Source organism: Hydra vulgaris, chromosome 07 (assembly GCF_038396675.1).
Source record: "Hydra vulgaris chromosome 07, alternate assembly HydraT2T_AEP".
NCBI classification, from domain to species: Eukaryota; Metazoa; Cnidaria; class Hydrozoa; order Anthoathecata; family Hydridae; genus Hydra; species Hydra vulgaris.
The window spans coordinates 29,334,215-29,450,000 of record NC_088926.1 but is presented as its reverse complement, the minus strand read 5'-3'; the positions used below and the strand labels follow the sequence as shown (position 1 = coordinate 29,450,000).

Below are 115,786 nucleotides of genomic sequence, written 5' to 3'. Positions count from 1 at the left end.
ATTTCTGCCGAATACTTTATAAATTATACAAGAATATTATATTAAGAGCGGTTGCGTATATAAATGCACGAAAAAGAAAGAAGACATATCATATGAGCATGCGTAATTAAGTTTCATTTTGTCCGCAAAAAACAACTTTTTAAAGAAATGAATCTTTTAAATGTATATCAACTAAATGTCTTTAACATTTTATGCTTCATATTTAAGTGTAGAGAAAGTTTGTCGCTAAATGTATTTCAAAATCTTTATTGTGTAAAACCAAAAAACAATTATTATCTTCAAATTAATAACTATCTTTTTGTTCCTTTCTGCCATAAAAGCAAAGACCAGTTTTTTGTATCTTGCCGAGATCCTTATCTCTGAAACAAAATAGTCTGACCTAGTTTTGATATTTTACCCAACAGACTTTTGCATAACAAAGTCTTCATGTTTTTCTTGTCCTGTCGTCACTATTGTAAAAATTTTAAAATATATCTGATTATTGTAATATTTTTAAACGGCAAAATACATGTATAAAAAAAAAAACGAAAAAAAACTAGGCATTTTCACAAGATTATTTTTCCCTTTTTTATCCCGTTCCTGTCGAAAAACGGATGAATGATAACTCACCTTTAGACCGTATTACTGCAAGTACAAAGTGATAAAAAACAAAAAATGTTTGCAATGAAAAAATCTTTTTTTTTATTTAAAAAACGTATTCGATGACTTTTTTAGTTTTGTTAGTTTTTAAAATAAAATAAAATACTATAACTATAGTTTTGATAAATAGTATGAAACAAACTTAATTACTGTGCAAACTATTTTGAAACTTTTTTTTTTAAGAATGTTTTGAATACTTATATATCGATTTTAAATAGAGTCATTATTTTACCCGGCGTACAAATAATGTGTACACATACATATTACATGTATGCGAGCTCATAATATAAAAACATTATTAAATGATTTGTTCCTATTTAGATTTATGTTTATAAACTATTATTGCTCTTTCTATTTGCTTTTAATTTTCAAAGCTTTATAAAATTAGTGCATTAATGCATACATAAAGCAACTGATCAAAACGTATGTGTTAAAAGAATTTTTATTGACTCTTGGAACTATCTTAAATACACTAACTTTTAAAATGAAGTGAAAAAAAAAATATGTGAACCCTATTTTTTACATTATATAACCATCATATAGCATCTGATTAAGTTCTAAGATATGGTCTTTGAATTTCTCAACAAAAAATTTATTCAAAACTTTTAATATTACATGTAAAAATTAATCATTTTTAAATGCAATTTAAAAGTTTGTAATTACTAACAGCAGTTAAGGATTAAAATGGTTAAAAGGTTCATTATAAGCTGTAAGGTATAATTATGTGCTGCCTAATCTAATAAATCGAATTACGGTAGCAGTTCTTTAAAGATGCTCACAGTTCAGATTAGTTATACACCATAACAATCTTTCTTTGTACTCTGGATGATTATTGTTTCGTATGCCTTGATAATTTTGTAAATACCAATGTTTATAAAAGTCTAGGAGATCAGTTTTGACAATTTATTCACCATAGGGCCCAAATAAGAATTTTTTGCAGCTGATGAAATCTTTAATCCCTTAATGCAGTATCAAAAATCCTTACAGAAAACTGAGAAGACCTTTAACACATTCAATTTTGGGCCTAATAAAATTTCTAACAGATGTTTTGTAAGACTAAATAACATGATTCACAAGAATTGATATGTCATCACAATGAGAAACAACCCTAATTGTAGCAGAAACTCCTTTTCTATCTGTAATTTTTAGTTCACTGCAGGTTAAAAAGTTTATTTAAAAGCATAGATTGGGCAAAACTTTTCTCAATTGTGGTTTGCACTTCAAGAGGATTTTTTTTCTTGAAGCTTTAATCGAACAATTTGCAGGTAAGTGAATAACACATTGTGCCTTCTGTTTTAGTTCTCACTTGTATTGAATTGAAATTAAACAAAGGAGGAAGTATAACTTCTTTCCTTACTTGTTTCCTGCGTAAAATGGTTCTAAACAATTTGTCTAGACCAAGTGGTGTCAGAGAATAACTGATACTTATCTTTGTCTTATACATTTGGCATATTCAATACGCTCAGAAAGCAATAAGCTGCCTTAAACATTTTTCCTGACAGAGCAAGCACAAATTTTCAACTTTGATTGAGAACCTTTGCTTGAATTGGCATTTTGGCAATTCACTTAAGTCAACTTTAATAAATCAAACTATCTTTTTTACAAAATTTAACCTGAATTTATAATGGATAATAATCCATTAACACACCTGCAAATATTATTACAAACGATTAATGTCAAGTAATTACAAACGAATAAAATCAAGTAAATAATTACTTAAATTACAAATAAAATACGCTAACCAAAAATCTTTTCCTTAAGCTAAAATTTATTTGTTTATATATGTTTTATACTTACTGCCAAAATTAGATAAGATTTTGTTTGATAAAACCTTTCTACAAAAGATTTTTACTACTCTTCAAAAGACTTTTGTCTTATTTATAAGATCTTCTTCCAATTTTCTTGCAACTGGCCTATTATTTAAATAATCTTGTCAAAATTTTTATCTTTTTGTAGTGTAGATATCGTTATAAAAGCTTAAGAACCATTTTTAACAATTTCATGCATTTTGACAGAAGTTTGTACATTAGAAAATACTTTTAAACAATCCTTAAGCCAAATAAAACCATTCTTTTAAGTAACAAACTATTATTTTGGTCTATAAAGTTAAAATGGTAGTTATAGTATTAAAACAACTATTACAAAAATTGTTGGTATTTCATATTAGAACACATATGTAACCATTATTTTGAAAATAGTGCCAGAATGCTACAGTAATTGGTAATGTTTTCAGGTATAAGTTGCAATACTAACACAGTATAACCTAAAAATGCCATTAATCCTTAAACAAATAACCAACATGACTAAAATTTTATGCAGAGTTTTGGAGGCTTATGTGCAACGTTTGCATTTAATTTTATCAAATTATATAAAGTGGTTCTCATTCTACGGGTGGTTTTATTGTCGCACTATAAATTCAAAACTTAATTTAAATATTCAAATTAAATTAACTTCTGCAGATAAAACTTAAAGATTTCAAAATTTGCATTCTAAAGTACCTTAATGTATACCTTATCAATCCATTTAAGTTGCGTTCTTGGGTCAACTAGGTTGGTATTATTATATCCGTGCTAACGGTGGGTAGCCATTAAAATTTGGATTTCGTTTTGAAGATTTGTATTTATATAATATATGAAATACGTATAATATAGGATTTATATATATATATATATATATATATATATATATATATATATATATATATATATATATATATATATATATATATATATATATATATTTATCTATATATATATATATACATATATAATATATATATACATATATATATATATATATATATATATATATATATATATATATATATATATATATATATTTATATATATATATATATATATATATATATATATATATATATATATATATATATATATATATATATATATATATATACATATATATATATATATATATATATATAACCAATTTTTTGTGAAAGTAACTTACTTAAAATAAAAATAAAAAGCAGGACCGGATTATTTTTTTATTACTTAATACACTGCCTGCCCCAATCTAACCCTCAGTCGATGTAGCAACACTCCGAGCATGATTTATCGTAAAAAAATCAAAAATAGTAACATGTTAATAAAAAAAAACAATAAAAAAAAAACATTGTTTATATTTTTAAAAACATCCAGTACGTTTTAAAAACATTTAAAATGTTTTTTAAAACATTCTGGTCAATTAAATTTGCGTTTTTGCGGTTTTTGCAATAAAATGATTAATTTCCAATTAAATTATTTATTTTAACTTTATGAAAACGCGAAAATGTTGGATAAAAGTCAAAAGTAATAAAAAGTGATGTATTCGCTGTCAAAAGAATCATTTTTATTTTATATATATATATATATATATATATATGTATATTTATTTATATATATAATATTAACTAAATGTAAAGGATAGTAAACCATATAAAATGTAAATAAGTTAGCTAAAATAATTCTGTTCTTTTATATTTAAACTAGTAAAATAAGTTACATCTATAAAAAATAAATTTATATTTAATAGTTAAACGTATAATAAGTTTAGATCAATTTCAAAAAACTCACGAACACATGTTTTTTCAACTGGATCCATGATAAATCCATTTTCACAAATGCATGTATATGAGTTTCCAATTTTACCACATTTTGCTTTCTTTTTAAAACAATCTTTTTTATCACAAGAACCTTAATTAATAAATATACTATAAATAATATATCAATTCACTTTTTATAAAATAAATATGCATTAAAAAGAAGTTACAACAAAAAACATGGACTTTTTATAAGGTTAAAATTTTTAGTCTTTTTATATTTCACTCTTTAAAAAAAAAAACTCAGCTAAACCTCTATACTTCTAAATTTACGGACATTTCCGAGCGGAACGCCCTGGAACATTAGTTGACATTCACGGGCGATGTCAAGGTATTTGATCCCTAAATCTCTTGCATAAAAAAGCTACACGCTATCATCAAATTAAACACTCATAGTACTTCATTGAAATTTAAATTTATATATTTATTCTTAGTAGTATTTTTCAATAATAAATCTTAATTTTTTAGCGCTAAATTTAAAACCGCTACTGATCATCTCAATATAATTGCTAAAGTTAACGTTTAATGTTGCTTTGTTTTTATTTTTAAAGTAGATTTAATTAGTTACAATATTTTTTATGAGTTTGAAAGAGCAGGTTCTCAAAATGCACGCGGCCTTGAGGAAAGATCTCTCAAGGAAGTTAAAAAATTTTACTTTTTGGAATTTAATTATTATTTATTAGTTTAGAAATATTACATAAAAAGTCATATTAGAATAAATAATTATTGTTAAGATTTATTTTAGCAGTTTTGTTTTTGTTGAGCTTATTTTTAATTTTTTAGAAGGTAAATAGGGGTATGGCCTAATTATTATATATATACATGATTAATTAATATGAGGCCTAATTATTTTTTATGCAACAAAATAGTTATACTAATGCTATTTCCATAAAATTGGTTATTACTACTGAAATGGCGATTTTTATAAATTTGGTTATTACTACTTTGAAATTTCTGTTTCTGAAATTGCTATTTCCATAAAATTGGTTATTATCACTTTAAAATTTCTGTGATGCTATTAACTATTTTTGTTCTTTTTTAGAAAATTTAGAAATATAAATTAAAATTTTGTGCAAACACTTAAATGACATGTCACATGTTATTGTATGTAAAGGTCAAACTTTGTCATGAGGATTACAGTTCTTATGAAGAAAAAAAAATGAAGGTAAAGAATAAAAAAAAAAAAAAAAAATATATATATATATATATATATATATATATATATATTTATATATATATATATATATATATATATATATATATATATATATATATATATATATATATATATATATATATATATATATATATTTTGATTACTTTGAATTTTTTTAAATTTTTACGCGTTATTTTTTAAAATTTTTGTTTGCACATGTTTATTGTTTGCTTAAATGCTTTTTTGATATGTATGTGTATGTGGTAATATGTGCTTTATAGTTGTTTTATGAATGCGTTTTTACAATAATGTAAAGTATTTTTTTAATTTTTGTGTATGTTTTAATATGTGTTATATAATTGTTTTATAAATGTGTTTAAATATATTTCTATAAGGTTAAATATATACATATTGTGTTTAAAGTTGGTACAAATATTTATATCATGCCATTTTCATGTTTTCAAAGTTCTGTTACTTGGTAAACGTGTAGTGCAAGATTTGTTAACCTTGCCAATCAAGTGATGTACTTATAGCAGAGGGTATCACGGCAGTGTTTAGTGTCAAACTATTACTGCTTTAGATCTAGGTCTTTTCAAGCCTTTATTATTAATTATTCTGAAAATACATAATAATGCACTTTATTATCATTTTGCATAAAGTTGTTATTTAGGTTCTGTTATATATGAATGTTATATTACTTAAGTTAAGTTTTATGCATATTATATTAACTTATGGTGCGTGCTATTGTTGTGTGTTGTTGTTGTGATGTTATTTTTTTTGTTTTCCTTTGATTTGATAGACATTTAGCTTACTTTGACGTTGGTATCTATTGTTAAAAATGATAAATAGGTAATTTCATTATGAAAAATCACTGCTTTTAATCATTCACTAAAAGCCATGGCAAATTATTTCGCCATATATACAATTTGTTTTATCTCAATTTGATTTTTTGTCAATAGCGCTGTTTACTAGATGTTTTTGCTATAAATATTTTGGAGTCACGATGCATCAGCATAAATTAAATTTTCAAAAAGCTAACATGAAATAATGATATTTAACAACTACTACTCTGGTAATGCACAACAGGTTTTCTCTATAAAGTACATTGATTTTCATTTTATGTATGTAATGTTTCTCTTACTTATTTACTAATTCGTTACATTTTTATATTAGATTTATCATATGATGCATTTATGTGGTATAGAAGAACAAAATATTGTAAAGTTTAGTGAATTTTTTAAAAATGCTTACTAATAATTTAAAAAAAATAATAATTTTGAAGTTTGCAAAAAATGGTATACAACGATTTTTTTTGCGGCTTTTTAATAATTTTTTTTGTTATTATTTGCTAAGTTATTTATTTTTCAATCATCAAATAATTTGAACTTACGCAACAGAGGGGAGCTTAGTTAGGTGAGTTATAAATAATCGTCACAGAAATGAAAGAGAAAGGTTTAGGCGAGATGAAGTTAATAATTTACAAAATGCTAGAAATGCTGCTTGGCAAGCAGCGAATAATTCGAACCAAAATGAGAGGTTGGTTAGGCGAGTTGAATATAATCGTCGCATAAATGAGAGAAATAGGCATAGGCGAGATGAAATTAATAATTGACAAAATGCTAGAAACGCTGCTACATACGAAAGAATGGATTGTATAGCAAGAAATAATGCTATTCCAGATTATAATTATTTAGGAGAAATGAATTTTATTTGTCAGCATTGTAGTGTTAAAGAACTTCCTGATGAAACACATCTTTTATGTTGCCATAATGGAAAGGTAGTTTTCTCGCAACATTCATCATTTTTATAAGATTTTTTAAAGTAAAGTATCCATATGGAAATGCCAATCTGAATTTTTTTAAATATATTAGAAATTATTATGCCTGTCTTTCTTTTATTTCATTTAAAGCTAATGTAGTTAAACCCATGAATCATGGGCCGCAATGTTTTAGAATATTTGGTCAAGTTTTTTATCGTATAGGTAATCTTAGGCCAAATGAAGATGTTTCGCCGACATATTGTCAACAATACATCTATGATCCACTTGCAGCAGTAAATTATAGAATGCAATAACATGGTAATAATCTTTGCTTAAATGATTTAATTGCAAACTATTATTAGTGAACTTATTTGCTCTTGCATTTAAAAACATGGCTGAAGTGGAGGATGAAGAAATCCGTCGAGCAACTTCAGAAGGTCGATCAGTGTCGTTTGTAAAAATGTCTTTACTTGAAGGGCAAGATTGGCGTCGCTGTAATCTCCCTTTTCATAAGGAAGTTGCGGTTGTATTTGTTAGTGGAGATGGAGCTCCACCTGCTTACAGGGAAGTTGTTATTTACCCAAAAGGTCGTCCTCTTAAAACTATATCAAGTACGTCTGCTAACTTAGATCCTATGCTTTATCCTCTGTTTTTTTCAAGGAGTGATGCTTGTTGGCATAATCAATTAGTTCACAACCCTGAACGCGCTACATCGGTTCGAAATCATGTTACATTATTTCAGTATTACAATTTTAAACTTTTGGTTAGACAATTATTTTCTTTGCTCTTCTATGGCGAAAACTGTTTTAGCAAAATGCTATTGATACGTATGTGAAAATTGAAGACCAGCGTCTTGCTTTCATCAGAAATAACCAAATAAAATTAAGAAGTGAGCAGTAAGATATCTTACACGAACATGTAAACAACCTTGGAAATGATCATAAGGTTAGACCAGGGCGTGTTGTAGTATTTCCATCAGCTTATGTAAAAAGTTCTAGAGCTTTGAAAGAAAATTTTAAAGATGCTATGGCTATAATTAAAAAGTATAGTAAACCAGATCTTTTATTACTTTCACTTATAACCCAAAATGGCGCTAGATAACTGAAAATTTATATCCAGGTCAGACAGCAAATAATAGACCTGACTTGGTTTCTCGAGCATTTAAACTCAAATTAAATAACCTTCATAATGACATTTTAAAGCACGGTGTATTAGGGAAAGATGTAACATATGTTCAGTTTATTGAGTTTTAAAAGCGTAGTTTGCCACATGTTCGTATTTTCATCACTTTGCAAATGATGATAAGCTTGAAACAGCACATGATATCAATAATTTAATATCTGCAGAAATTCCAGATTCGATTGTGAATCGCTATCTTTATGACGTTGTTAAAACTTGCATGATCCACAGTCCATGTGCATTTTTTTTTTCTTCTAGGAGAGTTGGAACAAAAACTAAGTATAAATTATATGATTACTATAGTTAAATAAATGATACATTTATTTGACTATACTAATCATATAATTATCTTTTACTAATCATATATCTGTACCTCAGAAGTCCAAAGTAGGTTGTCATATTTTAGAAATTGTTCAAGAAAGAGGAAATAGTAAAAGTTTGTCTTTATTGGCTTAATCTTGATGGTTAAATTTATCTAAATTTTTTCGTGTTTTATTTAATTTGTATTAAGCACATGAAATATGATTTCGACAAAAAATAAATAAAAAGTGAAATGAAAAAAGTGAAAAGTTATTTCTGGACAACAGACGTTTTTTCTTTGAACATCGTGGGGACACCAGACCTTTTACATTGACCTATCTTTGTTTCAAATTGTCGTAGGACAACAGTCTTTATTACTCTGTAGATACTGAAAAAACTAAAACGATCTCATACATAACTCATTTTCACAAAAACCTGGGCAACCGACCTTTGTCCACTGAGGTACAGATATTAAAATTTAAAGTTTATTTTAGTTTATAGCTTCGGTTTAGTTTATAGTCATTTTTAGTTTATAGTTATTTTTAGTTTATAGTTATTTTAGTTTATTTTTAGTAAATTTTAGCTTCAGTTATCTTTTTTCTTACTTTAGACAACTTTATGGAGAAAATGAGGCTATTAGTTGAAAAAACTGTAGTCATATATTTATATATATATGTAAATATTATTGTATTGATTATTATAGTTATATTTTTTTGCCTAGAGTGTGGTAGAAGAATAACTGGAAAGGCTGTGTTTATATTTTATATAATTTGTATGGAGAAATATGTGCAATTGGTGGAAGAACTATGTAATAAATATGAAATTTTTTAACTGTTCGCGATTGGCTTCTACTTTTATAAAAATAATATTTTTCTTATGTTAAACTCATTTTAAACTCAATTTACTCTCTTTTTTTGTAAAAAATATTTTTAGCATCGTCTCTGTTACCTGTGAAAATGGTGAGGTTATGCTTTATTTTTTGATTAAATAAAATTGCAAATATTTATAATTTTTATTATATACTTCTAATTGTAGTTTTAGAGTCGTTAACATTTGAGAACTTTTGTGATTTTAGAATCGCTAGCATTTGAGAAGTACAGGAATCATTGCTCCCAACACACCAGAGCCTTTATCGGAGAAGTCCTTTAACAAGTGGGTTAGTAATGGCGGTATGGACGAGCCCTCTTTCAAATGGAGGGTTCATCAAAACAGGGGTGTTGGGAGACACCGAAGAAAAAACAGCAACCAAAAAGTTGTAAATGTCTTCCATCAGTGAAGATATTTATAACTTTTTTGTTGCTGGTTTTTCTTCGGTATTTTTTTTTTTATTTTTTTTAATTTTGTAATTTTTTTTTAATTTAAAATTTTTTTTTAATAATATGTTATGTTGTATATTTGATTTTTTTAGGTCTTTTTTAATTAAAATTTTATTTTATTTTTTACCAATTAAACTTAAATATAGTTAAAATGATTCTATATCCAGTTATCATATTATAATGAGGCTACATCCTATTATAAAATATAATTAATTGGTAGTTTAATTTAATGAACTTACTACTTTTAAAAATTAGTTGAAGCCAAGACAATATATTTAGTTATATAAATGCAATTTATTTATATCTAATTTTAATTATTTATCTTAAATATTTATAGTTTGGCTCATTGAAGCATTTGTTATTTTGCTTTTTAATTAAAATGTTTTAAATCTATTGTGATGTCTTTAAAGTTAAACTAAAGTTTACTAAAATTCAACATGAAATAACGTCTTAAAACAACACCGACAAACTGCATCATGACAGCAACTGAAGTATGTCAACAGGTTACCGAATGCAGGTCAATTGTTTTCTAATTAGTTTGTTTTTTCGTTTTCTTTTACGTCTACTTATCTGTTACAATTTTAATTTTAGGTTTATCATATAAGACATTTATGCAATATAAAAGTTCAAAGTTAACATATTTTTTTAAATTTGTTTTATACATGTTTGATTGTAACTTAATTTTTTTTTTTGTTTGAAAGGTATTTGTACTCAATTGCTTAGATATTTATAATAAACTTAAATATTTTTAATAAATTTATATAGTTGTGTGGATTTAAGGTTTTAAAGATAACAACTTTCTTTTTTATAGAAAAATTATTGGGATACCAAAAAAAAAAACTCCTGTATAATATACGTTAACTTCATATTAATCTTAATAATTATTTATGTTATAAAAAATGTTATAAGAAATTAGTTTTAGTTTTTCGCCAATTTAAAGCATGATGTTTTTATTTTGTGCCAGTCACTAAAAACGTATTGTGTTGAACGTAGGAATGTTAAGGAAAATGGTTCTGCCTTACACTGACATGAAATATGTCAGTTGTAAATTACTCAAATAATGTAAAATAATTAGTAAATTTTTTTACCTTATACCTTTTATGTTAATTTAACATATGGATTACCTTTTTCAATTTATAGGCGTTTTTCTAAAAGGGTATTAGTTAAGGTTTCGCAACTTTAAATTGTTTAAATTAAATTTTAGATCAATTATATAACAGACCAATCATAGCCCGTATCACTGCACAGTGGGCCAGTAGGTGGACAAAATGGGAAAAATTTTAGTTGTCTAATCTTGAAAACCTATTTAATTTTAGTATCTACATATATTAGGAGAAATCTATTGATAATTTATTTATATTAAATCCCTTAGTTACCAGGACTCTAAGCATTTGAATATTGAGATAAAATATAAAAAAATAAAAATTAAAAATAAGTAATTAACGGTGACATCAACGTTGTGTTATATTTCAATTACATCTACGTTTTTGAAACAAAAAATTAGTACATGTTATTCTAGAGTATTTAGAGATAAGAAAAACCAATGTGTGAAATAAATTTGTCATAGCATGTTATCTCAGTTATACTTTGAAAATCACAGATTAAAAAAAAAAATTTCTTAAGAAACTTATTTTTTGCCGCACAATAACTAATAATTACCACAATTTGCCATGTGTTGTCTTATATTTATTTGAGCTATATGATGCTTCAATCGAGTTTTAATTGATTGCTCGTCCCCTTAAATCCCCGTTCAGATTTTATGTATGTTTTAACTTGGTTGCTATGGTACTAAATTTTGCATAGCAACAACTCATTTTTACATTAACGTTGTTTTAACAGTATTTTACTTGCGCTAAATACACAATAATGGGGGTATGTATTAAAATGAGATTCAGAATTCTTATGAGGTTAACTTTTTTTGGTTACTATGGATACCTTACTTTGCATAACATAGCAACAACATATTTTCGGTAGTTGTTAGTAATTTAATTACTAACACTGACAGTAATTTAATTACTTTTAATTTTAATTACTAACACTTGTAGTAACTTAATTACTAACAAGTATTAGTAGTCCAGGCGGCATATATATTATAACATTTTACTTTTAAATACAAAATACTTGTTACAATAATTATTTAGATATGGTTTTGTTAAACTTAGACATTCATAATTTTCTCCAAAAAAACAATCTTAGTATTTCAAAACAAAATATTACTGAAGATATATTAAAATTTATTCAGCCAAAATTTGCTGATTTTAAAGACGTTGATTTTAGACATGCTGTTCAACGATTTGTTTACTTGTATAAAAAAAAGTGGAAATCTGCAAACTATACTGTGAAAAATTTTGAAAAGAAGTTTGTGAACTGGCTTAATGAATATTTAATTGTCAGAAAAAAAGACAATAAACCAACTGCAAGTAGACGTGGTCGAAAACCAGTTGCATTTGATAATAGTTCTAATAAAACTAAAAAACGGCGTGTATCTTGTTTAATTGAATCTCATTCATCCAATGAATTATTTTTTGCTGCTAATAAAAAATTTAGAGATGAATCTGTTGTTATTGCTGCCAAGAATGTTTTAAATATATCAAATACAGATAAAGCAACTAAATATTCAGCAGACGAAGCACTGGCTTTAATAATTGATGCAAGTCTGACAAAAGCTTCCTATCAATTGATTAGAAGCGGAGCCTTGGAGAAAGAATATAACATCTACCCCGCTTACAATGATGTCAGAGATGCAAAATTGAAATGTTATCCTGCAAACATAACAGTGGAGGACTATTCAGCTTCAGTTCCTTTAAAAGATTTAATGACTCATACTTTGCAAAGAATCTGTGCAGTTCAGGAACCTGTGCTAAGGCACTTGATATTGAACGACAAAGCAATAAAAACAATGACACTAACGTGTAAGGCTGGTTTTGATGGTGCTACTGGCCAAAGCATTTATAAACAAGTTTTATCAGAACCCGACATTAACAGAGATTTAAAACGTGAAGAATCATTATTTATTACTTGTCTTGTCCTATTGGATTTGACTGGATTTAACAACAGCAACGAAAAGGTGCCTATTTGGAGAAATCAAAAGTTGTCCTCCACAGCCTATTGTAGACCCATAAGATTTGCATACAAAATGGAATCCAAGGAATCTGTGATTGAAGAAGATCAGTACATTAAAAGTGAGATAGAAAGCTTGGGTATGATTTTATTAGAGGTTTGCGGATCTTCTATTGAAGTGAATTGTATTATTGAACTTACAATGATTGATGGGAAGGTTCAAACAATATTATCTGAAAAAAATAACTCATACCAATGCTGTTCAGTGTGTGGTGTCTCTCCAAAAAATATGAATAGTCTTGATATCCTTAATATAGATTATACTAACAGAGAGTTCAAATATGTTTTTTCCAGTCTTCATGCATGGATTCGATTTTTTGAGATGTTATTGCACATTGCATATAAAAAAGAAACAAGAAAGTGGCAAGCAAGATCTAAAGAACACAAAGAAAAGGCATCTGTAGCTAAACAAAAGATTCAGACTGATTTTATGAACAAAATGGGACTTGTTGTTGATTTCCCTAAAATTGGTGGTTCTGGAACAAGTAATGATGGCAATACCTCAAGGCGTGCTTTTGCAGCATATGAACAAACAGCTGAAATTCTGGGTATTGACCAAAACCTTATATTCAGATTTTACATTATCTTGGTAACGCTCTCTTCAGGATATGAAATAGACTGCTTAAAGTTCAAGGATTATTGTTTTGACACTTTTAGACTATATGTGTCTCTTTATCCATGGTATTACATGGCTCAATCAGTTCACAAAGTATTGATACATGGACATGACATAATTAAAAGCCTTACATTACCCATCGGACTTATGTCAGAGGAAGCTCAAGAGGCTAGAAATAAAGACTTAAAGACTTAAAGACTTAAAATCTTATCGCGAAAATTTCAGCCGAAAAACATCCAGAAAAGCAACAAATACTGATCTTATCAATAGACTCCTAGTTTCCAGTGATCCTGTTATTTCATCATTGCGTAAATCAACATCACACCAAACAAATCATAAAGCATTTCCTTCAGATGTTTTATAATTACTTAAACAATCTTCAAACGATATTATTGTTTTATAATTTTTTGATGTAATTTAAAATTGATCACGTTTTCTTGCACTATTTTTTGCTTTTATTATTCCTAAAACATTATTTACCTAAATACTCAATTTTTATTCAATATAGGTGGGTCAAAATCCGATAAGATATTCAAATATCAATTTACCACTTTGTAACTAAGGAAAGTATCCGGTAACTAAGCAATATAAGTATCCATAACAACTAAATTTAAAAAATTATCACTTTTGTAAGAAGTGTGATCTCATATTGGTACTCATGCCAAATTTAGTGAATATAGCACTTATAAAATATCTGCAGATAACAAAAGTAGGTTGTTGCTAAGCAAAATAAAGGTATTTAAATAAATATATATTTAATAAAATATATATTTAAAAAAATATATATTAAAGTATATATAAATAAATATATATTTAATAAAATATATATTTAAAAAAATATATATTAAAGGTATTTAAATAAATATTTAAATAAATATAAATAAAGCAAATTAAAGGTAAAGCGCAGACATCATATTAGTACTCATACTAATTTTAGTGAATATAGCTCTAATATTAAATTAGTTATGAATTTTGTCCAGTAAAAGTGCATTCTGGCCCACTGTGCACTGGTTGCTTTCTGCTAGTATTATGATGATAACTATTGTCATTTATTATTTAAATTTAAACCGTTAGATTTTACTAATGCATTTAATAAACTTAATGTCAGAGTAAATTACAAAACTCTAAAAACCTATAATAGTGATCTTTTGCAACACTTAATTTGCTTTAGTATCTAATTAATTCATTTAATATCTAATTGGTAACATGTAACCCAGTACAATCTGCTTTATGTCCTGCTGCCTTGTTGGATACGCCTTTTTAGGCAAAGGCTAGGAGATGCCAATTAAAACATAAAACACACCCTGCCTAGGGGCTTTTGGTTGAGTAAAGGCAAGAGATATTGTTTCAATAAAAATACTCATTTGAGCAAATGCTAAATGCATATGGCTATTGTCTTGAAGAAGGCCTCCAAGGCAAAGACTTAAGGTGTAAACCGGTTCTATCTGTTGATCAGCATCGCACCTCTTGTTCATCTATTAGGCTGGCGCAGATGTATTTTTAATACATTGTTTCCAGTTTAGGGTGTTGAATGCTGGATCATCTTGACTCAATGCATGGGTTTTGTTTGTGTATCTGTTTTTACGACTAGGCAACTCATTCTATTATCTCCTAATGAGGGTACCGTCCTAAAAATCAGTTTTATGGTTCTGAGACCGGCTGGTAGTCAGGTTTCCCGAACTTTGTGGTTGCTCTTAGAGAGGCTGATTCCATCATCAGCTGAAAAATATCACAGTATTAACGACGCCATGTTGCGCATGGATAGGGTCCCTGTTTGTACTTTTACTGTGCATTTGTAGCCCTTTGTTACGGCTGAAGGTTTATTAGTAGTAAAGAGACAATTGCTTTAGTTATTAGGCAGAGTACTAAATACTACTTATGCTCTAAGCCACGTTCTTTAACAAATTTTAAAATGAATAAAGTACCAAAAACTATAAAACACAAAAAACCATTATTATCATCAAGTTCTCTAAACCTATCATTCACTAATATTCGCTGTCTTCGAAGTAACTTTTCTTCTGTTGAATCTTATCGCTTGCAAAGTTCACTAAACCTACTTGCTCTTTTGTGAGCCTAATTTGAGTTCAGCTGTCTCATCTTGTAATATTAATGTTGATGGTTATCTTCCTTAAATTCGTAAAGACTCCAATAGCCAAATGCTTGGTCCTGGCATTTACATTCGTAACAATTCACCCGTTTGTCAGGAAACTAGGTTTGAACCCACGGACTATTCCTTTATGTGCTTTCGTTTAGCACCACTTCACTCTATTGCCATTTTCTTTGTTTTCATCGCTCTCCTTCATCTCAAAACAATTCACCCATTTGTCAGGAAACTAGGTTTGAACCCACGGACTATTCCTTTATGTGCTTTCGTTTAGCACCACTTCACTCTATTGGCATTCTCTTTGTTTTTTATCGCTCTCCTTCATCTCAAAACTCTATTCTTTTTCATGATATTTCTGATCATATTGACCAAGCCCTCTCTCTTTATCTATCAGCTAATATTGTTGTTGTCAGTTACTTTAATGGTCATCACACTAAATGAATTGGTTATAGTGTCAGTAACTCTGAAAGCATTAAAGCCCACTACTTTTCCCTTTCTCAATCTGTAACTCAAGTAGTCAACTTTCCAACTCGCTTTCCAGACAACCCAAATCATTTACTTTCTCTATTCAACTTTTTTGTTTCTGATTCATGTTCTGTTTCTGACCCTAGTCAGTGTTCAGTTTCTCCACATTTACCCTTAGGTGCTTCTGATCACAGTTTGATCTCTCTGAAACTATTATCTCATTCTTCTTCATCATCTGAATTCCTCTATCATTGTACCTTTTGCAACTACCTTAAAACTGACTGGGGCTCTTTCCGTGATTTTCTTTATGATGGCCCTTGAGTAGATATATTTCATCTTTCAGTTTACAAATGTGCTTCTAACATAACTTCATGGATTCAGGCTGGCATGAAATCTTTTATTCCCTTTCGACAATTCCAATTCAAGCCTCATTCTTCTCTATAGTTTTTCTCACATTGTGCTGCAGCAATTGCCAATTGAAACCATTACTTCCATATCTATCAGCAAAATATTTCTCCAGAAAATAGACGTCTGTTTATAAATGCCTGAAACTATTTTGAAAAGGTTTTGTCTAACGCCCTCTATTCTCAGGTCATAAAATCTTGGATTTCATCAGAACAATTAGGCTTTCGTGACTTTTGAAGAAACTTTAATAGTATCAATAAAAAGGGCAAATCTGTAATTTCACCTCTCTTGTATGGTTCAGACTTTGTTACCTCACCTAAAGACAAAGCTGAATTACATGCTTAGAACTTTTCATCAATATCATCTTTTGATTCCACATGCTGCGTTCTACCCTTGATAGTTGCCAAATAGGTTAATCCATTACTTGACATTCATATCACTCCAGCTTCTGAATCTAAAGTGATTTCCTGCTTAGACTATTCTACAGCTTGTGGGCAGGACAACATACATGTTATAGTCTTTCAGAAGTGTTCTCCGGAGCTATCGTCTATACTTTCAATACTATCCAACAAGTGCTTATCAGAGTCTTGTTTTCCAGCCTGCTGGAAAGCGGCATCTATTACCCCTATTTTTAAAAATTCTGGTGAGCAATCCGATTTGTGTGGCTACCGTCCCATTAGTCATCTACCAATCATAAGCAAGGTTTTTTAATCTTTAATTAGCAAACACTTAATCTCTTATTTTGCGTCTCATAACTTATTTTCTGATCATCAAAATGGATTTTGATCCTCTCGTTCTACAGCTGATTTGCTAACAGTAATAACCGATAGGTTTTATCGTGCATTAGATAAAGTTGGAGAGGTTAAGGATATTGCTCTTGACATTTCTAAAGCTGTTGATAGAATTCAGCATGATGGTCTTTTCCATATACTTTCATCTTAAGTTGTATCTGGTAACTTTTTTAAAAATATTGAATCCTTTCTTTCCAATTGTAGTTTAATAGTTGTCCTCGATGGATAGCACTCTTCTACTTATTCTACTTGAGGGGTTCCTCAAGTAATTTGAATCCGTAGTCTTATTTTATTTACATTAACAATCTTAAAGATATTCTGACATCTTAGGTGGCATTGCTCGCTGATGATAATATCATTTATACTTGTAACCTCACTTCTACTGCAGAATGGGGCTCACAATTGCTGGTGAACTTTAATTTAGAAAAACCAACTTTTTTCAACCAATCATTATTGTAATAATTTAGATCTTTCTACATTTATAAACGGTAATGTAATCAATGAGTCATCGACCCTACATCTATTGGAATTTACTCTTATTTCCAATCTTTTTGGAAACCATATATAAATTCCGTTGCAAAATTAGCATCTGCTAAGGTTGCATCTTTTTATTGAGCTCAACACTTTTTTACTCCGGATTCTATTCTCTATCTCTATAAATCTCAAATCTGGCCTTGTATGGAATACTGTTGCCATATCTGGGGCGAATGTTCAAAATATGCGTTTTCTCTTTCATGTATGGTACAAAAACGCATTGTAAACATAGTTGGACCTGCTCTTGCAGCCAACCTCTAACTATTATCACGTCGTCGTAATGTTGCTTCTCTTTCTCTTTTCTTCAAATACTATAATGGGCACTGCTCTGAAGAGCTAGCGTCTCTTGTGCCATCTACAAAAATTCATTCTCGCATTACTCGTCATTTAATTATGTGTCATCCTTTTCCTGTGACTGTTACTAAGTGCTCCAAAATCTCTTATTCGTTTAGTTTTTTTCCTCGAACATCATTCTTTTGGAATTCGCTTCCTTCATCTTGCTTTCCTAATGATTCATATAATTTCCAATCCTTAAAGTCGTCTGTCAATTATTATTATGCTCTACAATCTTTATCGTTTCTCTTCCAGTAACTTCCAACTCTAACTAGTGGTTGCTTCAAGCTTTATTGAAAGCAAAGTTGTTTAAAAAAAATACTTCTTTCTTTTTTTTTTGTGTGCTTCTTTCTTTTATTTATGGCATAGTTTCTATGAGGATTTCCATACCATACGTTTCCTAATTTTTTTTTTTAATTTCTTAAATATATAATGTTGTTTGAGGAATAAATATCTATTGGGTAATCATTATTTCATTCATTAGGTGTTTTATTGACAAATATATATATATAAACATTATATATATATATATACATATATATATATATATACATATATATATATATATATATACATATATATATATATATATATATATATATATATATATATATATATATATATATATATATATATATATATATATATATATATATATATATATATATATATATATATATATATATATATATATATATATATATATATATATATGCGAGTCACTAATATAAATATATATATATTTATATTAGTGACTCGCATAGTCCGCTATAATGGATCCTGAAGTACCGTCGACATCTGCGTCCATTTTCTGTTCCGTTTTTACAAAATGCTTTTTTGGCACGTCAGTGCTTCAAGCATTGTTTGATAGATCAGCCATTTTCAGTCACATTGTTTGTTTCATTTTACCAACAAGAAGGATCTCTAAGCATCAGTAAATTTTTATTTTTGTGAATCCGTAGCCATTTTGGTGTTTTTTCCCTTTGAAATAAGGTAAGTTTTGTTTTTTTAATTAAAATTTATCTATTGACCGTACTTATCTAATTTTTAACCGTACACCTAGCAAATTCGTTTTTCTATGTTAATTTAAAATTGTATTACAATCAGTTTAGTCAACAATATAAAATTTTTAAGCACAAATCTACATGTTGCCATTGTCGGCCGACTACCAATTATCAATAATGAGATCGTTTTTTTTTAAAAAGTAAAACTAAGGAGCCATGATACTAGTCTAGACTCAAGATTATTCTAGAACTAGATCTATTTCTATCTGTTAAAATGTGATTTTATTATAATTGTAAGTTATTAGATCTAGAATGTAGATTATTCTAGATCTAGATTGGAAAATAAAACTTAGTGACTTAGACTTTATTACTTTATAAGTTTATTCAGTGAACTTAAGTGATTAGTTTAGTCAGTAGTGACATAGTCTTAGAACTTTTAATTGTTGATTGATCTATTCTAGACTCAAGAATCTGTGACTATATATATATATATATATATATATATATATATATATATATATATATATATATATATATATATATTATTATATTATGGATCTAATTCTTTCTTTTTTTTCCGTTTTTAGGTCCACAAATTCAAAATGAGAAAAACGACCCAGGATTTATGGAGTTTCATTGGAGAAAATTTTTCCCTAATCAACATACCTATTAAGAATGGGTGTATTTTATATCTAAAATATCAAAGTAAAAAAACTCTTGCAGAGTCTACTAAGATTTTAACTGAATATTTGCCAAAGGCTGATGTTGTTAAGCTAAAGACTGCCATTAAAAGAACAGAAGATGGTTTTGTAAAATTCAAAAAGGTTCCTGATCTATACTGGTTTGAAATAGTTAATTATTGTGATATGCCTTTCAGGTATCAACCAAAGGAGGATGAGTCTACTAAAGCAATGACCAGTATAGATTTTAATACAGCCTATATGGCAGATACTACTAATACAGGAATAGTTGACACAACCTTATTTCTGAGAGATGACCTAAAAGTATATAAAAATCTAAAACTTACAAATCGTAATTTGACTCAGAAGGAAAACAGAAAATCTGCTTCATTGACAATGTGGAAACAAAAGTATCTTTACGCTAAAGAAAACCATATAGTTTTGAAATCTCTGGATCATAAAGAGTACATTAATTCAATAAGGAAGCTGAAGATATCAATTAGTATGCTAAGAACTCAGTTAAATAACTTATTAGAAAAAAACAAATCTGAAGCAAAAGAAAGAGATAAACACATTAAAAGCATTGAACTTGAGTTCAAAATGGAGTTGGTGAAAGTAAAAAAGGAATGTTGTCAACTCACAGAACAAAACCATTATCTCTTAAATTTGATCTTAGAGCCACAAGACAAAAGTGTGGTTGAAATCATGGAAGGACGAGCATATGGTCCAGCATTGAGGAAATGTGTCTACATGTCCTTAGTTAGCCAAGTACCTATCACAAGTATAAGTGATGTTCTAACCCATGTATGTCGGATTTTGACTGGGACAGAACTGTCTTCAGTTCCGCACAAATCAAATGTTGCCAAAATGGCTTTTGTGCTAGGAGTGATATCTCTTATTCAGACAGGAGAGGCTCTACATACTTGTGACGTTACGACTTTGGCATTTGATGCCACTACAGTGGTGGACAAACATCTCAACAAATTCCATGTAAGTGTTTACCCACAAAAGCAGTCACTTACTATTTCTACCATGAGACTACCAGGGGGTAGAGCATTTGATTATGCCACACACATATTAACAGCATTGAAAGAAGTAGCTGATACTTATGCTGAATTTACACAGATGTCTAGAGTAACAGCTAAAGAAATCATTTTGTCCAAAATTAAAAGTTGTTTTTCAGATAGGGCACCTGTGAATCATTGTGTTATTGAATTGCTAAAACAGGATATTAATGTTGAACTTCTAGAACTTCATTGCAATGTGCATCCATTGGACGGAATAGCTACAGCGTCTAAAAAAGCTCTCATTGATGTAGACAAAGAGCTGAAAATTAAAACTGCCACTGGAAAAAAAGGATCTGTAGTGTCTATTCTGTACAACCTTTCAAAACTTAGGTAACTATATCTAATTTATATATTCTTTGTTTTGCTAACCTTTTTAAATAACAAATATGATGTATGGTACTATAAAAAAATATAACACATAATATATATATTTTATATATATATATATATATATATATATATATATATATATATATATATATATATATATATTTATTTATTTGTTTATTTATTTATTCCTAAAAGTAAAACAAATTGAAAACTATTTTTAGATATAGCTTCAAAGGTGAACCAGCAACATTCAAGTCTTTCTTGAGAGAACATGGAGTTGCTCCAGGAACCTTTCTGCGCTATGTTGGAAACAGGGTACGTGTAATTTTTCACATGGCTGGAGTTGCTATATTCCATTTACAGCTGCTAAAGTCATTTCTTCAGAAGTAAGAGTTTTATTTTTACAAATTATTGATAGAGCTTCAAAAATATAATTGAAAGTCAAGTTAACATTTTGAAATATTTACTTTCAGACACAACAAAAATGTTGTAAGTAAAGCACTTTTTGGGGACATCGGTAAAGATGGCATCATCTTTCAGCTGCAAGCTCTAGGATTGATTGAAAAAGTATTTACAGGCCCGTGGATGAAACTAGTTTATGGCAATGTATTGCATAAATCTAATCTTGAACTTGTATTTTTTTTTTAATTTTAAAATAATAGTAGTTAAAACTTATTTTTAGTAAAATTGATCACATTTAATTGTTGTCTTTCTATCTTTTTTGCTTAATATTATTTTAGCTTAAGAATATTGTGTACCCTTTTTCATTTATTTTTACATTTCATTAAATTTAGGTACCCATGTTCCAGATTTGTCATTAAAGAATCACCCAGATGAAACAAAGTTCCAATGATTTGTTGTCAACAGATCTAGATATTTTTGGGCAAAAATTAGTGTTTGACGAGGTGCACAAGTCATTGCTGAAAACAACTGATATAACGCTCCTCAACAAAATAACATCAACTCTTTTGAGTTCTATTGAGTGTGTTATTTATAGACAATTGCACAATTATATATCTGGGCCTCTATCTAACCCTACTGAGAAAATATTGAAGGACACACTATCAGCACCTGCCAACAATATGCATGCAGAACGTGCTCTTGGCATGACAGACTGTCTACTTAGAAAAGCCCCCAATGCCACTATTGGATATCTAGATTCAATAGTTAAAGCAAAACTGAATCACACTCTTCAGTCGATTGAATCCAAACCAGAAGATATTTAAAGAAACCTAATACAATTTTCTATCACTAGAGGATCACAGATCCAAAAAGGAGGAGTGCTTGAAAGTAAAGGGATAGACGATAACATTAAAACAAGACGGATTGAAGCATCTCAAAAGGCTAACAAGGCATCCAGGCAGAAACTGGAACGAGACGTTAAAAAAGCCTTGCTAATTAATGCCTCTGTTGGTAATGAAATGTTTATAAAAGTTGCCCCAAACCAGAAACCGTTTCTTGAAAAAATGTTAAGCAATCAAAGTATGACAAATCATTTGTTTAATCATAAATGGGAACTAGACAATGGATAGGACAAAATTTTTTATGGAAGAATACTAACAGAAAGGCAAAAAGACAAGAGAACTGTGTATGTTACATCTTAATGGGGTTTCAACGAAGACTCATCAGAGGATTTTGACATGTTTATTGAGTCAATTATTGCTAACATGATACTTGGCAAACTATTTTTTGAAGTTTAGTTAACTGTTATTGTTTATGTAAGAAAAAAATTTTCATGTTCTTTTGCTACTTATAAGTTCAAATTCATCTATTAAAACTGTTAATTTTGATGTGTTTTTTTTACCTAAATGTAATCTTAAAAACTTATGAAATATTCATACTTATTTAAAAAAAAATTATCAAACGTTTTTTTGTAATTTGCATAACTTATGGATAATAATTTCTTTATTTCATTTCATTTTTCATTGCAACTAGTACAAATAAATTCCTCTTTTGAAACTGCTCATTTTGGTATATACTTTTGTTAATGTATTCATAATACTTTCTGAAATATTTACATTTGAAAGAAAATTGCTTCACTTTTTTTTTATTTCTCTATATAAAGTCCAAAGGATGTCAAGGCACTTCGGACAAACTAAAAATCTCAATAACTTTTGAACCAATAATGCCAGCATCATAAATTTGGTGTTGTTGGAAAGCATTTTTCATTCTCTTTCATTTTATGACACATTTATTGGTATTGAATTATATTAACTTTTTTGGTGCAACTACCTAATTTATATATATATATATATACATATATATATATATATATATATATATATATATATATATATATATATATATATATATATATATATATATATATATGTGTGTGTGTGTTTGTATATATATACTTATATATATATATATATATATATATATATATATATATATATATATATATATATATATATATATATATATATATATATATATATATATATATATATATATATATATATATATATATATATATATATATATTTAATAATGAGCAAAAGTTCCAAGTAACAAAAGAAAAACTATTCAAACTAAGATGAGTAAAGTAAACTTATTAGATAAGTTTAAACAAATATTTTAATTTTTTCTCTAACATAAAAGGCCTTTCATATAAAATCTTCTGCTGTATATGAGATTTACAAAACTATAAAAACCTCTTTATTTTGAACCTCCTATAAAAAAATTTTATAAGGGAAGTAGTTAAGGTTTATGCAAAAAAAAACTATAATTAACAATAATAAAGCATAACTTGACTCTTATTGGTAAGTAAATTTTAAAAGTAATGTGAAAATTACTTTTCTGTTCATTTGTTCATTGTGTCATGTCCTTGTTTATGTAGGTGAGCTTCATAAATTAGAAAAAAATTCTTATTTGAGAGTTTTAACATCGGAAGTAATATAAAAAAGGTTCATTTTTATGGCAATTGAAAACATCTACAACAAATTTATCTGAAACAATACCAGTTCTGCATGTGTAGATATTTAAATTAGTTCTTAATCTTAGGTTATTAGATTTGTTTATGTATGTTGTTTTTCCATCACATCCATTGCATGATAAAAAATGAATAATATTTTTTGACTTACTTGAAATTGAAGTTTTAATGTGCCATACATTGCCATATGATGTGGTAAAACGGTTAACATACTGAAGATATATTGCACAATACTTATAAAGAAACGAACTTACTTTTCAAAGGAACGAACTCACTATATTAACACAATGCAAGAAAATGTTATAAATTACCTTGATGTTACATTAAATCTTAATGACCATGCTTTTCAACAATATTCTAAGCACGGAAATTCTTTAAATTATATTCATTTTGATATAAACCACCCGTCTAATATTTTAAAACAGCTTTGCATTTAACTGAGTTAAGATTGTCTGAAAATGAGTGAAGGGAAGAAATTTGCAGACAATCTAAAGAGCATGAAACTTTAAGTTCCATCAAAAAGTTGTTTACATATGGAGATGTTAAAAAATCTTTTCAACTTTGCTTAAGCACCATTGCTTTGATGTCAATAAGTCGAAGTTGCTCTAATGTCGCTAGACATCAGAAGGCATAAAAGGACTTCAATAAAGAAACACTTTTTTAACATCATTTATTCTGTTGACATCGGGTGCCCTCTGGGCTTACTTTAAAGGTCTACCAAAGAAAGCATTATTTAGTATAGTTAGTTGTAACAACGTTAGTTACATATTTCATCAGAATTACAACATTGAAATAGCATTGGTTACATTAACGTTATTTTTCATTAGATTTACAAAGTTGTTTTAACGTAGGTTACACTGAGATTATTTTTCATTAGAATTACAAGTTTATATTATCCTTATATGACATTACTTTACACCAGAATTACTACTTTGTAATAACGTTGGTTTCTCTAACGTTATTATTCATCAGAATTACAACATCACACCCTGTAAATATCCATGGCTAACATCACCCGAAAAGACCGAACAAATCCTTTTAGATGGGCATTATATAGACCTAGTGTGAACATTTAGAGCTGTTTTTGAAATCTTTTAACTACGTCCGAGCCATTTTTTTCATTTTTAAGTTATATAGTGAAAATAACCAAAATCCAAGATTTTCCAAAAAAATAAACAGCTCAAAATCATAAATTACAGTGATTTTTTTAAGTTGTAGGTATATAGAGATCATAATAAAATAATTTTAAGTCATTTCAAACATCCCAGAAGGTAAAATAATTATTGGAAAATAAAAGAAATGAATTTCATTTGAATTTAGTTTCTTTGTAATGACTAAGCATCAGCAATGATATTATGTACATGTACGCATGCACACACGCACGCACGCACGCACGCACGCATGCATGCACTAACTTTTCAAATTAAAAAGGGTTAAATCCTTCCCTGTCATCCCCCTTCCTTTGGCATGAAGTACACAATAAGATTATGTACACAAAAAAATTGTGTACACATAAAGATTATCATGAAATTTATGAAATAAAAAACATTCATAATTATTTTTCCTTGTTGAATGAAGATCATTTTTTAAAATGAAGACATAAAGCATCAAAAATGCCAAATAAAGCAAAAACACATGAAGAATGCAGAAAGTCTGTTTGTTTTCTTTGCATGAGGAAAGGAGACCGAGAGTTAAATGACTTTATCATTGGAAGAATTCACAAATTGTTGAAAACAGACATTGACTTTGCAGATGAAAGAGTCCCACAGGCTATTTGCAATGCTTACCGAACTCTCTTGCAAAAAAGAGATGCTGGGGACATGAGTGTTTCACTTCCTGCAATCTACAACTTCTCTGCAATCATTGTCAAGCCTTTGACACGAACATCTGGTCCATGTGACTGCCTCATTTGCCAAATTGCAAAACTCAAGCTCAACCAGAAACATCCCTTGGCACCAAAAGAACAGAACAGAAACCTTGACCAAGGTGAATCTTCTAAGCCTGGCCCTTCACCAAAGTCCCGCTTACAGTCATCAGAGAATAGATGCGCACAATGTTTGTCCATTCTTGCAAGAGGTTTCAGACATTCATGCACAATCGGAACAAGACACCAAAACTTGCAAGCATTGGTCCAGTCAGATCCTGTTGGTGCTGAGCAAATTGCATCTGCCATCATCAGCTCAAAGGATGCATCTCCTGGAGGGACTGTCCGGCTGAGTCAAGCAAGAGGAGGGCAGTTATTTCCATTAACACCAGGTAATAATAAACTTCTGTGGGAATCACTTTTACTCATAACTATTGTTGTTGTAATCATTCACAAGTAACAAAAAGTTGTTAAATTTATTTCATTTGCTTTTTAGGCCCAGCATCTGCACGCAAATCAACCAGTTCAACACTTACAATGCAAAGCTTGTTAAATGTTCAGTTGAACACAGGACTATCCAACACGGGAATGCGACAACTTGCCTCAACACTTAACAAAGCAACAGAAACTCGACTAGTTGAGCCATTTTTCCAGCAAAAGTTTGCTGCTGTAGGAAAATCGTTGAATGATTTCTTTCAACTATCAGTTGTCTACATTTCAGCAGAAAAAGAAAAAGCTGAAGAGAAGAGAACAATCATTCACTGCAAAAATCTTGAGGACTTAACCAACAAGGTGTTGTTGTCAAGGGAATACGGCTCCAATCATTTTGTCAACCTTGGCATTGATGGAGGTGGATCATTCTTGAAAATGAGCTTAGCAGTTATCAAGGTAACTGATGAAGATGATGAAACAAGAAGTCCTCAATAAAAAAGTCTTCGCTTGCTGACAAGCTCATCTACCCGAGACACAGGTGTCAAACGGCAGCTCATAGTTGCCATCGCTGAAAATGTTTCTGAAACATATGAGAACGTCAAATTGATGATGAACATCATTCAATTAAATGATGTTTCTTTCTGCATTTCATGCGATCTCAAGATGGCCAACATCATTTGCGAAATTCAATCCCATTCAAGCAAACACAACACCCTTGTCGCTGGTGCAACTTTGATTCTGACAATCTCTCAGAATGTGGAACATCCAGAAGTTTCGGATCAATCAAGGAGAGATTTGAAGCCTATGTTGCAGCTGGATCGGATACAAAATCAGCAAAAGATTTTGACAATGTAATCCATCCACCACTGATTAAAATGGATGACTCAACACTCATTTTGGATGTGATTCCACCAATGGAACTCCATCTTCTTCTTGGAATTGTCAATCATCTTTTCAAGAATCTTTCTGAGTTATGGCCTGGTGCCAAAGAATGGCCAACTTTGCTGCACATTCAGCTCCAGCAATACCATGGCGGACACTTTGCTGGCAATGAATGTCATAAGCTTTTGCAAAACCTTGACATTCTCCAAAGAATGGCAGAAAAAGCTTGTGCCTATCAAGCATTTGGTTTCATTGAAACTCTAAGACATTTCAAAGAAGTTGTCACTTCATGCTTTGGAACAACTCTGCAGGAAAATTATAAAGAAACGATTCAGAAGTTTAAAACTTCTTTCCTATTCTTGCCAATATCGGTGACACCTAAGTTCCATGCTGTTTTCTACCATGTTTCTGAATTTGTAGAAAACATCAAACCTCCCTCGGAATCTTCAGCAAACAAGCAACCAAAGCAATGCATTCAAGGTTCAAGGTTCACTGGGAGCGGTACAAGCGCATCCCAACTCATCCAGAATATGGAAAACAACTCTTCAATTGTGTTGTTGACTATAACAGCAAGCATCTGTAACAAACAACACCTGCAAACTCAACTTTTTCAGAAATATATGTTTTGGACTAAAAAAAATTAGAAATTGTAAATTTTAGAATATTTTGAGAAATTTAAAAACTGTTTTTGGATTATGCATTTTGTGAAGAAAGCTTTTAATTCTAGTCTCAAATTTGCAAAATGTAAGAATCTGTTTATTTTTTATCATAAATATTGTCCAGACCAAGCAAATTGTGAAAATATACTTTATGGAATTTTACACTTTGTGGTTATTTTACCATAGAACGATAAAATGAGAAAAATGGCTCTGACAAACTTTTTGATGTTTAAAATGACTTAAAATTATTTTATTATAATCTTTATATACCTACAACTTAAAAAAATCACTGTAATTGATGATTTTGAGCTGTTTATTTTTTTGGAAAATCTTGGATTTTGGTTATTTTCACTATATAACTTAAAAATGAAAAAAATGGCTCGGACGTAGTTAAAAGATTTCAAATACAGCTCTAAATGTTCACACTAGGTCTATATAATGCCCATCTAAAAGGATTTGTTCGGTCTTTTCGGGTGATGTTAGCCATGGATATTTACAGGGTGTGACATTGTTATAACATTGGTTACACTAGCTTTTTCTTTTTATCAGAATTACAGCATTTTAATAACTTAGTAACATTAACATAATCTTTGAGTAATTGAGGTTCTTGTCACGAGAATGCTAGTTTTCACATAAAAAACACATTGCTTTTACATCAAAATTACAAAGTTGATTAAATTCGATTGTTTTTAGAAAATTTAACGTTACAGCATTTAAAACGTTGCGAAACCGAATGTTTATTATATTTCCGTTTCAAACGATAATTAAAAGTTATTACAACCTCAATAAAATCGTTTTTAAACGCTGTTCTAATTTAATTATTAAAAAGCTAATGAAATAATAACGTTGTTAAACGCTGTTTCAACGTTGTTGTGCCCTCAGGGTAAGTAGAAAGGAAAATAAAAATAGAAAATAAAAAGTTTGGTTGGTTAGGTATATGTACTAAAATAATGCTTTATCATGTGTTTCAACTTTCAATGAAGAGGTTTCTTCTTTGTTAGACAGTTAAAATATTATGATACAAGTGAATAACGTGCACTTGACTTTGATAAAATAAACGCTATGATAAATATGAAAATATTTTGTAAGTACTAATGGTTTTAATTCTAGTAATAAATTTGTTTTATTTGGTGTTCATTATTATTCTATTTTTGGTCCTCATTGTTTTTAATCTACCCCAGTGGGCTAGTGACGTTTTCTTTAAACGTTCTTTGTTCTTTGACGTTTTTATTTGGTTTAAACCTAACAATAACGTATAAAGAACGTTTAAAAAACGTACCCTACCTACGGGGATGTTGACAACCTAACTAACACTGTTTACTTCTCGTCAGTTTATCTGTTTGTTGATGATGCAAATCTCTTAAATATCAAGAAGTTGTGTTATTTTTTTATGAAGAAATGAAAAATCGGATTTAGAAGGTATAGTTCACGGGTTTAATCCTAACATAATGTGTCTTAAAACTAAAAAAAACATAAAAAATGTTTTTTTAACTCAGACAGTTTTTACATGTAATGGCGTATTAATTGACTGCAATCTTTCATGGAACTTTCAAGTTTATAAGCTAGACAAGAAACTCGAGCTAACGGTATGCTTTCAATTATTCGACATTAATTTGATAAAGTTACACTAAATAATATTTACAATGCATTATTCCAATCTTATCTTAGCTTTTATTGTCAAATTTGGGGTCAAGTTGAAAACTATTGCTTTAACATGTTGCTACCATCTCAGCGTCAATCCATTAAAGTAATAAACTTCCAACCATTTAAATCAGGTACATCTAAGTTCTTTAAAAATTTTAATATTTCAACATTTTCAGTAGTTAAGTATGCTAATCTTGTATAAATTCCTAAATCGTTTTTGGTTTTTACAGTAATACCCAATCTTGGACAAATTTCTTATCAAACAGAAAGCGAATGATTCGGAAGAACAAAGTACTAAAAATGGACCGAGAACAAGTGGAAGCGGTAGTAATGCTCTTGCTGCACATATTGGGTCCGAAACAAACGATAGGATTAAAAGAAAAAAATTAATCGACAGTATTTTGAAGAATACTTAAGTTTTGGATTTACGTACATTTGTGAGAAAGAATATCACATTCCACATTGTATTGTATGTGGAGAAAAATTATCCAACAGCGCGATGATTCCTAACAAGTTGAATTGTCACTTTTCTACAAATTGCGCCAACCTTGCTCCAAAAACTTAAGATTATTTTAAACGATTGTTAGATACGCAAACTAAGCAAGTAAAATATTTTGAAAAAGCTGTGATAATTTCCGATAAGGCACAGTTGGCGTCATATAAGGTTGCTGAAATGATTGCTGTTTAGTTAAAAACACATACTATAGTAGAGTCTTTAATTATACCTGCATGTTGTGAAATGGTTAAAATTATGTTTGGCAATGAAGCAACAAAGGAAATAATAAAAATTCCTCATTTAAATGATACAATAAAAAATAAAATCAAAAATATGTCGGATGATATCGAGAAACAGTTGCCGAAAAGCTTTCTATACTGCATTTTACTCTGCAAATTGACGAGTCCACTGACATAAGTAAAAAAGCTCATATACTAGGGTTCGTTCGTTTCCTTCATGAAAACGAAATAGTGAATTAATTTCTATGCTGTCTTGAGCTTACCGAACGTTCGACAGGACAAGATGTCTTTGATTCTATTTTTTTCTATTTTGAACAATTCAAAATATCATGGGAGTTGTGTGTGTGGGAATTTGTACAGACGGTGCTCCATCAATGGTAGGCTCATTAAAAGGGTTTGTGACTCGCCCTAAGAAAAGAAACGCCAATATTATACCTACTCACTGTTTTTGTGCATAGAGAATCTCTGGTGTCCAAATCATTACCAGTAGCATTAAAATCTGTGGTAGACAAAGTTGTAAATATGGTAAACTTCATAAAATCGAGACTTTTGAAAATACGCGACTTTAAAAATCTTCGCATCTCTATGGAAGCCAAGCACAAATCTTTGCTTTTGCATACTGAAGTGAGATGGTTATCCAGAGGAAAAGTGTTACGTCGTTTCTTAGAACTGAGGGATGAATTGATGACCTTTTTCAAAAAGGAAAATATGAATGATTTTGTGGAATATCTTCAAAATGACATTTGGTGTGCTAAATTGGCATATTTAGCTGATATTTTTGATTATATAAATTGTGTTAATTCCAGCCTTCAAGGAAGAAAAGAAAATTTTTTAATATCGACCGACAAATTAAAAGACTTTCTGAAAAAAGTTATTTTTTGGAAAAACCGTGCGTTGGAGAAGAAGAAAGTAGATATCTTTCCTTCTCTTAATGATAACACTACCGACGAAAATATTTCAGAAGCAACGGAGCATTTATCTTTATTAGCAGAAAAGATTGAATTTTAATTTCCATCAATAAACGTAGAAACATAAGACTGGATACGTAATCCCTTTGCCAAGGTGATACATCAAATAGTAAGTTGTCATACCAAGAAGAATAAGAATTAATCAACCTATCATTGGTTCGCACACTTAAAATGAAATTTTTCGAAATGGTTCTCATTGAAGGCTGAAAGTTAAGAAGTAAAGGTTAAAATTTAAGAAGTGAAGGTTAAAAGTTAAGAAGTAAAGGTTAAAAGTTAAGAAGTAAAGGTTAAAAGTTAAGAAGTGAAGGTTAAAAGTTTAGACGTAAAGATTAAAAGTTGAGAAGTAAAGGTTAAAATTTAAGGTGTGAAGTTTAAAACTTAGGAAGTGAAGGTTTAAAGTTCAGAAGTGAAGCTTAAAAGTTAAGAAGTGAAGATTAAAAGTTAAGAAGACTTAAAGAGTTCAAGAAAAGAAACAAGAATTCTGAAAAGAACTCTTAACAAACTTATTCAAATGGTTTTAGATACTGATTTTGTCAATTAAACTATTATTATAAATGTTGTTTGTGCCAAAATTAGATACTTAATGCAAATGGAAACCATCTAAATTGTAATCTATTAAAATGATAAAGGTATAAGCAGTTTTTATTTACTTATAAAAATATAACGGAAACATACAAAAACAAACCAAAAGTGGTCAATATATCTCTCCAATTAATAATTCCAAAGAGAAAAAATATAAAAATTTAGGTGGAAACAAAAAACATATTTTTCTTGAAACAAAATAAAAACTTTTTTGTTAAAAAAAATTGCAAAAAAATGTAATTAATGGCTAGTTAATATCAATTAATATAAATTATAATTAATATCAATTAAGAACATCGCGAAGCTTAACTATCATTCTATAGGCTAACAATTTTTTTTAAATCAAACTTAAATAAATCAAGTTTTGTAATACTTAGTTAACTGAGACTATATTAAAAAATTTGTAAAAAAATTATAAGTTTAAAGTTTTTTTGATCTTTAGTGAGCTTTGCAATAATTTAAAAACTTTGATAAAATTGTCCATATTTTTACATAACACACAAAACAATATCTCGTCATAAAATAATCAATACGAAGTCTTTAGCAGCTACGTTATGTAAAACATGTAATTATTGCTGTCACTTTACAAGAATAGCCTGCGTCAACTAGAACTTAGTTTAAATTACCTAAAATTTAGTTTTTATTCTTAAATGGTTATTCATTTCTGTTTTTAATATATCTATTGTTAAAATATCGTAAGAACTTTTCTTTTTAAAGTACTTTTTAAAACAGAATCAAACCTATTAATTTTTATTCATCAACTTACAGAAAAATTGTTTACAAAACAACAACAATTTTATCAGTTTATCGTTTTCGTTAAACATATTTTTTTTTATTAAAGATTAGAGTATAAAATATTGTGTATTGTATTATTACAGTAATATAATAAAAAATAACTTTTTTAAAAATTGTTTTTTATAATTTATTGTATTAAAATAATACATAAAAATTATCATTTCAAAAAAATGTTACTTTTTATATATTACAGTAGTATTGTATTAAGTTTTTAATTGAATAAATAATAACTTACGAACACAGTTTGCGTTATTATCACCCATCGTGTAACCTTCATCACAATAGCATTTATAACTTCCTGGAGTATTTTCGCAATTTGAAAACTCCCAACATGGATTTCTTTCCTTTATCTCGCATTCATTTATATCTAAAATAATTTAAAAAAGATCCAAATTATGAGATTTAAGGCCTTAAGGCTTAGAGCCCGAACGCCAATTTGTAATTGATTAAAAGAAATATTACTTAAAAATTTCAATGTTGAAATATTTGCGTAATATTTTTTTCTTGCTACTTCTTTATTAAAGTTCTCTCCTATACTTTCTTAGTTCTAACTTTAGATAATCGCTATCAGCTCATATCTATTTTAAAAATTTGAAACTTTCACAACAAAGCATAACTTGTGTTAATAATTAATTTGAGCCTAAAAAATTAACTTCTTGGTCTTATTTAACAAAGCTCTTGTAAAAGATTTCGTTTTCAGTGATAAAGAAAATAACTTACCCAATCACACAAATGTTTATTTAAAAGGTATCCTAGAAAACATTCTATAGCGGAATTTTAGTGATCAAATATAGGCATTTTGAGCGGATTGCTGCAGTTTTGCTCATCGTTTACTTAGTGGACAATTAGTGAGCAGTGGCCAGATTTCACATTTGCTGGTCAAAATTCATATCTAATTAAATTTTAGGGCTGCATTGACTAGAATTAGGATGAGAAACAATATGTCTGCACATCTTATGAAAGTGTTATTTATTTAACTCGTTGCTATGGATTCTAAATTTCGGATACCAAAAATCTAGTTTTGGTATTTGCAGATATTTTTACGAGTTTACCAAACTTTACAAGTACCAATATGAGGTCGCGCTTTTTAGAACGGTGAATGTATTTTTTTTTTAGTTGCTATGGTAACCTAATTTTCGACTAACTTTATTAGTTGCATAAGTTTTATAAATTATTTTAAATTGTTGCATATGTTTTGAAATTGACTCTCAAACTTTTCGCTTTGGAACACCAAATCTTGTTTTTTAATAAAGCCGTATACAAGTATACTCTAATCTTTTTTATTTATTGGCAGACTGTTGAGTAAAATAAATAAGTGAGTTTTTTTTCTTGTGACCTTCATTAGGCCTAAATAAAAACAGCATTTCAACATCTAAAATGAGTAGCCACAACCAAACCAACCAAAGTGCATTATTAAATCCATTTGGTTTGACAAATGCTAAATTAACAATAACAAAATTTAAATTAGGGTATATATATATATATATATTTATATATATATATATATATATATATATATATATATATATATATATATATATATATATATATATATATATATATAAATATATATATATATATATATATATGTTTAGAAAAACGTTTGGTATGTTTTCAACGTTTTTTAAAATTTTGTCCAATTAAAAGAAAACCAAAGTGGCGCCTAGTGGCATCCATATTTATGAAATTATTAAAGCAAACATATATAAGCTTTAAAATATCTGAGTTTAAAAGCAAGATGCAGCAATAAAAAAAATATTTTGTCAATTAAAAGCTAAAGTTAGACATTAAATTATAACATATTAAGCATAATTAAAATTGCTATAAATATGTTACTTACTAATTTTAGTCTAACAACTTTTAAAATCTAGATAATATATAGAGTTATAATATAATATTTTAAAAAGCGAAATATTTTATGTAAATATTATTTCCATCGAATTTTTAAACAACATTTTTCTCTTTACAATTTTTTTTTTCTAATTTACATTTGCGTCTACTTCAACCACAGTATTAGTATATTCATTAAAACTTTAAGTGTATAGAAACGTTTTGAAATTGTTTTATAATATCTTTATAATGGGTTGCAATCATTTAGACATCAAAATTCTGATTTTGGTATTTAAGGCGAGTTTCCACTCATCCGTTTTTTCTCGGGAACGGGAAAGGAAAGAAAAAAATAATCACGTGAGCATGCGTATTAAAAGTTTTTATATGTCCGAAGAAAAACTTCGCATGCTCACGTGATTATTTTTCCGTTCCCTTTCCCGTTCCCGTATAAAAACGGACGAGTGGAAACTAACTTTTATACTTTAGTACAGTCACTGGCCCACTGTGTAGTGGCAGCCGCCAAAAGTGGCTAACCGATGATTAGCTACTATTAAATAGTAGGAAAAAATAATTTAGCTCTCAGCTGAACTAACGTAAGAATCATAATGTGATTACAATACGATATTGGCAAACCATGTAGTAACAATAAATAACTAAAAAAGTTTAGTCATACTTTTCAATACAAACTCAAAATGAAAATTTATTTTGTCGGACAAAAAGAGGTATTTTCCCACAACTAATATCTTTCGAATGTTTTTTTTTTAATTTTTATTTGTATATCTGATTTTTCTTATAAAGAACAGTTGAGTAAAGTTTTGAGATTCATTAAGTTTAGTAGATTATATAGAGACCCATCAAAAAACTCAAAATAGAATTGTTTTAAAAATTTTGACAAACAAAACTCAATTTCATTATAAGCGTTCTTTTGACTAAACGATAAATTAAGATTGTTTGCAAAAAAAGTACGTTTCCTTAACTATTAAATTGTAAAAATGTATTTTGTTTTATGAGACATAAGTATTAAAATAAATATTAACTGATTATGGCACAGATCTATTTAAACTATTCAACCTTGAATTTATTTGTTTCTTAAAACTTTGGACTAAAATTCTTATATTAGTTGACAGAAAATATTATTCAAAACCAGAACATTATTGAACTTGCTTAAAAAACTTGGCTTAAATAAAACGAATGAGTTTATCTATCAGCACCCAGTAACTTAGAAAAAAATAATTGTAAAACATTTAGCATTCAAACAAACAGAAAAAAATTATAAGCAAATGATGCTTTATAAGATTGATGAAAATTTTTATCGCACCAAAACAAGACATTTTTATGTAATGCAACTATTTAACCACACTATCGCAAAAATGCAACGGCAACTTTTGTTGTTTAAAGCTGTAAACCGATAAAAATAACCAAGACATTGAGTTAAAAACGCTTTACCAAAGAATATAAAATATGAAGTTTCATAAAAAAAGGTTTAACATAGAATATAAAATAAAAGTGTCATCACCATTAAGGACTTGCAATCATACACCCTTAAAGTTTAACAAATGCATATTCAACGTTTGCATCAGAATTAAATAACTGTTTCAAGTGTTATAGAAATTTGAGACAACGTCCCAATTAGCGACATTGGTAAAACCAGTGCCGGTCTGAGGGTGGTGCAAGCAGTGCACTCACACAAGACCCCGCATTTCCAAAGGCCCCACGCTTCGAAAGGTCCATTACATTGGCTGTATAACATTTTTGCATATTCTGTGCAACGCTGGGATATATTGAGAATTTATGTCAAGCAACTTACTCCAAAACCATTGTCAGAAACAAGATGGGAATGCAGTCTGGAAAACGTGAAACCTATAAGATTTAAATACCACAATTTTCTCTAGCTTTAAAACATCTACTTGAACACACAAGAGACGTAAAAATAAGATTGGAAATATAAGCATTTGGAAATAAACGTTGTTCTTTTGATTTTATATTGAGTGTGGTAATTTAATATGCAATATTGAATGATGTAAATATCATAAGCTAGATTTTTCAATATTCCAATATGGATATCACCATAGCAAATACACATTTAAAAGAACTTTTAGAACTTTTTGAAAAACACCGTGAAACGGGATTCAATTGTTTTGCTCTTTTGACATTTGCTGAAGAAGTACAAGTGTTGCCTAAATTTAAGATTCAAAGAACTGTAAGAATTTCTTATCGAGTGAAGAATATTTTAGAATTGAAGACTTTCTTGTCGTTGTTGATAATGCGATTAATTCATTCACGAGTAGATTTAAACCTTATAAAGAACATGAAATATTGTATGGTTTTTTATATAGTTTGTATAACATTAAAAACATGAGTGAAGATGAACTTCTAAAATATTTTTTAAATAAAATAATTGTAAAGGTTTATATATGGCAATGCAAGATGATATCGATTTGATTGATTTATGTAATGAAATCAAAACCTATCGTCGTGTTTTGCCTTTCAACTTTAGAATATTACAAATACTGCAATATTTATTAAAAAGTAATCCGTTTGAGCTATATCATATTTTGTTACTGCGCCAAAAGTTATAGTAACTTTACCAATTACATTCACTTCAGCAGAGAGATCTTTTTTAAAAAGAAAGTTAATAAAAACTTATTTGAGTTCTACCATAAGCCGTAAGATTTACTTCATTAGCAATTTTGTCTATAGAATCAGAAAAAGCCAAAAAACTAAGTTACGATGATATCATCTCCAAGTTTGCCATAATGCACGCAAGGAGATAAACTTGGAATTTTTTGTGTTAAATATATCCATATTTTTTCAATATAATTCTATTTTTGTTATTTGATTTATTAAAGAAAACTTTAATAACTGAAATGTTAGTTTATTTATTTATAATATTTTTAGTGACTTATAATTATACTATTTTTAGTGCAATTGTTCAACGTGTACTAAAATATAGTCCACATACAACTAATATGTGTAAAAATTCATATATGTGTTCATATATGTACTATAATAATATTAAGGCCTCGCAAGGTTATCCTGGACCGGGCCCCGCATTTGTTCGGGCCGGCACTGGGTAAAACAGTGGCCGTGAACTTTCTGGTTATTACTTGACAGTGCTCTATTAGGTCTTCTTGAAGCATTTTAATTACTATAAAAAAGTTTGATAAAAATATTCGTTAAATTTAACACTAATAAATAATTACTTGTAACTTAACCATGGGATAGGAATTAAATAAACGTGCTTTGTATAGAGGTAATAGTGCAACTTTAGGGAAATAGTTCCAAAAATGTTCAATATTCAAAGCCATTTTAACCTGCTACTACACAAATTGTTGCCATATAGTATATAATTTTAATATAATATGAACTTGAAAGTAGAAAAAATAAAGAAAATTCGGCTATGTGTGAAATTATAAATACTGTTTATAAGAAAATGCAAAAAAAAAATCCATTACTTTACTCCAGACATAGTTCCATTACGTCTGAAGCTAGCGCGTCAGACTTGAATATTTGAGCAAATATACGCTTTTTATCATTTTTCTTATATAATCAAGTCTATTTATATAAAATAGTTTCTACGTTAAGTAGCTAGAATCTGTTTGAGTAGAATAATCAATAGGAATGGTAAATAAATAAAATAAATAATCATTTTTATTTTAAAACTGTTTATCAGATTGATTTAAATTACTATTTTTAAAGATAATCTTCACATTTTGATTGAATGCTATTTCAATGCTATCTCGAGAATTATAGAAAACTGTCTTATTACAGAGGGTAGCTGTTTCAAGTTTTACTTATTGCTCTACTGTTTGGTAAAATTTTAACAATACATCCTGCAGGAATTTTACCACTTCAAGTACATGTTCAAGTACTTGCAACTGTTTGTAAAGTATTTACTTTTAATTATCTAGAATCATACAAGGACACAAAATACGAGGACTAGCATAGCCAGATAATAAACCAAATTATTTTATGAAGACTGGACTTTAAAATTTTAATTTTCAATGAAGATTTTATTTCAGTCAGACAATACATTATTAGGTCAGTTTCTTTTAATTTAACTAACAATTAAAAAGATAATGGTTTGTAAAAACAAAACAAATAATTAGCTTAGGTATTTTTTACAAAAAAATGAATTATTTGGTTGAGCAATTTTACTCCTCACCACTGCTCATATAAAAATAGTGTAAAGAATAGAACATACTTACGATATTGGTTTCTCTTTTGAAAACCTCTGTTGGGTTTTAAATGCTCAAATACAGTCGTAGGTATATATTTTTACTTATTAAACACTTTGAGTGAAGAAGTGTGCCAGCTTCAACTGATACATTTGAACTGATACATTTAATTGATACAGATGAACAGATACATTTTCCAAAGTGCTGCCTAATTTAACAGCATTAAATTTATAGTTGTTTAAAACCTTGTTGAACTAAGTTTTATAACAGAAACAAAGTTTTATACTTCCACCCATCAAAATATAGTCATTAAAGTCGGTTGTTCCTGCTCTTGCTCTGCATTTGAAGGTGTGAATAGTTACTTACATTTTTTTCTTTTTCTTGTTGTTGTTCTCTATTTGAAGGGGAAATGCGTTTTTTCATATTTTTTAACTTCTATCTTTATTTTTGTAATTATATTTGGTAACAATACCAAAGTCTTGCAAAACCCCTAGCACAATGGCTCTTGTTGCTCTGCCTCATAATCAACAGCGAGCACTAGTTACAGCTCTCATTCATTTCAGTTTAAGTTTTAATTCTAGTTTTCTTTTTTTTTGTTGTTTAAATACTGATGATTTTAGATATAAAAAAAGAAAGAAAACTATTATACTTTTAATAACTTTCAAACATTTAACTGTGATGTGCCAGACGTAAAAAAAAGTAGTTTTACTATAAGCAATTTCTGCAATTTTAATATTTTATTTATTTATCATTTCAACACTTTTTTAATCTTAAATTGTCCAAGCTACTTTTTATATAACTAATTTATTTTATTCCATTTTTGGAAAAAGGATTATAAAGCCTATATTTATTCAGGTATTCAATAGGTATGCGCTAGCTCAAGATGTAAAACATTGAAGTTTTTTTTTTTTTTTGCTTTTTCCTTAGATACCCTAAAAGCAAAATTGCCATGGTATTGCGAACCTAAAATCCAAAAAAAAATTTCGGCAACTTATATACAGTGCTTTAAAAGATGCTTTAAGAAGCAAAGCATATTAAGTTTGAAAACATTAAGTGCATTATGTTCTATTGAAAGAGATTCACCAAAAACAATTCTGATGACACAATACATAATCCTACATGCGTGATTTTGTTTGTTATATCATTTTTTTAGCTTCCCATATATGGTCCTTCCCAATGCAATACTGCATTAGGAAAGGTAACAATGAACGATTGAAAAGAATATAATTTTTAAAAACTAAAATATTAGGAAATGGTTTAACTTTATACAACAGTGAGATATTTTTGGAGATTTTGTTTTCTATGGAGATATAATATGATATTTTCATGATATATTTTCATCTATAATCACCCCTAGAAAATTAACAGTTTACCCTCTTTTAACAACTGTTTTATTCATAAAAAGATTGCGTATTTTTAAAGAAAGGTTATCTCTCCTACTAGGTTTGTGGAACAAGATATATTTAGTTTCCTCAACATTTAATAAAACTTTATTATTTGTAATTCAGTTAATTATTTTTAATAATTTTTCGTTAGATATTTTAAACAGATCTTTTATATTACTGCTTAAGTAAAAAAATTCAAGTCATCAGCAAACAAAACAACATTTAAAATTATGGATGCTAAATATAAATCATTTATATAGAATAGGAATATTAGCGAGTCTAAGATTGATTTTTCTATTTCATTTGCTACATGCATTATGTGTTGTTTTCTGTTTGACTGGTATTGTTTATAACATAAAAAGTTATTTTTAGTATTTCATACAGTTCCAGTTTTTTATAAGAGTATTATGGTTAACAGTGTCAAAGGCTTCAAATCTGGTAAACAAGTTGACCAGAGCAAAAAAATCATTTTTGCATTCTTACATCCATGCTCTGATGGTACGAGCTGTGTGAGCAAGCACAATATCTCATTAACCATGCAACCATCTAGCATATTTATGTAGTTGTGTTGGTTTGTTTGGCCAAATCGTTAAAAATGTTTTATATTATTTTTGGCAAATTATACCCAATGAAATTTTTGCTGCTAATTTTTTAGTTTAACAAGTCTTTCAGGCCAACGTGGGCAAATTTCAAGGGAAGATTTCAAAAGTTGGTTTATAATTCTAAGACACAGGTTGAGTTCCATTGGTAAAGCACATTAAGAACAATAGATATATTAGAAACATTGACTACAGTTGCATGAACTGAACTTCTAAATATTGTTTCCATCAGCTTCACTTAACAATTAAAAATCTGTTTCGATTGAGCAAAAACTCTTTAAAGTTACACATTAAGCAACATCTTTTGATGCATGTCACACCATGTGTAAAATACATGTTTGTAAATTGAATATGATATTATCCAGCTTTATATCATAGAATAAAACAAAGAGATATTCATGGAAGTTAAAAAAGATAATAAAAGATATACTTTATTTCACTTTTTTGCTGTGACAGAAAAGTCTGTTGAAAACCTATTTTGAATAAATGTAAATAATATAAATATATTATAATTACATAAATTTATTACGTAATATGTTACAAAAAATGTGTTATTTTTAATTTGTTGTTGGTTGAATATTAATTAATGAACCTCGGTTTATATTTTCCCAAAATTTAGACAAAATTTATCGAAAAAAATTTAATTAACTAGTGATTGATAACAATTTAATATGTCTATCTCAAACAATCTTGGCTTGAAGTTAAACATTTTAATAACATAAATGTTGAGTAGTGTTATTAAAGTTATAAAACTTTCATTCACGAATTTCGTTTCCACATAATTTATATCACAAAATCAACCTTTACAAAATCGCATTTTTTGAAAAGGCACAATTGTGCACATTTTTTAAAAAACAAAGCTTTATTTTGCATGAGGACCCAGCAAACACTGCATGTACAAAAGACGTACAATGCACGTTCAGTTTACGTTCTGAACGTCCTAGACCTTTTTGGAACCAAATTATAATTTTTTGTTGGTCAGCGTGGAACGTTCAAAAGACGTCTGAATTACATTCGGAAATGCGCCTTTATATAATAAAACACAGATCCAAATGAACATTTTACTAGTATTGATTAAAAATATTTAGTTTTTTGGTTAACATTTTGATTACATTTTTTTTGGTAGTTGTTAAATGCGTGCGCCATTTTTTATTTTATCTTGAAAGAACATTAAAATCTAAATAATAGTAACTAACGGTTTCATAAAGAGTTATTATATTGAAAATCATTAATTAATTATTATTACAATGATAGATTACTTCTTAGATTTTTTATTACAATTTTATTTATATTTAGTTTTAGTTTATATGAAATTATAAATTTAAAAAAACTTAGACTATTTATTTTTTTATAAAGACAGTTATATCAAAAACTATATTTTTAGTTTATGATAAAACTATAAAAACAGTCTAACTGAACTAAAAATTAAAATTGTATGCATAAAATTTGTAATAGTGTTGAATAAACAATACTAAATAGTAATAATTACTTTTAATCAACAATATTGTTGAACAAAAATACTTTAAGTATTCAATACTTTTTACAAATTTAACTGTTATTTCCAAAGTTATTACAAAAATTATTTTTTTTTTTTACATTTCATTTCTTTCAAAGGGGTTTTAATAGTTATACCTAAAATCTTACTGATATATATATATATATATATATATATATATATATATATATATATATATATAAAATATATATATATATATATATATATATATATATATATATATATATATATATATATATATATATATATATGCAGAGAGGTATTTATATTTTTATCATTAAAAACACAATAACATTTTCATTACAAACATAAATATTAAATTAAACTTGCTTAACATTAAAAAGTATATATAATTCTCTACTTGAGTATTGTTTTCCAAAATTATTTATATTGTCATTAAAGTTTATATCGATGGTAAGTGCAGATTCAACAGATAGAATTGCTAACCTATTAAGATATCCACACCTCTCATTCCCTACCTCAAACAAGAATTTAGCATTTTTAATATTAAAAAAGTTCTCTCGGCTGAACAATTGGACGTTGAGCAGCATATATATCCTTAATGATATATCTACTTATAGTAGATATAGCATTAAGAATAGTTATATTGTTTTTGAAGTTTATTTGTTCCGATCATTTTACAAATATCTACTTCAGTTTCAGGCCTTATGTTTTGTATACACTGTTTTGTATACAATTGTATACACTCGTTAGCAAATAAAGTCGAAAGATTTTTTTTTATTATTTGAAACGAAAAGTATAATAGCACAATTTTTTTTCTTTCTAGTTTAGAATGTATTTTATCAATAATTGCATAACATGTCTTTTTCCTTAAAGAGTTTTGAATTTCAAAATTTATTTCTCCTTCTCCTTTTTCATCTGCAGTTAATTTTCTTTTTCTTTTGCGTCTTTTTCGATTTGTTTTGTGTCCCAATTTATTAATTGCTCTCTCTCTCTTTATAGATATCAAACAATCAAATCAGATCTAATATATATCTAATTAATGATTTGTATAAACTCACAACTGTTTCTTAATCAATCTTAACTGACTGCAATTGTTTGCTATTTTTGTTGAATTTTTCTAGTATCACCTCTTAATATATCACCTCTTAATATATCATCTCTTAATATATCACCTCTATTTTACCTCTTAATACGGCCATTATAATCGTTTCAAGATTAGTCCATTAGCTTCTGATCTTCTAATTTATTATCTTTGATAAAAGACATAATTTTTTCATTTCAGTTTTTTCTTTAACTAATTTTTGCATCAGATCTAGCTTACCACCTGGTATCCTATATCTTTTAAGTGATACTATTTCTGTTTTTGTTAAACTGTTCTGAAGTGTTTTTTATGAAAAATAAAAGCACTGAAAAAGTTATAGATTTTTTGAAGCAAAATATAAATTTCTGAAACATTTCTATAACAGTCCATAGCGTATCCACCAATAAGATTTAAAGTGTGCCAAGCAAATGTAGCTAAAGGATTAACTTCTTTGATGCGAGCTTGAAGTCTTTTGTACCTACCAGACATGTTAGACGCATTGTAATCATAACCACGACTATTGGTATACCAAACCCATGCAATTCTAAAACTGAAAATATGGCATCTGCTAATTCTTCAGATTTATGACCAGAGTTGGGTATAAACCTTTAAAATTCTTCTACCGGGCAGCCATTGTTTTGAACATAGCGAACAATGAACACAGTAAATCTGCACGGCTATACCCAGTGAAAAAGCGCACATGGGATACGCGTGGATTTTTTCCATATGTAACCCATGTGGGGATTATTATTTTGTCCCATGTGGGTTTCATATGGTAAATCCCACATGGATTCCATATGGTAAATCCCATATGGGATACGCGTGGGTTTTTACCATATGTAACCCATATGGGGATTATTATTTTGTCCCATGTGGGTTTCATATGGTAAATCCCACATGGGTTTTATGCGGTAAATCCTACATGGGATATAGGCGGAAAATACTACATGTTATAGATCTTAAATGACACATATTTTAATCCAAATGGTATAAAAGTAGTCAATACTAGACAAATGAAAGTCCGAATGCTTCTATGATAATTTTTAAAATTCTTTTAATTTAAAAATTACTTGAATAGTTATTTAAAATTAATCATCAAAGCTTTCAGAGAGGCTTAACTTAATCTGGTATTTGCTACTTTATCCCATTTGGTATTCAAAATGTGTAGCATTTTTGATCTTTTACATGTGATGTTTTCCACTTATAACCTGTGGGATTTACCTTAAACTATTATAACGAAATTTTATAAAATTAAAAAACGTGTTGCAAAATGAATTTATTTTAAAATAAATGCTATTAATCAATACATCCAAAATGAATATTAAAAATACTTTTTTTTCTTTTGAGATTTACACGACGTTTTTTGTCGATTGAGTTATTTAATTCGCTTCTGCTTGCATTATACAAAGGTTTTTAGTATCTTCTAACTTTATTCAAAAATATTCTAAAAATAAAAATATTTATATATAAATATAAATATATATATATATATATATATATATATATATATATATATATATATATATATATATATAGAGAGAGAGAGAGAGAGAGACAGAGAGAGACAAAGAGAGAGAGAGAGAGAGAGAGAGAGAGAGAGAGAGAGAGAGAGAGAGAGAGAGAGAGAGAGAGAGAGAGAAAGAGAAAGAGAGCAATTTTAACTATTAGCCAGGTTGAAGTCATTAGTGACTACAATATTTCACAAATAATTATTTTCTAATTTATTACTTACAATGACTAACGTATTATGGGTAATTGAACACATATTATGCGTAATGAGCTTGAACCCATGAGGAGAATCCTGAAAAAAAGTGATCAATTAGGATAAGTAGTTAAACAAAAAAACAAAAACAAAAATGTAAAAACCTACTTTTTCAATGATATAAACCTTAGGTGCAATAGCCACTGAATGCAAAAGTATCTTTACTTTTTCGTCACACACACGGCCTTCTATAATAACAGGCCTTGACATCGCGCAAAATGCCGTAAAAACTGAAGGCCGATTAAACTTTCACTTTTACTTATATTGATATATTTTTATATTAAGTAGGGTGTAATGGCAGTCTATGTTTTCTAATAATAATCTCTAGTAAAGACGGAAATATAAAAAGAAAACCAAAAAATTGTTAAAAGATAATCATATTTTTCGTATTTCAAATTTCATTAAGAATATTTATGTAATATTAAATAGTATCAATAACAAGCAGAACTATAACAAAGTATATATCTATATATTAGAAAGATAACTGTATTTTTAATTTTTTCTTGCTAAAAATGGTAACAATAAAAATCACCAACAATAAAAAACACCAACCAAAAATCAAAAAGTTGAATTCAAGCAAAAAAAAAGTTTTATCAATATATCTCAACAGGGTAAATATTTACAAATCCAAACATATTGAGACATATAGGCTAATGAGAAAATAAAAAACATAACAAGTAAATAGCATAACAAATTACAAAACTAATTTTCACATAAATTATGATAGCTTTAGTATTTTGGGAGTGGTAATTAGAGAGTAATTCTTTAGCAGAATATTAGAATATACTCTGCATTGTTTTTTTGTGATTTTAAATTTATATTTAGCAGCAATGAACTGAAACTGAGTAACACAAAATGTTCTGCATAAAGGGTCAGTAGCACCTTGAAAAAAAAAAGCAAAATAATAACCATTAGACTAGAGTATCAGAAAGAATTTCAAGTCCGCCTCTGTTTAAGCTATACAGATAACTTCCATATTTATAATAATAATTGGTAGAATCATCATAAATTTTTATTTCGCTTTTTTGCACATAGCCAGCTATGTAAACTATAGCCACTAATGTAGATTTATTAACTGAGCTTTCAAGATCATGTATATTATCCAGAAGTTCTTTTTCATCAGTAGAAATATCTCTAAAACATATGTCACAAGTATGACCATCGATACCATCAACAGGAATGTCAAGTTGTAATATCAATTTAGTATGTTGAATATTAATTTTTTCAATTACAGATTTAGCATTTATAAAGTAAGTACCTCCAGATCCCTGTCAAAGCTTAGAAAAAGCTTTTTCAAGTGGATCTGTTGAAAACCAACCTAATAAGACATACTTTGCTCCATTACTCAACAAAGTTTCTACGAGATCAATAAAGCCATAACATGAATGCGCTATTGCATTGCTAGTATCTAGCGTAAGCTGTTTTACACGCTTACCTGTAGGTTTCATAAAATTTGACAGTTCAGCAATATCTCTTAACAGTTGTAACTGTTGATCACCAACTGAGTGGATTTCTCCGCATAATTCATTTCTAAACCAAATGCCAGCACCAGGTGCTTTGACATTAACAACATTCGAAAAAAAAATATTTTTTCAATAAATACAGCAGTACCTTCAAATGCTTTATTTTCAATCTCTGGATGCGTTCTTAATGTAGCTACTGTTTCTTCGCAAAAAACAGACAAGCAAAAATTTACAGATTGTCTCTCTATTGGTTTTGGATAAACTGATTTAGCTGTGAGTTTAGAGAGTTTAAAAAGACTATTGCACTCAGTTTTATATAAAGTTTCTAAATCACTCCACTTAGCCAAAGCCAGTTCTTTATTGTTCAAAAATTGAAGTTCGCCAGTCTTTTCTGTCAACCAATTGTTTCATATAGATTTTAAGAGATGCACATAATCATACAATAAATATATACCTGATGTTGTTAACCATGGTTTACTATCAACTGTTTTAAACATTCCAAAAAATCTTTGATTTACACGGTTACCATCAGTAATTATTACCAGTGTCTTACTATTTTCAATATTATTTATCGTATCAACAATTTGTTGACATTGAGCAAACTGAAATTCAGAAGAACAATTTGCAACAGGTTGAGCTCTACATATAAATTCTGGACCTCCAAAAAGACATTTAATCATAAATGATAAAATTGTTTTAGCTAACTTTTCAGGGTAGTTTACTGCTTGACCAAACAAAGCACCTCTTTGGTAAAGTAATGAAGCTTTGACATAGACCTCATCAATTAGTAGTATGGAAGTTCTTTTCAATGTATTTAAATTCATAAAAACACTATTTATGAAACTTAGGTCCTCCATTGAGCTTATTTTTGAAGTCAATCATGTCCTTATACTTGGCAACTTGTAGTCAATACACAAACAGTCATATAAACTTCGTCACATAGCAAAATACTCATATGCTCTACATATAATATCTGAAGTATATAAAACTTCACCAACATTAACTTTTCTCATAGCATTAAGATGTTCGAATAGAATATTTAACTGAAGCGAACTTTCTTTATTTTTTAAAAATCTAACTGCTTCAAATAAAGCTGATTTTGTTTTTATTAACTTTAATTTGTTTACAGCTAAAGATGAAATATTACAAATTGTGCCATTATGGTTAGCTAAAAGTGAATAATCATTGAAAATTACTAAAATAAATAATGGAACACCAAGTTTGTACATTTTCGATTGTATGTGTAAACTTTTGTTATTAAGCTGGAAAACAATAACATCGGTATTATCACTTAACAAAGATTGAATATCATCAAATATAAGTTCATCCTCTTTCAGAAAATCATTTAACTCATCTGGTAAAATGCTTCGAAAACCGCTTGAAGTTACAGTTTTTCTAACTTTACTTGCTGGTGTGGCTAAACAACTAGGCGGAATATTTTTAAAATGGTGGGTTTAAAGGTCGTTGCTTCCCATATTTGCTTTCAAAAGGTGCTTCATTTGGCCAATGAAGTTGAAATACTGCTGTATAGTCTGTGACAATAAAACCAGTTCTTGGGATAGCTTCACTACATCTTTTTCTCTCCTCTAGATTCTTGGGGAATTTATAAATTGATATTTTTGTTGTAGTTGAGTATTGATATTTTTGTTGTAGTTGTAATTGATATTGTAGTTGTAGTTGTATAAATTGATATTTTTGTTGAAGTTGAGATAGTTCGACTTGCAAAGAGATACACAGCATTTTAAAGGCATTTTAATTATTAAAAAAGCCAACCGTTAGTTTGACAATATTATTACCTTACAATGTAACGCCTTGAACCTTACAAGGTTATCGTCTTGAAGTTGCGCTATCTAATTTATAAACCAATCAAATTTTAAAGATTTATTAAAAAAGTGTGAACACAAACTTTCGTCTAATGTTAAAAGATGAAAATGTAAACACAGTATTAAGAATTGGCCTTCAGTTTATCAACTTTGTTGCGCGATGTCAAGGCCTGTTATTATAGAAGGCCGGGGTTACACATAATATAATATTCTGAAACTAATAAACAAACATCTAAATTTCTATAAGTAAATTTATTCTTTGATCATTGCCTTCATATCCTATCTTATTTTCAAATCATAATCTATTATGGTATTATTTATATAACATATCACAACAATATTATTAAATTTGTGATGTTCAAATATCATATGAACATTCTCTAACATGTTCATATGATATTTGAATATAGTTCTTGAGTATATTATCTGCAAACAATTGACTGATGCAAGTTCAAATGTTGTCAAAAACCAAGCATGCATGCACGGGACACTACAGTGTTCCACAAAGAAATGCTGGTTTGAAAGTCAAATTTTCTTTATTAAAAAAAATTATTAAAATAGGGGGAAGATAGGGAGGTTTCTGTAACTTTTTTTAGGCTCCAAAACTTTTAACTTTATATATAATAAGGTTCATAAAACTTAAGGGACCTACGAAGTACATTGAGGAACAAAAACAGGATAATTACAGAAACTTTTCAATTTTTAATCTGGAGTACCACAGTGTTATTGGGAATAAAGTCTCTGGGTCCAGTATTCAAAGTAATATGATCTAAAGTAATATATAAATTAAATAAAATGCTTTAAAATGCATGCAGTTATACATATAACTCCTGATAGTTAACTATATGTATAACTAGTTATACATAAAATTTTATACATAAAATTAGAGGTATTTACACCAACAATGTGGTCTAAAAACTTCTTACTTTTGTTGTTTAAAACTGTAGAGGATCATAGGAAAAACAATCTAAATTCAGAAATTAGCTTGCTTATCTAAAGAACAATTTATGTTTTTTTTTTTTACTTTTAGTACTGTTGAGAATAAATGTATAATTGAACCAGAAAAAAATTGATGGTATATGCATTTTTTTTATATTATATTAACAATTCAGATATACCATCATAATATGATAACAAAAACTGACAACATTTTCAATGGGATATGGCAAAAAATTGACTGAGTTTGATAAAGGGTGAAGGTGTTCAATAAACGGGTCATCATCTAACATCATTATGCACAGATGACCCTATGATTTAGGTAAAATAAGTAATCAATTTGCATTATTTCTCATTTAAAAATATATATATATATATATATATAAATGTATATACATATATATACATATATATATATATATATATATATATATATATATATATATATATATATATATATATATATATATGTATATATATATATATATATATGTATATATATATATATATATATATATATATACATATATATATATATATATATATATATATATATATATATATATATATATATATATATATATATATATATATATATATATATATACATACATATATAACTTTTACTTTATTTACAACACCATTTGATATACAACAAACCCCTACAAAGCTTACAATAATTCAGTTAAGATTCAATCTGAGTTATTGAAACGTAATAAATTTAACATCAATAGAAAAGTAAAGCTGTCATCATTTAAAAGATAAAGGGTGTCAAAATATGTTGAAAATAAAATTGAGTTACTAATAAAATCACATTCAACAATGATAAACATTCTTACTGTTGTAAAAAATAGTACTAACTGATAAATTTGAACAAATAAATATAAAATTAATAAAAAAAAATGAATAAATAAGAACTTTAACTTGAACTTTAACTAAATCTTGAATTTGAATTAATTGGTACTAATTTGTTCAAGCATAACCTTAAAAAATAAGTTTTTATAACAAATTATATGTATAACTAGTTATACATATAGTTAACTATCAGGAGTTATATGTATAACTATATGCATTTTAAAGCATATTATTTTATTTAAACATTACTTTAGATCATATTACTCTGAAAACTGGACCCAGAGGCTTTATTCCCAATAACACTGTGGTACTCCAAATTAAAAATTGAAGTTTCTGTAAATATCCTGTTTTTGTTCCTCAATGTAGTTCGTAAGTGCCTTAAGTCTTAAGGACCTTATTATATCTAAAGTTAAAAGTTTTGGAGCATAAAAAAAGTTACAGAAACCCATCTCCATCCTATTTTTTTCTTTTTTTAATAAAGAAAATTGGGAATTCTTTGACTTTCAAACCTGCATTTCTTTGTGGGACACTGCAGTGTCCCATGCATGCAAGATTGGTTTTTGACAACATTTCAACTTGCATCAGTTAATTGTTTGCAAATAATTTACTCAAAATCTAAATTCAAATAACTATTATATTATCCTAATAATACGTCTATTTGCACAAATCTTAATCTTATTTCTATAAAGAAAGATAAACATTATTCGTGGTACTTACATACTTGCTTGCCATTCTCTATATAAATATAAATTATTTTCACACAATATAAACGTAACGCGATGCAATGTCGATTTAAAAATTCTTTTTTTAGTTTTTTTTAAGTTTTTTTTTTAGTTTCCAACTTTCAAATTAATTCCCATGCAAATCCCACAGGAAACCCACGTGGGATTTCCCATGTGTGTAAATACCATATGGTTCCCACATGTAACCCATGTGGGATTACCCACATGGGTTTAAGGTGACAAATTTCCATACGGATACCACATGGGAAAATCCGTCCCACGTAAATCCCATCAATCCCACACGAAACCCACGCGGAACCCATGTGGGACGCGGTTTTATTTTTCACTGGGTAACCTGAAGTTGATTCAATACTAATGGAAAAATATTTAGCTTTTTTAATTTTTTTTACTACTTGTTGTATAAAAAATCTGCCATTATACTTATGACCTGCTTATATATAACAAAAGAGAGGACCCTCAAAAAAGGGTCAAACTGAGCAACGTGACTTTTTTTACCAATACGAAGTTTTTACAAGAATAGTTCGCGCATAGTTATTTATAATTTCCAAGTGAGCTTAGATTGCCTTTTGAATGATACTTTCTTTTGCTAACCATACATATTTTTAATTTTTATAAAGATGAATTTCCAATGGAAATATTCTTATTTAAAAAAAATATGGGCTCGTATACTTGTAGGAAGAAAAGCAACTCTTTCAGTCAATCTATGATTTGGACATAATAATAATACAAAATTTTCGTAAAAATAATATAAAATTACTATTTAACGACTAAGATTTTACAATTCTGATGGCTAGAGCCCTGTCAAAACTTGACGCCTGGGGCTATATCCCCCTCCGGCCTCGCGTAAAAACGTCTTTGTATATGTATATTTATATATATATATATATATATATATATATATATATATATATATATATATATATATATATATATATATATATATATATATATATATATATATATATATATATATATATATAAATATATGTATATATATACATATATATATATATTGTTTTTTTTTTTCTTTATTAGCATTAGCAATAAATTTGTAAAAACATTAATTAAAATCACAATATTTTTTATTCTTGACATTTTTCGTAGTCTTACTACATTTTCAAAAGATTTAATTTACAATTAAAACTCTTGTAAATAAATTTAAAAATAGAAGACAATACAGAGAAAAATTAACGAACAAATAAACTTGTTACAAACCAATTAAAAATTATATTACAAATTATGACAAAATAAACTTCCTAATATTAAAATATTATTAATACTAATAATATAGTAAGTTAGATATATAAATTTTTAATATAATGAGATGTTTGTTCATCTTTTATTTTTAATTTGTTAATGGTAGAGGCAGTGTCTAAAATCTGAAAGCAATCATAATTAGTTAGTGTTTTGTTTTAGTTACAATTAATGGATGAATTTAAATGTTTAAAAATATGCGATTGCTTGTCACTCGTAAGGTGCTCCTTTATCCGTGTTTTCAAATGTCTTGAGGTTTCTCCAATATAACTGGCGTTACAGCCGGCACAAGAAAATTTGTAGACAACGTTAGATATAAGCATCTTAGGAAGTGGATCTTTTATGCAAAAATTGTTTTTTAATTTATCGGTTGTGAATATAAATTTGATTATTACATTTTTACAATACTTTTTAATAATTTTATCAATTTTACTTTTAGTAAAATTTGAGTAAAATCCAATAAATGGAAGCTTAAAATATCTTATATTAGTATTATCAAGAGTATTTATAACAGGTGGAATAATTTTCTTTTTAACATATAATTTAATTTCAGTGTCGATAACTTTTTGCGGAAATTGATTATTTTTTGAAACTAAAGAAAGATTTTTTATATCCTTATCAAATCCAAACCACGTGTTGTTAATTTTATATGTTCGATCAATCAAGCAACGTATATAACCAGTTTTGTAACATGAAGGGACAAAACTAAAGAAATTTTGTAAAAGACCCGTGTATGTTTTTTTGTGATAAACTGATGTAGAGAGTGAATTAGACTTATTAATAAGAACATCCAAAAATGGAACTTGGTTATCTTTTTCTTTTTCCATAGTAAATCTTAAGTTTATGTGTAGTCTATTGAGATGTTTAAACAACTCTTGCGCTTCAAACTCTGAATTAAAAATTGCTATAATGTCATCCACATAATGTTTATAAAAAATCGGTTTGGAGGATGAGCAATTATTAACCCACGTTTGTTCATGAAAACCGATAAACATATTAGCTAAAATTGGTGCTAAAAGAGAACCCATTGCAACGCCATCTAATTAATTATATAATTTTCCGTTTAATAAGAAATGAGAACCTGACGTTGAAATTTGAAGTAATTTTTTGAAATGAGTTTTAGAAAATTATTTTGAGCAATTTTCATCTTTAAAAAACAATTCCGTTGCTACATTTATTGTTTCATTAAGTGGAATGTTAGTAAATAAGTTTTCAACATCATAAGAAACTATAAATTTTTTAGTTACGTCAACTTGTTTTAAATCTTCAACGAATGAAAATGACTCAAAAGTGGTATAATGTTTTGGTAAATATGGAGATAATAAATCTAAAAGATGTTTAGCAAGTTTATAATTATATGTGCCAATTGTTGAAATAATTGGTTGTTGTCTACAAATTTTCTTGTGCTGGCTGTAACGTCAGTTATATTGGAGAAACCTCCAGACATTTGGCAACACGGATAAATGAGCACCTTACGAGTGACAAGCAATCGCATATTTTTAAACATTTAAATTCATCCATTAATTGTAAAACACTAACTAATTATGATTGCTTTCAGATTTTAGATACTGCCTCTGCCATTAATAAATTAAAAATAAAAGAAGCACTTCATATTAAATGGGAAAATCCTTATTTAAATAAACAAACATCTCATTATGTTAAAAATTTATATATCTAACTTACTATATTATTAGTATTATTAATATTTTAATATTAGGAAGTTTATTTTGTCATAATTTGTAATATAATTTTTAATTGGTTTGTAACAAGTTTATTTGTCCGTTAATTTTTCTCTGTATTGTCTTCAGTTTTTAAATTTATTTACCAGAGTTTTAATTGTTTAAATCTTTTTGAAAGAGTTTTAATTGTTTAAATCTTTTTGAAGAGTTTAAATCTTTTGAAAATGTAGTAAGACTACGAAACATGTCAAGAATAAAAAATATTGTGTTTTTTATTAAAATTTATATATATATATATATATATATATATATATATATATATATATATATATATATATATATATATATATATATATATATATATATATATATATTAGTACTTATAATAACTTGTAAAAAAAAGGTCAATTATTTGCTCACAATATATTGCGACTCTATGTTATTTAAATTTGGTTCAATATTTAATCATGCTTTAAATTTATTTTTATAATTTTTAAAACTATTTAAATAGGTCTTTCCGAAAGTAAAAACAAGTATTTTAAGTTAAATTTTTATTGTGGATGTCCTTTAGTTTGTTGACTTTTTGGCAATTAAGTTAAAAAGCAAAGTTTCTTTACATTGCTTTTGAATTTAATTATTTATTTTTGATTTTCTACAACATGCACTATGATTGACAGACAATTTTGTGAAAAATATTATTTCTTTAGATACTATTGCTAATGACAAAATTGGTTATGATGCAAGCAACATTTAGGGTGCCATTAGCGACATATTAAAACGAGCCAAAAAATAATGTCTTTGCTAGATTGTATTTATATATTAATTTTGTTAAAAATACTACTCTTTTTTTTTTTGTAATGATTTGTCTCAATACTGGGATTTAATTTTTTATACAATAGCCTTATTATTATTTTAATGAGGATTGCCACACGTGTAGAATCCCTAATCACGTGTATTATAAATTTAGGCCTTGTGGGAAAAAAAAAGATTTCATTTCTTAAATCAAGACTCCGTTTTTTATTGTTGTTAGAAATGGAGTCAGCAAGAGAATAAGTTGAATAAAATTTGGACGTCCAATTGCGTCTATTGTGGACCTCCAAACGGACAGTTTTGGAAGTCCTTGGACGTACTTTAGAGGTCCGAAATGGACGGACGAAAGTTGTTTTATTTGGTAAGTCTAATGAACATCCATTTTGGACGTTTGAACAAATCATTTTGGACGTCCTTTGACGTACTATGGACGTCGGTGTGCCCGGTTGGCAGTTCTATACAACTTTAACTCTCTTTGCAAAGAGTTTTCAATAAATTCATTTTCGTTAACATCTAGGCAAAGTATTCATAGCTAATGATAATACATTTAATACATAACACTTTGTAATTATTTTTTAAGTAGGAGGTATTCTATTTCAAAAAAAAATTTATTAACTATTTTTATTAACTATCATAATTTATTATCAAAGGGTTCTGCTTGGAAATTCACTATCCAATCCAACCAGCACCCTTTAGTCCATAAGGTAGCGTTTTGGGTCCTGCGTTATTCTTGTTATATATTGATGATCTACGATAGTAAAAGGTCTTAATTGCTTTCTAATGTTATCTGCTGACGATATCAAGCTATATAGTTCGTTTAAAGATCCCAATTAGAGTCATGATCTTGCTGTTACCATTTATAAAGTTTATCTCTTGTCAAAAAAGTATCAGTTAAAAGTAGCCAATAATAAGTGTTTTACTCATAGAATAGCTCCTACTTCATTTTGTAAAGATATAAATTACAACTATCAATTAGGATATCATAATTCAACTTGGTCTACAAACCCAAAAGATTTTGAATTGACCATGAATTATTTCTTAAATTACAATAGTCATATTTCAAACATCGTCAGCGCATCACACATTCGAGGGTATTTAATCCTTAAATGTTTTAAAAGTCCCAACCCATGTGTTATTGTAGAATCCTACATCATCTACAAAAGACTAATCTTAGAATATTACTTTGCGGATTGGTCGCCAAACCGCACTAACATGAACAAAGCAGTGAAAGACGTTTTATTAAGAGAATCACTAACCTAAAAAATTTTTCATATTTTAATAGACTTAGAGTTCGTGGTTTGGAACTACAAGAAATTCGTCGCCTTAAGCAAAACATGATTACCTGTTACAAAATTCTAAACAATTTGTTTTGCCTTGATAAACCAAGTTTCTTTTTAATTAATAACTATATTTACACTCGAGGTCACGAATTTAAATTACGCAAACTAATGTGTAAACTCAATGTCCGTAAAAACTCTTTCTCACTCAGGGTTGTTAATAATTGGAATAACCCACCGTATGACGTCGTTAATGGCAAAAATATCAAGAGCTTCAAAATTAAAATTAATTCTATCGACTTTGAAAATACTGCTCCAGCTAACTAGTTTTATAACTGTGGTCTTATAAATAGTTGTAGAATATATATATATATATATATATATATATATATATATATATATATATATATATATATATATATATATATATATATATATATATATGTATATATATATATATATGTATATATATATATATATATATATATATATATATATATATATATATATATATATATATATATATATATATATATATATATATATATATATAAACTAGTAAAAACACTTATCTAATTTTTACTTTAGCATAATTTTCTAATTATCGACCATTTTGGAAAGTCTGTTCCAAACGTTGCAAAAATCTTCTTACTTCAATTTTCTGAAATGTTTAAAATCCAAACTCAGTTTTTGAAATTTGACCCGTAAAAATGGGAAAGTCAATCTGACTAACTGCCAGCCACTAAATTTATTTGAAGCGTCAACCTTTTCATGTTTGAAGTATATTTATTTGTATTTTATTCATTTCTACCTATATTATGCACAAGTTGCCTGGTGTAGCACTACACAGTGGGCCAGAATTTTTTTTCCTAGGCTAAGAGTCACAAAAAAGTCAAAGCTTCTAAACTTTCTTTTTAGCTTATTATTGAAACATAGGTGCTTTACTCTACTCAAAAATGTATCCGTTTAATTACTAGAGATGAAGGCAAGGTTGCTAGAACCATTCATAATGACTTTAAAATTGTCAAATTTTTGCAAATTTTTTTTTCAAAAATACTTTAAAAATCCTCAAAATCTACATAACTTTTTCAACTACAAAAGATTTGGACTATTTTTATTTTAAATAAACATATTAACTTAGTGCTTATAAAAAGTATATGTTTTAGTTATATATTTGTATTTAAATTATCCATAATATGTCTTAGAATTGTTGGTATTTTAAAGGTGTTTTTCTAAACTTCCTTATCTTCCTTTTTCTAAATGCCACTCGAAGGATGTTTAGTTTTCTGATTTTTGCATTTACAAAACGGCAGTTATTGTTCAAAAAAAAACCCAGCTGCGACCATGTATTCTTTATGATATATTTTAAAATAAAAAAACTGCTTAGCAAACAAAAGCATGCTAATATATGCAAGAACAATTGGAAATGTAGATTGCTTCTCGCACACTAAATTTCTATTTAATAAGTTTAATATTTTCAACGTACTTCAAATTAACCTTTATCATATTGTTGTTCATATATATTCAAAGTTGATAAAAAAGCGGCACCCATCATACTTTATTTCGATTTTCGGAAAAAGAAATTATCTAAACCCAACATGTTTTTCAGTAAACAACTACATTTAACCTAAAATCTGCTATTCTGCTACCAAGTTTTCAATTGCAAATAGAGTTCCTAAACTAAGAAGCACGCTTTTGAATATTGAGTTAAAAACCATTTCTTCATTTAATCAATTTAAAAATAGACTTCAGCAATAACTTTTAATTAATGACAAATAATTATATTTCTTCTAAAGCTTTTAATTAGGAGTAATCACGTTTTTGTGTTCAATTTATTTGTATAATTATCGAATTATATTCAATTTTTTTAAAAAGTTAAAACAAATTTAAACAAATTAAAACAAATCTTTCGTTTAATTTTTTTAAATACTATTTCGTTTTTTAAAAATTAAAAAACGAAATAGTATAAAAATAAAAAAAATAATTAAAATGTTATATTTGTATTTGTATATACTTTTGGATATTTTACACTGTTATATACCGTATTATGTGCCATGTAATTTAACGAAGTTACGTTGTTTCTGTTATTTTATTATTAAAATTTTTTTTTTAAGGGGCTTGGCGATATGACCAAATTTGTCTTTTTCTTGCTCCAGCTATGTGTTTATATATTTGTATCTTTGTAACTTTTGTTTTTCCTTTATTGACAAAATACATAATAATAATAATTACAATAATAATAATATTAATAATAGTAATAACCGGCATTCTAACAATAAACGGATAACAGAAACAGTATACATTGCAGATGGTCAAGCAACACCAACTCAAACATCCAATTGGTTTGAAAAAGAGTTTAATAAAATAGTGCGAAAAAAACAACAATAAGAACATCTTTTTTTAAATAAAAGTTTGTTATTCTATTATAGTTATAATAGTTTACTATTTCTGAACTGTTTTTCATAATGCATGAAAAACACTGTTTTTTATTACTTTATCTATATTGTTTCATTCATATAGTAAATAAATTTCACCGTTTCATTTTCTATATTTTTTATAAAACAGTTTCATTTATAGAATATGAAAATTAACTTGTAAAATTATTGAAAAAATTTCAATTTCCATATAGCATGCGCCACGGCTAAAAAATATTTAGTCAGTCTAAAAAGACTTCCCTAAAGGTTTCTTATCGTAGTCAACGGATAACAAGCGATAAGATTTTAAGTATTTTAAATTTATTTCAGAGGACCATTTTAATATATATATAATTTATTAATTTTTATTGCAAAATAGACTGCTTTTGTTTTAAAAAGCTCTTTCATTAATTTGTTTTGTTGGAGTATTTTATAATAAATAATACATTAGTAATATTTTCAAAAATACCCCACCTTTCCACAAAAACTAAAATCTTATTTTGCCAATATAAGTGTCTTAAAATACGTCAAATACCCGCAAAATTAATTCTTCACAAATCGATTTCCAAAATTCCCAGATAATCCTCAATCGTATGGAAGAAAAAAGACCAAAAAAAAAGCTTTCTGCACGGAAAGGACATAAATAGTTCATCCTGAAAGCAATTCAATGAAGAGTATAAGACTCTCCAAAGCAGCGTTGAACCTTAAAGTTTTGGCAGTGACATTAATTAATACTCTGAATATACATTAATTTGTTCTGGTATGACCTGCAGACGAGCCCCTTTTTCCACTTAAAACTTTGGTGAATGCAGCATAATAGTTTGAGAAGCCTAATAATTTGCCGGCTATATATTTGTAAAATCGTCTCTGTGTAAATACATTTATATATATATATATATATATATATATATATATATATATATATATATATATATATATATATATATGTAAATAAAAATAAAAATACATATATATATATATATATATATGTATATATATATATATATATATATATATATATATATATATATATATATATATATATATATATATATATATATATATATATATATGAATATATATATATATATATATATATATATATATGTAAATAAAAATAAAAATACATATATATATATATATATGTATATATATATATATATATATATATATATATATATATATGATATATATATATATATATATATATATATATATATATATATATATATATATATATATATATATATATATATATAAGTGTATTCATACAGAGGCAATTAATTAGAAAATAATAGGGGCGGGGGGGGGGTGAATCCATAAATTAGTATCAACTGGTTCTCGAAGAAAAAAAAGTTCTTAAAACTAAAATTCACCCGGCTAAACTGTATCAAATACCCGACTGGCTGACAATATTTCTTAAAAAACTGACTATAACTTGATAACCACCTACTTAGCGGAAAGTGTGGGGTTGGGGTCTCACATAACCGTAAAATATCCTTTGTATTTATATACATTCGTATAAAACAACTTACCAACACAAAAATGAATATCAGGATCCATCTTCCATCCACTTTTACACTGACACGAATAAGTGTCATTTTCATTTTGACATAGTTCATTAATCCGACATGGAATGCCCAATTTACTACAGTCGTCAATATCTAAGCAAATAAGTCTATTTTTAATAATATTAATAATTTAATTATTATAATATTTACTTTTTATTTTAAATAATCTTAATACTTCAAAAGCTTTCACGTACATTGTATGTGAGTATATACAACATGTAATAATCTAAATATTAATACGCTAATGAATATTATTAGTGCGCATAGTTACGCATAGTTTCGCATATTGTTTGTATTGTTACTTACGGTTCTGTATTCTGTAAAATACACTATTTCTTAGTTTTTAAGTCGTTTCATGACTTTTTTTATGCGCGGTTACATTTTCCATGCGGTCTTTCGAGTAAAGTCAGCTAGCGAATTAGAGCTCATGTACTTTTATTCTCAAGAAGAATAGATGTTGTTCATTGTTTAAAATAAAAATTTAAATAACCGTTTGTTTGTTGTTGGTTGTTTTTATTTTTCTTATTTTTATAGCCGGTTTTCATTTTTAAGAAGAATTTTTAGAAATAAAATGTCTGATAAAATAGTTTTTTTAATACTATCTAAACATGAATACTGTAATTTATCAAATCTTCTAAATATGAATACTGTAATTCAATACGGTTAGTGTCGTTTCACTTTCTATTTTAATAAAGAACTCTCTAGGTTTTTCTAAAAGCGTTTCTTTACTCCACGCGGTTTTTCAAGCAAGGTCTTCCAGCCGATTATAGCTGATAAAATTTTAGATTCAAGTGGAATTGATGATGTTCATTGTTTAAAAACTAAAATTTGTTTGTTGTTCGTTGTTTTTATTATTCTGTTTTTTTTTAAAAAGAAGTTAAAACTAAAATGACTGGTAAAATAGTTTTTTTTAGTACAATGTTTCTTTTTTAGTAAAGTGTTTCGGTTTTGTCTTCAGTCATTTTAGATCATTTTAAGCAAGTATTTTTTCATTTTTTACTGCAGTTAAAAGGAGCTGAAGGCCTTTTTAGTAAGTATATAGTGTATAGTAGTTTATTTATAGTTTATATTAGTAACATAGTTATATTAGTTTATTTATAGTTTATATAGTATATAGTAGTTTATTTATAGTTTATATTAGTAAGTTTATTTATAGTTTATATTAGTTCAAGTTTATTTATGGTTTACATTAGTAAGTTTATTTATAGATTATAGATTAGGATTAATGAGAATACGAATTTTTTTTAGACAGGCAAGCTGACAGCGACTTTAGTAAGTTTTATCATTTAGATTTTATTTGAGTACAAATGTAGCATTAGCAGTTTTATTGTATATAATTTTATCTCAATTTTTATTTTTAGACAGACAGATAGAACTCAGTAAGGACTTAGATTTTGTAGATTTCAAAGCTTCTTTTGAATATTCTTTTAACGCAATGAATATGTTTTATATATTTTAATAAATTTTGTCATTTAGGTGTGATAGCATCATCAGGTGGTACAAATAATAATGTCTTTTATTTTATTTTAAAAAGAATCAATAAATATTGTTTATTTAAACAAAATCATCAGGATAAAATAGATAAGATAGATAAAATAGCTTTTTTATTTAATATTTTTTTATTTAGTTATAACTTTAGTTGCATCAGCCACAACAGGTAACTTCGTACATTTATTTTAATATACTTGAATTACATTTGTTACTTAAATTTTCAAGCAATAAATATTGTTTGTTTCAACATTACCGTCAAGATTATATAAATAAAGTTTTTATTTGATAATTTATTTTAGTTGCTTCTGGATCAACTTTAAATAATGGTAACTCATTAATTCATATTTTATTATAGATAAATGTAGATAAAAAAATATAAGTTAGAAATTTTTGTAGATTTAAAAGCAGTGAGCTTTTTTTTAAAGGTTCTTTCTATTTTTGGATTAAATCCACTATCACTAAATTTGTTCTATGTTTATATAATGTACCTTAATAATTTTTGTCATTTTGGGGTTTGTAAATTTTTCTGTTTTTTATTTAATAAAAAAACAAGCAATAAATATCATTTTCATTTAGCTTCATCGACCTCATTATCCGGTAACTGAATAATTTTCTTTTGGTAGTTTTTCACATAGGTAAAACACTTTCAAAACATTATAATAGCGTTCTAATTTTTTTAGATAGCAATGAAGTAATAAGTAAGTTTGATTTTGTTATCTAGATTTTTTTTTTCACTTTTTTTTTTAAATTAAATTAAAAATGTTTTTTCTAATTTAGATCTGAAGCAACAGCTTGGTAAGCAAGAATATATTGTATACATAAATTATGTTAGTGTGTCAATGTTCCTAAAGAACAGAGCAACAAATTGGTAAAAACACTTATCTAACTTTTTTCTTTCTTCTACACAGTGTTTCACCATCAGTAGGTTCATCAGGAAAAGTTCTTCCTAATGAACCTACTGATGGTGAAACACTGTATAGAAGTAAGAAAAAATTAGATAAGAGTTTATACTTATATTTATATATATATATATATTTATATTTATATATATATATATATATATATATATATATATATATATATATATATATATATATAAATATATATATATATATATATAAATATATATATATATATATATATAAATTAAAAAAGAAAAAAAAACAACAGTTAAGTTTCTTTTTAAATTTTTATTTTGTTAATTTTTTTTTTTTTTTAGTTCTCCTTCAAAGGCGAGTTGATAAGTTAGGCATACTGTTCTAAATTTAGTTTGTAATTTAGTATAAACTAATAATATTTTGATAAAGTCTTTTTTTACTATTTTTTTAAATTTTTCTTATGTAAATATACTTATGTTATGTACTTATGTACATGTACTTATGTAAAAAAAAAATTCAAATGTTCATATATTTACAATTTTTTTTTCCATTTCGATGAATTGTCAAATGGCAAAGGTAAAATTTCGTTTAAAATGTCTTATGTACGTGTTTTTATTCATCATTTAGCAAGCAAGAAGAACATTCAAGTCTATGTTTTTTTTTAGATAAAACACCAAACGGTAATTATATGTTCTCAATTGCTATAATATTTGCTTGATTATAAGTAATATATTTTTCAATTATAATTTTGCTCCATCATTTAAAATTAAAATTTTATAATTCAGTTTAAAAAAATATATCAATTTTTATGTTTAGAACTTACGTATGAAGATTATAAAGTCTTTCGGAAAAAGAAGCCCGGACCTCTGACCCATTGGTCATTTCAAAGGTGAATTTAGTATGGGGGGACTGACCACCCATCATTTAGAGGGGAGGTCAACACCCCTCATACAGGGGTCGAAGGTCTGGCGGGATAATTGAAAACTTTCATGCCTACAATTAAAAAAAAATTATTTGTAGACATGAATGTTTTGTGTATATATGTATATATTTGTTTTTTGAAAATTTTTTTTTTTTGTGTACAGTGTGTATGTGTGTGTATATATATATATATATATATATATATATATATATATATATATATATATATATTTATATACACATACATACATATATATATACATAACTACATATACATATATATATATATATATATATATATATATATATATATATATATATATATATATATATATATATATATATATATATATATATATATATATATACATACATATAAAAATTTTATTTTTTGTAAATAACTTTTGCTCTCCTACAGTGAGTGTAGGGTAGATTAAGATGAGCATCTAAGGCGGAAATTTGAATATTTTCATATATAATTATACTGGATCCAAAGTTTTTGCGAATAATCAAACTTTAGGGATCTCTATTCATGATTCACTTAGATATTTGTACACCAGAAATTTTTTATTAAAAACACAGAGGTTTTAAAAAAGTAGCAAAAGTGCTCCTATTACCCACACCACTTGGTAATAAGGGCACTTTAAATTAGATCAAAAAAATAACATTAATTAAATTAAAAAAATACTAATCTGACAATTAGAACGAAATTTTTTTATCGAAAAAATTGTCTAATTTTTGGCATAAACTTAAATTTAAGAAAAAAGTGCCTAATATCTCTTGCTTCTGTTTTTTAAATATATTTTGCTTTGAATAGTTTATGGACAATCCCTTATTATTATATATTTAATGTCTGTTTTCCGGCAATTTTTAGTTATATGTATAAAGAAAATATGTCTGGTAATATTTAACAAACATCTTAAGCTATTTGCTAATGCTTTGCGTAATTGTTGTGATGTTATTGTTGTAATGTTTTGTGTTTGTAGACAGCTTGGCTTACCTTCCTTTTGGTGTCTATCGTTAAAAATGATTACAGGTAGTTTCACTAACTGCTTTTAATCATTCACTAAAAGCCAAAATAACATTTGATATTTTCTACAATACAATTTTTATACCTCATATTAATTTTTTTTTATCTTTAGTGTTATTAATTATTTTCCTCTTTGAATGAGGTTAGTTAAATGAGTTGGCTTTTGATTAAAAGATTTTGGTTTCAAAACTGAACACCATTGTCAAAATGCTCTGGGTTAAGTAGTTTTTAAAAATCCGGTTTCTATTTTGTTCTTTTTTAATTTTTACTAACTTACTTTTCTATAATTTCCTGCTAATATGGAATCACGTAAATTTTTAAATATGTTTAATCATAGTCCCTATCGGTAATAACTATTTTTAATTATTTGAATATAGTTTTCTTTACAATAGGCTATCTTACAATAGACTTCTTCACATAGCCTCGTTCCTGTAGATGGCGGCTGATACGACTGATTTTGAAAAGTGCCTTCAATGTTAATCAGTTGTTTTCAATTGTCTTCGATTGTTTTTAAAGAAAAATTTGTTTTATGAAGGGTTATTATTATATGTATATATATATTTTTGTTACTCATTTAATTACATATCATTCAAATAAATTTGTTTAAAAAAAAAGGAAACACAAGTTTAAATATACTTTTTACAACTGTTTTATATGATTTTAACGTCTGTTTATAATCTTTTCAGCTCGTGCTAGGTGAATAAAAAAATCAACTCTTTTTAATCAGCGCTTTAAGACTAATTGCTCACCTTTATGTGAATACATTTATCGATTTTGCTCAAATTTGTATTCACGTAAAGCGTAACAATTACTTCAAAAATGTTGAGTAATAGCAAAAGCGTTCTTGAATTAAAGAATTTCTTTTCATACAAGTTGACAAGTTTTATTAATAAGTTATATTAACATACAAGTTAAGGCATACTTTTTGTGAATATTTATTTTTTAAGCTTCACTCATCACTCTTAGAAAAATAAAGAACAGTTTGAAAAGAATTAGAAACTACTCAGTTAAAAGTAAAATTAAGAGAAAGAAAAGGGAAAATTTTTTCCGTATATTTTGCCTAAACAATTTTCCGCAACTTTAAAATAAGACTTGGATAATCTATGCACATAATTCAAGTCATATTTTAACGTAACGATTTTGTTGTTATTTGCGCATATAATGTTCGAACGTTCGAATTTAACTTAACCGTAATCTGTATCTTTAATAAAGCTTACAATGTAGTTGAACTAGGAAGCCAAGAAAAAAAATGTAAGCAGAGCTCAAAAAACATTAGTAAATTTATAATTCGTTAGAGAAAACAAATAAAAATTAAATTGTTATTAATTATTTATTTACTAAAAACCCGTATTACGGGTTGCCTACTGATTGTACCTATTAATACAATAACACGAAATTCACTGTCTTTAGCTGTTTGTTTTGAAAACTGATCCATATTTGATACAAATAAAATATAAACATTTGATACAGTTATATTTTACTAAATATATATAAAATATATAAAAAATGTAGTCATAATATTATTGCTTCAATTTACTGATGTAAATTAAAATAAAATAAGCACAACGTGCATTAATATATAGACAATCTGGTATCTGGATAGTGAGAACTAGCAACTTTATGAGAAAAAAATAAAGATCGATGTAGGACATTAGGAGAGAGTGGGTTAAAGACAACATTACTTACATCAAGATGACAGACTTATACTGCTCAAGTTAAAGTTTAAAATTTTATATAATGGAGAAATGGCAACAAAAAAATGTACATTAACTAAAACAAAAATTAAGTTCAAATGCACAAATAAAATACTATATATTTTATAATTAATATAATTAAAATATATAATTATTATAATTAAAACAAAAAAAAAATTGATTATACCTTCAGCTGACATACACCAAATTTGAATTATCCAAAGAATTATTTTGAAATGTACCTTAAAACAGAATATAGAACTTTTCTTAAGTTGGGTCACTGTTTTTATTGTATTTTTAAAGTTTATAAATCATAACAATGCAACAAGTTTGTTGTAGTGTGTAGTCTTGCTTTTTATTTTTTATTTTTTTGCAAGACTTTCTTATTGAATTTGGTTGATAATTTTATTGTTAAATATTTTCATATTCTAATTTCCGAAGCTTAAGAGTTATAATTTTTGGGGCTTACTGTTATGGAAATTTCCCCTCCAAAAAATTTTTTTAAGTCTCTTTAAATTGATTTTCTCAGACTCCCCTTGCCCTTTCAAAATGCATAGTACCCACAAATTGGTTATTTTAACTTTTTAATAAATGTTTACTGTGTACAGCTTTCTATTATCCAACTTTATTGTTTACAACTACAAATATTCCGCGCAAAAATGTTCTTCTCCATCTCTTTTAAACATATGGATTGAAATAAGTTTATACTTCTTGCTTTTAAGGTAGCAAAACTCTTAAAAGCATTGGCATAGTTCGCATTTCTAGCTATTTTGTTTTCAATTTCAATTGTAGCCAAACAATTTAAGCGTTCTCTTACACAGAAGGTTGTAAACATAATTTATTAACTTAAGTATTTTAACATTTTTTAATAATTTAGGTTTACTGAAATTTCTTTCACCTAGTGATGGATCTTTTACTTACTTATTTTTTACTCACACGAGTAAGTTAATATTTATCAAAAAGTAAACTAAATAAGTGATTTTAAACGTTTTATGTAAATTTATATTTCCGTATAAGTAATTAATTTTTTTGAAACGACTTTAACTTTATAATGTAAGTTTTTTTACTTTGAAAAGTAAGTTATGTAAAAAAAGATTACATTAAAAAGTAATTTACTTTCACATGTAAAAGTGAGTCACATGAAAGAGCAAATTAGTTTTACATTTAAAAGTTTTACATTTAATTACTTTTAAAAATTACATTACATAATATAAAGTTCCTCAAACTGTAATTTATATTTCCCTATAAAAGCAACTAGTTAATATATATATATATATATATATATATATATATATATATATATATATATATATATATATATATATATATATATATATATATATATATATATATATATATATATATATATATATATGATATATATATATATATATATATATATATATATATATATATATATATATATATAACTCCCAGAGTTTAAAAATTATATTAAAAAGTAACATGAGGAGGCTTTTTTTTTGTAAAGATTTTTTGCCACTTTGATGCGATAAAAGTCCACCTGTTCAAAAATATCCTTTAACTCTAAAAGTCTTGGTTTTAAAAACTAGGGTACTTTCATATGGGTATGAAAAATTTAGAACTTTTTACGTAAATATCTTTATCTACGTCTAATATCAGTGGCCTAACTGCCGCAAGGCCAGTATAAGCAAAACTTACGGTCCCATAAGCAACTGAACCTAGAGCCGCAAGTTTAGGAGCCCTAAGATATATTTATAAAGTTTTTTTTTAAGGAAGTTATTATTCCAGAGAAACAGAAATTAGGCACCATGGCTACGTATTTCCACTAAATAAAAATACTTTTCTACTCCACTGTGTAATATACCTATAAACCGAGCTGTATTGTAAAAACGATTTATAAGTAGATTAAAAGTAGAAAAACGATTTATAAGAAGAAAAAAAAATTGTGGTGATTGGAAGCTGGATACAAAAATATTCTAAAACATTTAACTCTCCTCCAAATGTGAGGGTAGAGATTAGAAATTTTTTTTTTTTTTCTAACACTAAATTTACATTGACAGGTTTAAAATTCAAAATTCAAAGATTATGATTATATAAAGTCTACACCCAACCAAATAAGGTAGTTGTTCTAACATTTTCCTAAACACTCTAATGTGATATAAACAAGAACATACTTAATTTCGGTACTTTAGTATGTTTTATTTACTAAAAGTATATTTATTAACCAAAATCATTGATTTTCATAATTATAGTAATAATAGGCCGGGTAAATAAAAATAAGAAATTGGTTTTACTCATTAATTGGTTAGTTTTACGTGAATAAATTATTATTGGTTATCATAAAGTCTTTCAATGAGTTTAATATGGTCTTTAACATTACGATAAAAGACCTCATTTATACGTAACTATTAATAATATTATTAGTTAAAGATGCTGTTGATTAAATAATTCTAATCGGTTGGTGATAAAAGGAATCGCCGTATTTTCAAATTATGAAACCTTTTTATGTTGCTTTTGATGTGGTATAATACCACGCAATACTTGTTAAATCAACTTATAATTAACTCTTGTATTTTGTTTAATTTATATTTTCATGGATAAAATTTTTAATCCATTTTATTTATATGTTGAAAAAATAAAACTATTCAATTTTTCTGTTATTTATGTAATATTTTTTCCGTTTTAGTATGTTATTTTTAGAAAAAAGCTTCTCTTTTTCTAAAATAACATACTAAAACATGAGAATTTGTTACTTCAGTTACATATATATTTTTTAGATATATTCCAAAAAAATATAAAACTATAATTGTCAATTTAAATAAACTTATTAAACTCAAACTTGAGAAAAACACATGAACATCAATTTTTACAAACAAGTTTTCAATGACTTTATCATGTATGGATATTTAGGGGCTTGGCAACAAAATTATTTTTGTCTTCCTCTTCTTGCGGAAGTGCATTTAACTTGGAAGTTCTCGCCTCCTTCTTTACCGTGACGCGAATATATGCTCAGAGTTTGTTTTGAACATTGATCTCCTGCTTCTAAAGCAAGCGCTCTAACCACTGCGCCACAGCCACACCAATCAGGGCCACTAACCTATTTCCATCCGACAAATTAACACTAAAATAAACAAATCATCTTTTCAAAACCATTATGCAAAAAATCTTTCTAAAAAGTTACCTAAACTTTAAAGAAAAATAAAATTTTAGAAAAAAAAATAAGGTAAAAATAAAAATAATAAATTTAAAACAATGGAGTTTTCTAGTTGACTCTGAAAACAATTTCGAGATGTACTTTTATTAAAATTACAAAAATGCTGAAAGTTTCTAGATAGTCTGGAAGGTAGTGAAAAATTGCAAGATTCCGAGACAACTGCTAACCGACAAATATCTTGTGAAGTCAAACTAAAGTTTGAAAAAAAATTAAAAGTTAATTCTAAATCTCTACTTTAATTAAATAAGATTTTATTTTTGAATTATCCTTGTGCGGGTTTGAAACCAACGCAACAAAAAGCAGGTTATTAGGAAGCCCACAACCTTTTAATAAAAGATTGAACAGCTTTTCTTACCATCTTTTTTTAAATAGATTTTACGTAATAAAACGCAATGATAAGATTATATATAATAAACACTCCTTTAATCATATAAATTATACCAGATAGTTTAAATGACGTATAATTTTTTGAAAACTGTTTTAGTAGTCGAAGTCCTTGCGGATACCAAAAATGTTATTTTGCGTCATATTACCATAACAAAATACTTGATTGAAAAGGCAAATATAAAGAATAAAAACTGGGGGAAAAGCGTGCTCTAACGAACAGTGACTTGGTTTGCACATGTATGAATTACCCATAGCTTAGAAATTATCCCCCCCCCCCCTTCCTTCAATCCGCAAAAGTTTCATTATGGCCACTAACCTATTTCTGCTCAACAAAAAAAAGAAATTAAAATTCAAAGATTATTTAACAGCCCCTATTAACACTCATGCGGCAGGGAGCCCGTCTCTTCACTACTGGTATACCCGCATGTTGACTATATTCGCACCTAATTATAATAGAACTACCCTAAATAATATACGTGAAAAAAAAATCTTTTCCCGATGCCCCACCACAAACACTGCCCACATACATCAGAGTATTACCTGAAGTATTACCCAGATGTGCCCTCAAACAGGCAATGTATTTAAATATGCAACCTATCTCAAAATTTATGTTAATTCAACGTGAAATGACTGTTTTTTGAGAAAGTAAATAATATAATTTACATTTTGCTTACTTACTTAGAAAAGCTTAACATTTCAAAGAAAAAATTTATTTTATTTGTAAAAGTAAATAACAATTTTTTTCAAATTACTTTTATGTAAGCTGTTATTGCTAACTATTTACTTTTTCACGTTAAAGTAATTTGTTGGTATGATGTAGTTTTATTTTACTTTGTAAAGTAAGTGCTATGTCTTATAAATATTATATTTACGTAAGTTTACTTCCTAAATAACTTTATTTACTTGTAAAAAGTAAATTACATTTCGATGCAAATTTTTTGCATAATTATAATCAAAATTTCATTTTAAAGTAATTTACTTTAGTCGACTTACCATTTAAAGTAGGTTACAGTTTCAAGTAAAAGTAAAAATGCAAATAACTTTTACTTGTAAAAGTAAATTACTTTTACAAGTAACAGATACTCATTTAAAAAACTTAACTTAAATAATAAAGTTAACACGTTATATAATTTATGTAAAAAAAAACGAATTACTTTTTAATTTAAGTAAATTATATATTTTTATATGAGTTATGTAAAGCAAAACACGCTTAAAAGTAATTTGCGATTTTTTATATCAAAATAAGTAAAAGTGCCATCCCTACCTTCACTTGCGGAGACTGCCAATGGATTTTTATAAGAAGATTCTGAAATTCATAAATTAATAATATTATGATGAACATCAGCGAATGAGTGTATTAGAAAACTTCAAAAGGGTTTTCTCTTTTCGAATTTAAAATTTTGCCTGAAACTTACAACTTTTATTCTTCACATTGGTTCAAAAGAGTCGAATTTATTTATGTGCTTTTAGATCAAAATTATTGCTTTCTTTAATTTATACACTAAACTAAGAGTGATTTGTCTTTCAATGAGAAAATAAAAATCTAATGACAATATAAAAATGGTTTATACAGAGGCGATTATACAAATAAAATGAGGGGGAGCGGGGTGAATCGTTAAAAAGAACCAACTGGCATCGTAAAAAAAAAAAAGTTCTCAAAATTAAAATTTACCCGACTAGCCGACTAAATTCGTAAAAAAACCGACTATAACTTGAAAATCACCTTCTTAGGAGGAGGGTAGGGGGAAACACCCCCCTCCCTTTTTCCCCCGTAAAATCGCCTCTGGGTTTGAATCTCTTTTGCATTTCAATTTAAATATTATAAGGCTCGTGCATTATAAGTCTTGTTCTGGCGTAATGAAAACTCTATTGCTATCTATTTCATCAAACTCTTTCTATAAACTTTTATTTTCGTTCGGTTGGAAAGTCTTTGTTTATTTTATTTATTTTTTATATATATTTGATTTAGTTATGGTTATCATTCATCTATCCCTAAGATACTGAATAGATAAGATAAACGCCCACTTTTTTGATGCTGTATCAATTGATATACTTTTAGCATGCACCGGACAATTTTCTCTGTTAATCAATGTAATAAATTTATTCCAATAAAATTCAATAAACAAAGAAGTTAAAAATAGAATAAGTTGAATAACTCTTTTGCGTCAACACCAGTTTCGTGGTTAAAGGATACATTTGTTATTGTGTAATTAATAACGTGGTATACCAAAAGAGCTTAATTATGAAATAAAAGAACTGCATCCTTTTTTAATGAGTTTTGTAATAACCCTGTTATTACATTTAAAGTTTTTTCATTAGATTTTCTCATGCAAACTGATGTATATTAGAGGAAAAGGTGAAGATTTTTTAATGCAGTTATAGAGATTTATTTTAAAAATTGAATCTTTAGCAGCATGCGCACTAATAATTTTAAGAGTATGAACTGGACATGTAAAAATGATACTAATTCATTGATGTTATTAATTTAAGCTTTAAACACCATAGTATTTTCTTACCATATTTGATCGATTGTTATATTCTAGGCTTTATTTAATAGGTTATCACTCGTTCTTAGATTTAATCAACGTTGGCATTCCTAGTTTTCTTTATAATTCTCTAAAAATTTATTTTCAACAAAGTGCATAGAATCATTGTTAAGAACATCTCTTGAAACTTTATTTAGTTATTCCAATCAGATATGTGTATTCAAAGCAATTTTGGTTTGCAAAAGAGTTTTTGCTTTAACTTTTTCTCCTACAAACGTAACAATTTTATTTTGAAGTTTCGATGGAAAGTATAAAACTTGGGATTTTTCGACTTTATTGCTACTCTGATTAAAAAATGTCATAATTGAAGACATAAGTGGATGAAGGCGTTATGTCGCAAAAATACAAAATTCCACTTTTTTACACAAATAAAGGTGTTAAGAAACGCTCTTTCACATGAACATAATGACACCGCACAAAAATGTGCGGTGTCATTATATAAACATATCTTTGCTATATAAAAATATCTAGAACAATATGTGTTCAAAACTTTAACTCCTGATATCTCAGTTCCATATTGGTGTAACATAACACCTTCATCCACTTATGTCTTCAATTAGTTGTCAACGTTGTATAAAAAAATTCCATGTTTATGTACTTTTCCAAATATAGCAATTATAGTGCTATAGTGTCAACAACATTTTGAAGAATGTTCCTCAACTTTTTCAGCTTCTTGACTGATTGACATCTGATAAACGCAAACTAAATTTTGATCTACTTTTGACTTTTTTCTCTTTTGTTATTTTTATTTTTTTATTACTTGCTTTGCTCTTGACTGTTTTTAGGTTTAGCAATATTGGGAACAAGTTTTTTTTAAGTGACGAAAACCTTTTGAAAGATGAGAAAATTTATTACTTTCATTTATTTATTGGTTCAAAGTGTAGCTTAAAACCAAAACTAATATTTACTTTATTATTTATTTTCTATAATAACAAAGGATTAAGACCGTTTGTCAATATATTTATTAGTCTGAATATATCTGCTTAATCAGATTTAAAATTTAAAAGAATTTATTGTATTTCCTGATACTTTGACCGAATCAATTAAACAGTCAGTGTAATATATTAATAAAAAAAAATATAAAAGCCAATTAAAAGCATATTATTAATTTTATCCTTTTTTTTAAAAAAACTAAAATAAAAAAAGAAGGTATCAGGAAATAAATTATTTCTTATCTTAGCTTGTTGTTACAAAAACTCTCATTTTTGTAGATGATGTATCAACTCATGGTGGAAATGGTCATCGCAAGTTGTACTTGCGCAAATTCACCTTCTGTAAGGCATTATCAAAAAATAAAAAATTTTATTTATTCCGTAATAACCCTTTACGAAAAGAAACTTGCGAAACAAATCATTTCGAAAGAATACTTGCAAAACAGTTCCTTACGGAAGGAGCGTTTCGGAATGTGCGCTTACAGAATAGACTCGAAAGCATTCATTAAAAAGTTATACAAAAAAATGTTATTATCTATTACTTAAATAAAATAATGTTGTTAAATAATTTTTCAATAGTTTTTACTAATATTTTAATTATTTGCGATATTCTTTAGCCGTCGCTAAGCATAAGCAACGGTGTTTATATGCTTAGCGACGGCTAAAGAATATCGCAAATAATTAGTACTCTAATCAAAATTAGGATAAAATATATTTTGATTAAAAAACTTTACAAGAGTGCTTGAAAAAATTTATTTTCTAAACTGTAACAATAGGTTCAAATAATGCGACGACTAAAGTGTCAAATCAAAAGTAATTGCTTTTGAGCAACTTAATGAGAAAACTGAATTTTGGCTGAAAGGTTTTTGTCAGAAAATTTTTAAATCTAAACTCCGTGAAAGTTAAAAGGAGTATTTTGGAAAAGAAAAGTTTCAACATGTCGATGTCTTTTTCCTTTATGAAAATGGTTAAATGAGAAAAAAAGTCTTTATTTTAATGCTGACAATAGGTCTGAGCAAGCCCTTTTTAATATACTCTGCCTTGTTGATGTTGTTTCGGTTAAAGTTAAAAATGATTTTCCTTGTTTAAAAAATCTTTATGCTGAGTCAAATAATGCATTGTCTTAAGTTTCCTATTTCACATTATGATGAAATTTCCTTCTTCAGAGTGGAAATTTTTTATAATGGTAAGTGAATTTAAAATACTGGAGTTGCTGTAGTCAAAATAGACTCCAAAACCTCTGTTTTACATGACCTAATTTGAGTCCCAACAAAAGCAGCTATCATTTTTTCCCTGATCAAATGTCAACATGCAGATACTTCCAAATTAATAAAGATAAAAACTTAAATATTTAAATACGTAAAAAATAATTTTTTTATATTTAAAAGAAAAAAAATTAAGAGCATTTAGACTTAGATTTAAATTCATTTTTTTTATTTTTTAAAAACAGAATTAAAACAAACAAGCAAAAACAACAATAAAAGCATATCATAAATATCAAAACATTATTTGAAGAGCCATAATCTATTTTGCCTATTTTTCTCAGATGTTGGCTCTTGATGGAAGTGTTAACATTCTCAAGTTATTTTTTCCACTTTTGTTGTACTGAATCATTTTTTTATAACGAATCATTAGGAGAAAATGTGCTATCAGAAAACTACAATTTTTAATCTGATATCAACAAGATGAAAATGTCGAACTAATATTGTTTTAATTATCTGCTTTGATATCATTCTGTCATTAAAAAAGGGATTAAAAACTTCAAAAACATCACTTGATGGTCATTACGAAGAGGAAATGTGTTTAGATACTCATTAAAGCAAAAAAATTAACTTTTTTATTTACTAATGACAAAGTATGCATGCATATAAAATATATAAAAGGTGACTTTATTCTTTTCTTGGCACTAAAAATAAGTATTTTAAAATTTCCTTCATGCTTTGAGTATAATTTTTTAGATGGAGAAAATAAAAAAGAGCAGAATATCTGGTAACCATTTTTTGTGAAGAGGGTAATCAAACTGATGATGGGATTAATGCAATTGATGATGTAAGATATGCAACTCAAAATAACGATGATGATTTAAACTACAATACTCAGCTGATAGCAAAGAAGTTAGCTGTTGATTTTCAAGTTGGTTATTATTACAGATAATACGCAATTATATCCTGACATTTTAAAAGGAAGGACGTTGTAACACTATAATTCTTTAATTTTATCTTTTACTAAGATTGATAATTATTAACTTATTAATTACATTAGTTAGATGTAAGAAATATTCAGGAGGCAACAGTGATTAAAAATTGTTTCATTTTTTACGCAACCTTTAAGTCTAATACAATGATATTTATGTTTCTCATATAGTCTATTGTACTGCCCCTGGAAAGAACTGTTTCAAGTAGCCAACTAAGAAAAATTCCTCTGATATTCAGCATTTTAATTTGTTTGTAGGATTGATGCACCAATACTAACTAATCAAAGAGGGGACAATTCTTTCTCTAAAGGCAACATTGAAACGTGGAAATTCAGTTTGGCAATTAACAAACTTAATTTTTTTTAAATCTTAAAAGAGCGTAATTCTTATCAGTTTTCTATTGAAAAAAAACGTTTGTTTAAAATTTAAATGATTATTTTAACAATGAAATAAACACTTTTAGATGCTAGATGTTTGTTTTTTTATCTTATTGAAAAAACTTTAAAAACTAATTTTATTAACCACTTTTGTAAAGCTCGTTATAAAAATGTCTTTATTTTATTTTTAATTAGAGTTCTAATTATTTGCAATGTTATCTAGTCGTTTCTAAGCATATCTAAACCGTTGCTAGGGTATTTTGCATGTTCAAAATGTGGCAAAATTAGACTACTTCCAGGACTTCTTTAGGTCTTTTATCGCATGAGTACATGGATTTTTTTTAGATATTGAAAGGTTTATGCATAAGAAAACGACATAACTTATACATTTCATTGGAGACTTAAAGCAACGGTTCTTATGGGCAATCCAACATGCGTATAAACCTTTGTTTTAAAATCCATTTTCAGCAGTTTTCTTCTTCCCAGGCTTGCATCCACATGATTTTTTAGGATAAAATCAATGTATCTTACAATGGCTTTCGATAACAATTAAGGAATTTATGAGCAAGTTATGGAAAAAGGAGAGCTCTGAGTGCGTGTAAAATATCAAACATAGCGGTTTTAAACCATTTCTTAACAATAAAAGTGCAAACAAATTGAATTTTTATTTTTAATGTAGAAATCTACTCGTAGTAGCAAAAATATAAAAAAGAAAACATCTGAACATGGGTTTACACATCTCTAATAACTGCTGTGATGCATTTTCCACTGATTAAAAAACACTTTTAATTGAAAGTAAGAGTCTGGGTTAAGGTTTAGGGTTAATTATTAACTTAAAACTTGTTACCTCGGTCCGGTTTTGTTTCTTATTTACATTAATGATCTTCCTGACATCTTTACATCAAAAGTAACTCTGTTTGCTGATGACTCAACTTTATACTCCTGTCTTGACAAAATATCTTCTCTTTTCAATAGCTTAGAACAGACAGCCAATCTTGAATTTGATCTCACTTCTGTAACATACCCACCAAGCAAGCTTGTATTGATCCAATTTACAAAGTAACATTAGAGAATTATTCGGATTGGGTCAATTCTTATCCAATGCAGGAGCATTAAGTTTTATTATTAAATAATGTATGCCAACGCATGCACGAAACATTTTTTTACACTACGCAATTTGCTTAACGCACGTTTATGTAAATAGTTTTTAAGAGTTATTTGTAGTTTTTGGTATGATAAGACTATGAAGGCCTTTGCTGCTGACATTATAAATAAAAGGGTCTCTGAGAATAATAAAGTTTCCAGATCAACTTTTAAAAATTATCTAGGTGGTAAGACCAAAAATATGCAGACGCGTTGTTGAACTGCTATTTCTGCTAAATAAGAGCTTTTCATCATTCAAAATTGAGCGATGAGAAAACATTTCACCAGGTTGAAGAGCTTTACGATCTGGCTGCGTTAAAACACTTCATCACAAACAAAAGTGTATGTGTATCCATCACAAATAAAACCAAACTTCTCTGGGCAAAAATAGGCTTACAGATTTTTGAAAAAGCACCACAACCTAGTTTTACAAAGAATTGGTGAAATACATTTTAAAGAGCCGTGCAGCTGTAAGTGAATAACAGCTTTGTTGTTTATTTCCAACAATCTGCACAGCCTGATCAAGGATATTGTCCTTCTAATGTAATAAACTATGATAAGACTAATTTCAGTAAAAACTCTGGCTCCAAGAAAATGATTTACAGAAAGGCCACAAGGCATCCCGACACCATTATAAAAATTAAAATGCCTTTGCAACTTGTTTGGAATTTTTGAATTTTATTGTATTTTTATTTGTATTTTGAACTTTGTTTTAAAGATCTAGCTTAAGGATTAGAAACATACTTCTTTCAATTTTATAAACATGCATTAGGTTACATAAATTACGTTTTAACATGTAGCGTGCATCTTGTATGAGTAATTCTTGAATAAAGTTGACAAATTTATAGCTCTTGTTAATTTTTTTGTACTTTATTTGATAATCTAGTTTTGTGATTTGCAACACTCATTCATTTCTTAAACATGTATGACAATGTTATGTTTTTTAAATAGGTTTTTTTGTTAAGCGGCAATGTTATGTTTTTTAAATAGGTTTTTTTGTTAATCACCCCATTTTTGGGTTTTTCAAATATAATTTTTATTAGTAAATTGTAGTTAAAGTTTTAAAGCTACATTGCTGATTTTCACCTAGAGTATGCATCTTGTAGGAGTAATTCTTACATAAAATCTACAAGTTTATAACTCTAGTATTTAGCAAATCATTGAAAGAGAACAGTCAAAATCTGTCCATAACTGACGGTATAACTTTATTCTTGATTTTATTTTTAAAGTTTTTTACAAAATTTTTAATTTAATTAACTTTTAGGAATAGTGCTACAAGATTTCAAAGTATTTCTAAACAGACTTGCAATACCTAATGCAGTAGCTCAACATAACAATTATAATACTTGGTTTGAAGACAAAAACCTTTCTCTTGATTGCATACAAGAACAAACCAAATTTGATGAGAGGTTGAAAGAAAATAACACTTTTAATTTATTAATATGTCATTTGCATAATTTTTATACTAGACTTATTTTAATGTTGTTTGTATTGAATGGTGATATATTCTTAAAGATTAACTTAAAATAAATAAAGTTTGAAAAATATAAAATTTAATTAGCAATGAAACAGAGTTTCGAAATATTTTATGTTTTTGGTTTTTAGAGTCCCGTTATGATCTAAATAAATATAAGTAATATATATATATAAATATATATATATATATATTTATATTTATATATATATTTATATATATATATATATATATATATATATTTATATATATATATATATTTATATATATATATATTTATATATATATATATATATATATATATATATATATATATATATATATATATATATATATATTTATATATATATAATATTAATAATATATATAATATTAATAATATATATAATATTAATAATATATAATCAAGTAATTAAAATATTGTTTAAAAGTAAATAGATTGAGTATAATTTATTGAATAACTAGAAAATATTTTAATTAAATAAGTAATGTATTAAATTAATTTAGTAAACAGATAACTTTTAGTGGTATATAAAAAAGTACAAATAAGGATTGATTTTTACTTTTTTCTTTGATGCTATTATAAAGAACAATCTGTTAAGCGACGTAACCACTTCATGCGCTAAACGAGTTTTAGAGATTTGGCTAAGACAGTCTTGTGATTGCAAAGATTACTTTAATTTGATGTTGATAAAGTTTTTCGGATATTCGAATAACATATTTCAAGCATTGGATAAACGTACCATTATAACATTGGCTAAACGTTGTTTTTAGTATTGGCCAATGAGCATTGGTCGGACTTTGCGCCAATGATCACTTCGGTGTTGGCCCAATGCATTATGCTAACATTGTGCCAATGTGAGTCAATGCATTGGGCCAACATTAACTCTATTATTTCTTGCCAGCTGGGTATTGGAGCTTGCAGTGGCTTGCGAATTTTATCTCCGACGAAACTCAGTTATTTACTGTAAACAACTATCGCAAAACTAAGCCCAAAAAAACTACTTTTGCAGTTTGTTAATCTTCTAATTTTAAATGTAGTTTGGTGTTTTTTGTATAAATATTGTCAAATATATATATGTATATATATATATATATATATATATATATATATATATATATATATATATATATATATATAAATATATATAAAAATATATTTATTTGTTTTTGTATATATTTTGTAACTGTAAATAACAAAAATTTGTTTTGTTAAATGACGTTTTGTTTTGAAAATATATTTTTTGTTCTTTTTTATAAAAAGAATTGTTTTGTTTTTTTTTTGTTTTGTTTTGTTTTGTTTTGTTTTGTTTTGTTTTGTTTTGTTTGAAAGGTCATGTCTTGCCCTCCCGTAAAGAAGCCCCCACCGTGGTTTTTGAAAAAATAAGTAAATATTTTAAGTTTCTTTTTATATATTTTTTTTAGTATTATTTTTTATACAAAACTAACTTATTTCAGTAATAATATATTTTAAAAAAAATTTATTTGTATAGTTTTAATGTTTGTATCCGCGAATGAATTTTTATTGCTTTCCTAAGAAAATTTTTTACAGTCAAAAAAAGTTTATCTGTTTTTTTTATGGTTAAAAGTTAGAATTTTTTTTTTGCTAAACGCGTGAAACAGTTGGTAAAAAAATAATATTTTAAATTTTATCAAAAAATAGTAGTGTTTTTCGTATAACATTGTTTAATCCTTGACACACTCGGTGATTACAAAAATTATACTAGTTAGCACTTTACCATTTATTACTTTACCGGTTGTTTTTTTTTATTTTATCTAAAAACCATTTAGGTTAATTACCAAGTAAAGGTAACCCTAGGCATTTTTCATTTGATATGCTTTTTATAATTTATCTATGATATGGCATGGATTATAATAATAAGATTCAAGATTTGAAAAAGAAAGAAATATTCGGAAAAAGCGATAAAAATTAAGTTACATAAATTCCGACGAACAATTGAAGGAGCACTTGGAATTAAAAATTACAGCGAAAAATTAAACGACAGAAAAAAAAACGCGTTAAAAAAAAGATACTTAAGAAGAAACAAAGTTCTAATTCAGAGAAAACTTTATTGGATAGGTTTAATAAAACTAAAAAACGAATATTTCTTTTATTTATCATATTAAATTTATTTAATATGATATATTATCATATTAAGTTTATCATATTATCATTATCAAAATTAACATTATCAATTTAATGCATATTTTTGTTAAGGTAAATAAATTAAATTTAAATCAAAACACAAGTAGGTTCGCCTTAAAAACACAAACACCTTAAAAACTACTGAGTCATAATTGATGTTCCCCTCTAGCACGTTTTGAGCTTAAGCGCATAATATTCTTTGTTTTATGACTTGAAATAAGAGAGTATCTCCTTAAAAAAATACAAGTTAGACTTTCATTTTTAATAAATGTGATATAAACAATTTAAAATTAAAAAAACATTAAATTTAAACTAAAAAATTACACTTTTTGGCATGGGTAAGCATCGATTTGAAAATAAGTTTTCAATTCGTTGGCTTTTAGATATCTACATTTTTGGTACAAATAAAAACAAAAAAAGCTTTTTAAAGTATTCGTTTTAGGTTTACAGAATGAGCTTTTTACTAACAGTAGAGATGTTTGTAGTTTTTAAGGGGTTCCATTGTTAACAAAATCATTGAAACACAAAGTCTAAATTTCTTTTTAGAATCAGTAAGTTACATTTCAAAACAACACAAAACATTACCCTAATCGATGTTATTGCTCTCGATTTTTAGCCTACAGTTTGCAGCATGTTCAAATTTATCTTTTAAGTTTTGATTAAACCGTTTCTGAAATATCCTTGCCACAGTCAAGCAAAGTTACTTAAATATTGATATCTCATCAAATGTTTTAAAAGTAAATAATGGAAATTCTATTTATAACAACAATTATATTTGTCTTGAGCCTTTTTATCTATTAAATATTGCATTATAGAAAATGATTAAACATTAGATGCAACTTTATTCATAAAAACCAGTTTCATAAATTGATAACCCATCCCTGTTCTATGCATTCTCCATACCCTGTCATACGCAAAACATTCAACTACTTATGTCACACCTATTTGTTTCTAATTTTTTTTTAAAAGTTCAAAGCCATTTAAACCACAAATTGTACATTACAATTTAAGTTTAAAAGCAGTTCCTAACTTCTAATTTTGATTTAGCTTAATTGAATACGCACATGTGCACATTCTGGACATAAAAGAATGTTAATTGGTACATTTTGTTGTCTTTTTTAAAATAAGTTGTTGTGCTTTTTTTCCCATCTCTGCCAAAACGACTTACCAAGCCTATAATAAATTTTAAAAGGTGTGTTTAGAATACGCGTATTCTAAACACAACTTTTAAAATTTTAAAACCGCGGTTATGTAGAAATTATATGGAATAGTGTTAAAAAACAAATAACTAGTGTACAACATTTTATAAACAAACTTTTTTCATTATAATTTACTTTGTAACTAAGCAATAACAGTCTACTTTCCTGTCTTCACAACATGTTTTGCATTATCTGATAGTTTGAAAAATTTGCGATCGCTTTGATTCTTGGTGTTGCAACAGTCTGTAATTTTTAAAACATCAATAATTAGACTAGTGACTTGCTTTCCTAATATTCCTTGATAACACTTGCTTTTATTTTTAATGAGTTCTACAATAGAGTGTTCTTCCTCTGGCGTCAAAACTCATAGATGCTGCTTTTTGATGATAACAGCTTTTCCATGATAACAGTTTTTTCTTACCAAACGGTGCTTCGATCTTTATTAAAACATAACAGTTTTAACAAAGCAGCATAGCCTCTTTTGTTGTGCTCTTTGCACCAAGATACGGCTTGTTGAATCTGAACTTCTTTTTTATTTGTTTTTTTCTTCTGGACTTTTGACTTTGCCTTTAAATTTGGTTTTCCAAAAGGTACTTTTCCCACTTTTACCGTAAATTTTTGTTTCAGCATTGCAAAATTATTTATAATACTTTTATCTACAAAATATATATCGTAAAAGCAATTGTGTGCATAAAAGCACATTCATAATACCTCTGCTAAATAAAAGTATAATATCTGATTGCTTTTTATGTTAAATTAACAAGAAATTTTATTTAATAAAGGTCTCCCTAAATACAAAATGTTACAATTCACCATAGAAGTTGTCGTTTGAAAGGTGGTTTTTTTTTGTAGTTTTTAAGGGTTTTTTGAGGTTGTTCATACCTTTTCGTTTATAATAAGTTTACGATAATAATATGGCCCAAAAACAAAATGTTTACAAAATTTTGAGTGAATCTGAAAAACGACTTACGGTATTTAAGGAGTAACAATCAAAAAAAGCAACTTTTCTTTAGATCACAAAACTTTATGAAAAACCATAGATTGAAAAATGTGGCCAGGAAAGAAAATCATATTAATATGTTTTTAAATATGAAAGTACAGCACTTTAGAAGTTTCCTACATTCAGTTTAAGGGTACCATTTTTTTTTTGAAATTTTTAATGCATACCTACCTGTATACGGTTTTTTCATTCATGGAAGGTGAAGAATCAATTACGGTAGGTAGTGCTACATCACGGTAAGTAAAGAAACGTATTAGATCTTACAAAAAATTAAATATTAGATTAAAAAAATAATATTAATCAAATCTGAATAATATAAATTAGTTATTTATTCAGTATGATTTATGAATTTGAAAACCCTAAATTTAAATCTGTTACGGTTTTGGGGTTATGAAGTTTTAAAGTTAAAATTTTTCTTAATGTCATGGTAGAAAAAGACATAATCCTAATAAAAAATTTTTTACAAGATATATTTTTCTTTTTTTTCTTAACAAATCATGCTTTTTTCAACTCATGTCTTTTTTAATAAAATCATAAATTTTAATACTTTTTTAAAGAAAATTCATGCTTTGCTAATCAAAAATAAATATATATATACTTATATAAGTATTTATATACTTTTATTTTGAATTTTAATATTTTTATAAAAGCTCCTTTTGATTTAAAATCTTAATTAAAATAACTTTTCTCACATGCCGAAAAAAATAACTTTTCTTACATGTCTATTAAATTAAAGGAGAGGGGTTTTTGATGGGAGAGTCTAAATTTTATTCTGGCTATAAATTTCAAAAAACATCTTAAGAAATTCCGCATAATTGTCATAAGAGATGTAATCAACGCGTTTATGTAATCAATTAGGTAAATCTGCGAATCTAACGTATTTAAGAGACAATTTTCTTTCCTAAAGAAGGTAGATGTTGGCATTAAACCTTTTTTTTCTAAATAAATAAAGGGGGTGAGGTTTCTAATAAACTGAAAAGTGAAAACTAAAAATACTATGCGTACTTTTTCCCCGCATTATGATGAAAAGTTTTTTAGTATGTCTCCCGCGAATTATTATAAGAGGTTTTGTATGAAACCTTTGTTTCATACAAAAATTTTTAATGAATAATGTTTTTACCGTTTACTAAAAAACATTGAGGTTATAACATTGAGGACCATATTTACCGTTTACTAAAAAACATTGAGGTTATAACATTGAGGACCATATTTACCGTTTACTAAAAAACATTGAGGTTATGAGACCATATAAAGAATAAGTATAGAAGTGTTCTGTGTTGAGCAAACTTGCCTTGACCTGTATTTTACGGGTCCGGAAGAATACCGGAAAGATAGTAAGAGATAACTATGATATCCAATCGCAGATTGAACCTTGACTTTAAGAAACCTATAATGCTGTGACATTGAGATATTTGAAATCAATAATGAAAATAAATCTAGAAATTATTGATAAAAAAGGGAGAGAAATAATTATTACCTAGACTTAAAATAAAATAGAAAATGATTTTGGTAAAACTGATGACATCACTCTTAAAGAATTGTTTGAAAGATAAGAAGAATATTATGTTCTAAAATAAAAAACTGTATTATCTGTATGGTACTAAAAAAACTTATCTTACCAATTCAAGATGCTAATAAATCTTTTAAATACTTTTTTGCTGATTTGAAAACATTTGTAAATTACATTTTCAGCTAAAGAAAGTCTCAAACTATACAAAATGATTAATAGAAAAAAATTCATAATTCTTTATTCTACAAATACTATTTTATCATTTTCTATTTTGTTCCAAATCCAGATGATAAATATTTCTCTCCCTTTATCATTGATAGTTTATAGATGTAGCTTGATAGTTATTTGGCGAAATTGAGAAAATGAAGTCCACTTCATTTTTATCAGCTTTTGCAAAAGTATTTTGTTTTTTTTCCCAAAAATCATTAAGCGTGACTCTTATAGTAGTATCTAAAATAGATACTACTATAAGTGTTTAGTAGTGTCTAAAATAGATACTACTATAAAATGACTTTTTTGAAAAATAAATTTTTCAACCAATAGCTGTTTGGTTATCAGAAAAACTTTTCTACGGAACAGGAAACTATTTAATAAGTCAACCAAAAAACTGGTTGTTGAGATAAAATTAATTTACTCTTCAAATGTTTATTATTTTATCTCAGACATTTGACACCGTTGATCACTCTTAAAAAAGAAAAAACGTTCTGTGGTGAAAAATTAAGTATATAGTTGGATAAAAAGCTACCTAAATAATAGAAAGTAAGATGTGCAATATAAGAAACCTAAAATGATGAATACTCTGTGTGGAGCGCCTCAAGGATCAATCCTAGGTCAGCTCTTATCTTTAATTTATGTAAATGGTTTCGATAATGCATCTGTTAACCTAAATTCTATCATGTCTGTAGACAATATAAGTCTATTATTACAATAAAATAAATTATATACAAACAGGCATAAATATTGAAAAACACATAATATGTGTTTTTGATATATGATATTTATTATCTAAAAATAAAAACAAATGCGCATAGTATTTTATAAAAACATACTCTTATCAGAAAAATAATTTATATATGTAAAAAAATAATTATAGCAGTTTCAGTTTTAAATCAAAGAATACATTAAAATTTTGCCAACTGATTATCATAATGTTTTTCAATTTGAAATTATATCTACTTTATATATTATATCTTGATTGAAATCTACTTTATTTATTTGTGAATATTTGAATTTAATTAAAGTTTACAACTCTAATACATGATTACTTGATAATATTTGAACTTTTTTTTATGATGATCTGTAGGGACTCTATGAAAAGATTAGTTTGATGTTATGCCTCATGTATCTTCTCCTTTATGTTTATTATTAATATATTTGGAATTAAATTATATGTATGTGTTATATGTTTTTTAAACTAAATTTATTTTTGAAAAAATTAAAAACGCAAGAGACTAAAGAAAAAGAAAAAGAACGGATTTAACTCAAACAAAAGCAATTAAGATATGCAGAACTGAAGATGTTCCGCAGAAATGAAATCAGTACAACCTGAAAAATATATTGGTCAAGTAAAGTTATGTAGAATGCTAAGACAAAGTAAAAAAGAAGATGATAGAACTAACCTATTTTAGAAGAAATTTTGAAATGATGAAAATGTGTTTAAAAACCAAAGAAGATTGATTTAATACAAATCAACAAAACTGAAGAAAAAAAGTTGAATAGTGGAAATGTATTATCGTCCAAACTACCGAAAATTAAATATACATAGAAAAAGGGCTGATAAATACTCTGTTGAACATATATTTTTTGGTGAAACAAGTTGAAAATATTTTTAAAAAGATGCTTCAATAAATTTAAAAATCATCAACAAAATGACTTGTGGACAAATTGATTCTGAAACAGATGTTGAAGATATCACATAAAAAGTATACTTCCCACTTAGATGGAACAATATTCTCACTAATACAAACATTACGAACAATATACCCAATTGATAATTGATAATTAATGACATTCTAGCGTCTGACTCTAAAAACATCACAAACTATTTCGGTGTATCAAATAGGAATTACTCCAAAATAAATAAAAAGGTTTTAACCAATCAAGATGTTTTATTACATGAATTCTTTTAGAAAATTAAAGTCAGAAGATTATACAACTTATCAGGTTATGATGATCTATGTTGTTTTTATCTTTTAAAAAGGCTTTTATTTATGGATTTATGAGACTATATGTTCTACAAACTGTTATGTGACACTGTGTCTATCGCCCTTGCAACATAGAAAAAGTAACATCAACAGGTTTACTTACTTACTCTTTACCCTAATTAAAATAAAATCTGTTTCAAGTATATTTTGTGTGCCTTATTTATTTTTAAAAAGACGTGCTGTTACTTGACTATTAGTTTGAATTTGTGCAGAAAACTTTCAAGTTTACATCTAAATGTTTATTTTACATGCTATTGAAGTGAGTGATACCTGTCGGTGGTTTCTTAATGAGATTTTTTTCTTTTTGAAAAAATATTCACGTTCAATACTTTTTAAGTGGGTTTTCTTTCTATAGGGAAACCTGTTGAACCTTGGCGTTATGTGCATCTAGGTCACTGGGCTCGTTTCAAATATTCGCGCAGTATTAAATTTTACTGTCTATGGTATTCGGTACATCACTACCGACTATTCAATGTGAAGCTAGTCAAATACCCCCATTAACCATTTGTTTGCTATTATCTACCTAAAAACTTTTTTTGGCGAAAAAGTAAGTATAATAATATATATAAAAGTCTGATAGTTTTAAATTTTTTGTAGTAGTAGATTACTTTTAAATACTGCGGGTTCTTTTCTTTAACAAGAGTCTAAACAATAAAAAACTTACGAGATAAGTAACCTAAAAACTATTTAAAATCCACCGTTTTCTTGAAGTTGGAGTAGTGCTATATTTCGGTCACTGCCGATCAGTTTTTGCTTGGTCAGTGGCCAAGGTACAACCTGGATGTTGTACTTTAACCTATAAGAATATTTTTTTAAATTATTTCACACTCCTTTATATATTATTATGCTGAACGATTTTTTATTAGTTTTATTTGTGTCCCTCCGTCCGTTTTTTGTGTCCTTGCGTTTTTTGACACGTACATTTCTAGAAAAGTCCTAAGTGAGAAAATATCACTGAAGAGAAATTAGATCATTGAAATAGATTTTTTTAAATTATTTTCTTAGATAAAAAACTTTTGTTTTAATATTTACTAACCTATGTGTATTTTAATCTATATAATTAGATATTTTTTAAAGAGAATGTTTTGTTTTTTACTTTGCATTTTGTAGCTTTGTTGTGATGTTTGTTTAAATGTTATTTTTGTTACATCTGTTATCTTGCTGAGATACAGGACTTATAAATAGACAATTGTTAAATGTGCGATAATTTATTCTTACACTTATTCTTTGTGACATGTTTTTATTTTTCCTCCACGTTTTTTCATTTAACGTATTTATTGTATGTTTTTTTGCATCAAACATGTTTATAATAAATTTTGGTGGTGAGTGCCCAAAAATTGACCTTTCAAAATATGCAATTATGATTTGTGAGCTGTACGTCAAATCGCAATAAAAAATATATAAATAAAAAACTGTTATAGGTTCAACAGGTTCCACTAATTAAAATACGTAATCTACTCTCTTTTTCTCTGTGAATTGATTTAACTTAACACAAAAAGAATTAAATCAATTTAGTTTAATCTCTAATGAGATAAGATTAAATTATTTTTTTCAAAACCATTAAGATAAACTTTTTCAACGTATGACAAACGCTTAAGCGAAGGATAAACCTAAAAATAACTCTGGGAAGGAAATACCTCTAATAACTCCTTTTCATTCTGAAATGTTTCTTTTCACGACTAGTCTTCAAAGTCTGTAACTTAAAAACGCTTTAATCTAATTAACAATTAATCAGCAAAACTACAAGAAATTAAAAACTTTTTTAAAAACCATTTTTATATTTGCGCATAAAGATATTTTCAAAAACAATAATATACTTTTATGTATTTTTTTTTAGAGGACACCGAGGCTAGTTGCCTTATTACTCTTTGAGCTCTGTAGTCATATCTTGTAGCCAATAGCAATTTTAAAATTTGTAAATTTTAAATCACAAAGTCTTAAAAAATATTAATTTACTTAACATTTTTAAGTTTCATTCATTTAATTTTGTAAAAAAATATTAATATTGTTACAAGTTAAAAAAAAAAATAGCAATAGTTTTTTAACAAATTGTCTTTTTTTTTAAATATAAAATGTTATAAGCGAACTAGCTCTATGAAAATTTTGCTAACTTACCCCTAAAAGAATTTTATTTAATAAACGATCTCTATATCCTGAAAAAAGGCAATCATTGAAAAAAACAAACTGTCTGGAGTTAATCAATTGCATCTAGAATCTTCACAATAATTTTTTTTTTAATTACTAATTTCTTTTTAACATAAAACGGAAGCGATGTTCCTAAAGGTACATTTTTGTCCGAAAAACACATAAATTCAAATACTTCCTATGCACTTGCGCAAATCCTAACAATACTAAAGTGAAGGATGAAACGCTCAATTAGGAAGATTTAACGTAGTTTTTGGCACTATCTGATGAAAGACTGTGAAGATAAACACTTTTTGTCAACTTACCCCTGTCGCCAACTAACCCCCATCTTCCTGACGTTTTAATTTTTTTTCCAATGACGTTTATTTACACAACCATTGATCTAAAATATTTTTTAGATGAGGGTCTAAAAAATATTTTAGATCAATGGTTGTGTAACGGGTGATGCGGAAGTTATCAGACAAAATAAAAACGTCAATAACTTATTTATAAATAAAAAAACAAACTACTATTATATTTTTTTTAAATAAAGCATTTATCTTTTAATAAAAATATATTATTTTTTATATGAAAAAACACCACCATCTGCAATTGATCTCAATTTTGCTCTGACGCCTTTCATATGCGACTGTAAAAAGTTTAAATTAATTTCTTGTAGTTTTATTTTAATGCGATCAATTAAAACTTGCTCTGTTGAAACTTGCCAATCTCCCTCGTAAACCTTCTGTGCCAAATGTCCCCAAAAATTTTCAATTGGTCGTGCTTGAGGCACATTTGGGGGATAAGATTCTTTATCAACGTAATAGACATATTGGTCCATCCAATTTAGAGAATCTTTAGAATAATGAGAACTTGCTAAATCCGGCCAAAATAAATAGTTAAAGTCTCCATGATACTTGTGAACAAATGGAAGAAGTCGTTTTTCTAAACATTCATTAATATAGATCGATGAATTGATCGCTACAGCTTTGGAAGCGCGAAACAATGGCTCGGACATACCACGGTCAGATATGGCTATCCACATTAATAATTTTTTTGGAAATTTCTCTTTTCCTCTAAAATGAACACATTCTGGGCATGTCTTTTTGTTGTTTTTGTAGTATCCAGACTTTCCAGGCATGCTGTCCCTTGCAAAACAAAAGTATTTTTCGTCATCGATGACTAGAAGCGATTTTGTGTTATAGAGTGGGTTAACTAGTTTCCTGCTTCTTTTCTTTGCCTTTATTTGTTGTTCTATAGTGTATTTTGGAGTCTTTTCACGTTTTCTATATTTAATATTCATTTTTTTTAACTGACGACCGATTGTCGATTGATTTACACCGAATTTAATACCTATTTTTCTCTGACTGACCCCTTTTCGATTGTTGACAAGTCTCGTTAATTCGGCTTTCTTTTCTCTAGTCCAGGATGTTGGACGACCAGGGTGCTTTCTATCAGAAAACGATTGAACAGTTTCAAGCCTTTTTAGGTTATCATATATTGTACTTCGAGCAAATCCTTCCTTTTCAAAATGATTTACGTTTTTTTTTTTTATATATTAGGTTTATTTACAAAAAACATTTTTAGTCGCTTTCGAAAAGATTCTCGTTCAGCTGCACTTAACCTCATTTTAAATAATTGTGTTTCAAATAATAAAGTTTATATTTTATAGAACGTTTATGCCTACGCATAAAACCACAAAAACTAATTATTATGCTCAAATAATGAAATTAGGATTTGTCCGATAACTTCCGCATCACCCGTTAATAGTTCGCTCACTGCATTTTCTTATTTCGCAGTTCAATTGATTTAAAACACGAACATAGCAACAAATATAAACAAGCTGAAAACTTTTTTGTTTTCAGCTTGTTTATATTTTTTTCTAAAAATTATTATAAAAAAATTGTTATAAAAAACCTAAAATTTTAAAAAATCAGCAATTTTTTACAAAAATTCTAAATAGCTCCAGGTAAAATAATTTATTTTTTTACATTTTTTGAAAGAGAAAATTTGCTATGATTATTAAAAAACACAGCTATGAAGACATGTTACAAGGTCTTATTTCATGTTCTTATGCACCGTGCTTATTTAGTGTCCTATCAATTTGTGATTTTCATTAAAAAAAAGCTTATCTTAACGCTAATAATGACTGTTTCTGTTAATTTTTAATATAGTCAATAACTTATTACTGACCTGGGTCAATAACTTATTACTGAACAAGGCCTTGGATTATCAGAGTATTAATAAAAATGTAAATTGCAAACTGAAAACTTTATCATCTCTGATAATCCTCCCAATGATAAACCAGCTACTTCAAGGCATATATACTCTAGTCAAATTAGAACTTTAGAAAATTTATGTCATACAATAACAGGTTGAATAACAAAAACTTAAGAATGTATAAAATAAAGAAATTTAAAGTTAAACGAATTACTTACTCGAATATTGAATAACATCTTCTTGTATTCTTGAAAAAGAATACAAGAAAGCAATTCCTGCCAAAATTTAAACAATCTAAAATCAAATTTAAAAACTTTATTTTAACACCAAAAAAAAAATTGTTGTAATATTCTAAACTATTTTAAATATTGTTTTTCTTTCAATTCAAATTTCAATTCAAAATTCAAAAATCAACAGCGACATGGTTGTTTTGACTAAATACTGAGCATTTTTATAAGTTTTTTCCAATATTGCTTATAGTCTTATTTGCAAATATTTTTTAACAAAATCATACAATTTATTTTAAAATCATTTTCTTGTTCTGTTAGAACCAATTAAAAAATAGAATTATTCGTAATCTTCGTTGAAATTTTCTTTCTCCTTTTGTTGGCATAAAATTTTTTAAATTAATTGACTTTTTAAAGCGTTTGGCTCTTATGGTTGCTAAAAACTTGTGTGTTTTCTTTAAGATAAATAGACACAGGCTGTTATGGGCTGCTTTTATGAAAAAAAATAGTAAAAACTATTGAGAATCAATGCAGAATAAGTTTGTAACCTTTATTCATAAATATATATGCTAAATAAAGTAAAGAGCATACCTACCAAATAAGTTGATAGCTAATCAACGTATGTTTTATATTTTGAGATTTTTAATTCACATAACTTTAATACTATTTACACAAATAGTGATAAACAGACTTTTGAATTAGAAATTGTTTTAGTTAATCTGCTGGTTTTTATAATAAATTTGATTAAAAACCTTTATTAAAACTAATGTTTATTCAATAATCGTTTAAGATTAAACCTTTATTTAAACTAATGTTTACATAATAATCGTTTAAGATTAAACCTTTATATCATATTAGTTAAACTTATAACTAAACTTTTTGTCAGCTAAACTTATTTTTGTCAGCTAAACTTATTATGACACACCTTTAAACAACTATAGGCTAATTTGAGCAGCTATAGCGCAGTGGTCAGCGTGCTCGCTTCAGAAGCTAAAGATTTGTTTTATAATATAGGTAAGGAAATGTGAACTTCCTTTCAAATGAATTTCCGCAGTGCTCTGTGATAAGATTGTTAAGACTACTTGGGGCACCTAAAATAAAAACTACAAAAATTAAATATTTCAAATATTTCTTTAATAAATAAATAACACTTTAAACAGTTTAATCCCTTAGTTTTGAGCTTTTTGTTCTAGCCGTCTCAAGCAATAAATACAGTTTTCGTAATGCAACAGCGGTGTGTCCACAATTGTTTTTAATATATCACCAACTTTAAAGACCTGCGACAATTATATTAATAAAAGTCATTATATTGAAATGACAAATGGCTGTAAAACAAATCATAAATTTATTGTAAAAACTGCGTTTTACTTTGTAAATCAGACTAGTTTAAGTTCCTTCCTAATAAGCAAGAATTTTCAAACAACTATTAACTATAATTATCTCATTTTTGATAGAAATATTTTTTTAAGGATTTTAATAGCTGATAAAGAGCTGCAACAAGTTTTAAGCATCTTACAGTTAACTTTTTTTACAAGTTTCTTAATTTAATATTTTTAATATCTCAAAATTCAATGTATACAAGTATAATTCAAATATTACTTGGTTTTTGTTGACTTATGGACTTTATTAAAGTTTAAATCTATTTTTACTTATAACTTTAAGAAGTATTTTTTTCAAGCAGGATAATTTGTTAAAAATATGCTTATGTTGGGCAATGAATATTCTAATGACTAAAAAAAAAAAAAAAAAAAAAATATATATATATATATATATATATATATATATATATATTAATGAATAATCTAATAACTAAAAACTATATTCCATGGCTAAAATAAAACAGCAAAAGTCAAACTGAATAGCATAGTAGAAAAATACTCATTCCTTACTTAACAAAAAATTTACTTAAAAAAAATGACATATTTTCGAATTTTCACCAAATAATGTCAATGGTTTCGAGAATGTAGGAATTAGTAAAACTAAGTAAATTTTGTGTTTTTTAATTTTTAAAAAAGAAACTTTTTTTGTGAAAAAAACTCAGTTGTTTTTGCTTATTATGTACATATATATATATATATATATATATATATATATATATATATATATATATATATATATATATTTTAGTATCAAATATGGTATATCCAATAATCGTTTTTAAGAGTTTCTTCTAACTTATCCTGAATTTTATGTATATCATTTATTGAATATTTATTTGGAGTAAATATATCAATAATGCGGTCTAATAGTATCAAAACAAAAATAACATCAACGTTAACCTTATTTACATACTAAATACAAATTTAATAAAACAAAGACTTTTAAAAAGCGAATTGCTCAGAATTTGGCTTTATTATTTAACGTCAATTATATTTTAAATAAAGTTTAATATTTTATTTAAATCCTTTTTATTATACTTTCGAAATTTAATTAGAAAACTATTTTTGCTCATTGTTAGAATACATATTCTAATTAAAACGATATAATCAATGCAGTATAAACAATACGATTTAAGTCAGTAATATCATTTAATCTAAGTATAAATCCTGAATCTTAATTCATATATATAATAAATAAGTCTTAAATGCAAAATTACGATATTATATTGTAAACATATTTGCGTCATCATGAAATGTTAAGTCGCATCAATAATGTAAAGATTATTTATTTATAAGCACAAAAAGATTTTCCTCAAAAGATTTATAGTATAGTTGTACTCCTAACCAGATTAGGCCTGTAGAAAACACCAATCCTAATATTTTCATCAAGCTTATCCGCAAAATCAGATTCTAACCCAGCCGGCATCTCTACGTTGTTTCAACGTTGAAATTGTTGTTGAAGTGTTGTTTCAACGTTGTTCAACTATGTCTCAACGTTAAAACAACGTTACGGCTTAAACGTTGTTTATTTAACGTTGATTTAACGTTAAATCAACGTTGACAAAGAAACTTATAAAAAAACCGTACGTTGATTTAGTAAAATTAGATAAAGCGAAAAAGTAATTAAATCAATATTTTAGTATAAAATGCAACACGCAGGTGTTTGTGTATGAAATTTTGAATTTTTGATTTTCAAAAACGTTTTATTTAGTATTCAAATTTCTACTTGTTTTTACAATAAAAGAAGATAATGACTTATTTACGAAACTGGCGAAAATGTCACTCTAATGTTATGGCAGAATTATCTTCTAGTAGTGAAGAAGAGAAACTCGAGAAAAATAATGACAATTCAAAATTTACACAAAACATCAGTCAAGTAGAAGAAGACAAAAATTCGGAAAGCGATTATGAAAGTGAAGAGTTTCTTTATGATTATTTGTCTCAAAGTGACAATGGCACTGTGTTTTTCTCAGAAGAAATTAAAAAAAACGATGTTTCTCTTAATCATTAACTGGCGAAATGGCAGTAGAGCACTGCTGTTCACGTGAATGTGTAAACTAGCTGTTAACTATACTGATAGAAGAACGCTTCTGCTATCTTCAGAAATAGCTTTTTGTATAACAGTTTCAAGACCAAAGTAACAGTCTTCAAAATTGGTTGTCAGTAACTGATTTTGGAGACTGAAGCAAAGCTCTCCCAGCAAGCAAGCAACGTTGAAACAACGTTGAAATAACGTTGATCAACGTTGATCAACGTTATTTCAACGTTGTTTCAACGTTGTGTGCTTGTTGGGCTTTTATCTTTCAATGAGGATAAGAAAAAAGGAAACAAAGTACCACAATTAGGTAACGTTGATAAGTTCTCAATGGCAGTATGTTAATTAAATCAAGGCAGTATGTTAATTTTTAGTGAACTTTTATTTAAATTTATTAGGTTTGTAAAAATATTCAACAAAAATTGTTTTATGAAGCTATTTTAATTTATAGAGTTTCAAAAGAGAGTGTTATATTTATTTACTGATATAAGAAATGAGCTACAAAGCCAAAACACAGTGACCAAGCCTGATTATAATAGTGAATTTATAAGCTAAATAAGGCTTATTTCGTCAGTAGCTGAATTTGATGAAGTGGACAAGATATTAGATGATGAAAAAAACACAATTATCAAGGGTGAATTTTAATAAGTATTTTATCAAATAGTTATATCCTTTAGTTTCAGAACTTTTTTTAATTTTATGTCTACAGCTTTATGTCAAAACTTATAAAAACTTATAACTGTATATATTAGAACAATGGCTTCTGATGTGGTAGTATAATTTCAATGGTTTAAGGGCAGTTGATGTTTAATGTCCACAGTTTCATTTTTATTAAGATGATTATAATACATTATGAGCGAGTTTAGGCAATTTTTACAACCAGATGCCATTCCTGGTGTTAACTTGTTATTCAGATCAGGACTGATTATTTTTTTCTTGTTATACTACCAGAAGATTCCCAGACAGGTTTACAAGCTCCTTTTACGATGAAATTGAGAGTTTTATATCCAAGCTTTCCTTCTCGTAGATGAGTCTTAAGCTTTGCTAAAAAATATGCCTATTCTAATATAAGATCACTTTAATGTCATGACCAGGATAATATAAGAACAAATAACATTTTTGTATTGTTTTAGAGCATGACTAAAGTTATTAATAAATTTTAGCAGAACAAATAAAGTGATTTTAATTAAATGCCATTTTTATCAGTCACTTAAAAGTATATGATTATTTGTATAAATATAATTAAAATTTCAAACAGTATTAGCTTTACATGTTTTTTTGTTATTTTTTTTTAGTTGACTCAATTACAATTAATTGGTGTAATTTTCGTTTAAAGACATAATTAGCAAAATAATGCTAATGTAATCAAAATAATTTTTAATTATTGATGAATTTTAATGATTAATTTATTTAGAAAAAATTTGTTTGATAATGAGTTCAATTTAAATATTTGAAAAATAAGTTAAAATGATAATTTATTATTTATTGAGATGCTTTCTTTTTTTAATTTTTGTTGCTTTTATATTATCAATCAAACTTAGATATTGTTGTACAATATTTTATAATATACCTTATGCTATACTATTATATTTTATATTATTAATATTATCTATTTTTGTTCAATATTCAGTATTACCCTTATTTAGATATTTACGTTTTATTATTCTTTTATTATTCTCCTCTGATACCTTGAGTTATTTCAACATTATATATTCAGAACTCTGCAGAATAATAGAATAATAAATGTATTAATATAAATGAATTTAAAATATAATATATATATAAAATAAAGAAATCTTATCTTTGATAATAATGTCTACTAATATTATTGTTTAGCAAGTATCATGGTTATAAAATGTCAAGATTTAGCTAGTTTAACTAGGCCTGTTAGTACACTTATATTATGGTTTCTTCATTTTTTTTAATAGTTCATTTAATGTTTTCAAAATCAAGTATGTGGAAAGGAGCTGTTTGGATTGAAGATTTACAAAGAGAAGAAGATGTAATTCCATCTAATTGGATTAGTTTTAAAACTATTTATTGAACTCCAGGTGCCAAAGTATTGACTGCACTAAAATGCCAAGAAGAATTGACTTAAGTTTCCACAAATCAATACTAAATTCTCTTCAGGTATTTCATCTATATATTACAATTATTATTTTTTAAATAATGTGGTAAGAAGAGTTATTTTGTTGATACAAAACATATAACTATTCATATAAGTATTTAATTCCAAAGAAAGCAAACAGTATTGTGAAAATTTTGATTTCACAACTACAAAAGAAAAATGTGATAATGAGAATGTCTATTTACGAAAAAGAAAACAGAGAGAAATTCATGATTATTTCCCAAGTATTACTTTTACTATTACATATTACATAGGTATTACTTTTATGTGCTTGGATTACATAAATTTCAATTTTTATACCTAAAAATAAAAATGTTTTTAAAATTTATACCATAAATTAGTAATTATATTTTACAGTTATCAAAGATTTAGATGAAGTGTCAATGAACCTGACCTCCAGTTTTTCATTGATCAAATCTATTGGTATATATATATATATATATATATATATATATAAATTTAATTCACCTCCCCAACGTCCAAAAGGCCACTACAGACGAGTAGGCTACTTAATTGTGGTTATAACCCTCTCTTAACTCTATAACTCCAAAATACGAAAATACGCACTTCAGTCACATGACAAATTCCGAAGACAAAATTTGAAAAGTTTTTTATATATAAAGAAGACTTTTTCAGATTAAATTTAGACCAATTTTTTTAATCTATTATGTCATAGTAAAACGTTTTACGAAAAGTAAAATGATTAATCTTTCATAAAATATCTGCTAGAATTTTTATCATCAGTTTATCTGGCTGTAGGAGAGGTTTTAATTAAGTTTTTGTAATTATTTTAGCTTAAAGTTTTTTTATTTGCGTTCTTGCCAGGGCCGGCCTTATGAATTGCGGGGCCCAATTTAACGAATGCTTGCGGGGCCCACCTGATTTTTTTTTTTACAATAACTACTATTGATAAAATTATTGAAACACATTTATTATACAAAAAAACATAACTCCACAAACGAATCAATAAACAATAATAAAAATATTACAATGAATTTAAACAAAACAGTTCTTGTTATTGTCATAATAAACAAATAATCTATAAGTCAAAGTGGATCTTTCTTGCTTTTTTGCTTGCGGAATCTTTTAGAATTTTTTCATAATTAATTTCTCTACTTATAGGAGATTCAATTGATATTAATGCCAAATTGTTTAGTCGTTCTTGGTTAATTACTGACCTAAGGTAGGTTTTAATTAATTTTAGTTTTGAAAAACTTCTTTCACCGGAAGCGACTGTAACTGGAATTGTCATCAGTATTTTTAGGGCTATGAACAAATTTGGAAATGCAGTCGACCTATCATTACAAGCCAAATATTTAAAGAGTTCTTTGGGTTTTTGTTGTTGAACGGGCAGTATTGGCTTAATTGCCTCCATTTCTTCGGAAAGCATGAACCCTTCTATATCTTTTGTAATGTCTGTCAAAGCAATTTCTAGGTCGGCTGAATGTTTTCTGAGATCTTCTTTAGACATATTTTGAAAATTATATAGAAATCCAAAAAGTTTATGGTGTTCTTTCAGCTGCATAAACCGTGGTTGAAGAGATTGCAATGCTTTGTCTACAACTTGATTGAAAAAATTTACCCGGAATTCTGTCTTGGGGTCTAAAATTGGTTCGTCAGAAGATTCATAAAGAAACATTTTCTTTTTCTTGTAACAGCGCTTCTGTTGAAATATGGGTTCAACTTCTAACTCATTTGCAAGCCCTTTGGCATCAATCAATGCTGTTACAAAGCCTGTCTCTCGGTATGTCTTCAACCAATCAAACAATTTTTCAAAAGATGTCAGCCCCGCGGCAATGTCTATGGTATTGCTTTGAAGTTCCTTGCTAGTAAAATTTACTTGAAACAATAAAGAGTGCCAAAAACATAGTGCAACCAGAAACCTATAATTTGTCATTTGGCTTACTAATGATTCAGCCTCACTTTTCCCTTGAGCATCATTTGTGCTTTTTGCTAGTTCTTCTAAAGCATCACACACTTCTGCGGCTTGAAATCGTACAGCTTTAACACTTACCATTCTATATTCCCATCTTGTTTCTGATAATAGTTTAACAGACAGGCATTTCACATGCTTTTTAAAAACAGTCCATCTTTTTGTAGATAAAGCAAAATACGCTGTAAATACGCTGCAGGGTTCCAAAAAATGTCATGGCATCTGAACACGTTTTAGCCATATCTCCTAGAACAAGATTATAATTATGGCACACACAAGGAGTATAGAAAGCTCGTGAATTTATTTCCAAAAGTCGTGCTTGCACTCCAGAATTGTGCCCTTTCATATTAGCTCCATTGTCATACCCTTGTCCTCTGATGTTTTCAACATCTAGTCCTAGCATTTCAATTTCTTTCACAAGAGTGTTAAATAAATTTTCACCAGTGCTGCTCTCAACTATAATAAACTTTATAAAATGTTCATAAATTCCTGCTGGGACATCTGAGTGTGTGCCATCAGCGACATATCTTAGCACCATTGACATCTGTTCCTGATGGCTGATATCAGGAGTGCAGTCAAGAATCACTGCAAAATACTTTGCCGACTTAATTCTAGCAATAATTTCCTGTAGAACAGCTTGGCCTATAGTATCAATAATTTCATCTTGTATGGTCTTGCCTAAATAATGATCATGAATGTCTTTGTTAATAATTTTCTGTATATGATCTTGCATGACTGGATCAAATTTTCCTAGCAATTCAAAGACGCCTAGAAAATTGCCATTATGTGGATTTCCAATTTGTTCTTCAGACCCACGAAATGCCAAGTTCCTTTCTGCCAAAAACTGTACAGAAGCAACAAGTCGCTCAAAGACTCGATTCCAGCGTTTTGTTTCCTGTCTTATTAATTTTTCATTTAATGTATCAACAGTTAATCCAGTAGATAACCTTTGCTGCAGTTCATAGCAATTAAGTGTACATTGCAAATGTTTTTTTGATTTTTCATGATCCTCTAATCTTGTATGAATATTTGACCAGCTGTCAAATCCAGAAGTAGCAAGTGCAGAATCAGAATTTGTGTCAAAAAGTTTGCAATAGTAACAGTAAACTTTATCAAATGATTCAGAATATATTAGCCATGGTCGTTCTATAACTTCCCCATTTTTTAATTTTCTTTTACAATGAAATTTCGAAAAATATAACCCTTTTTCATTTTGCGGAAAATTTTCTACAGAGATCTTAGGGGGTCCTTTGTTCACTAAATAATCTCTGACATTTTGATTTATTTTATTTGGCCATGTAGCAGGGTCATCTTTTATCTTTAAAATATCACATAGTGCTGGGTTTGAATTTTCTTCTCTTGATTCTGAAATATCCTCATTATCCTTGTGTGTGTTAACAGATATATTTATACATAATTCAGATGTATTTTGTTGAGCATTACATCCAGAAAGAAAACTACTACTAGCTTCTGATGTAATTTTTTTAGAAATATTTGTTTCAATGTCGTCTGACTCGACTTGTTTGTCTGATTTTTCAGTTTCAAACAGATCTACTGATTTACTCAAATATTTATCTAACGCACCTTTTTCTTTTTCTGCTTCAGTTTTCTTTACCTTAGCTAAGGTTCTCTTCATGTTACCACTTAGATATTTTCTACCGACGTCCCTTTGTCTTTTACTCATATTTTGGCTTGTGTTCTTCAAAACTAAAAACTTATCTCTTTTTTTACTACTAAATTGCACAATAAAATAAAATAGTTTAATTAAACTAAATTAAATAAAAAATCCCCCTTACAAAATTAAAAGTAAAATTAACAAAACTAATATAAACATTTTCCCTTCAATTAGCTAAAACAATATAGAGATAAAATATAATAAAACATATTGATAAAGAGATAATAAATAAATAAATCCATTAGAATTATAGTAAGATTAAAACATAAAAATAGCTTTTTTTATTTGAAGCATGAAAACAAACTTAAAAGTTCTTTTGTTTTTAGTTAATATAATGTTTACTGAAGTATTGAACTATATAGACTGTGATTCTAGATACTATAATATAGTATCTAGTCTAGATAAATAAATCTTAAGTATCTAAACAACTCAACAAATTAAAACATAAATAAAAATAAATCTTAAGTATCTAAACAACTCAACAAACTAAAACATAAATAAAAATGTAAGCAATTGATTACTGCAAATATCTTAATATAAATAAACAAACATTTAATATTAAGATTATTTATTAGACTTGAAAAAAAGTACTCTTAAAATTATCCAATAAAATTTATATTGTCTTAAATATAAAATATTTACTGAAAAGCGAGAAAAGTTTGCGTTAAACAAAAGTAAATAAAACTAATAGTAAACAAAATGAAAAATAATTATAGCATAAACAAACAAAAAATATATTACAAACATTTCAAAAGTAAATACAGCTTAATCTTTAACAATATAAAAGCTGCCGCCATGTTCATTGCTTGCCTCGTGAATTTTCGGAAATAAGTACTTTGGAACTTTCGAAAGTAGATTGGAAACTAATATATTTTATACCATATACCGCAATAACTAAGATAAACTAAAAATAACAATAGACGTTACCATGCGCATTAAACGTTCAACGTTAATTGTACGAATTATATGAAGATTGATAGAAATTTATAAAAAAAAATTACTGCCATTTATAATGATATGCTATAAATTGCGGGGCCCCTACCAAGCGCGGGGCCCTATTTGGAGCAATCGGTCAAATCGGCCTAAGACCGGCCCTGGTTCTTGCATTCTTTAAAATAATATATAACTATTTTTCTTTGTTTCCATTTTTTTTTTTTTTTTTTTTTTTTGGTTTTATGATAAATAAGGTGGTCTAAAATAACTTTAAAAAAACTAAGTTTTTGCTAATATTCGGGGGTATTCAGCTTAATTTTTAAATTTAAGTTAAAACCTGCTAAACCCCGTCCTCTTCTTCCTTTCAGTCCGATTCTCAAATTTGTTTTCAGTAACTAAAATAATTTGATCTTGTACAACAAAATTAAAATTGTTGTACATAAATTTAAATCGTTAAAAAAAAAAAACAATAAAGGAAGAGATATATATAAGTTAACCGCCTGTTTTGGAATCTAGTTGTCAATTATGCATATCAAGTGAAAAAAATAAAACGAAGGGTAAAAAAAGAAAATTGAACCAACAAACCTCGAAAAACTGTTTTAAAAAATTGAAACTTGCTTCATCAGGTTGTATAAATAAGTTCAAATCTATTCGTATAAATAAGTTCAAATCTGTTCGTATTAGTAATATGAAAAAAAAATTTACATCTAACGACCCTAGAAGGACATATAAACTATTACATGCAAGTAATAAAGCAAAGATTCATCAATTAAAAAAGAAACAAAGTAAGGAAATAAAAGAATTAAAAGATTTTTATAATAAAGTCTTTAAAAGTCTTAATAAAAGAGTTAAACTTTTATTAGTTAAGCTTGAAAAAAGTGACAATAAAGTTGCCCTCCTTCATGAGAAAAAAATAATTACATGCAAAAAATTTTATTATGTAAACAAGAAGTTTAGCATGGTAGTAAATAAACATAAAAATTTGTCTTCTAACAGTTTAAATAATCCTGAAAAGGATACCGACTCTCCTAACACTAGAGTATTAAGCAAAGAAAATAAAGATTTTAATTTAAGTTGTCTTCTCGATGATCGCAGAATAATAACATTTCAAAACGGAAGGTATTCTAATGATATAAAAGAAGTTATTATGGAGTTAGTTTCTTTGAATGTCAGTATGAACAAACTTAATGAAGTTATCACAATTGATTTTAAAAAACTAGCAAAGATAGAGAAGCTTCCCTCAATTGGTACAAAATCTCGATTTTTGACTGAGGCTTTAGCACTTGCTCAACTTGCAGAAGAAATAATAAACACTGTAGAAATTAATTCGGGCAATTGTCTTCACAGTGACAGTACCACTAAACATCATAGACATTTTCAAAATTTCCAAGTTACTACCACAAATGGAAGTACTTTATCTTTTGGATTATGTGAAATGGCTGGCAGTGATGCAGATTGTACTATTAATGCGTTAACCAAAACATTAGATGATATATGTGACATTTTAGAAAGTAGCAGCAAGGAAAACGATTTTTCTTACCTTGTATGTTCTTTTAAAACTACCATGTCTGATCTTGGGCCAGTTAATCCACTGTTTAATTTAAAGCTTAAAGATATGAGGAAAAAGTTACTGCCTAAAGTTATAAAGAACTGGGAAGGTTTAAAAAAAGGCGAGCAAGCAGATTTCATTGAAATGTCTAATTTTTTTTGTAGATTGCATTTATTATCTAACTTTGCAACAGAAACTGATAAAACAATTAACTCATTCGAAAAGTTAGTTTCAAGTAGTAGTTATGAAAATATTTTTGCATTCAATACTGCTAAATCAGGTGCCACGAGATTAATAAGAACTGCATGTAAAGCTTTTCATGTGAGGGGAAGTGATGAAGCTGGAGTTGCTGGATATTTTAAAGCATTTCTTGCTGGTAAAGGACAAAGTAAGTGTATGCTTGCACCCTTTGTTGGTAACAGATTTAATATATTATATCATAATGCTGCAACATTGTATTTTCATTCAAAAGATATTTTAGAGTTTCTTCAAAATTGGCCAAATCAAAATAATCTTTTACTTGCAGTTAAAGAAGATATTAGCAACAAATTATATTTAGCGGAAGTGCAGGCTCTTGGAATAAGTGATGAAATAATTACAGGTCCACTTTGGCGGATAATTGAATCACAAAAGAGTATTCTTGATATGAATCCATTTTTGTTAACCCTAAAAATGAAATTTTCAGATTTGTGTAAAAATGCATCATCGATTATGATCCGAAAACACCTATATTCAGTCCAAGTGATGTTAATATTCATAAAGATATTTTGTATGATAAATTATTTGAAGAGACTAATGAAATTGATTTAAATATTTTAACACAGCAGACATTAAAAGTAATATGTCATTCTTTGTTAGTTGTTCTGGAAAGACAATCTGCTGATCAACTTCCTGGAGGTAAATATTGGTATCCTTCTGATAATATAAGTAAGGCTGCAGAGAATGTTCCAACAACAAACAAAGCATCAGAAAGTGACTTTGCAGTATTGGATCTTTTAATTCATACAAAGCCAAATGCCAAAATACAAACTATACAAGCTTATACTATGTGGTATAAAAACAAAACACTAGACTGGTTGGATAAAAAGACTTTAGATGAGCGTGACTCATTGCTAAAAAAAGCTTCAACAAACTTTAATAAAATGAAAGATAAATACAAACAACGTCATTTAGAATTAAGGTTTGAAATGAGTGAAAGGTTGTCTGAAAAGCATAAAGCTAAAAAAACAGCTGATGATAAAGTTTTCTTAAAAAAAGCTAAATCGGTTATTGAGTTGTTAAAATTGAGGACGAAGGTGTGATTGACCTCAAAAGAAGCAGATGATGAATATGTTTTGTTAGTTGACACATTTAAAAGTAAAAAAATATTAAGAGCACAGTTGGATTTTTATAGGTATGTTATGGAAGTTAAATGTGAACTTAAATATTTTTACAAAACTAAAATGCATGGTAGTAAGCAAATAGACTTAACAAACAATGAGTTGTTCAGTAATTTACAATCAGTTATTAGAACAAGGACTTTTTCAGAGCCCATTGTGAGGAGAGCTATTCTTATTGAAAGAAAAGAACGAGGTATTTTGATTGCAAAACAGAAAGAAGAGTTAAGTGAAAAATTAAAGAATGCAAGACTGTCTCAATTAGCAAATCAACAAAAAGCAAACATCTTAGCTGTCATTCTAAATGATGTTAATTATCTTGTTGGGAAATTTATTCAACATAAAATAATGAAAATCAACACTAAAAAATACTTTTTGAAGTTCTTTGAGTAAACAAGTCAACTCCTAACTTAAAAAAAACTTTGTTTGATGTGGTCTATGAGACTGAGGAAAATCAAGTATGGACTTTTCCATTGATTGTTGACCTTGAAAAAGGAAAGGTTATAGTTTTCTAAAAAGTCTATTTTACAATTTATTTGAAATAATTACTAGTTATATATATTATTTGTAATATTTTATTAGAAATATATTACATATATTATAAATTATATAATATTTTATAAATTATATATTAATCTATAATATTTATATCTATAACGTTTATAGTTGTTATAACGTATCGTATATAGTTATTATATATATTAGTAATATTATATTATAAATATATAATAAATTATATAATATTATTATAAATTAGTCGTATATATTATTCTATAATATTTATATCTATATTGTTTATAGTTATTATAATGTAACATATATACTTATATATATTATTAATATTATTATATTATAAATATATTATAAATTATAACATATTATTATAAATTAGTCATATATAGTCTATAATATTTATATCTATATCGTTTATAGCTATTATAACGTATCGCATATAGTTATTATATATCATTATAAATATATTATAAATATATTATAAATTATATGTTATTATAAATTAGTTGTATATAGTAATCTATATCATTTATATTGTTTAAATATAAATATGTATATATATTTTTATATATACATATATATATATATATATATATATATATTTAGATATGTATATATATATATATATATATATATATATTTAGAGATATATATATGTGTGTATATATATATATATATATATATATATATATATATATCATATATATATCATATATATCATGGCTATAACCTGACAAAAAATCAGCTCTTTAACACTTGTGGTTTTTGTACAGGGACCTAAATTATAGGGTATGGCACTAAAAGCCTCTTTAAAAGGAGACAACGGATGCTTTACGTTTTTATTCTAACCTTATTTTCGACTATGGAAGTTTCAAAATTTAATAGAATGAAGGCTTGGCATGTATCTTTCAGGCAAAAAAAAAATAGAAGCAAGATATCTTTTATCTGTGCAAATATATAGCTCTTAAAGTAGGAATCTCGCCTTAGAAAAAACGGCCAAAATATAGCAGCTTTTTGTGGTTTTTATGCTTTTTAAAGATTCAAAGTTACATTAAATAACTAATTTAGTAACAATATCATGTGACTAGTTGATATGGGATTCTATGGTTGTTAGACTTCACATTTGTGTGTACTTTGTCTGCAAAAAGAGTGCTTTTTTTGTCCAAGTTTGTATAAAATATGGGGCAGAAAACACATAGTTAGAGGCATTTTTTCTAATTGTTCTGAACTTAAAACACATAAAAACCTCTTTATATTTTAGTTGTTAAACCCACCGGTTTGCTTTGTTGTAATAAAAACTTTTTTTCTTACAGTAAAAATTACTTTAGAATTGTAAATTCAAAATGAATTGGTAATTTATATAATAATTTCAAAATTAATGTTAGAATCAAGTTTTTTTTATATAAATAAAATGTATATAACCTTGTTGAGCTTTTTTTTTTGTATTGAAGTATCTCCTTTCTTCAACAAATCCTTTGTTGCTTTGACCAAGTTTTTTCAACTATTTAAAAATGTGAAAACAAATGTTTTTTGTTTTCCGGGAAAAGCCACAACATCAAAGTAATTACATTTAAGCAGTCAACAGCCTAAACAAGATTTTTTACCAACACAAGCTTGTACTGAAGTTATTTTTCAAAGATCAATTTTTTAACCACTGAAATGCTTTATAAAAGAAAAACTCATCAAGATTGTCGGCAATCTGTATGCTTCTTTTGTTTTTCAAAATGTGACAAGCATATTTCTGATTTCATCAAGGAAAGAATACTAGGTATTTTTTTCTGGAAGTTCCAATGATTTTAAGGATGATAAAGTTCTATTGGGCATATGCAATTCCTGCAGAGCAATGGTACAAAAACATGGCAAAGGAGATAGAAACTTGCCTCTTTCTAAGCAGACTATATGCTTGGTTTTGTGAAAACATTTCAACATTTTAAGAGTATTGTTGGCTCCTGTTTTGGAAGGACATTAAATACTGCATATGTTCAACATATTAAAGACTTTAAGAACTCATATCTTCAACTCCCAGTTTAAATCACTCCAAGCACCCATTCACAGCTCTACGATGTTCCTGAATTTATTGCTCTAAAGGGTACAGCATTGGGCATTTTTAGTGGGCAATCAACAGAAGCCTTGCATTCAATCTTCAGTGCTCAATAGGCTAGGTACAAAAGAAACCCTGATCATTCTGGTTATGGAGGCCAATAACTGAAATGTGTTATTGACTATAACTGCAAACATCTTTAAATTCGTTTTTTTAAATAGTTCATTTTTCTTTCTAGAAATACTTGATATAACATTTGTTGAGAAGAAATATTCTTGTCTAAAATTTTTGTTTATATCATAAACTATATTAATTTATTTATAGTTTCCTAAAATATCATAAATTTACATAAAATTAATCAGAAGTATATATCTTATTTTGCAATGACTAAATAAAAAAATCTCAACAACAATCTGAAGAAAAAGTAATAAACATCATAACACCACCATAAAGTAATTTTTTTTTTTAAAGGAAATCATTTCATGTCTGTATATATATGTTTTTTCAATGGGAGATTAAGGTTAAATGGGATTTTCTTTTGTTTGATATCTTGTTAAACCCATTTCAGTAAAGATATATTTCATATTTAAATTAACATAAGTTGTTACTATTGTGTGTATAACAACTAAAATATAAAGAGGTTTTTATGTGTTTTCTGCCAGAAAAAATGCCTCTAACTATGTGTTTTCTGCCCCATATTTTATACAAACTTGGACAAAAAAAGCACTCTTTTTGCAGACAAAGTACACACAAATGTGAAGTCTAACAACCATAGAATCCCATATCAACTAGTCACATGATATTGTTACTAAATTAGTTATTTGATGTAACTTTGAATCTTTAAAAAGCATAAAAACCACAAAAAGCTGCTATATTTTGGCCGTTTTTTCTAAGGCGAGATTCCTACTTTAAGAGCTATATATTTGCACAGGTAAAAGATATCTTGCTTCTATTTTTTTTTTGCCTGAAAGATACATGCCAAGCCTTCATTCTATTAAATTTTGAAACTTCCATAGTCGAAAATAAGGTTAGAATAAAAACGTAAAGCATCCGTTGTCTCCTTTTAAAGAGGCTTTTAGTGCCATACCCTATAATTTAGGTCCCTGTACACAAACCACAAGTGTTAAAGAGCTGATTTTTTGTCAGGTTATAGCCAACACATATATTTAAAGAGTTTTTGATATTTTTAAAAACTCCATAACCCAAAAGTGAAAAAAAACAAAATAGATTTACAAGGGGGCTCCAAGTGCGATCAGTAGCGCAAAATGCTATAAAACTTTAAACGCGTTTTTCGCCTTTGGCTATAGAGATTAGATTTTAATTTTTACATCAGGTGATTCCTAAGACCTTACAAATTAATGCCCCATTGGTCGTTTTTTTGGTCTTCAAAATTGAGGTTGGGACCGTTTTTGGATAGGTGTGGTTTGATGATAACAGATAGATTATTGCCTAAAGTCGTTGCGTAAAATTTTTACGCAGTTATGATGGTAAAAAAAATGTTAAAAAAACTAAAATAAAAAAACGCATTTTTTTGTCTAAAAAAATGTCTAATTAAGTAGTATAAAAATGCAAGTTTCTTGACAACCAGAAGTGGTACAAAATTGGTTAAACCCATTTTAAAACAAGATTAACATTTTGAATGCAATAAAATTAAAATTAACATTTTAACTTAATTATATTACGAGATCATAAAATGGACTGAAGTGCCTATTATCACTAATTTAATATTAAGGCTATATTGACTAAAATAAGGGTGAGCAATTATATTATGTATGCGCTTCTTTTGAAGGTGTTATTTTTTTAGCAGATATTTTTACGAGTGCTATGTTCACTAAATTTTACATTAGTAACAATATGAGGTCGCCCTTGTAAAAAAGTGAATATATTTTTTATTTAGTTGCTATGGATAATTGCTATGCATATGTTTTATTTGTGCTATGCACACTATTTTGCACGTGCAAAATAGTGTACATAACACAAATAAAACATATTCAAAAGTAAGCAAAACTTATTTAAGCTTAATATGATTAACTAATGTTATTACACGTGCTGTTAAACGTTGCTAGATAAACTTGTTTGAATTAGTTTTTCTAATTAGCAGACTTTACGAGCCGTCTAGAGAATTTTATAAATTTGCATGGTATATATAAATGGGTATATTGTTTCCCATTTCCATAGGTATATTGTTCCCATACATCCACAATCACCAAAATTTTTGACAATGTATGGTACAGGTAGTACAAGCTTAGCAAACAATAACTCATAAGAATTTGAAGCTGATAAAGTTGCAACTTCTCTTTGTTTTTAATGATGATTCTTTAAAAGATAATGTAGGTCTGCCGAGTTGTTTATTTTTGCTATCCTTCATTAATGTGTTATTAAAATCATTTTCAACCCAAGCTGAATTCTTCCTAATAAACTTTGCACCAGTTAATTTACTTTGAACTCATCTCTGACCATAATCAAAATAAATAAACGAAATTTACTCTCAAACTTTTTGCCTTGAAACTCAGAATCTTGTTCATTAATAAAGTTGTATACAAGTATACTGTCTTCTTTTTTACGTATTGAAAGACTGTTGAGTTGACTAAATTAGTATATCTTGTTTCTTGAGACACTCATTAAACCTTAATAAAAACAGCATTTCAACATCTAAAATAAGTAACCACAACCAAACCAACCAAAATAGATTATTAAATCCATTTAATTTGACAAGCGCTAAATAAATAAAAACAAAATATAAATTAGGATATATGTGTATATATATATATATATATATATATATATATATATATATATATATATATATATATATATATATATATATATATATATATATATATATATATATTATTGTTCAGTAATACGTTTAGTATGAGTAGGACCGTATTATATGTTTTCCGCGTTTTTTTAAATTTTGTGCAAATAAAAATTTTTGAGCGCAATAACAGATTTTTTGTTAGTTGAGAGTTCAAACGTAAAAGAAAACCAAAGTGGCGCATAGTGGCAGCCAGATTTATGAAATTATTAAAGCAAACATATATAAGCTTTAAAATATTTGAGTATAAAAGCAAGATGTAGCAATAAAAAAAATATTTTGTCAATTAAAAGCAAAAGTTAGATAATAAAACATAACCTATTAAGCATATTTATAATTGCTATAAATATATTATATACCAATTTTAGTCTAACAACTATTAAAATCCAGATAATTTATAGAATTATAATTTAATATTTTGAAAAGCTAAATACTATATGTAAATGTTATTTATTTCCATCGCTTTTTTAAGCAACATTTTTCTCTTTACAATATTTTTTTTCTAATTTACATTAGCGTCTACTTTAACCACATCATTAGTACATTCATTAAAACTTTAAATGTGTATAAACGGTTTTAATATGTTTTATAATATCTATGTGATGGTTTGCAACCATTTAGTCAACAAAATTCTGACTTTGGTTTTTATACTTTTGTCCAGTCACTGACCCACTGCGCAAAGGCTTCGGAAACGTACTTTTGACTTCTATTATATATTGTATACCAAAAATTTCCTATGAAAAGCTGAAATGAAAAATTGTTGTGAAATGAAAAAAATGTAATTATATCAAGAAGTTTATTCGGTTTTTTATTGCTTCCGCATAAAAATGTATTCAAGGTAATTTTTAGGTCCAAAAATATAGAAATAAGTCAATTTTTGCAAATGAAGACTTATTAATAACAGCTTTATTTTAACAGATCTTATTTCCAAAATGAATTACATAAAATATGATTCTGAAACATATGCCGTAACGACTGCGACATTAGGTTACTTAGTTAAACATAATAAGAACTTTCATAAGAGTCATTTTTTGTAAGAATCAGGCAGTCAATGGAAGTGACCTCCTCCAAATTGCTTGAATTTTTTATATATTGATCAGAATATAGAAAAAACCTGTTGGGGAAAAAAAAAATTTTCAAAAATGTTTCGTTCACTCGGAATCTGGGCTTAAATTTTTGAGATTTTTTTTAAAATTTTTAGAAATTTAGTTTTTGCCACCTTTGAACCCATTTTTTTGGCAAGGCAAAAAGTTGCACATAGCTTTTGTAGTTAATATCAGACGTAACCCTAAAGCTCTCTCCAAAAAATATAAAAAAGTTGCGTGACACTGTGCGGTTGGCTAATTATCATAGTTCAAAAGTACAAAATCAATCAGTTTTGTCAATTTTTAATCGGAGTTAATTCTAGCGGCGAAGTGTTGCACACAATTTTTCTTTTAGGATTTGAAATTATCAAAGGTATTGAGTCTAAAAATGCAAAGAAAGTTATGTGATACCTAAGGCCTATTAATATATTAAGGCTTGAAATTGGAAAAAAATGTTTTAGTATACTTACAAAATGAACCATTACGGCAGAGGCGCTTAGTTTAGTAAAAATGTAAACATATCCAACTGTCAATACAAAAAGGTCCTAACATAATAATAAAAAAAATTCGTGTGATCTTTAGATATTAAGTTAAAAATAAAGGTACAAATTGTTAAAAATGATTAAGTACGAAGAGATATTTTTTTGGACACACAGATGAGGTTTTCGCTCACAATAAAATTTCTATCATCCAAAATTAGCATTTAGCATTACACAAAACATTGCACGTAATGTTAAGAAAAAATTTAAGCGTTTCTGACTATGATATAGAAATCATAACAATTGAAATAAATAATAATAAAAAACAATACATGATCAGAAGTGAATTATTTAAATTTACGTCATAACCAAATAACTTGTGGTGATCGAATGGAAGAAGAATCGCTGATATCACGATTGTGGAGAAACAAGTTAGTGGGTGGTTGTTTACTTTACCATAAAAATGTCTTAACTTTATTTTAACGATCTTTAAAATTTGCATAAATAGAGTAGATATTTTATCATTGCTATTGAGAAATAGGTACTGCATAAATAGAACTTGTTTTTAGTTGAGTATGAAACAAAACAAATATTTTTATGAAAACTGTTGTTGCTTTTCAAAAGGAAATTGTGGATCATTCAAAAAACATAAAATTATAAACAAAATGTTCTACATTCATCAGCTGGGAGATGTTGATGTTAAGAAACACCTCATCAACTTAAAGGTAATTATGTATTTTAAATTTACGCAGACTGTAATATAATTTTTATAATTACATACTTTATAACTTCTCTGCAATAAGATTTTGAGACAAAGTTCTTTAAACAAAAAAAAATAGCTCTTTTAATTAATTCCTCACTCTTTTAATAAATAATCACTAAATTAATCACACTCTTGCAATATTGTATTTTAATAATAACAACAATGTATTTCAAACTTGTAAACATTTTTCGTGAAGAGTCAGATTATAAACAATGCTTTAAATGACACACTTAATAATTCTTTAAAAAATTGTTTTTAGGTCATGCGATTAAACGATAATAATATTTGGGAAGAAAATGGACTTATTGCAAATAGACTTAAAAGAAATCTTGAAAAGGATGAACAAATATGTGCTTTTCACCGGTACACGTTTGGTATTGCATGGAGTCCTCCAAAAACATGCTTTCATCCTCACCATCTAAATATAAAAGGAAAAAATCTCCCGCTTTAAGGGCGTCACCAATACATGTCGTCATATCAATGTCAAAGCGATACAATGAAGTATTTTCAGTTGGTGCAATGCTGTGTTTTACCCATTTAAAGCAAGAAACTGCTTTATCTAGAGTCAACGAAAACACCAATTTATGTACAGAAACACAAACACAACAAGAACAAACATATATGACACCTGCTACTCCAGATGAAGAATTTGATCCCGGTGAAATTAATGTTTCACAGGAGATTTTGGACGAATCTCTAAGAAGCCGTGAGAGTGTAACTGAGGTTGTTAATGCAAGTCCAATAAAATTTAGATTAAAAAGGAAGTTCGAATATCTGGAAGATACTATTAAAGATAAGTTAAAACGCAAGTATGTTCGCCTAGAAAACTTATTAAAGAAAAAATTTGCGGAAGCTGTTGCTCCGGGACAAAAGGAAATACTTATAGATTTTCTTAACAGTAAAAATGTTGATGAAATAAATAGCCCTCTCCCAATTGAAATTATTCGTGCTCAGAAAGTATATAAGCAAAGTGATTCCATGGGAAAGTTAGTTATCCTCTCATTATTAGACCATACCAAGTATACCAAAAAGTTTATAATGAACACATTTGAGTGTACCAAACATCGTATAGAAACAGCAAGAAAATGGCATGCATCTCATAAAGGGTTGGCATTTCCAGAGAAGAAAGTATTCGTCCGATCTAGTCTTGATCAAACAAAGTGTGAACATTTCTTAGACTTTATATTTACAAGCGGTATTTTGCATGATGTTGCTTATGGAATAAACAAATTAAAATACGACAGCGGTGAAGAACAAAAGATAGTGCATGCAATACTGACGACAAAATATAGCCACGCTATCATGTTCTATCGAAAAAGTTGTAGTGAAAACAATTATATACCATTATCTGATTCAAGTTTGTGGAAAGTATTGCATGCAATAAAACCTTCAAGTCGAAAAAGCTTAGCTGGATTAGATGATGTTACTGCTTCAGGCATGAATGGTTTTCAAACATTACAAAAATTGGCACAAAGATTTAGTTCTAAATCTCTCGAAGCTGCCCTTGAAAAAGGAAAAAGGTATTTGAAAATATATATTATCAAACCAATTGTAGTGTCAATGACTCAAACATTTCTTCTCATAGCTCAAAACATGCCTTATCAGATCCATCTGAAAAAAATCTTCAATCCAACACAGAGATATCAGAAGTGGTATGTGCCGATTGATATGATTTGTGCAAAGCTATCGAGATGATAAAAGAACTAACAATTCAAAATTCTGACGATGCTGATTCTATTTATGATTTGGAAATTGCTGTAAAGGATGTATTCAACTACATAAAACACCTGATGAGAGATTCTCAACAGAAAAAGGCAAAAATTGAAGCTTTTAAGCAATTAAACGATGAAACTGCTTTCTGGCTTAAAGATTTTTGTCAAAAAAATTTACAGGCAATTATATTCATTAAGATTTTGCACTGAAATGAATTGTACTTTATCATTTGAAAGCGATGCTGAGTTAAAAGAACACATGCTATCCGGTCTTCATACAGTTCCGAAATCATTAACATCATTTGATAAAGTTCGCAACTCGTTTGTTCATAAGATGAAAATTACTTCACAACTAAATATGCCAATTTCTTAATCCTCTAACAGTGCTTCCGTAAAAGACAAACCACATTGCATGAACATTTTTCTATTGCAAGGTTGGGCATTACCAGTTCGAAGTTCTTTTAGATTTTCAAATCAGCAGAAAGAACTGTTGTATAAATACTTTATTCGTGGAGAAGAATCAGGTAATAAAATGAGCCCTGAGCAGGTTCACATGCAGCTGAGGAGAGAACTTCCGCCTGATCAATATGTAACTTGCCAACAGATAAGATCTTTATTTTCAAGGTAGGCATTGTTGCTATCAAAACTTTTGCAAATTAGATTATGTTTCTGACTGTTAAATAGTTCTTTTACAAATATGAAATTAAAATTTAGGTGAAAGTTATAATTTTGTGTGTTTGTTTACATATGTTTAAAAATATGTACAATTGATATTGTTATAGATTTAGTAACCTGAAAAGAAAAGGTAAGCTGGTAGAACCGACAACAGAAAATAATGAAAATAGTCAGGTTAACGATAACAAAGAAGTTTATGGCGAAAATGATGACTCTAATCTGGCAGGAGACAATGAAGATGATAATAAATATGAGGAAGACATCGCCAATCTTGCAAAAGAAATTTGTCTTGTATGGAAAGTGAATGATTGGGTTGCTGTTGCATATGAAAAACAATGGAATATTGGATATATTGTGGAGGTAATATTATTCAAAGTATATATTAGTTTCAAGTTTTTATTTTGTTTTACAAAACAGTGCTCTAAAATAAAAGGAATATAAATAAAATGTAAAAATAATTTCAGAATGACATTATATAAGACTTTACAAGTTTTATTGAATGTAAGCAAAATTAAACAAATCATAAACTCTTTATTATATTATTTTAAATGTTGCGCTAATACTTTTAGGTATCTATAACTGGGATCAGAGTTAATTGTATGATTAACGGGCAAGAGAAGAATGCTTTTCGCTGGCCAGTTACTACCGAGGAGATAAATAACCAAACTGATAAAATTATCTGTTTAGTAAATGCTCCTTTTCTAATCAGTGGTTGTGGCGATTATTCATTATCCGAAGAAGACTATAATACAGTCATATCATTATTCTTAGAGAAACTTACTGCAGCAGAGTAGAAATTATGTGTGATGTGGTGGATAATGTGTGTAAATGACTCTATTAATAAATGAAAAACTAATTTTTAAATGGAAAAACATTTAAATGTTTGATTTATGTTTTATTTAATTAGCAATATAGTTATCTTGATGTTAGATTTTTGTTCAGTTTTTAATTCATGTTATATCATGCGTGTGACAAAATCACACGAATTTTTTTTATTATTATGTTAGGACCTTTTTGTATTGACAGTTGGATATGTTTACATTTTTACAAAACTAAGCGCCTCTGCCGTAATGGTTCATTTTGTAAGTATACTAAAACATTTTTTTCCAATTTCAAGCCTTAATATATTAATAGGCCTTAGGTATCACATAACTTTCTTTGCATTTTTAGACTCAATACCTTTGATAATTTCAAATCCTAAAAGAAAAATTGTGTGCAACACTTCGCCGCTAGAATTAACTCCGATTAAAAGTTGACAAAAGTGATTGATTTTGTACTTTTGAACTATGATAATTAGCCAACCGCACAGTGTCACGCAACTTTTTTATATTTTTTGGAGAGAGCTTTTGGGTTACGTCTGATATTAACTACAAAAGCTATGTGCAACTTTTTGCCTTGCCAAAAAAATGGGTTCAAAGGTGGCAAAAACTAAATTTCTAAAAATTTTAAAAAAAATCTCAAAAATTTAAGCCCAGATTCCGAGTGAACAAAACATTTTTGAAAATTTTTTTTTTCCCCAACAGGTTTTCTCTATATTCTGATCAATATATAAAAAATTCAAGCAATTTGGAGGAGGTCACTTCCACAGTTTCAGGAATTTGCCTGATTCTTTGAAAAAACGGCTCATAAGAAATGTGTTAAAAATTTAACAGGAGCTACTTCTCTTTAGCCTGTCAATCAAGATCAATCTTATAATTCAGAAAGATTATATTAGTAGATGTTAGTAATTAAATTTATTTTTGGTTTTCCTAGTATTATATCAAC

The 115,786-nt window shown here is 27.3% G+C and overlaps 3 protein-coding genes across 3 annotated transcripts; all 3 read right to left on the bottom strand.

Moving 5' to 3' along the window:
• Positions 1-44,709: 44,709 nt before the first annotated feature.
• On the bottom strand, positions 44,710-90,998 carry LOC136082393 (low-density lipoprotein receptor-like). Its single transcript, XM_065801582.1, has 5 exons — positions 90,920-90,998; positions 66,237-66,291; positions 60,000-60,128; positions 45,181-45,249; positions 44,710-44,892 (listed from the first exon to the last, which is right to left on the bottom strand). The coding sequence occupies exons 1-4, from the start codon at positions 90,935-90,937 to the stop codon at positions 45,215-45,217; spliced, it is 237 nt and encodes a 78-aa protein (XP_065657654.1). The 5' UTR covers positions 90,938-90,998; the 3' UTR covers positions 44,710-44,892; positions 45,181-45,214.
• Positions 90,999-97,509: 6,511 nt separating this feature from the next.
• Positions 97,510-98,487, bottom strand: LOC136082671 (52 kDa repressor of the inhibitor of the protein kinase-like). The gene has a single exon (XM_065802089.1). It carries the CDS (start codon positions 98,485-98,487, stop codon positions 97,510-97,512), a length of 978 nt encoding a protein of 325 aa, XP_065658161.1.
• A 58-nt stretch (positions 98,488-98,545) lies between these two features.
• LOC136082670 (uncharacterized) lies at positions 98,546-100,039 on the bottom strand. Its single transcript, XM_065802088.1, has one exon. The coding sequence runs from the start codon at positions 100,037-100,039 to the stop codon at positions 98,546-98,548; it is 1,494 nt and encodes a 497-aa protein (XP_065658160.1).
• Positions 100,040-115,786: the final 15,747 nt, after the last annotated feature.

What these genes read in the sequence shown, in the direction of transcription:
- LOC136082393 (XM_065801582.1), bottom strand. An exon ending in TTGGTGTATGTCAGCTGAAG is followed by an intron (nt 60,129 to 66,236) that starts GTATAATCAATT and finishes TTATTTGCTTAG; the next exon opens with ATATTGACGACTGTAGTAAA. An exon ending in TGATATTCATTTTTGTGTTG is followed by an intron (nt 45,250 to 59,999) that starts GTAAGTTGTTTT and finishes ACTTTTTTTCAG; the next exon opens with GATTCTCCTCATGGGTTCAA.
- LOC136082671 (XM_065802089.1), bottom strand. Translation starts at nt 98,487, where the DNA reads ATGGTAAGTGTTAAAGCTGTACGATTTCAAGCCGCAGAAGTGTGTGAT.
- LOC136082670 (XM_065802088.1), bottom strand. Translation starts at nt 100,039, where the DNA reads ATGAAGAGAACCTTAGCTAAGGTAAAGAAAACTGAAGCAGAAAAAGAA.